General features: G+C 35.9%; 4 protein-coding genes and 1 long non-coding RNA gene across 42 annotated transcripts; 1 reads left to right on the top strand and 4 right to left on the bottom strand.

The window, feature by feature from the left end:
- Positions 1-20619: 20619 nt before the first annotated feature.
- PDIL5-2 (PDI-like 5-2) lies at positions 20620-42325 on the bottom strand. Its single transcript, XM_011630177.3, has 5 exons — positions 41937-42325; positions 34338-34441; positions 32214-32584; positions 31424-31731; positions 20620-21330 (listed from the first exon to the last, which is right to left on the bottom strand). Exons 1-5 carry the CDS (start codon positions 42243-42245, stop codon positions 21007-21009), a joined length of 1416 nt encoding a protein of 471 aa, XP_011628479.1. The 5' UTR covers positions 42246-42325; the 3' UTR covers positions 20620-21006.
- A 10080-nt stretch (positions 42326-52405) lies between these two features.
- LOC18448109 (exosome complex component RRP45A) lies at positions 52406-91587 on the top strand. Of its 32 annotated transcripts, none has more exons than XR_016049237.1 (12): positions 52406-52643; positions 79330-79495; positions 79732-79941; positions 82393-82488; positions 82579-82693; positions 82952-83032; positions 83142-83330; positions 83568-83781; positions 83987-84048; positions 89789-89852; positions 90002-90049; positions 90245-90768. XR_016049237.1 is itself a non-coding variant. In XM_088858103.1 (12 exons), exons 3-11 carry the CDS (start codon positions 79359-79361, stop codon positions 90466-90468), a joined length of 1413 nt encoding a protein of 470 aa, XP_088714229.1. In that variant the 5' UTR covers positions 52406-52643; positions 68114-68341; positions 79330-79358; the 3' UTR covers positions 90469-90510; positions 90940-91587. The 32 variants fall into 32 exon arrangements, 24 of the variants coding, with proteins under 24 accessions (XP_088714229.1, XP_088714228.1, XP_011628478.1 ...); XR_016049234.1 differs by having other exon boundaries at positions 83568-83866; XM_088858103.1 differs by lacking the exons at positions 89789-89852; positions 90002-90049 and adding exons at positions 68114-68341; positions 90940-91587 and having other exon boundaries at positions 83568-83866; positions 90245-90510.
- Positions 91588-94851: 3264 nt separating this feature from the next.
- Positions 94852-96336, bottom strand: LOC148783117 (uncharacterized). Its single transcript, XR_016049232.1, has 2 exons — positions 95863-96336; positions 94852-95528 (listed from the first exon to the last, which is right to left on the bottom strand). It is a non-coding gene; the product is annotated as an uncharacterized LOC148783117 (long non-coding RNA).
- Positions 96337-97113: 777 nt separating this feature from the next.
- Positions 97114-100408, bottom strand: CAS (calcium sensing receptor). 4 transcript variants are annotated; one of them, XR_016049231.1, is made up of 6 exons: positions 100084-100408; positions 99716-99949; positions 98494-98698; positions 98241-98382; positions 97837-98137; positions 97114-97618 (listed from the first exon to the last, which is right to left on the bottom strand). XR_016049231.1 is itself a non-coding variant. In XM_006858184.4 (6 exons), the coding sequence occupies exons 1-6, from the start codon at positions 100294-100296 to the stop codon at positions 97360-97362; spliced, it is 1185 nt and encodes a 394-aa protein (XP_006858246.1). In that variant the 5' UTR covers positions 100297-100408; the 3' UTR covers positions 97114-97359. The 4 variants fall into 4 exon arrangements, 1 of the variants encoding a protein (XP_006858246.1); XR_016049230.1 differs by having other exon boundaries at positions 97983-98137; XR_016049229.1 differs by having other exon boundaries at positions 97837-98114.
- A 1109-nt stretch (positions 100409-101517) lies between these two features.
- Positions 101518-123252, bottom strand: LOC18448107 (golgin family A protein). 4 transcript variants are annotated; one of them, XM_006858183.4, is made up of 6 exons: positions 122870-123252; positions 116641-116763; positions 102873-103052; positions 102686-102767; positions 102281-102345; positions 101518-102038 (listed from the first exon to the last, which is right to left on the bottom strand). In XM_006858183.4, the coding sequence occupies exons 1-6, from the start codon at positions 123146-123148 to the stop codon at positions 101679-101681; spliced, it is 1089 nt and encodes a 362-aa protein (XP_006858245.2). In that variant the 5' UTR covers positions 123149-123252; the 3' UTR covers positions 101518-101678. The 4 variants fall into 4 exon arrangements, with proteins under 4 accessions (XP_006858245.2, XP_088714225.1, XP_088714226.1 ...); XM_088858099.1 differs by having other exon boundaries at positions 102873-103063; positions 116652-116763; XM_088858100.1 differs by having other exon boundaries at positions 116652-116763.
- Positions 123253-129608: the final 6356 nt, after the last annotated feature.

The following is a 129608-nucleotide window of genomic DNA, read 5'->3' as shown; positions in this document are numbered from 1 at the left end:
AAGGGAAATTTTTGTGACTCTTTATAACTAACTTGCCCTTTTGATGATGAAACGTCAGCTTACCTGATTTAATGGCCTATGAGTAACCCATACTTGGACAAATGGAAGGGACCTAGAGAAGAATAGTAAATAGAGACCTTAGAGGCCTGCAGGCCTTAGGATATTTGGGTGACCAAACTTCAGCTTCAACCCCTAGGCATGAAACTCATTCATTAGAGGAAACTTCTATTGTAATAATAATAATATATCTTGTTATTACATAATATCATTACAAATTTTTAACATACGCTAAGATTTATTTGGGTAATGTACGCGACAAATACAACATATCTTGAGGCCTAACATATTTTTGGCAAGTATTAAGTGTAGCATGCATGATAAAGAAAAAATACTTAGTTTGCATGTATGAGGCCAATTCTATGATTTGGAGAATTATGGGTGAATGTATAGACTATTATAAAATAAATAATTTATCAGAAGTTCTATCAACAGGTTTATCGAATAATGGCTGACAATAAGAAAAAATAAAAAATTTATTCTGTTACTTTATTACTACTACTGCCTCATACCTTTAGAGATCAAAGAAAATGATCTTTTTTCTTCTTTTTTTTCATGTGATCCAGAAGCTAGGGAGGGTTGGGTTTAAAAAGAATATGTTGGGCTTGTTGATTTCTTGCAATTGGAAACCTGGTCAAAAGCAAAATGACAGAGAGAACAAAAGAATTGTAAGAGTTGTAGATATTGTAAGAAATGTAACAATGAACCAATACATTCTACCAATGAAACCATTTCAAAATTCATCCTTTAAAAGTACACTAAGAAAAATGCAAAGGCATAAGTGATACAATGAGTCAGTGTTACCTTTAGCAAGCATAAATCCTAAAATTCTCAGTCCCAATTTTCTAAGGTTTCGCATGATGGAAATGCATTGACATCTATTAACACAACATCACAAAACAGTTTAACATATTGCATGAAAACCACATCAAGTCACCACTTATGCTTCACCAATCAAAAGCATGCCATAATTGAATGGGTATTTTGATCAAAATAACATCTTTCTCTCTCTAGATACCCTTCAAAATTATCAAAATACCCTCTTCTCTCTCTCACTTAAATTACATTCACTTGCTCATGTGAAGATTCAATTCTTCTCTAATCAATCAAAGTTCAATAAATACATTCTTCTCTCTCTCTAAATTACATTCACTTACTCATGTGAAGATTCAATTCTTCTCTAATCAATCAAAGTTCAATAAGTTACTTTTGCCGTAGCTATGAAATAAGTGATGACAAAAATAATGATGAACATACCGATGCAGTTGTTGCTTTACATAAAGGGTGTGGTTCCTATAAGGTTTCAACCTTAAACAATTCAATTAAGGCGCACCTTCAAATTGTATCATAACATGTAATTTTGGTGACAAATATTATTAGGATAATCTCAAAATTTATTTTTATATCTAATTATAAAATTTAAAACTCCAAAAATAGTTAAAATCTAGTAGATCTATAAACATATGAAAATCTTGAAAACGAACGGTCTAGATAATGTATTGCAAGATGCACTATTTTTAGGACTTAAAATCTTTTTTTTTTCTGTATTCATACATTTTCCAGATGGATTTTTGAGATGCATATGTAATTCTACATTTTAAGGATGCCACCTTATATAAACTCTTTCCTTACATAAATTGCGATATGATATATGCAAAATTTTGGAAAATGGGTCGAGATAGGAGAGATCCAAACCTTGGTTGCTTAACAGAATTGGAAGGCTCAAAATTTAGTAGGTAATTCTAGAATTGAATATTTGTAGAACTTCTAAAATTTGTTAATATCTATAAATTTGTTAATCCATACATACCTTATTTTTTTCGGGTAATTTAGTGGAGATGACGAGAATGTACCCGTTTGGTTTTTTAATGTGTTAGGTGAGAATGGAAGGCTGGACTTGGGGCACAAGTGGTGCAACCACTACGACCCCAACCCCATTCTCAAGTGGTAAGTTAATGGGGATTTGAAGTAAGTCAATGGGGATTTGGGTATAATAGAGTCAAAAACCTCACCATGGGGCTCGGCAATACTATCGTCAAGTCAGAGATCTCACCATGGGGCTCCCCAATACTTTTTTGTTGATCACTATTCACTATACATAATTTAAATACATAATAGTAGTATTATTAATAGGATATAATATAATATAATATTACTATAACACAATATTATATAATATTAATATTATAAATTATAATATTATATTATATATTTATAGTTATTTTATTAATATATTTTATATTATATAGTATATATTGATTATATATTATATGTAAGGGAAAAGTTTATATAAGGTTGATCCTTAAAACGTAGAATCACTTATGCACCTAAAAAATCTATTGGAAAGTTTGTTTTAATGTTGAAAAATCCTCTAATTGATCATCTCGACATCGAGATGTATGAATATTTAAAAAAAAAAATTTTGAGTATAAAAAATAGTACATCTTGCAATACATAATCTAGACCATCTATTTTCAAGATTTTCATATGTTTATAGATCTACTTGATTTTAACCATTTTTGGAGTTTTAAATTTTATAATTAGATATGAAAATAGATTTTAAGAAAATCCTAAGAAGTTTTTACAATAAAATTATATGTTAGGATAAAATTTGGAGGTGCACTTTAATTGGATTGTTTAATGTTGCAGCCTTATAGAAACCGCACCCTATATGTAATATATAATATTTCTATATATTTATTTTATATTATATTATATAATATATATAATATATATATTAATTATATTATATATAATATATATTTATTATATTAAATATGGGAATTACTGAAATTAACCTATTAGCTCATATAAACATAGGAGCCCAACGGCCCAGATTGAATTTGGGCCGATCTGACGATCACGACCCCACTTCGTATTTTAATTTTAATTTTTTTATAATAATTCAAATAATTTAAAATTTTAGGTGCTTACTCTTGGCATCAAGGCGCACCTAATAAAAATATTTTAAAAAATAATTCACAAAAAATAAAATGACCAAAATACCTCTGGAACGTTTCGGGGGTATTTTGGTCACTTTATTTTTTACAAATTAATTTTTTGATATTTTTATTAGAGTCTCCTATTTTTAAAGAATGTACGTCTAAAATTTTAAATCATTTAGATTCATAAAAAAAATTACAAATTAAAATACGAAATGAGGTCATTATCGTCAGATCAGCCCAAATTCAATCTGGATCATTGGGCTCATATGATCACATATGTTCATATGAGCTAGTGGGCTAATCTGAGTATTTTCTATTAAATATATATTGTATGTAATATTTATATTATTATATTATAATTATATAAATATCTTATATTATACTATATATTATATATAATATAGAAATACCTTATATTATAATAAATATTATATTATATGTTATATATAATAGAAATATACATTAATAAAATATATATATATATATATATATATATATATATATAATATTATATATTATATTATATCATGTTATATATTTTATATATTTATATTTATATAGTTAATATGTATATGCTATCAAACACCCATAACTTTCTTAACATTTCAACAGGTTATCAAACACAGTACCAAGAGCTTATTTAAACATTCCAAAACAAAGCATTCAACTTTCCAGAAGATTTAAAAATATTCAACTTTCCATAATATATCTTTCAGAAAAACAAACGTGCCTTTAAAGGTGGGAATGTCTCCTACAATCTCTAATGAATTAGGGTCCCTTCTTATTTTCACGAGTCTACCCTTAACTTTGGCTACCTCTAATGAATTAGAGTCCCTTCTTATTTTCGTGATATGTGTACATCCCTTAACTTTGGCTTTATAATGTAATGTATAGATATTTATTTTTTACTGTTAACTTTTTAAATAGAGCTGGACTTGAGACAATTCCTACATATTTGGGGATATTAGTAAACTTCTTACTAGAGGGATAGATTTGACATGAAAAAGGATAGAAGTTTTGAATTCCTAATGTTTTGGGGTCTAGATTGAGTCCTTTCAAGGGAGTTTTAGATTTATTTTTACTTTTGTTTTATTTTTTTAATGCTCATGAACTTTTGAGATATATCTTAAGGCTAACCTATAGGAATTTTAGGTAGCTTATTGTTGAAATGGCTTTTATTGAAGATCAAAACTAAACTAGAAAAATGCAGTCAACAAAAGGAGAAAAAAGACATGGAAATAATAGATGAATATAAATGGAATGTTTAAAATATCAGATATTTCCTGTTGAAAAAATGTCCACTGCTAAAATGGCCGAAAACTCTACAAACCTTCAAAAGAGATGAAACTGAAACAACAAAAAGGAGAGTAAGTACATTTGATGTAATGTAACACCTGCAAAAATCATTTTACATGGAATAATAACAAAAAGAAATGAAATATAGATAACCTCTTTCACCATAATTATGCAAGATTAATTTTTAATTACTGTAGAAACATGAACAAAAAAATGGTGAAAAAGGTGAACTCGGTGGACAAGAAAGCCCTAAATTTCTATTTATGTCATGTATTATTGCAGAGTACACCACTACGAAGCATTAAAGGCGTGTGGCTCTTTCTTAAAATATTTAAATTTCTATTTTTGAATTGTTGTATGCCTTGATTGTGTCACAACCCTTTATTTGGAAAAAGTTTCAGATTTCTCTTGCTTTAAATGGATCACATTTTTTCCCTTTTATTAAATATCATTTTACCTCCATTTTGTACATATTTAAATTTCTGATTAGTTTTTTTCTCCATTTGTTTAGTAATTTTATTCAGTTCATCAATTATTTGTTTTAATTTTTTTCTTTTTTTTTTGATAATTCAATGAGAAAGACAAAAACGTGATAACCAGATATAGGGTGCTACCACCACGACACAGCCCCTTTTCCGAAAAGGTGATTAGAAAATTGTATTAGTTTCCTCATTCGAGAAGTATATGTTTACCCCTTCTAGAGGATAAAGTTTCCATAAAGCTGCAAGCATCTATGAAAAATTCATAGTAAGGTGCAGATCACCATCCATTCTAGGGGTGGACAGATAGTGTGGTCATATTATCGAGGTCATGTCATGTTCATATGGGTCCCACTGTCTTTACATCACCATCTATCCATTAATTGGATCATGATTATCCAGAGGACTAAGGTTTTCCCGTAGTGTGATAATCCTTTTTTTCGTTTATCATCAAAATAGAGGAAAACAATGAATATTGTGTGATATCGATCGACCTCCTATCCTTTAACGTTTCTTTTTATGCTCATGGAAGGAATGATGGATTTTTGTTGATATGTAGATAGGGGTGAGAATGGGTCGGATCGGAATCTGATTCGGATCAAGTATACATCGGATTCTAGTCGGATCCAGTTCAAACCAAATCGAAATCTTGGATATTCGAATTTGGATCCATATTCAAATAATATACATATGTCAGATCCGAATCCGGACCCGCGTCTAGAATATATAATATTATTTTAAAAAAATTATATATATAAAATAAAAATTTACTAGTTAAAAACTCGGGTTGGATCCAAATCTGGATTCAGGTTGGATCTAGATCAAATCCAATCCTAAATCCTATCCAAATTTTAATTAAGATCGGGCTTTTAGATCCAAATATAGTCCAAAATCCAAGTTTTGGTTCCGAATCAGGTTAATTCTCATCCCAATATGTAGAAAGCACATGGTAATTAAAAGACGTGACTTTCCAGTTTTATTTAGACATTTATTTTGAAACGTACCCACAGTTAAAAGCCTGATTTTGGCTCGACCTCCAAGAATGCCACAAAGGACATTATACCAGGCTCAAGAATAAATACAAAGGTGTGGTTTACATAAGGTTGAAACCTTAAACAATCCAATTAAGGCACACGTTTAAATTTTATCATAAATATAATTTTGATATCTAAAATTTTTAAGATGACTTGATGATTTATTTTCATCTCAAAATATAAAATTTTAAATTATAAAAATGGTTCAAATCAAGTAGATCTATAAATACATAAAATTTTTGAAAATGGACAGTCCAGATAATGTGTTGGAAGACACTATTTTGCAGACCAAAAATCTTTTTTTCTTTTCATATTCATACATCTCCATTCTGAGACGATCAATTAGAGAGTTTTCTAACATCCAAACAACTTTTTATGATGAATTTTTAATGTGCACCTTTAACTCTACATTTTAAGTTTGCAACCTAAAATAAACTTTTTCGGAAGTACAATGTGGTGTATTTATTGTAGATACCAGATGTTGAATGATACTAGATGGTCGCACCCATAAATTTTACCTCTCACAATCTAAGGTCATTTCCCATATTAATTTGGAAAAATATCCTATTATCTTTTATTTTTAACTTCTATATCTCATTAGACACAAAAATTAAAAATATTACTGGTAAGCAAAAAGACTCCATCTTTTATGTCTTCTAACCCCTTAAACCCTTTTGACCATGTATTATTAACCTCAACAACTTATGAAATGACTTTATCTTTTTCTCTCTCTCTCACTAAAACTCTATCTGTCTCTCACATCAATGTTTCTCTCTCTCAAAACTCCATCTCTCTCTAAAACCCAAACTCCATCTCTCTCTCTCATACATCATCATCTCTCTCTCTCTCAAAACTCCATCTCTTTCCCTAAAACTCAAACTCCATCTCTTTCTCTCTTTAAAACTCTATCTCTCTCTAAAACCCAAACTCTATCTCTGTCTCTCTAAAACTCCATCTCTCTCTCACACAAAAGAAGGTGTGCTCATGTTCGAGCTCAAGCTAAACCCTTTGGCTGGTAAAAAGTGAAGAGAGAGAGATGGAGTTTGAGAGAGAGAGAGAGATGGAGTTTGAATAGGATGTCATTTTAGTGTTTGTTTGGGTCAAAAATTTACGGTCAAAAGGATCCAGGGGGTTGTAAGATAGAAAAAATAGAGGCTTTTTGCTTACAAGTAATATTTTCAATTTTTAAGTCTCATAAGATATGAAAGTTAAAAATATGGGATAAAGAGATATTTTCCTTATTAATTTCTCCTCCTTAAATGTGGAGTAATGGAACGGTGTGGAGTAACATAACATATGGAATCTATCAGTAGATCTCCAAATTATATGAAGTCCAAATTATGTGAAGGCGGTATCATTCAACATCTAGTATCTACAATAAATACACCACATTGTATTTCCAAATGAGCCTACCTTTAAATAGTATCGAGAAATGTGGTTTCAGCACTGAAAATCTTTGTGATAGCTTTAAATATATTTTTTTATCTTTATTTATAAAGTTTAAAGCTTCAAAAATGGTGTAGATCAACAGATCTATAGAAACTTTAAAATCTTGAAAATTGACGGTCAAAAAATGCATTACAACATTCATTATTTTCAAAACTTAAAATCAATTTTTTCTCATGTCCATGCTTCTAGATGATATTTGAGGATTTTTAGGCTTCAAAACAATCTCGTCTAGTGAAATTTTTTAGGTAGGCTCAAATGTGATTGTTTAGAGCCTCAGCTCTATATACACTTCTTCCAAAATTTACAGGAAATCCAACAAGAGGCTGCACATTGTTGAAAGATGGCGTTTTGGAAATAGTTTTGGTAGTAAAGAGACTATTCTCCAAGTTTTTAGGTCTTGATGATATGTTTCCATTGCCAAATTCAAGATTTCTCTCTTCTTAAAGGCAACATGATATGTTGGAGTTAAGGGATTAAATTTAGAACTTCGCAGTCGTCACTGTGATCATGAGGCTAACTGGAAAAATCCATGTTTCGTCACTGTCAATATTTTTCATCTGAGTCTGCTTTCACAGTGTTGATTAATCAGTTCCAATCCCTGTTCATAGTTGGGCACTTGATGGACAATATCTCAAGCAATTTGTGCGGTTTGGTGTAAAAACAAGAACTTGAGCTAATCAGGGGCTCATTGTACCCAATCTAATAAATGAGCACCTAGCAAAGAACCCATCCATGGCGATTTCCTGAAGAAAGTTACAAAAGATTGGAAGATTCGCAACCCCCATCCTTCGCCGCGGTTATCTACTGTACACAACAAAAAACCAAGAAGTTTTTATGAATTTTCTTGAGTTTATTCCTTCAAAAATCTTTACCATTAGTATGTACTTGATTTCATGTATCCTCCAATCTTCTTTGGACTCAACATCTCTGTAATTTCAGACTTATCTAAAGATTCCTGGAGGTTAGAAGAAGATAACAAGAGTCTAAATTTCACTCTGGTCTAGCAGGATCTAACGGTTAAAAATTTATCAAAACTAAATTAATCTTTAGCAAAAGGATTCTTTAACTATTTCATGTTTCTCAACTTTGAGTTGAGCAGGTAACCAATAAACCTGATTCTTTAAACACAGTTATATCGGTGTATCGAAAGGATATTGTCATGAAATGATGTCCAAATATATTGAACCTCAGATAAGGCCTTAAAAATTCATCAAACCAACTTTCAACTCAATCCAAGTTGATTTAACATGGTTTTCAAATTTGATGGCGAGTTCATCTTAAATCTCTTTATGACTGCAGTGAACTATGACTTTATATATATAATATAGGGAAAAGATCTTGTCAGCCCATGGGCTGATAGCTACAATATTGGCTATTGGTTCAGATTGAATCTAGGCCGATCTGACGGTTACGACATCATTTCGTGTTTGAATTTTCATTTTTTTTTCTACAATTCTAAATCATTTGAAATTTGAAGTGTCTATTCTTCAAAAATAGAAGAATCTAATAAAAATATAAAAAAAGTAATTCGTAAATCTAAATTGACCAAAATACCCCCTAAATATTTCAAGGGTATTTTGATCAATTTATATTTTATGAATTATTTTATATATATTTTTATTAGGTGTACCTTGATGAGAAGAATTAACACTTAAAATTTCAAGTGATTTGGATTTGTAAAAAACAAATAAAATGAAAATGTGAAATGAGATTGTAATAGTCAGATCAGCCCAGTTTGAATCTGAGCCATTGGCTGACATTGTAGCAGTCAGCCCGTAGGCTAACAGAATCCACTCCCATATATATATGGGTGCAGTTTGCATACGGATGCATCTGTAGGTGTAGAGGTAAGGTGCACCTTCAAATTTTATCATGGTATATAATTTTGATGTAAAATGTTCTTAGGATTATCTCAAAGTCTATTTTTATATCTAATTATAAAATTTTAAATTAAAATTGGTTAAAATCAAGTAGATCTATAAACATATGAAAATTTGGAAAATGCACAGTGTAGATAATATGTTATAAAATGCACTATTTTTTACAATTAAAACCCATTTATTTTTTTTAGTCAAACATCTCGATGTCGAGATGATCAATCAAAAGGTTTTTCAATATTAAAACTACCTTTTCCGATGGATTTTTGACGGGCATCCATAGTTCTAAATTATAAGGTACCATCCTTACATAAACGTTTTCCTATATATATATATATATATATATATATATATATATATATATATATATATATATATATATATATATTAAAAATAATAATTCGCATAAAATAAATTGATCAAAATACCTTCGAAACATTTCAGGGGTATTTTGGTCAATTTAATTAATACAAATTATTTTTTTATATTTCTATTAAATTATTCTATTATTGAAGAATAGAGGCTTCAAATTTCAATTAATTTGAATTTGTAGAAAAAATTTAAAATTCAATTACGAAATACAATTGTGACCATTGCGGTCCAGATTCAATCTAGGTCGTTGGGCTTACACTGTTCCATGAGGTCATGGGCTACCAAGAGCTTTTTCCTCTCTCTCTCTCTCTCTCTCTTAAAAGACATCCAAGAATTTTATTGATCACTAGAACAATATTACAACATTAGAGGTAGTAAGAGAGGGAAGGGAAACACCACCTTTGGCTAATGTGTCAGCAATACCATTAGCCTCTCTGTATACATAGGAAAAGGAAACAAAAATATCTGAGGAAATATCTAAAATCTTAAGCTATAAGGAGCGGATTTCCCAAAGAATATGCTACTCCTTTCTACACAAATGAATCACATTCAAATAATCCCCTTCAATCAAACACGAAGAGCCCATGTTCCTTTCAATGATCTCCACCCCTGTAAGCATAGCCTATAATTCTGCCAAATTAGCCGTAGCCACTCCAATTGGACCTACAAAGGACAAAAAGATAGCATTAGATGAGTCTCGAAACACCCCACCAATACCAGTCGGACGTGGATTTATAAAGGAACTTCCATCAAAGTTCAGTTTAACACAACCCAAAGGTGGTGGAACCCATGACCCTTTTGGCTTACATTTATGCAAAACAATAAGAAACAAATTAGGGAGGTTTACTATCACATCCACTTTAGAGATACCCCATCTTTCCTTAGACACTAAAATACTCGACCAAATAGCCAGTTTAATTAGGTGAAGCAAATTGTCAAAAGACAGAGCAGCCCCTTCAAAAGTCATCATGTTTCTTTCCTTCCACACCTCCCAAAGGATCATACCTTTTGCTATTTTCCAAATTACACTATCCACTTTAGGCAAGAAAGGAGTAGAAAACTGATGGATACAGTTAAGAACATTTTGCGGAACAGCAAAGGACACACCCACCAAACTCATCAACCAGTGCCAAATCCTTGAAGTAAACGGACAATGAAGAAAAAGATGGTTGACCGATTCCCCATCTTGTTTACACAATAAGCAAATGTTTGGCAGAATTTTTCCCCTCTTGATGAGATTATCAACTGTTAAGATTTTTTTTGGGTAGCCAACCAAACAAAAACTTGCCCTTTATGTGGGATTGGCCACTTCCATACTTGGCCAATAGAAGAAGAAGACCATCTCCATCGGTCATGGAAGAATAAATTGCAACAAGATTTAACTGAAAAAACACCATCCTTTGCCATTTTCCAAATCAACAAATCATTAGCATCATGTGCAATATAGACCTTATCCAAAATTTCCAATAATGCACACCATTGTGACAATACATTATTCAGCCTTCTATAAATAAGAGAAATGTTCCAAGAGATCCTAAGGTCTCTTCTTTCAATCACATCAGAAATTAAGATATTTGGATTTGAAACCACTCTGAACAACTCGGAGAACGCCACTTTCAGTGGATAGTCCTCTACCATTTATGATGCCAAAACAGAATCTGTCTTCCACTACCAATGTTCCATCTAAAGTAGTCAGATATCGTAGGCATGCAATTAAAGATACTTTTCCAAATGTAAGAGACTTTGCTACCTCTACCACCACTAAGCCAAACACCATGTCCGTCCAGTCCATACTTGCCACCAAAACTTGGCACCGCAGGTGATCCTTTAAATGAATACTTCTCCACCACAATTTACATAACAAGGCAAGATTGAAATTCTTAACATTGCGGATGCCCAGACCACCTTCACACTTGGGGGTACACACTCTATCTCATCTAAGAAGATGAAATTTTATGTTTTCACCATGCGAACTCCATAAAAAATCTCTCATCATTCTTTCAATTCTCTTAGCAATGAGGGTTGGAATTTCAATCACTGACATCTGGTATACAAGAAGATTGGCTAGGCATGATCTAAAAAGAGTGACCCTACCCCCCAAGGATAGGTATTTATGTTTCCACAAATCCAGTTTAACTTGTATCCTTTCAATCACCCTATCCCAAACAGCGATGGGGAATTTTGAATCCGAAATTGGTAACCCCAGGAAGGTAATGGGAAAGGATTCAACTTTGCATCCCATTACAAATGTCAAATTCTAGACATTCAGCTCATGACAATTGATTCCTACCAAAAATGAATTGTGGAAATTCACCTTAATTCCCAACACCACTTAACATATTTCTAGGAATCTTGCAACAGTTCCTAGCTGTACCTCATTTGCATCACAAAAGATAATAATATCGTCTGCATATAGTAAATGCGAAACAATAATATTAGAATTTGCAATCTGAAAGCCCTTAAAGTTGCCCAAAGCTCAACCCTGATCAACATAAGGCTAACGCATTCAGTAAAAATGGTGAATAAGAATTGGAGAGAGGGTCTTCTTGACTAAGCCCTCTCGATGCATTAAAAAAACCAGCAAGGCTCCCCTTGAAGAGCACAGAGAAATGTGTCGTAAAGAGACATCTATATATCCAACTTCTCCACCAAGCTCCAAACCCCATCTTTTTTATAATTTCAAGTAGCACCCCCTACTCAACCCTATCATAAGCTTTTTCCAGGTCCAATTTAAGGAGTATACATGCCCTCTTACTCAACATACGGGAGTGAATATACTCTTAAGCTACCAAGACACTATCAGTAATCTGACGTTCCTGGATAAAAGCATATTGTGAGGTTGAAATAAGAAAAGGCATGACTCCTTTAAGACGTTCTGCTAAGACCTTTGCAATAATTTTGTAAACACTTGAAAGCAAACTTATTGGTCGGATGTTAAATAACCCATTGATCGTAGATTTTTTAGGAATCAGAGCTAGAGAAGTAGAGTTAACTCCTTTAAAAAGATGATCTCTATTAAAAAATTCTTTCACCAATAAATCATCCTTCACCAAATCATAGAATTTTATGGAAGAAGGCTAGGGGGAAGCCATCCGGACCTGGTGCTTTGTCTCCAAGCATTGTAAAAACTGCACTTCTAAGTTCCACAATGGTAATGTTCCTTTCTAATGTTACTAGCTGACTGCTATCGAGAGTTTTGAAAGGGACATTTTCAAAATTAGGCTGAATGGTCACCTCCTTAGTAAAAGCATTTTTAAAATGTTGAATGACTCCTCCTTCCATCGCCTCACTATCATCCGGAATAATGCCAGGAATAGAAGGGCTCGAAATATCATTTTGTCTTCTTCTGACACTAGCAATCGCATGGAAGAATTTTGTATGCAGGTTACCTTTTTTCAGCTATTTGTTCCTAGATCTCTGTTTCCATTAGATTTCCTCATTTCTCTGTGCCTCCTCCAATTCTTGGATTTTAAGACTACACTCCCAAACCAACTGTTCAGTTAGAACCCCACTCACTTGGATATTTTGATTCAGCAATTCAATCTCAGTGACTAGACCATCAATCTTGGCTCTAAAACTCATATATATATATATATATATATATATAGGAAAAAATTTATATAAGGTTTCAACCTTAAAATGTAAAATTACATATGCACCTCAAAAATCCATTGGAAAAGGTTATTTTAATGTTAAAAAAATCTCTAATTGATCAATTCGACATCGAGATATATAAATATAGGAAAAAAAAAGATTTGAATCTCAGAAATAATGCATCTTGCAACATATTATCTAAACAATCCACTTTCAAGAGTCGCATATATTTATAGATCTACTTGACTTTAACAATTTTTGGAGTTAAAAATTTTATAATTAGATACGAAAATAGATTTAAGATAATCTTAATAATTTTTTAAACCAAAATTATATGTTATGATAAGATTTGGAGGTACACCTTAATTGTATTGTTTAAGGTTGCATTCTTTTATATATATATATATAGAGAGAGAGAGAGAGAGAGTTTATATAAGGTTGCAACCTTAAAATGTAGAACTAAGGTGCACCTCAAAAGTCCATCACAAAAGGTTGTTTTGATGTTAGAAACCTCTCTAATTGATCATCTAAATATCTAGATGTTTGAAAATGAAAGCAAAAACAGATATTAAATCCTAAAAATATGTATGTTGCAACACATTATTCGGACTGTCCATTTTCAAGATTTTCAAGTATTTGTAGATCTACTTGATTTGAACCAATTTTTAAAGTTTAAAATTTTATAATTAGAGATTAAAATAGATTCTCAAACCACTCCTAAGAATTTTTTACACAAAAATTATATTTATGATAAATTTGGAGGTGCACCTTATTTTGATTGTTTAAGGTTGCAATCTTACACAAACCACACCTATATATATATATATATATATATATATATATATATATATATATATATATATATATATATATATATATATATATATATATATATATATTGTGCACCTCTACCCAGCATATCTGCTCGACAAGATTTATAAACAAATATTAAAAATGATCAACTACCCATCAGATTTGCAGAAATTGAATCCAAGTTGTAAGCAGGGCAACGAAGAAACCATCCCTTTCCCATAAAGCATCTATTGTCCAAGCCTTCATTAGATGTGAAAAAAGTTTTCAACATTACACTTTACTTATTTAGAAGTAAAGTGCACCGCAAAAACCCGCTAGAAAAGATTGTTGGCACGTTGAAAAACACTTTAATTGATCATTTTGACCTTAGGATACATGGATATAAGAAAAAAAAAATCATGATTATCATAACTTTTTTTCAATTAATTGGGATCGCTTACACGAATCCTGGTCCATCATTTTGTTTTGTTTAAGGTCATAGGCCATAAGTCCCAATATCTTTTCGGACTACTTCCAACAACGTCTTTTTGGGTTTACTCCTTGCCCTTTTCTACCTTTCCACTTGAATTACCTCATACCTCCTAACAGATGTTCTACTGGGTCGATGCCACACATGGCCAGCCAACTTAAGTCTACTTTCTCTCATCTTATCGCTATTGGTGCCACACCTAAACTGTCCCGAATTTATTTATTTCGAATTCTATCTCTTCTTGTCTTGCTACTCATCCATCTCAACATCCTCATCTCCGCTATATTCATTTTATGAGTATATTGTTTTTGTCCACCAACATTGCGCTCCATAAAGCAAAGTTGATCTCACATCTATTCTATATAAAGAAAAAAAAAAAATTAAAACCCTAAAACAATTTGCATCTTCTAAAACATTATATAAACTACCCAGTTTGAAGATTTTTAACTATTCATATAGCTGCTTAATCCGGATCGTTTTTTTGACTTTTTAATTTCATAACTAAATATGAAATAAATTTTTATGCGATTGTAAGGATTAACTGCATTTTTGGGTGAAATTTGGAGTTACCCCGTACTTTGCCAGTTCAAGGTGGATACTTTGTGGGTGTGTTTGATTACAGGAAGCAAGAACATGAACTGGAAATTGGAAGTTACTGAAGAACTGTAAATTAGAAGTTGCTTAAGAAGTTCATGGTTTCTGTGTTTGATAACCTCCCTGGGAAGTTAAGAAGTTCATAGTTTCTGTGTTTGATAATTTATGGGATATATGGTAAATATCTTATATTTATATTTACATAGATACTAAGTTAAATAGAAATATATAATATTTATAACATACTATAATATATGATATACTGTATTTTATATTTATTTTTAATATATATATATATATGAAAATATCTTATATTACATAAATATATAATATATAAATATATATTTTATATAATATATATAACATAGTATAATATATAATATAGTGTATTTTTTAAAATTTTATTATATAATATATAATATTATATTACATAAATGTATAATATATATATATATAACACACTAATGCATTTTTTATTTATTTTATTATATTATATATATTTATATAAAATAATTTAGTATATTGTATATTGTATTCTGTATTTATTCTATTAATATATATTTTTATCATATAATATTATAAATATCTATTACATTTTATAATATTTATAACATACTATAACATATAATATATTGTATTTTATAGTTATTTTTAATATGTATACATGAAAGTATCTTATATTACATAAATATATAATACAAAAATATATATTTTATATAATATATATAATATAGTATAATATATAATATAGTGTATTTTTTATTTTATTATATAATATATATTATATATTATATTACATAAATGTATAATATATCTATATAACATAATAATGTATTTTTTATTTATTTTATTATATAATATATATTTATATAAAATAATTTAGTATATTGTACATTGTATTCTATATTTATTCTATTAATATATATTTTTATTATATAATAATATAAATATCTATTATATAAATAAATATAAGATATAATAAAATATATTATATATTATACAAAAATATATACTATATAGTATACAACAAAATATATACATATATCATATATAATGTAAGGTATGTATATATATCTTATATTACATAAATATATAATATAAAAATATATATTTTATATAATATAGTGTATTTTTTATTTTATTATATATTATATATTATATATTATATTACATAAATGTATAATATATATATATATATATATACCATAATAATGTCTTTTTTATTTATTTTATTATATAATATATGTTTATATAAAATAATTTAGTATATTGTACATTGTATTCTATATTTATTCTATTAATATATTTTTTTATTATATAATATTATAAATATCTATTATATAAATAAATATAAGATATAATAAAATATATTATATATTATACAAAAATATATACTATATATTATACAATAAAATATATACATATATCATATATAACGTAATGTAAACTATAATATAGTGTATTTTATATTTATTTTATTGATATGTATTTGTATTATATAAGATATATTATATAGTGAATCATTTTATTAATCTTTATTTGTATTATATAATATACATAAAATAATATAATATATATATATATATATATATATATATATATATATATATATACATTAAATAAAATATATATATGTATATATATCATCGACAAAATAAAAAGTTCCCTTTCAAGTTCCATGGTTTACCGTGGAACTTTACTCAAAGCCTAAAAAGTGGGAACTTCATCAGTAAAGGGAAGTTCTCAAATTATCTTCCACCTTTTATCAAACACATAACATGAACAGTAATAGATAAAATTCATTCTTCCTCTTCTAACTTCTTGTTATCAAACACGCCCTGTATAAACCTCACACCTGAATAACAATCAGCCCAAATATTCACTAATATCAAGAAAATGGTAATTCACGTGATTCACTGAAATATTATTTTACAAGGAGATAAATCCCAATCCTTAGTTAAAAAATAAGAAGGCAATATCATAATGCATCATCATCATCAAAACCTTTTCCCAAATATTTGAAATAAATGGGGCAATTATATGGGAAATTTGGAAAGAGATGAATACGAGGACTTTTAATAGGGATATTTTATCCTATGATAGAGTACTTCACAATGTTAATCATACTTTGTGGTGCTGGTTGTTAGTTACAAAAGAAGAGTGGGGTATTTCGGAGGTAGATGTAATCTTCAAATTTTGTTTCAGATGGGTATCGTTAGATGTCAGCCTAGAAGCATTTGGGTTCTACCTTTGATGGTGGCTTCAAATTAAATTTTGATAGGAGCTCTCTTAGTAATCCCGGATTGGCAAGTATAGAAGGGCTAGTTAGGGACTGGAACGGGGCTACAATCTTCACCTATGCTAGTCCTACTGGTGTGGTGACTTCTAACCATGCAGAAATCCTTGCTCTCTTCCACGGGTAAAGCTTTTCAAATGCGGGAATTTGGGTTTGTGTTGTATGGTGAGAGGAGATTAGATGGTACGATAAGGAGCAAACGGTACACAAATATCGATTTGGATACAGATTTTAGACATGAAGGAATCATTGACTACTTCTTTTCATTATATTTACAGGCAAGCCACCAATGTCGACGCTGATATTAAGAGTGGTGTTTCTCTCCCGTCACTTCTTCCGTTGGATGATGTAAATCCCTAATGTGATTTTCTTCCATTGATAAATATAGTAACACTGATGAAAAAAATTAGGAAAAATTATGTAAATATCTGTTTTAGTTTCTATTAGTAAACAAATACCGAATATTTTATGATTTACTGATATGTTCGTTTTTTAGACTTCATAACAATTTTTAAAAAAAAGATGAAACTGCCCATTTTTTATAGAGAGAGAGGTAGAGAGAATACGCAGAGGACTCACCAGAGAAAAAAAAATTTGGTTTTCAAAAATCGAAATTAACCTGGTTTTTGAAAAATCAAAAATATGTATTTTTGTTTTTTTTTAAAAAAAATTGTTATAAAGTCCAAAAAACGAACATATCAATAATAACATAAAGTATTTTACATTTTAGTTATATCGAAAACTAAAACAGCTACTTAAATAATTTTCCCAAAAAAATACTAATTGGAGTCGGCAAAGCAACATCGCAATGCAATGGTAACTAATTCGAGTTGAGGAGCCTAGCCTCAATTCCGTTTTTTACTCTTAGGAAAATTGTACCGTTGAAGAGAGGCCGTTAAACCACATAATGAGAGGAAAAGCAACGAAACAAAAAAAATTCAAAAAGTGAAATAGAAACGTTGAGAGCAAGAGAGAGAGAGGAGCCGAATAAAAATTCTCCCCGTCTCCGAACTTCGTATCTGAAGTAAACTGAGATAACTTTGAAGAGCTTTAAAGGTTTGGAAGGGAAAACCACCCTTCTCTTCGGAAACCCACATTAAAGATCAAACCAGAAGAGAGAGAAACAGCCCAATCTGTAGAGAGAGAAACAGGGAAAGCACTCTTAGTCACAATCACCCAACTAGCAGAGAGAGAGAGTTTTGCCAGCTGAGAAGAAGAAGAAGACACAGGAGACAGAAGTGAGATGGAAGAGATAACCATCTCAAACCAGCTATTGAGCCAGCAGCTCATGCACCTGCAATGCGCCTTAGCCTCCTGGTCCAACCCCGATCTCCCCTCGATACCAACCCCATCAACAAAATACCCACCATTAGAGAGAGGAAGAATGTACCAAGCATACTCAGAGAAGAGAGAGGCCAAGCTCCAAGAAAAACACAGGAAAGCCCAAGCCCCAGCCCCATCCAGGCCTATGAAGCAGGTCTCGTTTGGGCTCGAAACTAAAGGCGCACTTCAAACCCGCAAAGACACTTGCATACTTGATGTTGCTCGCTCTGTTCCTGATTTTGGTTCGGCTTTGAGGAAAGAGAATAAGAAACCATTATTGCCTTCTTCGATGACTCCTCCTCCTCCACAGAAGAAGAGTTGCAGTGGATGGGGTAGCAGATCAGAGGAGAAGAAGGGTGTTTCTAAGGTGAGTAAGAGTTATGCTAATATTAAGGACTTGAGGGGTTTTTCAACTGCAGCTGCTCAGGCCATTAATGGAGAAGATGGGGTGGGGACGAAGAGTTGCCGGGGAAGGGTGGGGAGTGGGGTTACTGGTATTGGAAGCAAGATTGGCAGGAGATAAGCCTGAAGGCTCTCTCTCTCTCTCTCTCTCTCTCTCTCTCTCTCTCTCTCTCTCTCTCTCTCTCAAGATGGGCAGGAGTAAAGACTGAGACTGTGATTGCTCTCTCTCCCTTTGTTTCCCCAGAATCCAAATCTCTCCTGGAATTTGCTGGTATTTTTGGTACTCTATATAATTTTCTATTTTGTGAGTTCCATTATTTTTGGTTTTTTTTTACATATTGATGTGGGATTGGGTTTTATTAGTTGTCTTATGAATAATGAATAGTTTGTAAGTGTGATTATATCAGTAATTGATTATTACCCCTTATCTGTGTTTCCTTTTTTGTTCCATCAAAGTTCATGGGGCGGGACTTTCTGTTTGCTTCTTTTCTTTCCCAATAAACTTTGTATGTTTTTCTGTTAGGGCTCTATTGAAAATCAGAGTTCTCCTCGTGTAAATTCAAGTTAATTTTTACTTATCAAATCCCTTAGGGCAAGGTTCTTTCAAAAATCTGCTATAATCTTAGAACAGTGTTTAAGAAATGGGAAGCGGATACTGGATCGCCAGGAGTCTGATTCTGTTTCAACCACTTCCGACAGGAGCAAGGATACAAATGAAAAAAAATGTGAGAGAAAAACTGAAAACCGAGGGGAATTGGTTGATTCCAGTGTTGGATCGAATGGGATCACCAAACCACCGGCTCCATTTCAAACATGGCGATTCAGGTTCGAACCAGCAATTATCTAGACATTGTCTTGGACTATAAAGGTTTCCTTGGATGAAGGCGCCCTTGGCGATCCAGTGGCCGATATTGAGAAATATTGGAAATCTTTGGGAGAGGTGATTTGACATTGCGTTTTACTTGACATTAATGGAAGCTATAAATTTACACCAATTAGGGTTTACTTGACATTAATGGAAGCTATAATTTTACACCAATTAGCTGCCTCTTCGTGTGAAAAGATGCACGGGGATCAATTGGTGTGAAAATATTATCACATGTAATCATGCAGGGAATTTTTCACATAAAAATATTTTTCAAAAAATATTTCATGCGAGAAGAATATTTATCTTTTTATATTTCCATTGAAAAATAAACCATGGCCAAACCAAGTAAAAAGTAACACAAAGGAATCAACGGATCAGATTCTCTACAAAAATATTGCCCCATCTTAATCAAATGAATGTAAATGCGAAGAAAATGCATTTTTTAAAGGAAATAATGTCTCCAAAAAGTCCAAATAACAAGCCTTGTCAATAAGCGAGTGGAGCCCTGCATACCTACCAAGTCCACGTATTTGCATTTTGAAAGCAAAAAAATTTGAATTCAAATTGGAACTTATAGGCTCCCATTTTGTCAGCTTGGTGCCCACACTATTATCAAGGATCCAAAAGTTGGCATGAAAAAGTCCACGTACGGTTGCTTTCTTGTGTTTCACATACAGTAGATAAAATGAAGAAGCATCAGTATTTTCATGGAAGAGCCTAAAGACTCCGAATCTGCCCAACTAGGAAAAAAGAAAGAACAAGTCCAAATCCTATTAAATAAAAAATACCCGCTGTGTCAGGTCCTCTTACATCCATAAACAACTGAAATTTGCTACAAGAAAGGAGATAAAAACATAACAAAAACTAGACTCAATCCTGAATAAAAATACTATCTTACTTCATCTACCAGAAACTATGTTGAAAAACCTCATTGGATCACTCATTTTAAAGTTATGGAACCCCAATTCATTTTGCTGTACCGTCTAATAATCGATAGGTTTAGATGATAACTCATTTTGGAATCCAAGAGTCTCCATGAGACGAAGACAGTGAGACCCACTCGAAGGAACCTTCGGAGACCTGCCTGACCTGTATCCGAAGTAGAAGTGAGAAGGAAAATAATTTTAGCAAAAACATCTTAGTCTTCCTTATCCCCAGGCTGATAGCCTTCACCATCTTTGATTTCTGAACGTGAACTTTCAGAACTTTCTGCAATCTCTCTCCGAGTTTGTCCACGATCATCATCATCTGGTCCACTCAGGGTTTGGATAAGCATAACAACCGCAACTACAAAGATGATAAGGTACACAGTCCTCATGCCGATAAGGGAATTGATGTAACCAATGAAAGAGGGCCCACTGATGCTTTTCTGAATCGTTCTCCCTTCTCTGTATCCTTCAAGGAAACGGCTTATTTGGGTGCCTTGGTCTTCTTCTTCATTGATATTTTCAGAACCCACAACCTTTACGCATTAAACAAAATCAGCATCAGATAGAGCAAAGAGATATAATTGTAACTTATTAGGCTTTTGAACAGTAGATCTTTAAGCTCAAAGAACTTACAGGGGCATAGCGCAATAAGACAGTGAAAGCAAGATTAAGAAATTCAGAGGTAAAAACCTATATTAGCAAGTCACATTTATTTTATGAGAAATTAATTTAAACAAGATTAGGAAAATTAAGGGCCCAATGAAACACGGGCATTAGTTGTCAAGGAGAATAAAATAAGACAACATAATGGCATTTTTCAACATTAACAATGTAAAACCTCACTTTGGACCCCATTCCCAAAACAAAAAAAAAAGGAATCACTTTGCATTCTGAAAAAAGTGAAAAATCAAGAAGCCTTACATGATTTAAGCCATTATAATAGATTGTGACATAGGCATGATTGCACACGCACATGCATGCACGTGCACACACACATGCATGCACGTGCACGCACACACACACATGCATGCACGTGCACGCACACACACAACACAAGCACACACGTGCACACACACACACACGGACAGGAAAAAAAAAAGGTAAGATAACAACCGAATAATCTATATTTTATAACAAAACCCAATGATCATGAGAAACGAAACCACATATGAAATCTGTCTAGGTCAAACTGGGATGTATATCCCTTGGAGATGATACTTGGAAAGTAAAATTCCCAACGGAATATTTGTAATAACTTCATATTTACCATTTGGCAGCACACAATTCTCTCCTTTATGTCATTAAAGATACAAATTATTGATTCCATGAAGACTGTTTCTTAGATTATCGATGGCTTTAGTGTTAGCCATCATTAGCCATTACAAAAGAAGGGATCAATAACCACTTATTAAGCTTTTCCATCCACATTTCTTAAGAATTACTTAAATGTAAGAAGTGTGAAGGTTAATGATCCTTTAACCTGCATGGATCTCAGCCATATGGAGTAATATGATTGAAGGGAAACTACATGCACTAACCCCTATAAGTAGAGATGAAACCTTTGGATGTTTGCATCGAGGAAAATTTTAACAAAATTTTTATGCACAATTCATTGAGATCATGTTAATTGGATCGCTCATGAATTCACGGCTGATCCATAGGTTAACGTGAATTTTCTGAGAGTTGCCAAATGTCAGAACCCAAAATTTGGCATCAGAATCACAAACAGTTGGCGAATGCTCCCCTTCGTCCAAACCTTCCAAGTGAAAAAATTGATTTGCTGGATTGGTTGTAGCAAAAAAGGTGGAACAAAACTACCCCTACGAGAACTTCAATAATGCTGGTGTTTTGAGTGAGTTTAATAGATGATATTGCTTATTTTGCTGCAAATGATTATCGCCATCAAGCTTAACAGATTCACCTGCACCCCTAAAGTTTCCTTACATAAGGTAAGGGTATTTTCATCATTTCTTTTCATATAGACAAAGACGAGAAATAATATACAAAAAATAGTAAAGTTTTTGGAGAAGTTCAAACATAAAACACAAGGGATGAAAGAAAAGGGCTGGGCAGATTTTCTCAACTTATCACAGCCATTAACACACACAAGATGGTCAGATTATCAAAGTGATTCTAGAGCGTCAGATTGGATTGCTGGTGGCGTGATTTCTTAAATTTAATTTGTGATTAAGCATTGATAGTTTCTGTTTAGTGGCTTGTACTAGAACTTGGGTAGAATAGGCATTATGGTACAGTAAGCTAGAGCAGTTTAGAAGTTTCTCAAATCATTGACAGTATTTTTGTCATTATGCTGATTAGGGTTTCGCATGGAAGTTAATTACATTTAGTGTTGCGCAGGGAATTCTATAAAGGACGTGGTTAGCATGCAGCCAAGCCCACACATGTAGAAATGCGGGCATGACAATAAAAATATTTTTGAAATATAATTCGATCCTAATTTTTAGAGAAAATATAATCTATAACATGGAGATCATGAATATGAAAAAATAAATAAATTTTGAAAACTAGAAATAATAGTTATATTAAGAAAACATTTGTACAGTTAGTTACAATTGTTTTTAGATGGACCACCTATTTGCATCCATCTTTAAGATGGATGCTTTATACCTCAGGACAGCATACTGTACATATGCAGTCCAGCCCGCATCAAACAATTGTTCTTCTATAAATACCTCTGATCCTGTTAACTAGCCTTTCAAATTATGGGGGAGAAGAAACAAACGAGTAAATTTTCATTCTCCCACAATGTTGCTGTTGGTCCGACTAAGTTGGAAAGATCCCTTTCCCCTCCATTGATGTTGATAAAGAAAAGTACAAGATTGGTCGTCTTTTTGATGTGAAAACTTGAAGAAACAGTAGAAATCAGCAAGAAACGGTAGAACTAGGAGAAACATCAGAAATCAGCTTTGATACCAATTTGATGTAGAGAACTTGAAGAAACAGTAGAAAACAGCAAGAAAAGGGGTTTTGAGCTACTGTCTTATTAAATTTTTAATTGGCAAATTCTACCCGTGACAAAGTGTGGTGTGATATTGAGTCTATGGACACTTGCCACATACTGTTTAGTCGCCCATGGCAGTATCGTTGCTAGTTGTTCCATAATGGGGAAGGTAGGATGGCCATAAGGGTTGCTTTGTTGTTATTACCGGATGAGGACCTACCTAATTCCATTAAGGAGGAATGTGTGACTTACTCTTGTTTCAACAATTTATGGAGGCGAGTGTTAAAGGTGATTGGAAAGGATTTGGAGAAACACCATTCAATGCTCAAAACCCTTAGCCTTTAATTTGGGAGTTTGTTGATCTTATGCCGTATGAGCTGCCAGCTACATGGCCACCAAGGAGACAATATACAACATTGCATTGACTTCATGCCAGAATCTAGTTTGACTAGTTTATAGGCGTATCAGATGAGTTCTAAGAGAATGAAGAATTACAGCATCAGATTGATGAACTGACGTCTAAGGTGCTGATTCAAGCTAGTATGAGCCCATGTGCAGTGCAGGCGTTGCTTGCACCAAAGAAGGATGAGGCTTGGCACACATGTGTCGACAGTCAAGCCATAAACAAGATTACAGTTAAATATCAACTTCCTATACCAAGGCTTGAGGGTCTGTTAGATATGCTGGCCGGTGCTTCAATGTTCTCAAAAATAGATTTGAGTAGGTATCACTAGATCAGCATTCGAGAAGGGGATGAATAAAAGACAGCCTTTAAGACAGAGTGGTTTGAATGGGTGGTTTGTAATGTCATTCAGCTTATCTAATGCACCCAATACTTTAATACAAAGATGACTCACGTATTGCATGACTTTATTGGGCATACTATGGTGTATAGTGCAGATCTAGAGGCACACCTCAATCATTTGCATCAAGTGCTCAATGTGTTGTGGGCAGAAAAATGGTACATCAATTTTAAGAACTGCAGTTTCTTAACTAACAGTTTAGTATTCTGGGTTTCGTAGCATCTTCAGAGGATGTTATGGTGAACCTGGAGAAGGTTTGGGCGATAGTCAATTGGCCTATAACTAAGACTGTTACTAAAGGGCAGAGTTTCCATGGACTTGCTACCGTCTATATATGGTACATTAGGAATTTCAATATTATTATGGCCCCAATCATAAAGTGCCGAAAGAATAATGTTTATCAATGGAATCCCACAGCTACCAAGGCATCCAATGAGATTAAAGAGAAGATGCATGCTCCTGTCCATGCTTTGCCTGACTTCACTAAGGTACTCGAGGTAGAGTGTATGTAACTCATGTGGGAATCCGAGCTGTATCAAGGTAGGAGCAAAGGCTTGTTGTGTTCTTCAGTGAGAAGCTCAATGAGATGAAATGACATTATTTGATATATGATATTAAGTTCTATGCAATTATATATGTGCTTTGTCATTGGAGCCACTACTTGATCCAACATGGGTTCGTTCTTTACACTATCCATGATGCACTCGAGCATATAGTTAACAACCATAAGAAGTTGAGCGCGAGCCACCCAAAGGGTAGCCCAGTTACAGGAATTTACATTCACTATAGGCCACCAGTTCATGGAGCAAAACAGGGTGATTGATGCTCTCCGTAGTCATGTTCATTTGGTGAGGTCTTTGGCGGTGGAGGTACTAGGTCCGAAGTATTGCATGAGACTCATAGTTATCAGGATCAGGAGCGAGGGATTGTGAAAGTCTAGAAGTTCCTTACGGTATAGATACCCGTCCATACAATACATATGTTAGGGATCTTGATCCCAAAAGACCATTTGGGATCTTGATCACAAAGAGATCCCAATCCCAACCTTTTGGGATCTCCCAACCTTAAAAAGTATATAAGCCTGGGATTGTATATACTCTTTAAAGTAGGAAGCACCTTGTCTATAGCCAGCTAGTAATACGACTATGGAAAATTTCGTATAGAACCCTAATTCCTCGTATTTTTCATGGTAGACCCTCCTTCCATTTTTCTTTCAAGCGGCATAAGAAAACCCCTAAAGATTTCACCATACCCCCTCGTCTCTTATCTCCCTCTTTTATTGACTTTTGATCATAAAAATTAGCCCAACAAATCTTTTATACCATTTCAACCCAAAAAAAAATTTAATGGGCGAAAAAGGTAAAAGAGGGTTAAAAACGTTTTTGGGATGAAATGGTATAAAAAGATTTGTTAGGGCTAAATTTTATGGTCAAAAGTCAATAAATGAGGGAGATAAGAGATGAGGGGGTACGGTGAAATCCTTATGGATTTCCTTCTGCCGCTTGAAAGAAAAACGGAAAGAGGGTCTACCATGAAATAATATGAGGAATTAGGGTTTTATACGAAATTTTCCCTTAAAAATATGGATGTTGCATTGCTAGCCTATAAATTAATAGAATCGTCAATTTGGAAGTTATCTTGGTCTTAAGTTGGGGATCGAGATCCCTAATAGTAGAGATCGTGATGCCAAAATTTTAAAATCGAGATCACTTGAAGATCCCTTTCCCAGAGTGCTAGAGCGAGATTCCGCAAGGGGATCGCCACCTGAGTTGAGACTCGAGAGAACCTGATAACTACGGTGAGGCTTATTTGGGGGACCCTTAGGAATATTAGATAGATGCCAGTAGAGTAATAGTAATTATTATAATCATTCGATTATAACGGATGGCTATTTGTTTTATGGTTCTCACTTATGTATATATGATACCTTTATGATCTTACTGCTGATTTACATTCAGGTGGTTTCAGCAGACAACTTGGTAGACATAATAATACATTTCATTAGTGGAAGAAAGTTGTTTGGCTATACGGAGAGATGTTTATCGTTTTGGCAACAAGTACATGAAATGTTGGGTGGTGAAGGGGCATTTGCAGAATACAGGTTTGTACACACATTTGCTAGTGTCCACCACGCGACAAGTGGTCTCGGCAGACACCTTGCAATAAGAGTGGTTTTAACTTGATTATGGCAGTTGTTGGCAGATTTTTAAAAATGTATCTTACTTTATTCCATGCAGGAGCACGACAATTGTGACGCGACTTCATGGGTACCAATGCCTATATTACCACGGATTGTGATACCAGGTCTAGAGGAAGTCATGGGGAAGGATGGACACTAAACTTCCCAGTCAGTAGTGCCCATCACCCGCAGAAGGATGGGAAGACAGATGGTAAATTGAAGCGTTGGTAATATGGGATGTTGTTTTAACACAAGTTGAGTTTACACATAGTAACTCATCAAATCGCAAAATAGGGAGAGTCCATTCACTAATGTTATGGTATGAAACCTCTACACTCCATGATTTATTTTATTTAGCGGTTTAGGAAACTGTAGATGCCGAGGCTCTTGATATGACCAAGTATATGGAGGAGCTTCAGGAACAAGTTCGTCAGAAATTCGAGGTGAGCTATGAGCAACATCAGAATACACTTAATCGACATTGGTGCATTAGATTGTTCAAGGAAATGATTTCGTTACGGCACACCTTCAACGAGGACGATTTCTAGCAGGCACTTATGAGAAGTTGAAAGCAAGGAAAATTGGCCCATAAATCACTAAGAAGATTAATGATAATACTTATGAAGTAGCGCTGCCCGAGGGACGGATGATCTCACCAATCTTTGATGTTACCAACCTGTTCGAGTTCATGCCAAGCTCGACTTTACAGAGCCAAGTCGTGTCCATAGGAAGGATGATGTAAACCAAGATTATCAGATTGTCGAGTAATCTAGAGCACGAGATTGAAGGATGCTGGCAAGATTTCTCCTTTTACTTTTATGCTTAGATATTTCTTTAATTTAATTCATGATTAAGCTTTGCTAGTTGCTGTTTAGTGGCTTATATTAGAACTCGGGTAGAATGGTATGGTGAGCTAGGGCACTTTAGAAGTTTCTCTACTCATGGAGGTTAGTTCAGCCATTGTGTTGATTAGGGTTTAACATGGAAATTTATTATATTTAGCGTTGCATGGGGAACTCCGCAATGTAAGAACAGTAGCCTTTTGATTAATGAAAAAACGAATTTCTTTTCTCCCACAATATTGTAGTTGCTGTGACTAAGATGAAAGGATTGATCAAGAAAAGTACAAGGGCGGTCTTCTTTTCCTCCTTGATTGTTCAAACAATTCCTTTTGTTGCTGAATCCATCACAGATCTTCTCTGTCCTGCACCAATGTTGCACCACTTGGCCAGACCTCAGTCAACTCTCATGAACTTCCTTGAATTCATGATTGAGTCATGCCATATCATATATTGCATTACCAAGCCAAATAGCAACATACAAATTCAGAGCTCTCATAAATAGACCAGATTTGCTAACTTAAGAAAGGGTAAGATATTGGAATTGTCAGATTTGGGACTGAAGAATGGAACAAGTCAGGTGACGTTGTAGGTTACCAGGATACCAATCAATTCATTCGAGAAGACAACTAGGAGGGAAAGGTCTAGATAAATGATTAGATCTTTACACTCGTTTCGTTTGTGTTTTTTCTTTTTTTGAGAGATATTACCTTTGTGTTTTAGGTGCATTAAAAGTGAACATCTAATCAGACAGGATCATATCCATTATTGTCATTGTAAATGGCAATGGAAAAAAACAGCAGGTTTCCAAGTCCAGAACACCCCCCCAACTCGGAATATATATACCTGTAATTAATTATAATTAACTTGTGATGATTCAATCTTTATCTAAATCAAGTATAACTGATTCATAATTGGTTATGAATCAGTTTTATATATACTTTTGGATTTTTTACTATTTTCATTTTTTTTATTTATTTTGATATTTAACTGTTTTCTTTTCTATACTTTGTAACCTTTGTTCACTTCTTTTATATACTTTCTATGGTTTTTATCAACTTCCCTTATTTTTTTACCATTTTTTAGTAGTTTCCCATTTCCCTTGTTTTTGCTCTTAGGGAGGCTCAGGCAAAAGTCGAGCGAGACAAGACAGACTTGCCCGTGTCAATTGGCTAGCCAGGGAGGCGAATTCTGAGCCCCAGCCCATGCTTAAAAATATTGCTACATAGTAAATACAATGACTCATGAACCAATCGCCCTAACCTCAGCCAATGAGGCATCATTCCGTTCATGCATAGTCAATATCAGGGCATGGAAGCCTATGCATGCACGAGCATCAACAATCCAAACCTCCTAAGAGCCAAACCGACAATCTCCTAGACCAAATCATTGTTCCAAAGACTAAAAACTCAGTGACTCGGGCTCAGACTGGCCAAGTCACTCAGACCTGGAAGGGACCTTGAGACTCTCCCGAGTAAGCATCTGACTCAGGCTCGAGCCCCCAAATCCATGCTTGAAATCACATTCATTGTTCTATCACCTGCTACTGTGGGAATTTGGGCAGTATGCTCCTTTTAGAAACAACAAGTTTTTAGAAAACAACCAGTCAGGCATAATCACCACAAAACACCTTGAGCAGCATGCAAAACAGTTCCTAAATCTGGTTGGATCACCATATAACTGATGTGAATAAAACATGCATTATTTGAGTCCTTGCTCCCAAAAAAAATACCTCCTAGGGATCTGAAACTTTAAAGCTATCACTAGTTGAAACTGGTATTCACTAGCACAGACGAGCTGATTTGGACTCTCACCCAAGTCACTTCGCTCGGCAGGGTATGGAGCCGAGCGGAAGCGGGAGCGGGGGCGGGGGCGGGGGCGGGGGGGCAATCAGGGGTGTATAAACTTTCTTCATTTTTTGTCATAGGCGTATCCATTTGAGCTCAAATTTTGCCTATAGATTCATTTTGCAAGATCAAACCATTAGGTATATCAGACTTTCAAACCATTAGGTAGATCAGACTTGAGCATAAACCATCAAATTTGACCGATTTGAGAGATTAAAGGTTTTGATCTAGGTTTTGCCAATTCCAAAAAATTGAAGTTACTTCTCAATGGCTGGTCTATCTTTAGTCTATCTTTGATGAAATTCCATAAGCCTATTTTTTTGTTCTTTATCCAATCATAGGCTTGTTTTCTCACCAAACAACACATAAAATCTCAAATTCATGAATTTGTAAGTATTGAATTTACTACTCACCAGAAAATTTCAATAGCTCCGATCAACTAGATTGGAACTTGAATCCCAAATCTGGTTTGAGGGTTTTGATTTAGGTGCCTGAGGAAGCTTTGCCAATGATTGGGACATCAACTTGCACCAAGTGCAAAGAGTAGAGGATCAGCCTCAAAATTTTGTATGAATTTCATTTCTTTCAATTTAAATTCATAGAACTGATAGACTTATCTTTTCATTTATCATGTTGTATGGAGATATGCAACTAGAATTTTATGTGATAGCCGCATACCAATGAAGCTGAAGGACAAGTTCTATAGGATAGCTGTGAGAGCACATTTGCTCTATGGGGCATAATGTTGGCGGACAAAAAAAAATATACCCATAGAATGAGTGTAGAGGAGATGAGGATGTTGAGATGGATGAGTGGCAAGACAAGAAAGTGTAGAATTCGAAATAAATTCATTCAGGAGAATTTAGGTGTGGCACCAATACGCGATAAGATGAGAGAGAGTAGACTTAGGTGGGTTGGCCATGTGTGGCTCCAACCAAGTACAACACCTGTTAAGAGGTGCAAATTAGTTCAAGTGGAAGAGCTGAAAAGGGCAAGGGGTAAGCTCAAAAAGACGTGGTTGGAAGTAGCCCAAAAAGATATGGGGACTTATGGCCTCACTGGGAGTATGGCCCTTAATAGAGTAAAATGGTGGGCCAAGATTCATGTAGCTAACCCCAATTAATTGGGAAAAGGCTATGATGATGAAGATGATGACGTTGTATGTAGTTTTTGAGTTTTTACGTTTTTTCAAATTTTTCTGATTTTTCATCATTTTTACTAATTTTGGGGACATTTTTAAGGACATTTTTGGGGCCTTGGTCGACCAAGGAAAAACTAGGACGTGCCCAAGGAGCTTGGCTCGGCCAAAGGCCAAGTTCCATCCCCAAGCCACATCTTCAGACACTGCGTAAAACCTTGCATTGGCCAAATAAAAATGATAAGAATATTGCAATCTAGAGAGCTCTGGATCTAAAGGGAAAATGGTTGAAGCAAAGTAGCCACAAGTCAGTTGACTGCCCCCCACGTGGCTGTGAACTACCTAATTAAAAGGTTCAGAAGATGAGTTTCGGGCAAAGGCTCAATCCCCCAGTGCATGAGGTGGAAGTTGTGGGTGGTAAGTCATGCATTGAAGTTTTTTATGGTGTCTAAAAGTCACTCAACTATATTCAGAAAGTTCTATTTCTGTTATAAGAAGAAATGATAGCAAACTGACTTCAAATAAGTTGATCTCTATTGTCTTTTTTATTGTTGATCTCTAATGTCTGTTTTAATTCTTCAACCTAAGGTATCACATTTTCAACCACCCTTGGAACCAAACCTCCTTCTCCCTCAAAGATAGATTCTCAATTTAGGATCAAATTATGAAATTGATCAATCCAACTAAGTGGCTAACTTTGTCATGTGATGCTTCTTTCAGCTACAGCAATAAATGAGTCATTTGTTTAGATTCTCTAAGACTTTCTTAAGGAACACAGAAGTCCAACACCAATTTGTATAAAGCATTGAGGACGGCTGAATAAGGTAATGAATGAAAAAAAAATATATATTCACTTACAGATAAGTATTGTTCACTGCCATCCCACACAACCATCTTTGGAAGCTCTGTCTTTTTATTAACATCAAATGTGTCAACAAATTCTTCCCACTGTATAGCTCCAACATAACCAAAAACTAGGTCACGGTTTGCAGATGCCGCAGCTCTCAATGTTTTGATTAATCTCTGTGATTTATCCTCCAATTCATCCTTCACTATTGTTACAACGATCTTCCTCTCCTCATCCCTAAATAATTTAAGTGTGTCATAATTCACGGGCACACATAAAGGCAATAAACTTTGCTTGATATACTCTTCCAAGAACTGATCTGCAAGTTCAAAGAACACAGCCCAAGTTGTCATGACACATACAGGCTGCATAAATGCCTTTAGCATGATCAACGTGCATCAAACATGTGAGGATGCTATATTACTGCAGGATAAATCAAAAGCAAACGGCCAAAAAATACAAGGAACAGCTCAAATACATTAAGCTTGGAGTAAAAACAGTAACTTTTCATGTTAAGAAAGAGAGAAAAAATTCATAGTGAAATCCCACCAAATCCTGAGAAAAGACTAAAGAATAAGTAAGTACTCATAAAAAAGACTTTTCTTTTTTGCTACTTGAATTTGTTATCTTGTCAATAAACAGATAATGTGGAAAAGTCAATCACCCCTCTAACAACATAAACAAGTACTCTGTCACATAAATGGTAATGCAGAGGATAAGTTTTCGACCTGTATCTATAAAGCTCTGAAGGAACACGAATATGATCAAAACAAGGTGTAAAAGTTCAGGAAAACCTCCCACCTTCAAAAGGTCCATAGAAAACCCCTTGGTCATTATAGCCTGGATGAAGTGAAACCAAAGCAGGAACCTTGTCAAAATTGTATGTTTCCATAACATCATCAGAAAACTCCTTTGCTATGGAAAACCATGCCCTTTTCTTATATGACTTGGCATACTCTTTTATCAAGGATTCATTCAATCCAAAGCCAATGAAAATTGGGAAATATGTCCCTGCTGCTTCAACAAAATTACTGATAGAAGAATCTGATTCCAGAATTGAAACATCAGCTGCGACAAACTTCTTTAGGAAACGAACAAGCAAGTCAGCTTTTCGTGGGCCTGAGTAGTCTACTGGGTACCCATGCATAAACATCTTTAAAGTAGGATAACCACTGCAATAAACAAGAGTGTCCTCATTCATTATCATGACATAGAGATAGTTACAAACTAGATGTTACGTAACATATGCAAACAAATTAGTTATGGTATTTCAAATAAATGCCAACATGGATACCTTAAATTTCAATTTGTGGGTTACTGAACCAACAATTAAAATCGCAATAATAAAAAGCAGGTGACCTCAGGTGTTTACCAGTAGTTCCTGGGGATTTAAGAATATGATTTCAAAGACCTTTAAAATATTGTGGATTAAATATAAAGTTAAAAAGTTTTATGCAACAAACATTTGTAATTTTGTATATTAAAAGCATATGTACCAACATTAATAAACTTTTAGTACATTTATGTGTGACCGATCATTAATCATTATTAACCAGTTACCTATAACTGAAAGAAATTGGGTCCATGGACCCATTGGTTTTCCTCAGTAATAAAAGCTTCTTATTTACGTCCAAAGAGTATTTAACTTCCTTTATTCCCCACTAAAACAATATCTACAAACTACAACATTCCTAGAAACTCCAAAAAGGTTTCACTTATGTCGATAAACTTCCAAATTTGCTTCTTCTTGTTTTTTTTCTTCTTGATGGTTGATGTACTTGTTTTCTCATAAAAAATACACATAATATCATTCTACCCTTATGGTTCATAAAGTTCACTTATTAATCAGCCATTTTATTTAGAAAAAAATGACATTTTCCAGAATATAATTCCATATTTTTCTTTTCACAACAACAAAGAAGATAATGATTACAAACATCAAGTTGCACTTGATGTTGCAGAGAAATATTGATAGTAATGAAAGAGGTTAGGAGGAAAAAGAAAAGGCAGAGAAAACAAAATAGAGAGACGTTGTCTCCACAAGAAAGTCTCCTTGCTAACTGCCACAGGCCATAATGTCTGTAATGCCTTTGATCTCTAAGAAAAATTACTCCAATTATATAAATGTAAAAACACTACAAGTTGAAACCTTTCTTGCTACTTTTTGTGATTTCTGAGATTTGGATAGGCCAAAAATACTTCATGGATCCCCAACAGCCTCAAACCTAGAAAAAGGCTTCAGACAATATTGCAGCTTTTTCTAGACAAGTTCGAATTTTGGAGTAAGTTGTGTTAATCCTATTAGACCATTGAGCAAGATTCTCAAAGGTTTTGATAGCAAGGTTGTTCACCTAGGAGCCAAGTGGTCCAAGCACCAAAAATCTGTCGAGGCAGTTACTAAAGCACTTGAGTGGCTTCTTGGGGTATCTCACCTAAAATGGGCCCGATTGAGGCACCTAGCTCCCAATTACTTCCCTACCTAGCACACTTTAACTAACCATGGGTAAAATTCAGTTCTTTCTAATGATTTAACATTGCCACTAAATTTCAAGAGATGCAGTATTCAACGACAAAGCCACAAGAACCATTGCCACGATATTCAATCCCCCCTATTTTTAGTTAAGGGGTGCTTTTATCGAGATTAGCAATTTAATATTCTCAACTCATCTCACTTTGGATCTAAAGAACCCAAATGGATTGGTTGGACCTATTCAAATAACGTATATTTTTCTAAAACCAAAAGAAATCACAAAATGGTTTTTATTTCTGGGTTCAAGAATTTACTTAAAGCCATCCCTATGAAACTTGCAGAAAAAAATGAGTACTTAATTATAATTCAGTGTCCAAGTTCTTGACAACTGAGAAATCATGTATTTACTTCACCAAAAGTAAAACAGAAGAGTAGAGTTTAGAACAAGTGCATACTCCACATCATATTTTGAACGGAGGCTAGTGTACTTGTCCGCATTTACTTTGGCAATCACAATGGGTTTGTCCAATGCTGCAAGCACAGGAGCAGCAGCATCTAACTGAAACACATAAATTTCAAACATGATATAAGTTGCTCTGGCACATGGTTTCTCATAATCAGATGCTCAAAAACTCACAACAGAATAGATATTTTGAGGACCCTCACTGCTAGCAGCATGAAAAGCCCTTTCAACAACAAACAATTCAGGAGCAGTTAAGGTCAGTGCTATCAGGGTACTCCTATTTCCTTATGTGTTGCATGTCGACATGTATAGACACTTCACATGCCTCAACATGGACATGGTCTATATGTGTCGGATGAATCAGTCCTCCAACACGGAGTATCAACACTCCTGTCAGACCTATCGATTGTAAGACATTCCTCCTGTCAGGCATGTCTATTATATAGACATGCAGTATCATCATGTTATCTTGCAAAAATATTTAAATGTCCATAGTGGGATTTGAACACCATGCTATCAACATCATATGTATTAAATATTTCAAAGTTATTCTGCAGCTAGTATTGCATGAAGCATTATTTTTTAAATAAACCACCGGTGCGATTTGAACCTTCAACGTTTCAATAAAGAGGCAAAAGAGCTAACCACCATGCTATCAATGTCACATGTGTCATGTTTTTCAAATTTATTTGATGTGTGATTTGAACCTTCAACCTTCAACGTTTCACGTGAGGTGGATTGAAAGTGATCTCTTCCTTTATTCTTGGTGGGAGACAGAGAAATATGTGGGAAAGAGAGATAGTGGGTTATGTGGGGGAGAGAGATTTATGGAGACTAACATGGGGGGAGTGAGAGAGAGAGAGAGGGGGGGTGTTAATGTGGTTGAGATAAGGAGGTACAAACATTAGAGAGAGAGCAAATTTCTGAACTTCTATTTTATCGTTATTTTGGCTTGTATATAAGGTGGAACTTTCCTCTTAGAAAGGGACTTGGTATTTTGTAGAGAGTTTTTATTTCATGAAAGACGAGAGTGCTTCTTCTTATCCTTGGCTTGATTTACAACCACTTATTTCCTATTATTGTCTAATTTTTGCTTGTTTTAAGATAGAAAGAAGGCCAGATTTTATTTCCCGAGCGTCTTTCGCATCATTTGGTATCAGAGCATGGTTGGTTCGAAAAGGGTTAGCGACTACGATGGCTGGTCATGGAGGTCACACTGTAGGAATACCAAGCAGGACCAAATATAGAAGAAAATAGACAAGTTGAGGGAGATGGTTGAAAAGTTGTTGCATAAAAAAATATTACGACAGCATACATCGAGCAAGATGAAATCTACAGTGTTACATCCATATTCTGCGAGTTTTTGGGGAGATCAACGTAAATCAGAGCACAGGTCTGAGTAGGAACAGCCTGATGTTATGCTTGATCGCACTTATAGGTTCGATACACAACAGCATCGATGGGAGCATGAATGCAGAGGAAAGTTGGGTAACTGACTATCCCAAAGCCGATGTAATTGGCGTAGGGGAGAAGACCAAGATCAGCACAGAGACGAGCAGAGAGAATTTTGTCACATACGAATCCACCCCGGGAGCAAGATCATCCCAGGCTAGGAGACTAACACCTCCAACCCGGTGAGTTGTTATTCCTAAAACAAAACCGCAATATGAGAATCAAACAAGAACAAAGACGAAGGTTTGTGAGTTATTGAGCAAAGAAACCCCAAATTTGTCACCAAGATGGTTGATGGATTCAAAGATATAAAAAACCCTAAATCTTTTGAGAAAAAGTTAGATGCATTTGTAGAACAACCAGCTGAAAAAGGAGAGTTTTTTTTTTGAGAATGTGAAAAAGGAGACATAGTTTGATATATGTCTAAAATTTTTATAAATAAAAGGATGGGGGTTTCTAAATCTAATGATGAACAAATCCAGTATTGTGTCAAAAAAAAGGAGATTATGACGTTTAACATTATTTCTATTCAAGACAATGTTGAATTTGCAAGTGATTCACTCCTAGTGGACATAGAAGAGCAACACACGACTATAGTCATAAGGGATTTGGGATTGGATAAAAAAATAGAGGTAATGGTTTCTAATGAATGCGAAGTGTTGATTTATATACATGAACTATCTTTGTTGTCTTTAAGTGAGGAGATTCCACCTGAATCTTCCAAAGAGGAGGGTGTGGCTCACTCTCAATCCGACAACCTACAGAGGAAGGTGATGTTGGTGACAGTGCTCGTAACGGTGTTATTTCTCTCGATGTCTTTTCTAAGTCTAAGGGGCTATGGGAGATGCAGACTAAGGAACTGGAGGTATTTTCAGCTTGGTTTGATGATAGTGGGCTATAATATAAGTAATGTCCACCTAGAAGTTGATAATGATGTCCTCAATGGTGAAAGAGAGGTTGAGTCATTGTTTTGTTCTGAGTGGAAAATTCTGCTCAATTCACAAATTTTGGGCTGAAAGAAACTACAAGTTGAAAATATGACTTATCTTAATCCACTTACAAAATTCGTGGTCGAATTTTCTCAGGTTTCTTTGATCATGAGTCACAATGTTAAAGGGAGATGGAGGCCATGGTTTTTTACTTTCTTATTCTACTCTTGCTGGTGTTTATGTATTAGATCGGCGCAGCGGATGTATGGAGAATATAAGATCCATTAAGCAAATTCATACTAAAGCTCCGAGGCGTGAATACATAAGTGATTCTCACATTGCCAATGTACTTTATTGCCCCATTGCAAAGTTGGTAAGCTCCTTGTTGCAACCTTGATGCTTGATTCCATGAATTACAGTGGCAAAGATATTTGTGAGATTGTTTTGATTGGAGCTCTTAAAGAAGATATGGGCAATGACATCTTGAACGCCTTTCTTCTTGTACTTTGTCATGATTTTCCCCTTGCTGCGGTTAACAGTGCATGCATGTGCTTGAACTCGAGAGATTCAGCCTTGAGTATTCAAGTTCATGGGTTAGGTGTTACGTGGGGCTTAGATTCAAATGATTTTATGGGGGATTTTTTTATTGCACTTTGTGTTAGCTCTGGTTCATTGGGGAATGCATAGTTTTCTTTTGAGAACTGGCAAGATAAAGGTGGTCTTAGATGGGGGCTTTATGATAGGAGCTTGCGTTTCAAGTTCATGGAAGAAGAGCTCTAAATCTTATTTCAAATTTCATGGGTTTGGGCTTGACATTGAGTGAGCCGACTTTTGCTAGTTTCTCTATGGCATCTGCAGCTCTTTTCATTCTTGAACATGAAAAGCAAGCCCATGCTTTCATGCTAAATTCGATACGTCAAGGGGTTTGAATCAAATAAGGAAGACAAGCATGTATACATAAACCTAAGTTGCAATTTCATTGATACTTTACACCTTACTTTAAGTTGTGAGGTCATACCTTTCTTCCTTGCACTCAAAGGAAGTTATCAACTTAGACTTGAAGCAGTCATACCAATTGTCAAGTTCTTAAGCATACCAGATGAAGTATTTATCGAGCTCAGTAATGTTTGGGGCTATGCAATAGCGGTTTTGCCATTAGTTATGGGCATCATCATCAAGTATGAAGTATGAGCTTCACTTCCTGAGAGATTTTGGGGGATTAGTAAAGTTTGCAACTTGTGTTGAACTCGTGGAGTTGGGTGGTATTTGCTTATTTCCTGGGCAAACCTTTCAGTCCAAGCATGGGAGAAAGCTTTTTTGGTAAGGAATCAAAATTCTTTGCTAGTGGAAATAATTTTTCTTCTTCAACAAGGGCAGTTAATTTTGAACTCTCAGTCAGCAATGCATTGGTATATGCTGAATGGATGACCATCGAAGGTACATCTTAGATGTTCAGCCTCATGCCTTACAAAGAAAAATTGCATGGAGATGTAGGGCATCACCATCAGCTAAGAGAAAATGATGATGCAACGGCAAAAACTTGAGATGAGCTTTTCTTCCAACATGGGGAGTATGATGCATATCACATCCGACGTGTTCAGGAATTGGGCTGCAATTTATTTTGGAAAAATTCTAGTGTAGGATTCACTGTTTCAAAAAACATCGGGCAATGCCTAGGTGCCCAGAGGGGGGGGGAGGTCTAGGCTGCCCAGTTCCTAGGCAGGCTCCTAGCAGCCGCCCAAGTTCAAGGGGTATCCAACGATCCTATTTTAGGTCTAGATGTTATATTAAAAATGCATATTCATGTATTTTTATAATATAAACAAAAAAAACCAAAAATACCCATCGGGTGGGGTATTTTTGCGCCTGGGTGGGCGCCTAGGGTCCCTTGTCGGTCACCTAGGACAACCTGCCTAGGTGGTCCGCCAAGGCCTGGACGATGCCCAGCCCCCCTAGCCGGCCTAGGCAGACCGCTTTTTGAATCAAGGTAGGATTTGGATTTTTTTTTTTTTTTTGTTAAGGTGAACTATAGGACTTGGATGGGATTATTTTATTTGGTTGGGCTTAAACTATTGTTATTGGGGGGACTAAAGAGGTATTTCATTTAGCATGGGGGCAAGAGTAGTAATTAAGCCAAAGTTACTTCTATGGGATAAGTTTGAGTTTCTTTAGGTTGCGCTATTTATGGGATTTTTGTATCTTTAGGAAAAGAAGTGAGAGGGTCTAGTCACGTGAGGTGGATTGAAAGTGATCCCTTGCTTTATGCTTGATGGGAACCACGTGATGTTAGAGAGAGAAATATGTGGGAAAGAGAGATTGTGGGTTATGTGAGGGAGAGAGATTTATGGAGTCTAAAATGGGGGAGGGGTGGAAAGGGAGAGAGGTTAACATGGGTGAGATAAGGGGTACAAACTTAGAGAGAGAAAGAGTTTTATTTTATTGCTATTTTGGCTTGTATTAAAGGTAGAAATTTCCCCTTAGTAAGAGACTTCGTATTTTTGTAGAGAGTTTTTTTCATGAAGGAAGAGAGTGTTTCTTCTCACCCTTGGCTTAATTTACAGCCACTTGGTTCCTCCATTATTGTCGAGTTTTTGCTTGTTTTAAAATTGAAAGAAAGCCGAATTTAGTTTTCCGAGCTCCTTTCGCATCATTTGAGATAATTTTTCACATATTTTATTTGCAGGAATGCTGCACTCAGGTTGCATTCCTGATGCTGTATCATGGTAATTCTTACTGGAAATAATCTCTTCATTAAAGGCTTGATATAGTTTAACAATATTTGCATATAACTTTACTGGCTATACAATATACCAAAGACACATCTACAATGAACCATAACAAAAAGTTGAACAGACCAAAAACGTAATTGGAAAAATTGAAACATATCTAAAAGCCAAAGAAATTACAAGTTTAGGAATTCCGATAAGCAAAAAGTATTCAAGGGCAAGTTAATTTCATCGCTTATAGTTGCAAAGAATGCAGTTCATTGTAATCTGTTTCTTAGTTACAACCTTAAATTTTCTAAAATTGGTGGTACTGCATGTCATTTCCATGATTCAATTCTATAATGGATCTTCTCACATGGTATTGACTTTCATGAGCTTAACTATAATCCTTAGAAATCCAACTTAATCATGATATATGTAAGGCCCATTGCTCAAATTCCAGGTGATCTACTAATGGGATTGTTATCTTTATGTGCTCAAATGTCAATTTATATCATGGTGCAATAAGAAGCCAAATTAATTTTTAAACAAAATGTATAAACAAAGTATGCAAATATCAAGATTACAGTCGTGGAAATGCTACTACTGATACATCATACTTTTGCTGTCTCTTAAGAAGGAAAGTGTCTTATTTATCGCTTTAATCCTTATATAAATAAGAAACAAGCATACAGCAAGAAAAAATGAAGATCACACAGTAAACTTCATGTCAGAGTGTACGGTGTTATTGGACACATCCAGTATGAGACATGAGAAACCAACCTCCTACATGTTCCACCCTATCATGATAACATAGTCTACTCCATCACAAAAGGTGAATGAAAATGGTACAATCGATGCTGTACACCACGAAGTAAGCTGACAACTGACCCACAGGGAAACATCAAATTAAGTGATTTAGTTTAGTCAAAATTGCTTTCTGCTTAAGTTACGCGCATGGAGATTATCAGGTGAGGCAAATCATCCATAGTCCTCGACTTGAATGAAGAATAAACGACATCTCCAAAGTCCTTCTAGGCCACAACAAATCACGTGACAAGTAATTGCTTTATGAAGGAAGGACACCTACCATCAAGCGCTTGGTTTGAGAAATGCCCAGGTCTTCCAAACTGCAAAGTTACCCACGCATTAAATCAAGTTCACTGAGGATACAACGAAGATAACTTCTCGTCTCTAACTCTATTCTCGAGGAAGTTTGACACTAACAAATAATCATGAAATAATAGACTACAAAAATGGATAAGTTGATTATATTATAATGATTAATAATCTAGGAAAATAAAGAGATTGAGGAAGATGTTGCATATAGAATTAGAGTTGGGTGGGCAAAGTGGAGAGTGCAATTGGAGTTTTATGTAATCGCTGCATACTAATGAAGCTGAAAGAAAAATTCCATAGGATAGTTGTAAGATCAGCTTTTCTATAGAGGGCAGAATGTTGAGCATTCAAGAAACAACACACCAATAGGATGAATTTAACTGAGATAAAGATATTGAGATGGATCAGTGGCAAGACAAGAAGGGATAGAATTTGAAATTGAATATTAGGAAAAAGATAAGTGTGGCTCCGATAGGTGATAAAATGTGAGAAAGTAGACTTAGGTGGTTGGCCATGTACAGCGTAAATCCAGTACAACACCTAATAAGAGGTATGCGTTGGTTTAAGTGGAAGGCTCAAAAAATAAAAAGGGATAGGCCTAAAAAGACACGATTGGAATTAGCGAGAAAATATATAGTGACTTATGACAGCCTTACGGACGGCATGGCCCTTGATACAATAAGGCATACTAGGATTCATGTAGCCGACCCTAAAATAGTTGGGAAAAGGCTCTGATTATGATGATGATGATGATTATTATTATTATTATTATTATTATTACATTATTATTATTATATTATACTATACTGATCAAGCTACCTAAACTAGCCCAAACAGACATTATATAAATTGGAATTCTGAATCCCCAGATTAGCCAAGATGAGGAAACTACAAAGGAAAATATTTAGTACGAGTTCCTTACTCATTAAGAAAATAATCCATTAACCAAAGCCCCATAACCATAAAATCAGAATCAGCCACGAGCTTAACCTCGCGTAGCTTTATCCTTGATGAACATTGTATATCTAAAAATTCTAGAAAATAAATGATCCCCAGTAGGTGAAATTCAGTAGAAAGAATAAAAAATTCCAAATTGCTGCCATCTTCTCTCAAAAAAGGGTAATCGTACAATACAACAAAACAAAACAAAAAAAACCCATTAGACAAAGATTCAAAAGCACGAAATAAAAACAGATAAACCCAATGCAGAAATAGACTCAATTCATGACTAACCAAGTGTGTACTGGCAAAGTGTGCACTAGCCTACTCCAGGAAAAACTTCAAATACTGAGAAAAATCAAAAGAAGGATAGAGAAACAGAAAGCAAATTTGCATACACCACACACTCGGACAGATCCAAGAATAAGAAAAAATTGGCTTTAGAACCTCAGGAGAGAGTCGTTTGCAGTGACCACACCATGGGGCATAAAAATCAACGAGTAGATTGTCGAAAGTAGAGATGGCGGAATCAAAATTGGAATCGTCGAGCTCTAACACACTCCCATCTGCTTTGAATGTGTTGATTGATTCAGAGGAGGCGTGGATTGTGCAAGGCAACGACAGTAACAAAACCCACCACCGCATCATTATTTTTACAGTAAAGGCTTCCCTATGATCCATCACCTGTTCTCTGAAATTCAAACATATTCTCGAGTCTCGTTTGATCTTCCAACTTATATTAACTTGCGCCATCATCGGGAGACCGGCTCTTTTTCGCCGCCATTCGATTAAGCTTTGAGTACGCCTTTTTCTATTCGGCTCCCAAAACTGGGAATGCTACCCGTTTTGTTAAGGAACTCGGTTTAAAAAACGGATCAGTGCCTCAGATCAAGCGCTCCAAAAATTCATCCGGAGCTGGGAATCGTCAATTTGGATAGAAAATCTACCGAATGAGTCATCATTAAAAAAAATCTAAAATAATTATTAAAATTTATTATAAATATATTTTAAAAATTCAATAAAAAATGAGGGTACTACGTTATTAACTCTCATTTTTTTCATCAATTTATAAATATTGAGATATTTTTTTCCTGTATAAACTTATGTTAACTATTAAATTTACATAACACAAAAGAAAAATCATAGAATTATCATAGATAAAGTAGATAATCATACATAAATTACAATAAAGAGTAGACTAAATCGAAAAAAAAATGACCACTAAAATCTCGAATTGACAGCAAACCCTACTAAAAGAAACCCAAATTATTATAACCTAACTAACTATAATCCAAATTTATTACAACCTAATTAACTATAATATTATACACTCAAATTAAAAGTGTTGGTTTAATTTTATAATTATTTTATTATATAAATAATAATAAATCCAAAATATTTTATAATATCATCTAATCTAAAATGTATTATTGACAACTGTAAAAAAAATAGTACATTATATGATTGATAATGAAAAAATTAATAAACAAAATAAAAAATTTGGTTATCAATGTAGAAATTATTAGAATGCATATTAATTTTTTAAATAAAATTTTCATTTTTCAAAAATTTAATTTTTTAGGTTTCTAGAATTTAATTTTTTAGGTTTCAAAAATTTAAATTTTTTAGGTTTCAAAAATTTAATTTTTTAGGTTTCAAAATTTAAATTTAGTGAAAGAGATTGCTAGTAGAAAGAGAGAGATTTCAAATAGAATAAACTTTTTATTTTAAAAAAAAAAACATTATTTCTGCTTATTTTTGTGGGCAACAAAAATAAAATAGATAGCGACCGGGGTTGAAATTCGAACTCGAGAGAGTCCACAAAGAAAGTGGAAGTGATAAACCAACGAGGCCACCTCATGTTGTATGACTTTCATGGAAAAGTTAATAATATATATTAAAGTTATGTCATAATTTAATGCATGTGGGAATTATCCTACATCCAACTAACTCGGGTGCATGCGTGACAGCGGGGGATGGGCAGCCCAACATTTGCGCGTAGTCGCGATGCCCTTTCGTTCAAAGGTTGTGCCACGTGTAAGCTTACTTATTCACCGAGAACCAGCGATGTCCTTTCGATTAGAGGTTCTGCCATGTGTAAGCTTACTTATTCGCCAAGAACTAGTGATTTGTGATATCATACGAGCAGTTCTCTCCGGTTTCGTCGAGAACCGAAGATTTGTGATATCATACGAGCGGTTCTTGCCGGTTTGTGATGTCATACCCGGTTTGTGATGTCATACCGGCGGTTCTGACTTATTCACCGAGAACCGGAGATTTGTGATATCATACGAACTGGTGATTATACTATAAAACCAGACGGTTCCCGATTTGTGATATCATACAAGCGGTTCTCGCCTGTTTGTGATGCCATACCGGCAGCTCACTATTCGGAACTGGCGATTCTACTCTAGAACCGGACAGTTCGGTTCTCGATTTCTTTACACAATAATCGGCATAGGGTTACCGATTCTCGTGTACTCTAGAACCGGACGGTTCGGTTCCCGATTTCTTTACACAGTAATCGGCACGGGGTTACCGATTCTCGTGCCGACTCAGGCGAGTCCGTTGCGACTCATCGATTTTTAAATCATTGATTCGAGTTGTTGCCCGATTCTATCATGGTATTGGACGTGTATTATTTTGGGACCACATACTATAAGACTATTTATGTTCATCTTTATTATGAGGAGGTCGATTTTACACAGTAATCGGCACTGGGTTACTGATTCCCATGCCGACTCAGGCAAGTCTGTTGCGACTCGTCGATTTTTAAATGACTGATTTGGGCTGTTGCCCTGTTCTATCATGGTATTGGATGTGTATTATTTTGGTACCACATACTATAAGACTATTTATGTTCATCTTCATTATGAGGAGGTCATAATTACTCCCATTCACTACACGTCAAATTAGATGGCTTAGAGGGTATTACGAAATTTAAGATTTTTTTTTTAACTTTGAGTTTAGTCAATGGCATACTTATGACCATCCAATTTGAAATCTGATAGACATCACCGATTATAACCTCTTTGTACTAAAATTAACAAGTTTTTTATATTCTATTTCTTTTTATTTTTTGTTTTATTATTTTTAGTCCTTTATTTTTCCAATTTTATCCAACTGCCATTTTTTTATTTTTTTATTTTTTCAATCTTTTATTTTAATGAGTGATGTGATGATCTCAAATCCACTATTTGCAATGGCATATACTTTTCATGTATTTTATATTGAGATGAAGTTGTAGAATGAACCAATTTTATATCACTTTACCTCCAAATAATCTCTCGCACCTTCCCGCCATGGGCCTAACTACTATTGAGGTCTTTTCACATATCAATGATTTTCATAGGCTTCTCTTTTGTTTTTTAAGGGAGAGAATGAAAGAGTTGCAAGAAAACACGTGAGAATGAAAGACATAACCAACCAATTTCATGCCACATTGCATTAGGAGATTTTTTTTAATATATTTTTATTTATGGTATTTGAATGAAGTTGTCATCTCTTTTTGCAATTTTAGGTTTCATCTCTCTTTTAGTGGTTTTGTTTTTTGTTTGTTTTTTTTTGTAAATAAGTGGGGATTTGGGCCCAACTCATTTATCATTAATAGGGGAAGAAAAACAATAATACAAAGATTATGTTACAGTTCTTTCATATATACTTCTGGCCAATTCATAAGAGAGAAAATCTGGTGGCCAAGCTCACCAAACAGTGGCCTCAGAGAAATTTGCACCATTCTTGGCCAAGGAATCGACCACCATGTTGGCCTCAAGATCAAGGGCGACCAACAAGGTGGTAAGTGCAATTGGATGCAAAAGTAAGAATATTCCAATGGAGTTTATGACAGGCCATGACGAAAGGACACCAGAATTTATGGGTCGCTTTCAATGAGTCGAGGAAAACATTTATCTCAATAGCCAGCTGAATAACGGAATATGCAAGTTGCTTTCAATAAGTCGAGGAAAGCATTGTATCTCAATGTCGAATAACCCCTTTCAATGACTAAAACTCAGCAATATTGTTCTCAACATCAGTCCTAGTGACTCCCCCACCTTCCTTTGTCACCCTAAAGCCCTAAGCCTTTTATAGAGGTGATTGCTCTATCGTGTGCTTGATGTGGAACTTTTTGTCACTTGTTGATAAAATATCAAAATATCTGAACTCTCGTTATATTGATGTTTAAAGAATACACAAGACCCACATAAATATATGACCAGCAACAGTCACGTATAGATACCTGTACCTATCATATAAATCAAGGATACCTGAACTTATCATAATCAAGAGATATACATCCATACGACCTAATCTAATAAGGAGCTGCATATCCCTATCTACGATAACACTCCCCTCAAACTCAAAATGTTTTAACAGAGAGCAGCTGAAGTTTGAACAATAATTTTGCAATTAGATCTTCGGGTGCACAACTTCAAACAACTAGATCAACTTCAGACTTCAAGTTGCTTCATCAACTTCAGATGCACAACTTCATATTGATTGATCAACAAGCACATTTGGACCTTAGATTCAGAGTTCAGGACAATAAGATCCGAGTTCATAACAGTAAGATCCAAACATAGATCAGTTGGGAGAACATGACGGGCTCGAGCAATGATATATCAGCATGCCTCATGAACAGACGCCCACTCAGGAACATACAGCTATATCAGAGTAGTATTGAGCAATCAAACAAAATTTTAATATCTTCACCGAAGATAGAAAAATAGTCGAGACAGTCGGAAAAACAGAATGATACTTGAAATAGTCATTAGAACCCAATGTGGGTCCGAGACCAATTCAGCATTTCGCATACCATAACAGACATCATTGACTAACAAGATAACATACTCGATCATAGAGAGAACATATAGGATGGAGTAACAAAAAACTCGCTCATAAGACAGGATCAAATAATGGAGAACTCGAATATCAAACAGGATCGAGAAACAGAAAATTCAATCATGTAGAAAAAGATAAGAACACCAAAACACAAGAGGTCACTAGAGAACACAAACAGACCGCCAACCAACTTTCAAATCAAGTTTCAGAGGGTCAATGACAGTATCAGATCAGAGTGGATGAGTGAGATTTCAGACGGATCTAGACCCTAACATCAAGATCCAGAGACAAAAATAGACAGATTACAGTTTTTCAGATGGGGCATATCGGCCATTTTTAAAGGCCATTTTTCTGAGGTAGATTTAGAGGCAGGTTTCATGTCGGAAGTAGGGTTTCAACACAATATAAATATTTAAAGAATGAAGGTTTTGACAGCTTAATTTTGATGGATATTTCACGAAGGTTTTGACAGATTGTTTTTTACAGAGTACGTTCCTTTATGCAAAAGGAGCAACTTTTTTTTTGCTCTTCATCTCCTTCGCATTCTTGTCACCATCACTCACTTTCTCTCTCTTCTTTCTCGTATCATTATCGTGCCTCAAGGCTTCAATCACCAATGCTAAATACCAAGGCCCTACACACATAGCAACTGTAGTGGCAAAATAGAGAGCTTCTCTAGCCCACTGTGGCCCAAAAATTACAAGCATAGTCGCTATCCCGTAAAACATAATAAAATTCTGGCAATTCGAAGAGTTCAGATTTCGATGAAATGGATGTTGGATCACCGCGGCAGCCAAGATGGTCGGTTTTGTAAAACAGAGTCCAAACACGATCGACACAAGTTCAGAAGTCGACAGTAGGTCTAAGAACGATCGACAGAGAGTCGAAACACGACTCTGCAAAGAGTCAAAACACAACTCGATAGAAAGGCAGATCAGAGATGACACAGTATACAATTAACTGGCAAACAACATTGGCAAAGAAAACCGCATTTAAGAGAGAGAGACAAAAAAACCGAGAAGGAAATCACAAGAAGAAGGAACAAAATGCACGGATCCGGGCCGCACAAGCACAAGAGAAGAAAAACACATCCACAAAAGGCCCCTCTCTCTCTCTCTCTCCAATAAAACATTTTCTCTATTAATTAAATTCAATCTCCTCTTTACAACTCATGTGCTCCTTTTAAAGGAGTTTGCTTTTATAGTCCTAAATATAACTACTATACTAAGATAACTAACAAAATACTTTTGACTCATAGCCTACCTATGCCTTGCACGTCCTATTCCAAAAGACAACATAAACCTTCCTAATCTAACTTTATCTTTTATTAACAACCTAACCTACTTTTATCAATTAAGGAAATAACCTCCTTATAAAAAAGAAACACGAATTAATACCCTACCATTTATAACCAAAATACTTATCTTACCAACTAACAAACTACACCCTTATCTCTTATTTTCAAACACCAACAACTATCCTTATACCAAACTTTTGTATTTGTCTTTGTTTTAAGGGCAAGCTTTCTATGCTTCTCCTACAATAAAACTTATATACTTCCCCTTATCCAACCGTCCATTCTGAATGGAGGGGATTGCCCCAATCACAATGTCACGCCCCTACACTATTTTATTTTTATATAAACTATTTTGATACCAAATGTTGGACGTCCAATCCTCTATTAAACTCGCACTAGCGAAAAATATAAAAAAAATATTTCCAATAAAACAAAATGACCAAAATAACCTGGAAATCTATAGGGGTATTTTGGTCATTATATTTTATTGAAAAATTATTTTTAATATTTTTTATAGGTGCGCCCCAATGAGAAGATGACACGTACCAAAAAATATCTTCATAAAATTTATATAAAAATATTAAAAATAAAATACTTTGAGATGTCGGATAAGATCAAACCGAGAGTGGCTCTCTTGATCAAAATTAGACGGCTGGATGGTAGGAGAAGCCTAAATCTTCTATGTTGTAGGGGAAGTATAGAAACCTTTCCCTTGTTTTAAAACAAGACTCCAAAAAGAAATACTCTAACTTGCCTAAATAAATGCCACCTAAAAAATACATACATTTTTATAAATAAATTGCAACAAAAATATGGTTTAACAACTTTCCTAAAGAAATTGTATCTTATGATCTAAAAAAACTTGCTAAAAAAAAGTAGTTTAATCAAACTAACCTAAAACCTTATTTTTAACAATTAACCATAATAAAAAAAATAAAAAGTCTACCCAATCTCTAAAAATAAAATTAAACAAAAACAAAATTAAAATTTTGTGGCAACCAGATTTTGATATGCATCATTCTCCTTTGGTTGGAGAAAACTTGACCTCAAGTTTTAAAATGCAATGAGATGAATTTTCATCGCAACCTTCTTCAACTTGATCTTCAACTTGAACATTACAAAATGATCCTTTGACTTGTGGGTTATTGCGCTGATCAAAACACAGTGATTGTGCATTGAAAATGAAAAACCCTCGAGGAAATGGTCGTTGTATGTCGATTTTTCAGCTACATAAACTTGTTGAAATTGTTCAAACTTAATCTTAGGGCACGCCATGTATGCATCTGTTTCTTCATCATGCATCTCCAAAGGCTCGATCTCCTCTGGATTCAACTCAACATCTAAAGTCTCCACCTCTTTATTGATAAGAAAATTAGATATCCTTGTTGTCTCAATGATAACTTCTCTCATTTGATCTTGTTCTTCATTACAGATAGGATCTTCATTAAAGATGCGATCACTTTCTTCTTGCTTTTCGTCAAATTTAGGACCTTCATCAAAATTAGGGTCACACATAACATCATTCATTGATGACTCCAATTGAAGATCCAAACTTATTGGTTCTTCACCTCTCATCGGTTCTTCATCACATTGAGGTAGATCAATCACTCGACCATATGGACATAGATCGCTCTCCCGACCATGAGGCACCCGACACAGAGTGTTAACATGGAATAGGTTCTCAAAAATATACTCCGACTCACTACCGTCATCATAGTGTGTCGGTGCTAGTTTCACAGTGTGTCGGGGCTAGTTTTTGCAACAAGCGCAGGGTCAGTACCTCTACTTGATTTTTCAAAATTTTGCTCTCAAGCTTTTGGAGATCTCAGAGGTCTCGCTTTCATTGGATAGGTTGAGTCCTAATATCCGACTATAAGCCTTGTCCACGAGCCATGATGTCTATCGACAAACACCGCAATCCACAAGAATCGACTACGCTCTTATACCACTTGACGTAGTATAAAATTAATCAGCAAACAAAACCGGCAAATATAACCGTGTTTAAAAGAGAAAAAATAAATTGAGAATAAAATTACAAGAAGAAAGAACAAAACAGGCGGATATGAGTATTTTGCAATGGCCCACAACCATATGAGAAGAAAAAAGCACCCACAAAGGGCCACTCTTTTTCTCTCCAAGAAAACACTTTCTTTATTAATCAAAATTCAATCTCCTCCTTACAACTCATGTGCTCATTTTAAAGGAGTTTTGCTTTCACAACCCTAAAGAAAACTACTAAAATAAGATAACTAACGAAATACTATTGCCTCAATTCCTACCAATGCCTTGCACATCCTATTCCAAAAGGCAACATAAACCTTCCTAATCTGATTTTATATTTTATTAACAACCTAATCTACGCCTATCAAGTAAGGAGTAACATCCTTATAAAAAAGAAAACTACCAATTAATACCCTACTATTTATAATCAATATACTTATCTTATCAACTAATAAACTATACCCTTATCTCTTATTATTAGACACCAACAACTACCTTTATGCCAAACTATTGTATTTATCTTTGTTTTAAAACAAGACTCCAAAAAGGAATACTCTAACTTGCCTAAATAAGTCCCACCTAGAAAATACCGACATTTTCCTAAATAAATCACAACAAAAATATAGTTCAACTTTCCTAAAGAAATTGTATCTTATGATCTAAAAAAACTTGCTAAAAAAAAAACAGATTTAATAAAACTAACCTAAAATCCTATTTTTAAGAGTTAACCCTAAGAAATAAAAATAAAAAGTCCACCAAATCTCTAAAAATAAATTAAACAAATACAAAATAAAAATTTTGTGGCAACCAGATTTTGATCTGCATTAAGAGGTCTACTGAAAACGAAATAAAATTTCTAAATCAGATGGGGGTTGTTTTTGGAGAAGTCGGGGACTGTTTTTGGATCAAGCAACAAAAGTGTGAGATTTTCCTCATTTTTTTTTTTTTTTTTCCGGTAATGATAGCAAAGGGAGCTATTGCAAGAGAACTTTTCAAATAGCAAAATTTGATCACACAAGGGAACTATTGCAAGGAAAACTTTGCAAATAGCAAACTATGGTTGCTGGTGTTGCTATTTTCTTGGAAATCAATAAACGGTTTGCATGGTGTATTCGGTTGATGAAATTGAAAGATAAATAAAATTGTTAATTGATGGGTGCTTGGAAGGGCAGTTGGACGGTGGGTCGAAAGCACGGCTCAACAGTGATAGCTAATAGGTAGAGAGTTGAAAACATAACTCGTCAGTAGAGCTTCGATCTGAGGTTGAGGAGAAAACAACATGAAATTTTTGGATGGAATGAATATGAGGCCTTGATGCGGATAAGTTGGACAAAGACACTACGGGAATCTCAAATCTGAGGCGTGAGCTCAAATATGTGGTTGAGGAAAAAACAACATGAAATTTCCAGAACGAATAGGAGGCCTTGATGCGGATAGGCTGGGCAAAGACACTACGGGAACCTCAAATTTGAGGTGTTAGATCAAATCTAAGGTTGAGGAGCCTATGGCTCTGATACCATGATAAAATCTCAGAATATCTGAACTCTCGGTATATTAATGTTTAAAGAATACACAATACCCATATAAATATATGGCTAGTAACAATCACATACCTTTACCTATCACATATATTAAAGATACCTAAACTTATCATCATAATAAAGAGATACACTTCCATACGACCTAATCTAATATCTATCTATACGATAACACTTGTCATTTCAAGTTCTTCAAGTCTCCAATATTTGTTGGTTCCCATTTTATCTCTACTAGTTAATAAACTTTGGTATTATTTTTTGAATCGTTTAACTAACTACCATTTCCTTTATTAACTTCCTTGAATGTTAAATGTGGGCATGCAAATAAACTTGCTTGCGATGGGAATGGGGCACCAACTACTGCTTCCTATTTGATCAGAACAATACTGGTGCATTTTTTTTAAAAAAACCATTGTTATCTTGATAAATGTTTGTTTTTTTCTTTATTTGTACGTCTAAGAAGTAAATGCTTTAGTAAATAATAAACGTTAAACGTCTGGTTTGGGTAGGCAAGATCCCCAACGTTTACAAGCGCCATTGACAGTAGAGTTTATAAAAATATTAAAAAATAAAAAAAATTTAGTCCAAGAGATCCGTTAATAATTGCAATGCATTGCAATTTAAATTATATTTTGACTATAAAATAGATATAATAGTGAACGAACACTATGAAGTTCTCAATATTTATATATTTTTGATAAAATAATAAAAATATACAACATAATACCTCTCGAAATATAAAAAGTTAAAATTTTAAGAAATTTTAGTGATTTTTTTAATTTTTTTTATGGCTGAATCTGGCTGATTGGATTTAATTTTTTGTCCCGATCAATCCACCTATCCAATATGGTCGGCGATCACCAATCTATTTTTTCAAAGGTACGGTTTGTATAGAGCCGAGGCTCTAAACAATCAGAATAAAACGCACCTTTAAATAGTATCGAGAAATGTGGTTTCAATATTGAACATTTTTGTGATAGCTTAAAAATATATTTTTATTTTTTATTATAAAATTTAAAGTTTAAAAAATAATATATATCAAACAGATTTACGAAAACTTGAAAATCTAATAAATTGACGGTTGCAAAATGTACTATTTAAAATGCTTAAAATCAATTTTTTTTTGTAATGTCATCTTGCCATGTAGAGTTTTTCCTCTTTTTAAACCTTGATTTGCACCTTACACCAACTTTTTCCTTCTCCGAAAAAAAATTAAGACCCTCGTCATTACTCTCTTTTGCGTCTTTCGTCAAAACCTAGAGCCTCACTCTTCTCTCTCTCCACAGTAGCAGATCTCTCTCGGTAACCAGCTCTTATCTGCTCCTTCTCTCTCTATCTCGCCTCTTAGCTCTTCTCCGAACCCCTCTGATCCCATTCTCACAAAGCCTCTATCTCTCTCTCCCTCTCCCTCTCCCTCTCCCCTCTTCCCTGTCAAGCCATTTAGCTCTTCAGAAGTTCGCGAGTAGGCCCCAGACACAGGTCAGCAAAATTTATTATGCCTACAGTGTTAATCCTGTTGTTTTAATCTTGTGTGGTTGGATTCTCATCTGCCTTTTTCTCATTGTTCCCAACCATTTTAATAGTGAATGGGAGAGCTCTTTTGCTCCTAAGCAACTTTATGAATATGAGCATGTTAGTGAGGTCTTTGGAAGATGACAATGGAGTTTGTGTGAGAAATGTGGATTGTTCGGTATTTTTCCATTGTTTGGTTTTATGGGATGGAAAAGATGAGCTTTCTTGGGAATACACTGGGTTTCTTTTTTATTTATTTATTCTTGTGAAGTAATATATCGAACTTGGGTATTAGGTTATGTAATTATAATTTTAGCACTGTACCCTTGTCACATATGGTTTTGATGATTTTCATTTGTGGTATTCTTGTTTATAGAAATAATGTGGTTTTTTGCGATGTTATAACTTAGTATCATTATGCTGGGGAAATCCCTCATGATTTTTCATCATCACCCTACATGGATAATGTGGTGCTTAATATTTAGTGATCCAATGCCACGAGTAAGTTATGGTGGTTGCTTGTCAATTGCAAGGTCACTATACTGATGAATAATGGGTGATCGATTTGAAATGGGATTGCAAAAGGGCAAAAATTTATTTGAGGCGTCTATTGTTTCCACTCGATATTTTGACAAGCTAACACTGCTTTGCAGCAGAGTACTTGTTGATTCCTAAAACTATTTTTATTTCTGAACCATTTTAAATCTGAATAAGAACCAAGATCTTTCTGTGACGGATCCCCTGAATCAACAATGAAATGTTTCATCATGTTGAGTATTGAGTTGTACTTAGGAGACTAGGCTGTACGCTATTATGGATGAGCTTCTTTTTTTGGTGATCTGAACCATCCATTTTGTTAGAACTGCCATGGATTACCTGTAACATTAAAATCTCTCTCATTGAACAAATATCACCTCTCATCGCAAATGTGGGATTTAGCCAATTTCCACTGTTTATCAAACTCAAAATCCTGGTCAAGATAGCCTCCGAATCTTTTATGTGGATGGGTTTTCTCGGCTAGATTATTTATTTTAGGGTTGAAAGTTACATTTTTTTTTTTGTGGAGTCCGTTTACTGTGCTTTTCTTTTTGCACTAGGTTTTGTTTTCAGTTTCTCTTTTTTTTTTTTTGTGTATTTTTTGATTGATTTTTTTTGTTTTGTTTTTTTTTTGTGATGTGCATTTGTTTTTGGTGTTTTTTGTGGAGGTATTATTGTGTGCTCTATTGTGGATTCTTTCTTCTTTTGTATTTTTCGGTTTTTTTAATTGTTGTGTATTTTCTTGCACTGTTTTGGGTTTTTTTGCTCTTTTTTTTTTTCTTTTTCTTTTGACAGTACTGTCATGAATCGCATGATCTTCATTGTTTGCAATGCAATTTTATATCATAGGAAGTTGCTTGTAATTCATTATAGAGTATTTTTTTTTCCTTTTACTATATGAAAAATTGTTTAGATGGTGGACTTTGTTATCTCTATTATCATTGCTATGCGTCTTACGAGGAACAATTATTTCTTTTTTGTTAATTTATTTTTCTTTTTTCTTTTTGTTTGTGAGTATTGTCACAACTTTGTTAAATGATTGAATGTTTTAGTTAAGGATTTATGTGATTTGATTATCAGTGTACATGGTTTGCCTTTGAGTAGTTTAATGAATGGCTTATGCACGGAGAAAATTTAATTTTAGATCTTCATGGGCTTGGGGTTTATATGAAATGATTTGAAATTTGACAGACAAGTGTAGTTGAGACCTCCTTGTATTAAAACTCAATTGTGTCTTTGTATACTGTCCTTTATGTATAATCTTCTTGTCATATCATATGGGACTTAGTATGAGGTTTTCTGACTCATCCTCTGTAATATGACTATTTTTTTTTGAAAAGAAGAAAGAAAATCCCCAAATCCGTAGTTCCAATTGTGGATTCGACATCCCATAGAGTCATAAAATTGTTTACTCTTGTAGGTTTAATTGCTTTTGTTGTGAAATATTTCACAGCAAGATCAATATAATAGAACCTACTAGGATGAATTTGTCACTTTGAAAGCTAATGCTTTTTTGGCTTGTCACCATTGTGTCTTTGGTACTTTTGACCCAGGTTGTCACCATTGTGCCTTTGGTACTTTTGACCCAGGTTATTTGAATTAGACCGGATTAGCCGTTATAGATTGGGAATCGGCCAACTAGTGGTTTATTCTCCTAGCACCCTGGATCAAAATGTCCAATGGATTGGTCGCCAATTGGTGGACCAGCTAGACCGGCTGGTCCAACATTTTGATATGGAACCGGCCGGTAATGACAGTGATTACCCCCTAAATTTACCCTTTTATGTTTTTTATTTTATTTTATTTTTTCTTCATTTAACCACTTTTTTTTTTCTGTTCTTTTAAATTGTCAAATGGGCATTTTGGTCTTTTGGCTTAAAACAATGGGTTTTGGGTTTTAAAAGTCTGCTTTAAAGAGAGAAATAGTTTGGCGATTTTTCTCTCCCTCTCTCTACCCAAAACCTCTCCAACCGTGGCCCTATTTTTCCAGCGCCGGCCATCAACTCGCCCCATTTGAAGTTGCAAGTAAGTATATTAAACCATTTTCTAGTTTTTTAGTTTTATGATTAAAAAATATCAGTTTTTTAGGGTTTTCTAGAAAGAATTCTTATTTTCAAATCAATGCAAAATAATGTTTTTTTTTGTCGATTTGGATTTTTTTTTATCATTATTAAGTTTGTTGTTGTATATTGTTCTTTTCAGGAAGCTTTATATGCATTTTGCAAAAATAACAAAACTAGGCTTGCATTTTTTTTCCTTTCTTTTTCTTTCTTTGTTCTTTAGCACTTTAATTGTCAAAGTGTTGAAATAAGACCTAGTTTATTACCGTAATGGAAGTATGGAGTGCATAAAACACTTATCCTTGATATATTTTACTCTATTTTAGTTTTCTTGGTCATTTTTTATTTTATTTTTTGGTTTGATCTATTTTTATTTATTTTGATATTTTCAGTTTGATGTATGTTACTTTATTTTCGGTTTGATGAATTTATAACTGGAAGTTTTTGTGAATTTGTTTGTTCCATTAATGTTTTTGAGAAATTTGTTCCATTAAATGCTTGAAGGCTACCATAGTACTATGAAATTTTCATGACAGGTGTTCCTAATTGATATTATGGTTTTTTTGTCGGCATTTTTATCTGTGTATGAAATTTGATTTTTTAGATTCATTTTTTAGCTTTTTTTTTTGTAAAAGCTTAAATCCTTATATGGAAAATGTTGAACTATAATTACCCCGAAAAAATAAAAAATGTTGAACTATGGATTTTTTTTTTCAAAGTTGGAATCTTATGCTTTTCTTTGTAATTTCAGTTTTGGATTTAGAAAAGAAAAGGATTTTGAAAATGTTTTATTGAATTATTAAATTTGTAATTTTAAGTTTTCTTTTGTTTTTTGCATTTTCATTTTTTTAAGTGTGAATTGTCCAACCTATGAACTGGTCTGGTGCGGTCAGTCTGATAGGACCAGTTCCCACACTGGTTAGGCCACTGGTTTGGTATTGATAACACTACTTTCAAATTTTTCAAAGGAATAATAGAATTAGAAATTCAGAGCATTTTTTAATAGAATTTATGAGCTATGATGTGTGCATATTACTACCAGTTTGCAAAGTTATTAGTTATTGAGTTGCACTACTTGTAATATTTACTTCTTTATATATTCAAAATGTAGTTACGGGATCTCCTAACCTAGGTATCGATCGCTCTCCAGGGTCACGCTCTAGCGCTCCTAGATAGGATCTTCATGTGATCTTGATCCTCACGTTTTAGGGATTTCTCCTTACCAGTCGAAGGCACAACAAAAGGCCATGAAGATGATGCATTTATTAGTCGCGATCTCTCTCTCTCTCGCTCTCTAATGTTTTTGGATGTAAATTGTAAATATGCAAATAAAGCAGCTTGTTATGCTTTTAGATATTGTAAAATGCGAAATGTGAATAAATTATATTTTGATCATTACAAAATTGGTTCCATAGTATTTTTATTGGTTATCCTAATGTGCCTCATCATAACATTTTTTATTGTATTATGCAAGTTTGTTGTTGCATAAAACTACACCTTAAAGGGATTAAATTTATTATTTATGAATTAAATAAATTTAACGAATAAATAATTACTTTTTAATGTCCATTTTTATGTGCCCATTTTTATTGTATTTTCTGGGATTATTGGGTTTTTGTTTTTTAATAAAATTTCTGATTTTTATAATACTCTTTATTAACTAAAAAGCTGTACGTAAGGCACTCTTGGCTTGGGAGCTTTCTGCATGTGTCGATCCATCACCCCCACTCCCGCACCCTCTCCCACACTCGCTCCCGCACCCGCTCCCGCTCCCGCTCTCCCGCTTCCACCCCCTCCCTCTCCAAGCAACTATGAATCAAAATAGTAACACTTGTTTGTGGAAGAACTTTTTATCTTCTATGCTTCCTTTTCATTGTGTTAGGTATAATTTCCTTGAACTTGAAGTAGATTAACATATCCCCATTGTGAAAGTGAAATCAGCATTTCTCGAGGTGTATTTCTCAATGTTTCACAAGGGTCACTTTGGTTTCCTTAGAAGCAACCATCAATCAAGAGTAATGATATAATTCCATGGAATTGAACCACTTTTTTCGATTGTTATTGTGTGAATATTTTTTTCGTTATCTGATGGAATTGAAGTGCATTGGTATGAATAATTTTAAATCTATCAAGAATTTAATTATAAAGGTCCCCATGCAATCTGTCCTAAAGAATAAATAAATAGTCTCAATCCCCGTTTGTTACTTTCCGTCTGAGAGACCAATGATCTAATGTAATCATAGACTCTTGATGACACCATGAATTGGATTATAAGGATTTTGTTTTGATCTGCAACCAATATGTGTTGAAGTTAATCAAAGATGCAAAAATATACTTTGATTGTGCAGTTAAACAAAGTGAAAATCACTAATAAACTTTGGCATCCAACTCTCTTCTTATACCCTTTAATTGTAGTTTTACTAGGACATACGCCCCAATGCTCTATCCGAGTGTTATGCTTGCCATGAAAATCAGTATTCCTTGGGCCTCCCCTTTGAAGTGTTCCATCAATACTATTAATCGTGGGTTGCATTTCTCTTTTCCCCTTACTTTTATTAAGTTTGCTTTGCTGTGATTCTTGCAACTTTCTCCAATAGTTACAAGTGCTAACCCTTTTAATGCCATTACCAATATCCTTCAGTTCAAATGGTACAAGTTGTTTATGTTTGCCCAACATTGTAATCTTGTATCTAGAAGAGATCATGGTGAGCTAATAGATAGGACAACAATTGCGTTGACCATGCTAGATTTTGTTGAGTACTAAAATTTGATAAGTATGGGGTTGATTATGATGCCAAAATATAGATTATTAGATGAGCTTATCGACTTTGGACGATGAGTGTATTTACAAATGAAATGACATTGGTGAAGTTCAATGCAACTTACGCTATTTGGGACAGAGAGTGGCTATTAAATAATAATCATCATCATCCAAGACTTATCCTAATTATCTGGGGGTCGGCTACATGAATCTTGTTCTTTCATTCTTCTCTATCAAGAGCCATACCCTTAGTAAGACCAAAAGTTATTATATATTTTCTCACTACTTCTATTCATGTCCTTTTGGGCCTTCCTCTTGCCCTTTTAGATATTTGCACTTGAAGCAAATCGCACTTCCTAACCGGTGCTGTATTAGGTCTACGTTGCACGTGGCCAGCCCACCTAAGTCTATGTTCCCTCACCTTAGAGCCTATTATAACTACACCTAAGTTCCCTCATATGTATTCATTATGAATTTTATCCTTTCTTATCTTGCCACTCATATATCTCGACATCCTTATCTCAGCTACTCTCATTCTATGGATATGTTGTTTTTTGACTGCCCAACATTTTGTCCCATAAAGTATGGCTAGTTTTACAGCTGTTGTGTAGAACTTCCCTTTCAGTCTCAATGGTATGCGACGATCACATAAAACTCTAGATGCACCTCCCTACTTTGCCCACCCAGCTCTAATCCTATGTGCGACATCTTCCTCAATCTCTCCATTCTCCTGGATAATATTAAATGATATTATGTAGTATTCCTTAGACATCAAACTTTGGATATATACAACTTGGGAAGCATGTTACAACATGTTAATAAATATAAGGGAATTGTATTGCTTGTTTCACACTCGACAGGACGTAGAGATACCCTTAAATTTTTGATGAGAAAGTATCAAGTCAAAAGAGATAGTAGATTGTGGGAAAATGTTCAAGATGATTGATTTTTAAGCTTTATTGCTTTGATTAGTTTATTTTGTGTAATGAAAATATACTATGGTTGGCCTGGATGCTCATATTTGTGCTTTCAAGAATTTTCTAGACTTGGTATGGCAGTCTACAAATGATGGTCAAGCTTATTGAAAACCAAAGAACTTATGTCATGTGTGTTGTAGGGCTGGGATCGGCAAATGTAGTCATGTATATGGATTAATTGAAACCTTTTTCTTTTCCTTTGTCTTTTGTTCTTGGTGGTGGAAGAAGAGGGTTTTTGAAAAGGGGCTGATGTGGTGTCAAATAAGATCCACCTCATTTCGTGGGATAAAGTCTGTCTCCTGAAGCACCAGGGCGGTCTGGGGATCTGAGTTCTAAGGAAACACTACCTAGCGCTCCTGGGAAAATGGTGGTGGAGACTGGCCACCCAGGACTGCCAGCTGTGGGCCCAGGTTATCTATTGCAAGTCTATCATCCCACCTAACCTTTGGCTGCCTGAGGGTAATCCAACGGCTAGGGGCTCGGGCCTTTGGAATCGTTGCTCTCCTCCCTTCGACGGTTTAAACAACTCATTCACTTCCATGCCAGAGGAGGGGCTTGAGTGCGATTTTGGTCTGACCTCTGGTTAGGCCACACCCCGCTTAGAGAGCTCTTCCCCTCTCTATACGCTATGGCGGTAAATAAAGCCTCCCTGGTCTCAGGGGAAATGGTCCTCTTCGGCAATCGCAGGGTTTGGAGTCCATCCTTTAGGAGACCCGTCACAGAAAAAGAAACCATGGACGTCACGTCCCTCTCGGCTTCTCTCCACCCTACTTTTCTCGACTTTTCGGGGACAGACACCTTGGTCTGGGCTCCCTCGCCTACCGGCTCTTTCACGGTGGCAACCTTCTATAGGAAATTGTTGCGGCCTTCATTCCACCTCAACGCGAACCCTGTCTTCTCCAAAGTGTGGTCCTTCATAGCCCCTCCAAAAGTGCAAGCCTTTCACTGGATTGCTTGTTCCGAACGTGCACTTACCATAGATGTACTCCAGAGAAGAGGTTTCCATATTCCCAATAGGTGCGTCATGTGCCTATTTGAGGAAGAAATGAACCCTCACCTGTTCATTCATTGTCAGCTTGCCCTTCAATTTTGGAGTCGAATTATCCAACTTTTTGGAGTGTTTCGGGTTACACCTCCCTCAATTCCAGCGTTGACATCTTGCTCTTTTGACTCTCACTGGCTGAGGTCGGGCAGAATTATTTGGAAAGCCTCATGAGCCGCAACCTTGTGGACCATTTGGTTAGAAAGAAATTCAAGAATTTTCCGTGGTACCAAAAGCGAGCTCCCAGCTCTGTTCCACACAGTGATTCAAAAAGCGGACCGCCTAGGCGCTAGGGGGGTCCAGAAGGCCTGGGTGCATTGCCCAAGCCTAGGCGGCCAATCTGGGCGGCAGTCCCTGAGCGGCCGCCTAGCTGGTACGGAACCTGCCTACGCGGGCACCCGACACCTAGCCTAGGGCTTGCGCTCCGCCTAGGCGGTACGGAACCCGTCCAGGAAAGCGCCCCGCCCAGAAGCGAAAATTTATTGATTTTTTGTATTGATTTTTTTTTTTTAATATAAATGGTTAGAAGGATGGTTTTAAGTTCATTTGAAACCTAAAACTTATTGGAGCCCATTTTAGAGAGAGAAAGCCTCCAAAAAACTAGTTTTTGGTGATTTCTTTAGGATCGAAGGGTTTCTCAAAGTTGACAAAAATTGATCAAAACATCACCCATTGATATTAGATTTAATTTTTAATGTTTTATAAATCTATTAGGGGGTTTTTTAGAAGATTTTGAGTCCTTAGAAGCATCTTTGAGGTGGAATTTTGAAGATTGAGCAATCAAACTCAAAGTAAGTGCCCTAAATGCCTAATTTTTATTTTTTATACTATGTATCATTTTTTTATTCAAATGGGCATCCTTTTTGGATTCGACTGGGCCACCCAGGTTTTGGGTGGCCGCCTGAGCGCCACCTAGGCGCTGGTTGGCCTGGACCCCCCAGGCCACCAAGGACCCGCTTAGCGTGTTTTGAAACACTGGTTCTACAAGGTCACTATGCTGGTAATCTTTTGGGCATCCAACCACAAGCTTTTCACCGGGGACTTCGGCGACGAGTTTCCTTTGCAATTGGGTGAATCTTATTCAGCTCACCCCTCATCGCAAAGAGTATCAAACTGGACACCCCCCGGTTAGAGCTATTAAGCTTAATTTTGATGGATGCTCCTTTGGAATTCCAGGCCCAACTGGCGCTGGAGGGGTGGCGATGTCATCTCATTTTTCTCAGAACACCTTGGCCATGCAGATTCTCAGTTTGCAGAGGCTACAGCCTTGTTGATGGGAATCAAGAAACATACCCCTCCTGAGACTCACGGTTGTACATCGATGGAGATGCCAAAAACATTATATCCTGGGCTGCTAGAAAGGCCTCTCCTCCTTGGTACCTAGCACACATTTTTGACGAAATTGAGCATACTTGCAGGGTTATAGACGCCTCATGGACGCTTATCTGGAGGATGTCCAATGACTTCGTACATCGCCTCGCCAAGGAAGCCGCTAGGAACCGGCCTTCAGCCCCCGCTTAGCTGTGTTTAAGAGGCAGTCCAAACTTTGTTCGTACGGCTTTCTCCTCCTTTGCTCTGGGCCTCAGCGGGAGGCTTTCTTCTTCCTCTCTGGCAGGCCTTTCTCTTGTAACGGGTGTATTCTATAAGCCCCAATCTCTGGATGGCCCTTAATTTTGCTTCCTGGGAGTTGTTATAGCCCGACTCGTTTGTACAGGTCACTTCTTAGTGGCCATTTATGGTTGAGAGACCCGGTCTGTGGGTCACCTTGACCCATACTCTTGTACTGCTTTTATTATAATATTAACCATTAACATTAAAAAAAAAGAAAAAAAAAGGGGGCTGATGATGTCTCTTCATATATGTCACTTGTAGGGCTGGGATTGGCCAATTGAATCATGTATGGGAATTGATTGAAACCTTTGCTTGTCTTTTGCTCTATCGAAATTGGTGGTGTTAGAAGAGGATTTTTGAGAAAAGGGCGGTTGAATTTCTCTATATATTTCATTTACAGGTTTGGGATTAGCCAATGAATTTATGCGTGTGGAGCAGTGTTGGCAAAACAGGCCGGTCCGAACCGGAACCGGTCGGTTAGATCGGTACCGGCAAGGTACTGATTCTGGTTAAGACCGGTTTTGGGGTACTAGTAAAAATTCGGGGACCTCCAAAACAAATGAGCACCAAAACCGGCCGGTTTCTACTAACCGGTCCGGTTTTCTGATATAACAGGCGATATATCGGACATAACGATATTCTATTAAATAACGACTGTTATTTCACACAGAGGCTGTTATTTTAAATAGAACCTATGATTCACGTTTTGCAACCTTTTTTGATTTGATTTTCTGCCTTTTTTTTTTTCTTCCCGGTGAATTATTGCACTTACACACCTGAAATTTTCTGTAATTAACTGTTTATTGAATAAAAAATCGAAGAAGAACGATTTTTTGGTGGATTGAAATGGCAGATATCTGAAACTGTGAAATTTTCGCCATTTTCACTATGAGCTTCAATAACCCATGAATATGCATGGAAATGGAGGGCTTTGATTCATTACTGAATCCTTAAAACTTTTTTCTATTTCGATTTGTCGAAAAAGATGAATTTTGGAGGTTGATTTCGGTCGAAAATGCTGCTGCTCAAAGAACTATGTTCGATGAAAAAAGATATGATTTTTGATCGATGTATTGATCGTTATTGAATTGATCAGTTAATTTTGATCATCAAGGCTTCATAAATCGAATACATCAGGTATGTTGATTTATCATTCAGTATATTTATTTAAATGAATTTGTTTTTGCTGTGTTTTTATTTTGAAAATTGCGTGAAGTGAAATATCCGCCATTTTTTGAAGAATGATCTCAATTGTGAATTGATCTTCATGATATTTGGGGCATTTTAATTGTGATTGAAGTATCTATCATATCTCCCTGTCAATTTGTTCAAAAAATGAAAGATTTGGGGCTGATTTTGACTCTAAAGAATATGTGTTCTTTGGCTCGATTTTAGGGTTCTTAAAAAAAAATTTGTTTCTTAGTAAAATTACATTTTTTTATAAAAATATATTATTTATGATGAATATGAGAAAAAATAGATTCTTTCTTTTTAATTTTATATATTTTTGGTGAGCTTGTTGGATTGTTTTTAATGTTATGTATATTTTTTTTTACAAAAATATGTCTTTTTGTGATGAATATGAGAAAAAATTTTCTTTCTTTTTAATGTTATATATTTTTGGTGAGCTTGTTGGATTGTTTTTAATGTTATATATATATATATATATATATATTACAAAAATATGTTTTTTTATGAATATGAGAAAAAATTTCTTTTTAATGTTATATATTTTTGGTGAGCTTGTTGGATTGTTTTTAATGTTATAATTTTTTTTTTACAAAAAGATGTTTTTTTTTTATGAATATGAGAAATAAATATTTCTTTCTTTTAAATGTTATATATTTTTGGTGAGCTTGTTGAATATTTTTTAATGATATATATATATATATATATATATATATATATATATATATATATTTACAAAAATATGTTTTTTGTGATGAATATGAGAAAAATATTTCTTTCTTTTAAATGTTATATATTTTTGATGAGCTTCTTGGATTGTTTTTAATGTTATATTTTTTTTTACAAAAATATGTTTTTTTTTTTGGTGAATATGCAAAAAAAAATATTTCTTTCCTTTTAATGTTATATATTTTTGGGGAGCTTGTTGGATTGCTTGTAATGTTATATATTGTTTTTATAAAAGTATGTTTTTTTGTTCTACTTTCTTCTTCAGTGTGAAATGTGGAATGAGTTTGTGTTGACTGAATAGAATCAAAGCATTCACGTTTCTTGGTTAGGTTTACAATAAATTACTTGAGCTTTTGATAGGAAATCATAGGATGTGGTAAAGGTACTCCATTCTTTGCTACATTTTATCTTCCAAATCGTATCCATTTGCAGGTTGGATGAGTACATTCATCACAAATTTCCAGCCACATCTAGTTTAGACTTTGGAACAGTTACGATCTCGTTATATAACATTTCATTGGGCTAGACTTTATACGTGCCAATATATTTATTGTAACACTATTGACTATTCAGTGATAATCTATGGAATTACTGTAGAAGTCTTGTGAATTTGCAAGAATTTTCTATTGCTCTATTGAAGCCATGAATTGTTTGCAACTTAGGATGCAACTTGATCCAAATGACTAATATATGACCAGTCTAGAAGATGAAAAGAAAAAAGAAAAATGACTTATATATAGTCTAATCTAAGTTTTTTTTTTTTTTTAAATACTTTGGGGGTTTTTGACCCATTTTTTTTTTTTAAAAATCTACTTGACCGTTTAGTCAGGTTAACCGCCCCGGTTAGTCCGGTTCCGGTTCGAACCGCTCCTAGGCTCATGACCGGTTAACCGTTCCGGTTCGATTTTGCGAACACTGGTGTGGATTGTTGACACTTTCTTTGTCTTTCCCTACTCTTTTCTGCTGTTGTGTGACACCTTCTACATTTTCTCTTTTTGAATGGTGGATGGTGGAACTATTATCACTTATATATGCATTTGAGCATATATATGAGAATGTCAGTATATACATGATCGAAGTCTAACAATTAAGGGGAAATGTGCTGTTAAATGAATAAGGAATGGAAAGGGACAATCAACGTGATATGTTAGCAATGCTTATACTTGTGGCTGCAACGACATCAGCTGCTGCGGTAGCACAGTATCATACAACTTACATAACGAGATAATCAAGTATGGATAGTGCCTTAGAAAGAATCCAATATATAGACCGAATTATTAATGCATCTGACATTAACTGTTGGAACTGATTGAGATTTGAGTAGGCGTGAGGCCTTCTACGTCACACACGAATGGTATCTATGGGACACTTACTAATGATCTTTTATTGATACGAATGGTATCTATGGGACACTTACTAATGATCTTCTATTGATACTTATGGGACTACATGGTTAAATGCCATTGGCTCTCTAAGTCTTATGTTGAAACTCCCCAAAACTTGTTTCTGACTCGATCCCATGAAATAAATGTGCATGTCCCTATCTCTTAGCCATGTTGTTCCATTGTGCCTCATTTTAAATATACAATTGTTTCTCATAATTCAGATGACCATTAGAGGTGTGAGGAAATAAGGGTGAGGACCTTAAATTGTCTCTTAACCCATCCCAAGCTGAGGTAAAGGATGTGGGTTGCGTTATGTAAGCAATCAGCATAAAACTTTGTCACATCTTATCATGAATCTGAATCTATGTTATAGAAAAATGGGGGAACATGATTCAGGTAGCGGACCCCAAATAATTGGGATAAGGCTATGATGATTAGAGTTGTGAGGATATGCATTTCCATAGTAGCAAGTCCTCTTTTAGGCAGAGGTGGGTCCATCCACTGTTTATTGGATTTAATGTGGGATGACCCATTGAAGCTCAAATAGTGTGAAAAAATGTTTCCATATCCTTGGTGCAAATACACAATGAAGAAATAAAAGGTTCACATTGTCGGCCTTGTACTTGCACATTACCCATCTATTTGAAGTTCATTTAACAACAACAGCCATTTGAGGCTTGAATTTTCAGAGGGGCTGCTATAATTTGAACTCAACGTGCTATTGTGCAGGCTTCTTTGTGGGGGACAAAAATTTTATAGAAAGATTTGAATGACAACATGCTACCACCATTAGCACTCCATGTCCGCCTGTCTTCCTTTGATGGGCCATAGTAGAAGTCGTGGAGCTCCCCTAGTAACCCGAAGAGAGCTTTGATCTCATCGTCTCTGAAATCTCTCGAGTCTCAGTATCCGGAATTAGTCTCTTTCTGAGCATTGAGTTACTTCTGCACTCTTTCCTTTGGAAAGGCGGCATATAATGTTGAACATCTCTCCTTGAGTGTCCCCTTTTTTTCCCAAGTATTCTCCCAAAATTTGTTCCTCCCTTTGCCAACTAGCCCCCGGTTATGTTCTAAACTTAAACCAACAAATTCTGCTTACCCCTTTCCAAATGCCCAACAGCTGCATGCTGCTTATGTGTCCCTTGACCACCCATCCAAAGTTATCCTTTTCATGTTTGCGTACTACTACCATCTGCTTCCATGGTTGTCCTGTTGACTCTGATAAATCTCTACCCCCTAGTTTCACAAACATAGTCTCTATCCATCAGTTTCAGATGTCAAAACAGTTAATATTTTAAATGCTGGTTTATTCTTTGTTATTTACTTGCTCTCTCTTTATTGTGTTATTTATTTGTTATCTTTCTCTCTCTCTCGTATGTGATTACTTTGGTGAATTGTATTGCAAAAGTTTGCAATCAGTGATCTATTGAAGGCATTTAATTACTTGAATTAAAATAGTTGAAATTAAATAGAGAAGAAAACAGTTTCATAGGATTTAGAGAGAGAAAGAGAGGAAAGAAAATAAAGATGATGGGGGGAGAGAGAGAGATGTGTGAAAGATAGATAGAGAGGGGAAGTTAGTGGCGTAAGGGTCACTTGCGACCTCTACGCCACTTGTAACCTCAAGTAATAACCCTAATTACAACTTATGGACCTTTATTTAGAGACATAGGACAAATAATGACTAAACAAAAGATAAATGACTATTATATCCATCAAATACAGTAAAACTTATTCCTTTTATTCCCAATACTCCCCCTCAAGCTGGTGCATAGATATCAATCATGCCCAGCTTGCTTGTGCTATCTTGTAATCTGTCTAGCGGCTTTGGCAAAGATATCTGCAAGTTGATCTTTAGATTTCACATGAGGAGTCTGAATGATCTTAGTAGCAATTTTCTCTCTAATAAAGTGAATCTACTTCAATGTGTTTAGCGCTTTCATGAAAAACATGATTTTATGCGATATGAATGGCTACTTCATTAAATCTAATACCCGAATAATAAAGAACACTCTTGATCCACATTATTTCGCATGTACCATGAGCCATTGCTCTGTATTTTGTTTCAACACTTGATCTTGCTACCGCATTTTGCTTCTTGCATTCCAAGTAACCAAGTTTTCCAAAACAAAGGTACAATAGCCAGTTGTGGATCTTTTATCAGTTTGGCAACCAGCCCAATCAACATCTGTGTAAATTGCAACATCAGGATGTCCTTAATTTGAGAAAAATATCCCTTTCCCTGGTGTAGACTTGAGATATCGTAATATTTTGTTGACAACATCGAGGTGGGGTTTACGTGGTGCATGCATAAATTGGTTGACCACGCTAATCGCATAAGAAATGTCTGGTCGAGTGATTGTGTGATATATAAGTTTGCTCACTATTCGTTTATACTGGTTAGGATCTTTGAGCAGCTCTCCCCTTTCTCCATGAAGTTTATGATTGACTTCTATAGGAGTTTTCTACATGTCTAGATCCCCATTTGTTGTAACAAGTCCAATGCATATTTTCTCAGGGAGATGACTATCCGTTTCTTTGATCTTGCCACTTCAATTCCCAAAAAATACTTAAGGGATTCTAAATCTTTGATATCAAACACCTTGCTTAAATAATATTTAAGATCGTCAATGCCCTTCACATTATCCCCTGTCACGACAATATCATCAACATATACAATAAGGGCAGTAATTCCAGTAGTATCCTTCTTGACAAAGAGTGTATGACCAACTTAATTCCCTTTAAACCTAAATTTTAGTCGTGCCTCACTTGAATTTTTTAAACTATGCTCTAGGAGATTGTTTAAGTCCGTATATTACCTTCTTTAACCTGCAAACCTTCCTTGTTTCCTCCTTAATCCAAAAACCAGGAGGCATGGCCATATAGATTTCTTCTTGGATGTGTCCATGTAAGAATGCATTCTTAACATTTGGCTAATGGAGTGGCCACGATTGATTTTTAGCTAGTGAAAGAATGATCTTCATTGTGTTCAACTTGGCCACACGTGCGTAAGTATCTTGGTAGTCTAAACCAAGAGTCTGTGTGAATCCTTTTGTAACCAATCTTGCTGTGTACCTTTCAATGGTACCATCAACTTTGTATTTTACAGTGACTATCTATTGACATCCTACAACCTTCTTCTCTTCAGGAAGGTTCGTGATTTCCCATGCATTATTCTGCTCAAGTGCTCACATCTCGTCACCCATGGAAGCTTTCCATTGAGGTTGTGAAAGTGCTTCTGCGACATTGGAAGGTATTCTAACAGAAGACAGAGCAGATATGAAGACAAGATGAGAGAGAGAAACAAAATTGTAGGAAATGAAGTTTCCTATTGGATGCCGAGTACAATAACATGTACCCTTGCAAATAGAAATAGGTAAGTCCAAATTCGGATTCTCTAAGCGGGTGAAAGAGTTACTTGGGTCTGGAACAATTTCTGATTCCGGGTTAACATTCGAGGTATGGTCGCTTAAAACTTTGGGTTGTACCATTTTCTTCCTCCTGATATACGTCTTCAACTGCTTTGAATGCCCACCATTCCTTTCAAATAAACTACTCTCTTCAGATAAAAGTGGTGTAGGAATAGTAAGGGGAACATCTGACTGTATCTTATTCTCCCTTCGAAGAGAGCACTCATGACCTATAGAGAAGTATGGAACAGATTCAAAGAACGTGACATCCATGTACCTTTTTGATGAGATGGATACCCTAGAAAAATATATTTGGCAGCTTTAGCATCAAGGTTGTCCCTCTTTGGACCAACGATGTTGACAAATTATATGCAACCAAACACCTTGGGAGGTACAAGAAACTGGGTGAGTTGGGATGAATAATTTCAGGAGGAGATTTTCCGTCTAGAACACGAGCGGGCATGCTGTTTATTAAAAGGGCAGCATTGAGAACTGCTTTAGATCAATTTTTTTTTGGAACTTACATTCCCAGTTAAAGAGCTTGGGTGACTTCCAACAAGTGTCTGTTTTTTCTCTCAGCTATACCATTCTGTTGAGGTGTGTATGGACACGTTGTTTGGAACTCTGTCCCTTGATCAAGACGATAATCTTTGAGTATGTTTGACACATACTCACCCCCCATTGTCAGACCAGAAGACTTTAATTTGTGCATCATATTGAGTTTTAATCATTCTATGATAGATTTCGAATGCATTAACAAGTTCATCTTTATCTTTCATTATATAGACAGTTGTAAATCTAGAACAATCATCCACAAATGTAACGAAGAAACGAAATCCAAACATAGATGCAGCTGGTGAAGGACCCCACACATCAGAGTGTATAATAGAGACTCATCACTCTTTTTATTGATACTAATAGGAAATGAAGTTCTAAAGTGTTTTGACAACTCACAAATGTCACATTGGAATTGAACTTGACCCAGAGACTCAAACAATTTAGGAACTATATAACACAAAGTAAAAGACGATGGATGACCATGTCGAGTGTGCAACAAATACACGCTTTCTTTATTAGCAATTGATGATGTGACTACTGTAGTCAAGGCATGATCAGGAGTCTCCGTAAAGTACAACCCTCCATTTTCACGATCATGCCCAAATGTTTTCCCCATCATCAAGTCCTGGAATACACAGTGAGAAGGGAAAAAGGTTATATTGCAGTTTAGAGTTTGTGAGATTACTAATTGACATGAGATTACTAGAAAGATTGGGAATATGCAAGGTGGAGTAACATGTATGGTTCCCTTTCCTTTGATTGGAATAAGAGAACCATCTGCTATTTTAACTGATTCATGACTAGAACAAATGATATAGGAGGAGAAAAATTCAGCCATATCAGCCATATGTTCAGTTACTCTAAAATCAATAATCCAAGGGGCTTCAGATTTATCTACAGAGACATGGTGTGCTGATGCAAATATACCTAGTTGGGCAATGTGAAACTTAGAAGAGGAAGAAGGTCTTTGAATGGAAGCTTGCTACTTGAGATCCAGGAGCTCTCTTTTAGGAATTGTCACCAACTCTCTTGAGATTCAAAGGAGATGGTATCCTGCTGCCTTTGAGTAATCGAGGCAGTACTTTCACTGATTGTTGCTGAATTTTCCCTTGGAAAGTTTCGCCTTGGGTGTCCAACCAGATCCCAATATGTTTCCCTTATATGTCGAGTCTTCCCACATTGGGTGCACTTTAATTTTTCCTTCTCATCAGATGTGGCGTTTCCACATCAACTCTACCACCTCGGCCCCCACCACCTCTCCCAAAATGTCCACCTTGATTACCACTAAAACTTGTCAATAGGGCGGATCTTTCAGTTTCATCCATAGACATTGCCATTAGTTTGTGTCGTGTTTCTTCATGTTGAAGAAGGGAGAAAACAATACCAAGTGATGGAAAAGTCTGGCCACCGAGAACATTTTCTCTAATTGTTTCATACTTTCCATTAACTCCCCTCAAAAGAGAGAAAATCTTCCTTTATTCCATTCTCTCTCTTTGTTCCTTTGCACAAGAAGAACACTATATGGGCTGTTGCTAGCTTAATTCGTCCCAAAGACCATCTAGATGAGCATAATAGTCTCCCAGTGACAAGTCACCCTATTTAAAATCACTGATTTGCTGCTTCAATTTATAAACCCTTGCAATATTTTTCTTTTGGGAGGAAGACTCAGAGACTGCCTCCCAATAATTACTTAGAGGTATTGCAGTTCATAAAGGATCGACTCATGTTAGGCTGCATAGAAAATAATATCCAATTCATAATAGCCATATCTTCAGCCTCCCAATCTGCATAATTAGCATCCTCCAGATCAAGTTTTTCCCGTCCATCAATGTATCCTAGTTTTTTCTTTCCACCCAAAAATAGTCTAACCGACTTAGCCCATTTTAAATGGTTGTTTCCATCAAACTTGACTGTGGTGATTTGGGGTCCAGATGACTCCAAATTTGATGCTTATAGAGATATTTTCTACTGTAGTTAAGATCCGGTGACACCCTTAGATCTTAATCAACAATTGAGACCAAGTTACACCCTTTGATCTCTTCAAATAAAAAGTTTTATAGATCTGGTTACACCATTAGATCTTATCACACTCCTTTTTTTTTTTTTCTTTCAAGAATGGCACTAACAGTACTTGTTTGATTAGGGCATTCAAACCCTAATCCATCCAGCAACTAGTTTTCGAGTAAATAGTTGATCAGCATCCAGAATCATAAAACAAACTCACTTCCATGGGCACAAATACCACTGAAAAGAAGTTAGGGTTTTAGGGCATGATGACGTAATCTAACCCAAATGATGACATCAACCTAAATGCAGTTTCTGCGCTCCTTTTTGAAGATCAACCCCCTACTACAGTACTGTACGACTGTACCATGCTACAGTAACAACCTACATTACCATACTATAATAATGTGCTACTGTATGTGCTATAGTATGTGGTACATTACCGTGCTACAGTACCATCCTTATTAATCGTCGTGCTCTGATACCAAGTTGAAATTAAAGTAGAGAAGAAAACAATATGGTAGGATCTAGAGAGATAAAGAGAGAAAAGAAAATAAAGATGATGATGAAGGGGGAAAGAGAGATACATGTGAGAGATAGAGAGGGAAAGGGAGTGGCTTAGGGGCAGGGGTGGCAACGAGTTGGGGCCAACTGGATTCATACCTGTACTCAAGATGGCCTATGTGTATAGGGCTCGCAATGGGCCCATACCCAACCTGGGACGCGGCAGGTATACTTGATTCGGGTGCGGGTATGGGTCCAAATTTGGACCTGCAGTTATGCACCCGGGTCATAAAATGTATACCCGAAATTTTCGAGTACGGGTACGTGTATGGCTAGACCCGCCCCAGACCCGACCTTGACCCGTTTAGTTTATGTTAATATAAGTTATAAAGTAAATTATATATAATATATTTGTAACAAAACTTAAAATTCTATTTTTTTCCCCAAACCTCCAAACCCTAAGTGGACTGCCCTATTGCCCCTGCTCTGCATCTCCGGCGGTTTCAAAGCTGATCTCACTACCGCCAGTAATTGGTAAGAGCTCTCTCACTCTCTGGGTTTATTTTTCTCTCTCTCTCTCTCTCTCTTACAGTCTCTCTCTCCATGTTTTCTCAAATCTCTATTTGTTTACTGTTTTTTCTCAAATATCTCTCTCTATTTTGAATCAAAATATCTTCTCTTTCTCTGTGTATTTCTCAAATGTGTTCTCTCTCTCTCCCTGTTTTCTCTAATCTCTCTCTCTCTCTGTGTTTTTCTTTAATCTCTCTCTCTCTCATGTGAATCTCACTGTATAATTAAGCATCGTTTGAGAACACAAGGCCGAGAGCTTCTCAAGGGCCCAGAGCTTCTTGAGGAATGTTCCCTTTTCTGATTTGATTTATGCCATTCTCTTTTGTAATCTTAAGAGCCCTTCCCTTAATTTTTTTTTTCTCTCTGACTTTTTTTTTTTCATTCTTATTTTTCTAAATTCGTATCTCCTTTTCTTAGGAAAATTCGTCTGCTTTTCCTTGACATTGTGTGTGTTACAATATCTTTTTCTTAGGAAAATTTGTATCTCTTTATTTGCAGTCCCTTATGTACTTGGTAAATGTGTGTTTGTGTTAAGAGAGAGAGAGAGAGTGTGTATTTTTGCTATTTTTTTTTCTTATTTGTTGCTGAGTTCTTTGTTGGTAGTTTTTGGTTGCATTAAGGTGCTTTACTCCATTTTCTGTGTTTTGATTTCTCCTTTTCAGTTATTTTTTGTTGTTTTTTGTTGTTTAATTGCATTATATTGTGAATTTTTAATTTTGGATATGCCTTGTCTCTCTATAAAGTAATGGGTAGTAGCTTTTTGGTCATTTGCATCAGTCTAGGACATTACTTTGGTTTTTGGTATCTCATAATTCAAGCATGGAATGCTTATTTGTGGGTTATGGTTTATGGAAATAATGGAATGCTTGTTCTATGCTTATAATGTACTCTACAAAATGAATATGTTTATTATGCTTATGGTGTTTATTATTGGATAATGTTAGTTCATTGATTTGTACTAAACAATTAGCTGTGAATGTGTTATGTGTTAAACAATTTGTTGTGAATTTGTTTATTTATTTATTTTTATTTTTTTTGAAGTGTGAATTTGTTTATTCTTCTTATGTCTTTCTATTATGAATGTGTTAGTATTTCGAGCTATGGGGTTTTCTCTAAACATAGGTCATAGGAGGTATTGTATTGTTGCTGTTTTTAAACAGTTTTCTATTGTTTTTTCGGTAAATTATGTCTATTGATGGTGAAAATCAAGATATGGAAACCGTAGAAATGTCACCCCTAGAAATGCCACCCCCTCATCTCCTAAACGTAAAACTACCTCTTTAGTTTGGGTAGATTTTGAAAAAGTTACTGATGAAAATGGGGAGCTAAAAGCTATTTGTAAACATTGTAAGAGGAAGCTAGCTGGGGCTAGTAAAAATGGGACTAGGCACTTGAAAACGGACCAAATATCATGTCCTTAGAGAGTGTGTGTAAATGCAGGTCAACAAATGTTAATGGCTTGTTTTGAGAAAAAGGATGGGAGTTTGAGTAATCTGAAATTCGATCAAGAGAGAAGTAGAAGTGATCTAGTAAAGATGGTTGTCTTACATGAGTACCCTTTTTCAATTGTAAAGCACGATGATTTTAAAAAATTTGTAAGAAATCTACAATGATCATTTAAGATGGTAAGTCGCAACACCATAAAATCTGACATGTTGGAGATGTATGGAAATGAAAAAGATAAATTGCATAATCTTTTACAAAAGATCCCTAGTTGCATTTGCCTCACAACAAACATATGGACATCATGTCCTAACCAAGGTTATTTATGCTTGACTGGCCATTTTATTGATGATGCATGACTTTTGCAAAAAAAGGGTCCTTAGTTTATGTATATGCCATCTCCTCATACAGGAGATGCCATTGCCGCTGTTTTGATGGATTTATTATTGGAATGGAAGATTGAAAACAACTTTTTGAGGATAACGTTGGACAATGCATCATACAATGATGTAGTTGCATCATCTCTAGTTAGTCAATTATCTCGAAAGTCTGCACTTTTACTTAATGGTAAGATGTTCCATATGCGTTGTTGTGCACATATTCTAAATCTTATTGTGCAAGATGGGGTAGGGAAAATAAAAACGATAATTGACAAGATCCGAGAAATTATCAAGTTCATTAGAGGATCCCAAGGAAGGCAAGAAAGATTTAATGAGAGAATTCAGGTCATTAGGATTGAAAGCAAAAAGAATATGTCATAATGTTTCAACTCGATGGAATTCGACATACACAATGCGAAGGGTTGCTCACGAGCTAAAAGAGGCAATTTATCGCTTTACTCAACGGGAATCAATGCCCCCAATTTGGTTCCATCTGAGGCTGAATGGGAGAGAGCAAGAGAAATTTGTAAATGTTTGAAATTTTTTTATGATGCTACAAATGTTTTTTCGGGGTCCAAGTATCCAACTTCTAATCTCTATTTCCTTGAAGTGTACGAGATTCTTTTGTGTTTAAAAGGATGGTGTTTGAGCCCTATAGAGTATATTAGTTCTATGCCACCAAAATGAAAAAGAAGTTTGACAAATATTGGAGGATATGTAATTTAACATTGGCGATTGCATGTGTTGTGGATACTTGGTACAAACTTAAATTGATTAATTTCTACTATGGCAAAATATATGGTGATGAGGCGACACAAGCAATTATGATGGTTCGAGAAGGTGTTTATGGCCTATTTAAGGAATATTAATCAAAGGAATCATCTAGTTCCAATATTTGAAGTAGTGCAGTTGGAGTACAATATTCTTCCCACACTGTCAATAAATCTCACAAAGAGAGAAAGATGCAATGTAAAATATACATTCAAGAAGATTCCACGTCTATTCTAAGACGAATAGAATTGGACATATATATGGACGAACCTGTCTATCCAGAGGATATAGAAGATTTCAATATCTTAATTTGGTAGCGAGGCAATGCATCAAGGTTCTCCGTTCTCTAAAGAATGGTTAGAGATATTTTGGTGATTTCTGTATCCACAATAGCATTTTAGTCAACGTTTAGTACTGGGGGACGAGTTTTAGACCAGTATCGCAGTTCCTTGACTCCATCAACCGTGCAAGCATTGATGTGTACGCAAAATTGGTTGCAGAATGATAAAAAGGTAAAACAATTTCAATTTCCAAATTGTTGTTGGTTGATTATTTTCCATATTTGTTGTTTAAACCCTTAAGATTTCTCATTCTATTTGTGTTTCAATCTTAAGGGGTGCATGTGCGTCATCTAGTTCCTATGATGTATGTTTAGAGAAAACTCCTTGGCTCGAATTACTAACACATTCATAATAGAAATACATAAGAAGAACAAACAAATTCACATCAGATTGTTTAACACATAACACATTCACAACTAATTGTTTAAGTACAAATGAACGAACTAAAATTATCCAAGAATAAACACCATAAGAATAATAAACATATTCATTTTGTAGCTTACATTGTAAGCATAAAACAAGCATTCCATTATTTCCCACAAATAAGCATTCCATGCTTGAATTATGAGATACCCAATACCAAGTAATGTCCTGGACTGATGCAAAAGACCGAAAAACAGTAACCCAATTACTATATAGAGAGACAAAGCATATCCAAAATTAAAAATTCAAAATATAATGCAATTAAACAAAAAAAAATAGCCGAAAAGGAGAAACAATACACAGAAAATGGAGTAAAGCTTCTTAATGCAACAAAAAATTAGCATCAAAGAACTCAACAACAAATAAAAAAAGAATCAGCAGAAATACACTCTCTCTCTTAACACAAACCATTGTTAAAAAAAATGCCGCTCAACGCTTAGGCGGTTCAGAAGCCCAGGCCTAGGCGGCCAAACTGGGCGGTGGTCTCTAGGCGGTACGAAACCCGCCTAGGCGGCCGCCCAGCGCCCAGCCTTGGGCGGCTGCTTAGGGCTTGCGCCCCGCCCAGAGGTGGAAATGTTTTTTTTTGTTTTTTGTTTTGATTTTTTTTTTAAGTTATAGAAAAGGTTAAAAGGAGGGGATTTAGGTTCATTTGAAACCTAAACCCACAAGAACCCCTTTTAGAGGGAAAGAAACATCCAAAAACTACATTTCATTAGATCGAAGTGTCTCAAAGTTCGGAGTTCGAGCAATCAAAGTAAGTGCAAAACTTTATTTTTAGATTGATTGTTTTATTTTGAGATGTCTTCTTCAGGAGTTAGTCGGAGTGGAGATCCGGGTTGGAAATATGGATACAACCTGAATCTAAATGACAAAAATTGTGTTAGATGCAATTTTTTTGAAAGAGATACAAAAGGATACATAAACCTGTTTAAGAAACATCTTGCTCGTATTAAGGGGGATGTTGCCCCTTGTAAAAATGTTCTTGAAGCTATTAGAGAGGAGATTAAGCAATATATGAAACATCTTACCGGTATTAAGGGGGATATTGCCCCTTGTAAAAATGTTCTTGAAGCTATTAGAGAGGAGATTAAGTAATATATGAGTTCTGGAAATAAAAACATGAACAAAATCCTTGTCATAGATCTATTTCTGCTGCTTTTAGAAGAAGTGATCCAGGTTGGAAGTATGGGTACAACCCAAAACCAAATGATAAAAATTGTATAAGGTGTAATTTTTGTGAAAAAGTTACCAATGGGTGTAATAGCCGATTCAAAAAACACCTTGCAGTTAGATGTAATGATGCTTCTTGTACAAAGGTTCCTGAAGCAGTTTGGGATGAGATTAAACATCTTCTGAATTTAGAAGAACCAGAAAATGTTGAAAATAAGCCTTGTTCTATTGAAGTATCTTCTCAAGGTTCTAGTCGGAGTGGTGATCTGCGTTAGAAGCATGGTTATAACCCGAATCTAAGTGATAAAAATCATATTAAATGTAATTATTGTGGAAATGATACTAATGGGGGCATTTGCCGGTTTAAAAAGCTCCTTGCCGGTATTAAGGGGGATGTTGCCCCGTGTGAAAATGTTTCTGAGGTTACCAGGGAGGACTTTATACAATATTTGCGTTCAGAGAAGCACAAAGAAAAGGGTAGAGCAGCCAAGACTCCTAGGGCCTCATCTGCACAGACTGCACATACTTGTAGAGGAAGGTAGAAGAAGATGAGGAGGAAGGGGAAGATTCAGAAGAAACAGAGGAGGATGAGCGTTATATTGAGAAGGAGATGACTTTGATGATGATGGCCTCGACTCTAATGTATATGATCAGGCTTGTCCTATTGGTATTCCTTCTGATGATGATGACGACTGACGACTCTTGCCTCTTGGTTCTGAGTCTCTTGGTTCTGAGTGTTGAGTGTTGACTGTTGTGTTGAGTCATGAGTGTTGACTGTTGTGTTGAGTCATGAGTGTTGACTTTTGTTAGACTGTATATTTTCTAAATTTTTGTATATTTTTGTTGTGTTTGAGTGTTGACTTTTATATCTTACACTTGTATGGCTTTACAGTTTACTGTTTTAACAATATGGATTATCAAAATTCTCTTCTCGACATCTATCTTTTTTTATTTTTCAACTTGGAATATGGTATTTGGTAATTTGGTATTTTTTTCTACTAGGCATCTGCCCAAGTTCTGGTTGCCTGCCTAGGCGCTAGGCGGCCTGCCCGCCTAGCGCTTTTTGATACACTGACACAAACACACATTTAACAGTTGCATAAGGGACTACAAATAAAGATTTACGAATTTTCCAAAGAAAGAGATATTCTAACACACAATGTCAAGGAAAAGCAGACGAATTTTCCTAAGAAAAGAGATACTAATTTAGAAAAATAAGAATGGAAAAAAAAGTTAGAGAGAAAAAAAATTAAGGGCTCTTAAGATTACAAAAGAGAATGGTGTAAATCAAAGCAGATAAGGGCACATACCTTGAGAAGCTTTGGGCCCTGTGTTCTCGAACGATTCTTCGTTATAGAATGACAGAAAATCTTGAGTGGGTTTTGCACCAGCAAATACCTTGCGTCCCCTTTGAGATTCACATGAGAGAGAGAGAGAGATTAGAGAAAACAGGGAGAGGGAGATTAGAGAAAAAAAGGGAGAGATAGAGAACACATTGAGAAATAGAGAGAGCACATATTTTGATTCGAAATAGAAAGAGAGATATTAGAGAAAAAACATTTAACGAAGAGATTTGAGAAAACAGGGACAGAGAGAGATTGAGAGAGAGAGAGAAAGAAAGTAACCCAGAGAGTGAGAGAGCTCTTATCAGTTACCGGCGGTAGTGAGACCAGCAGAGAGACCGTTGACCGCCACAGGAGATGTAGAGGCAGGGGCGGCATGGCAGTCCACTTAGGGTTTGGGGGAAAATAAAGAAATCGATATAGGTTTTAGGGTTTTCGATTTTGTTATAAATATATTATATATAATTTACGTTATAATTTGTATTAACATAAATTAAACGGGTTCGGGGTGGGTTCAGCCATACCCGTACCCGCATCCGAAAATTTCATGTATATATTTTTGGACCTGGACCTGTCCCCGTGGGTCCAAATTTGGACCCATACCCGGTCCAGTTGGGGTATACCCGCCGGGTCCTGGGTCGGGTACAATTCCATTGCCAACCCTACTTAGGGGTCACTTGTGACCTCTACCCTCTCTTTTAACATTAATAACCCTAATTACAATTTATGGATAATATGGCCCTTATTTTGAGACATAAGAATAAGGACTAAACAAAAGTTAAATGACAGTTCTATCCGTCAAATAAAATAAAGCTTATTCCTTTTAGTTCCAACACAAATTGCTTGAGCATTATTGCACCTAGGAAAAGTTTAGCTCAAGTTGTAGGTTGGATGAGATAAAACCTGTGGCAGTTTCAATTATATTGATATTCATACTTAGTGTGACTAAAAGCCTAAACAAGTCAAAATATTGAAAAGCCACCCAAAGTGTGTTTTTTTAAAGAATAAACCTAGAATATCAAGGATCTATTTTGAATATAACAGTTATTTTTGGGTAGTTGGTTAAGCATTGAACGCAATTCATGTAACATCAGATTTTTATCCTAACAATCTACTGAAGTTTTAAGTTGTCTAGCCTCCTAAAATATGATTTCTTTGATCAAGAATCCATAGTTTCTCATAAGGTTTTGACCTAGAATTTGTTTTATCTTTGCTGTTTTGCATAAACTAGGATTTAAACTGTGTTTCTGGAGGAAGTGGTAGCATTGGTGGCTTTGGACATGCTGTGCTGATGATTTTCTCTAAAAATTAGTTACTTTGCATTTAAAATTTTCTTTGCTTCGCATCATATTGTAGAAACTATTGATCAAGTTATCCGCATGGTTTTCTTGAGTTTTTTGAAGATAATTCAGAAAAATGAATCAATCTTATGCCCTATTTTTGGTAGGTCATGCATAATACACAATTAAACTAGATATGGAGCAAAGATTAGCAAACATCTGGCGCATGAGTGTCAATGAGAAGAAGTTCATTGAAAATGCTTTACTTTCAGACCACAGAGTTGATGGACGCCGCCCATTTGACTATCGTCGACTATCTCTGAAGTTCGGGAGGCATGTATATTCTAATATTGTAATTGCAAATGCAGGATGATAGAAATTACAGCTTGCAGGAGTCATGATAACATTTTTTTTTTTATTTCATTTTATGAATGTATATTGATTTCTTTCTTGTGTAGGTTTTTCTTTTTTGGTTAAGGAAATTCTTTACTCTCACATACTAAATAAGCTTGGTGTTCTTCTGTTAACCTTTTTAGTAACAACTAAGGAAATATTTCTTGGCTATGCAGCGATGATGGTACAGCAGAGGTGCAGCTTGGGCAAACTCATGTTATGGGGTTTGTGACTGCGCAGTTAGTCCAACCTTATCGAGATCGACCCAATGAAGGCACATTTTCGATATTCACTGAGTTTTCTCCCATGGCTGATCCTTCATTTGAGCCAGGGCGCCCAGGAGAAGCTGCAGTGGAATTGGGACGCATAATAGACCGTGGCTTGAGGTAAAAGTCAGTTCTTTTTTCTATGGGTTTTGAGTTTTTTGTGTTTTTACTTGATGAGTTTAGTTATCATTCAATTTTTTCAGACTAGGTTTTTTTCTCCCTCTGTAGCTTTTGTTGAGGTGCTTATTGTCATGTTATCAATAGCTTGATTTCTATATATTCCATTAAAGTTGAATGGAAAGAATTTGAGTAGTAGGTTGGCCTGTCACTCGGATCCACCATTTTTTCAAACTGCATTTGGCCAATATGTTGTTCATTTGATAAAGGCCCTATTGATTTTGCAGAATGTAAGTTGAGAACCTTGTTAGCATGTGACCTGAAATGCCCTTAGAGCTATATCAAGTTTAGCCAAAAGAAAAAAGAATTTGAAGTGAACTTGAACAACCAAGATGATGGGGGTGGCCATTGACACCCAACACACTACCCAGCTTGCACAATCTTGCCCAAAAAAAACCTATGGGGACACATTTTCGATAAGTTCAATCGCAAATTTGCTCGATGGAAGGGCTGTTATCTCTCTTTAGCTGTGAGAGTAACACTCATTAAGGCAACTCTATCGAATGTTCCCATATATCAAATGTCCCTCTTCTACATCCCGGCCTTGATAGCTGCCTGCCTAGAACAGTTAATGAGGAATTTTCTTTGGTCGGGGGATGGCACAACGAACAGATCATCTAGTTGCTCGGGACAAGGTGTGCAGGATGAAAGGGTCAGGTGGTTTGGGCATCCGGAGCATAAGAGACTCTAATACTGCACTTCTATCCAAATGGTGGTGGTGCCTTTTCACACTAGAGGGTCACCTCTGGCAGGATGTTCTATATAGTAAATAATGCATCGACCCCTCTAGATGGCTGCCCCCATGCCATGCTAATAGCCTCTCCTCTGGTTTCTGGCGTTCCATTCTTCGCTGCTATGACCTCTTCACAGCTTATGCAAGATTCCTCCCTAGAACTGGCTGGCAGTCAAACACTTTATTGGTCTGATATTTGGATTGGCCACACTACCTTGAGGGACTCTTTTCCCGACCTCTTCCTTCTTGCCACTAATAGAGTAGCTTCAGTCCTCGACTACTTTCCCCAATCCAACCACAGTTGCTCTTGGACTCCCTTTTTCAGATGCACCATGCAAATGGGAGTCCTTCCTCCAACTTGAAGCCCTAATGCATTCCATCTATCTTCATCTCATAGGCGCAGACATACTCATTTGGACACCCAATTCCTTGGGCAGATTCAAAGTATCCTCATACTACTTGGTTTCAGTGTCATTTCGCAATCCCCTTCAGGCGGTCCCCTGATCGGCCAAAGCATGGTTGACTTTTATTCCACCAAAGATGCAAGTTTTCAACCGGCTGACCGTTTATCAATGGGTGCTTACTGTGGATCAACTAGAAAAGCATGGAATACCCCTACCCAATCGATGCCCCATGTGCCTAAGCGCCGAGGAGACGAATGCACATCTCTACCTCCATTGAACTGTCGCTGAATACCTTTGGGGGAAAATCCAACTCTTTGGCTGGGTTTGGGTCACCCCCTAGTCTGTCCCAGGCCTTTTCAACCTTTCTCAATTCCTCCTGTAGCCTAAACTAGGGGTGATGCTATGGAGGGTTACAGTCTTTGCCACATTGTTGTCTATCTGGTTTGAGCGAGACCATAGAATATTTAGAGGCGAAAGTACTTCAGCAGTGAGTCTTAAGGCTAAAATTATAACCATGGTCATCTTTTGGATCAAGAACCACAAGCGGTTCAAAGCTTATTCCACTTCGGACTTTTGGTCAAATTGGCAATTGCTATGCCAATCCACCACCCTGAGGGTTGCTCGGGCCTCGCTTTGGAGACCTCTAGAACCGGGCTGGATTAAATTAAACTTTGACGGCTGCTTCCTTGGAAACCCAGGACCAGCCGGGGTTGGAGGGCTGTTCGGAGACCATTTCGGCTTCATCATCTGCTCTATTCTCCAAACACATAGGATTTATTGATACTACTGCAGCTGAGGCCAATGCTTTACTCGAATGCCTAAGGGCATATAGATCTGAGTTGGGCAACTAAATTGCCATTGAAGGAGACACTAAAACTATTATCTCATGGGCTTCGGGCTCTGCCGCTCACCCTTGGAGGCTGGCCCGCACTTTCGATGAGATCTTCGACATCTTCAGCCAGATTCGCATTTCCTGGACCCACATTTACCGAGAAGCTGATTCCCTGGCCAACACCCTTGCAAAAGAGGGAGCAGCAGCACCTTCTGGAGTGGGTCCCACTGATTTTTTGTACAGAGTCATAATCTTGATCTTTATCACAACGAGAATGTATGGAAATTTTGTATCTAACTCACCATTTTGGTGACATACGATTAAGGGTTCATTTTTTGTATGCTCATTCCTAGCTCTTAATACCAGTAAATATTTCTCCAAAAAAAAAACAAAGAATTATATCTAGTTTTTATGTGTGGAAACAGGGAAAGTAGAGCAGTTGATATGGAATCACTCTGTGTTCTAGCTGGGAAATTGGTTTGGGCAATTCGTGTTGACCTTCATATTCTGGATAATGGAGGGTATGTTTTGAAGTCCAATATCTTCATAGCACTGTTTGCTTTTTTGATGGTCTTGATTTCTGATCAATCTGATGCTAATTTATGCTTCAGGAATCTTGTTGATGCAGCTAACATTGCTGCCGTAGCTGCACTGTTGACATTTCGAAGGCCTGAATGTAGTTTAGGTGGAGAAGATACTCAGAGCGTGATAATACACCAACCTGAGGTTTTCTCTTGGCTGCAATTGTTTTTGTAGCGAGTTTTTAGGGAAAACCCATTTACCTTGTCATGTATATAGGCTAACAGTTTCTTGTAGTTTATACGTAGGTTCTTAATTGCAATCTTCTGAAGTAACCAATGAACTCTATTTGAATTCGGTTTAAAGTAGGTTCTGCACACTTCTATTGATAAGAGAATACGTCAATCTAAAGTTTCTGGAAAAATTTGATTAATATATTTTTCATTTAAATCTTACATTGGGCAGGTGAGAGAACCTATTCCTCTAATTGTCCACCATCTTCCTATAGCAGTAACCTTTGCCTTTTTCGATGATGGGGAAATTTTGGTATGGACCATGCATCCTGGCCATTCACATACCATCTTTATAATGCTTTATAAAATTAGCTTTGTCTACTGGTAGGAGTTGCTTTTATTTATATCAAAGTACTGTGCAGGTCATAGACCCAACATACAAGGAAGAAATTATAATGGGAGGAAGGATGACAGTAACAATGAACACAAACGAGGATGTTTGTGCTATCCAAAAGCCTGGAGGACAAGGTGTTAAACAGAGCGAAATCATGCGCTGTTTGCGGCTTGCTTCTCAAAAAGCAACTGATATTACTGATAAAATAAAAAAGGCGGTGAGTTTGTAGTGCGACCTCGTGCTTTTGATTGGGTGTGGCTTTTCTTGTTTCTCCATTTCTACCCTTTAGTGTTTATTCTGGAGAACACAGTGAGATCTAATTTATTGAGAATTTGAGATCTTATTCTCCATATGAAAGATCACGGTGAGCAAAAATTGGGCCTGGATGTGTTTTCACCATTAGCCGATATGATGAACACATAAAATTAGTTGGTTTCTTTTCGAGCATTCGCAGGTAGAAGCATATGATTTGGAAAGAGCTCAAAGAAAAATCAGGCGTCACTCATCTTCAAGTGCCCAAGCTGCCTGTGGAGCAGACATCAAAATGAGCAAGCAGGTTGTTGATGTCACTCAGAAAAAGATAGATGGATTCAAAATACAGAGCAAGGATCCCATGAATCAGGAAGAAGTTGAGAGTGACACTGATCTTGAAAATAGCAACACTAGAGGTGAAAATAATTCATTTCAACAAGTTGATGAGATCCATGGAAAAATGAAGAGTGTTAATCTTTTTACTGGTCGTCCTTCAAGTTGGTATGCTCATGTATCATGTTGGCACTATTTAGCATTTTAATAGAAGTTATCCATGTTTCCTGTATGTTAATGTCAAGGCATGTTTGTCATCCTTCAAACTTGGTTTGCACTCATGTGTAGGCATCCTTATGGGAAAGGGATTACCTCGTTAAGCACATGTACAAGTTCTGTAGCATTGTCCGGTACTTCCTTGCTCTCTGACTTTACAGAAAAGCATGTGACTTTCTTGCTCTCTTATATGTTGTGTTTTATTACTTCTGTGAACCATGGGCAGCCACTTGTTGTTGATTAGAGATTTTCTTGTCATTATTCTTTGAGGAACCCTGATTAATATAGACATGGAGAAAATTGAATGTGAATACCATTTTTGGGATCCAAACTTGATATGCTGCTTCTTTTGATTTATAAGATAGAAATTTATGTATTTTGGATGAAGCCGAGTCGTGGTGTGTGATACATGTATTGTGATTCAAATGAATTGAGAAATTGAGTTTACGGAGAGCATCCACTGTTACAAACAAAGATCAGAGTAGCTTAGGAACTTACATATGGAATGAGTTAATGTTGAAACTGAGAGTTTGCATGGCACACTCTTGACTTAGCAATGCTGGAAATCCAAACTTTTCCATAGAGACAGGACGCTGAGGTTCATAACTCCCCTATTGGTGTAGGATCCACGTGTAAAAAAATAAACTTGGAAACATGAATTGTTTATGAGAAATATTACTTGAGGGATAATATTCATTAACGATAAGAAGGAATTTTGTTTCTTGTTATCAAAACTCTTTCTAAAACCAAGCTTCAAAAATCTATCACTTTAATCAGATATACTGGCTAATATATTGGCTGCATATCATTCCCATCACAAGATGGTGACAGTTATGGGACTAGTCCATGCTGTGTCTTTTATTGTAGTCCCTCATGTTTTAGTTAATGAGAATGAATTTTATATTCTGTCATTTCACCAGTTTCTTTGAATTTTCCCAGGAATTTGACCCATTTTTACGTGGTTACCACTTCCACTGTACACAGATTTATGAGAGAACTTATTCTTCTTATGGTTGGTAAGGCATCATTCACCTGTCTTGTTCCTCAATAAAATGGCCCTGTTAGATTGACTCAATTTCTTGTCATCCTATTCAAGCTTCTCACAAGAACCACTACTGTCCTTCTGGTTGATAGATTTAGAACATCCTCCCCAACATCACATCTCAAGAACAAGGTGCCTTAGTTATCACAAATGATGGGCCTTAAGGCCTAGCTCATGAAACCCGAGATGCATTGACAGATGATGTAACAATAAATATTAATATGCAACTAGACGTGTCTAAGGCAGTTGATTGCTGTGAGTGGGTATTCTTTTTTCATGTCATGGAGAAATATGGTGATGAGATATTGACATGTCTCTCTCATTGCTCTCTGTCCTCACTAAAGATTTTTACACACTTATTATTGCTATCCTACTCATGACAGACACAAGGGCCCACCATCCCCTAGATTTTTATCATAGCTGTAGAGGTACTTTTGCAAAGGAATTTATAATCTGGCACATGAGGTTGTGGTTAAAGCCCCAGCCTGGGGCTGGTTCCGATGTTCACAGCTGACAGTAAGCAGTAAGTCAAATACTTATTGTCATATGCATTGACAAAAGAAGACATTTTATATGATCTATAGACCTTTATGAACATACATGACATCCTTGGCTCAATGCATCATAAATCTGATTATTTTGTTGCAAGATGTGGACAAAAATGGACAAGGGAGTCATTAGCCAGTGCCGGCTGACTCTGATATTTGCTTTTTCTTGGGGTATTCTGGGGTTGAACGTTTGATATCCTCATTTACGAAACAACATTAATAAATAGAAGAGTAGAACTTTCCTTTCAACAAGGAAGTTGCACTCTCCCTTCCATTTGGGATGGTAATCCTTTGTAATCCTTAGGATTGCCCATTCCAATGAGGGTGATGCAATCTGCAGAAACTTCTTTTGGCTGATTAGTGATGAGGTCTCTGCAGATTATGTGGAATGGTATATGGCACTTCAAATATCAAGCAATGGATATCTGAAAACTAGAGAATACTAACCTAGCTTGCCTATGCATCCGAAGAGGGATTTTAGATTTGGAGAACGACTTTGCGGCCATTGCACAAATTATATCAATGAACTTCCACATTTGTATGCCTGATAATGATGATGATTTGTATGCCTCTGTTTCGATCGAACTGGGCTAACCTTTCCAGCAGTATGAAATAAAAGAGTTAATATAATGATATGTATTTTCTTGCCCTGCAAAGTTGTATTCAAACTGGATCAGATATCATAACCGAACTTACTAGTGCATTTTTGGAAGCCTTTTACTTGTTTTGTAGAGCATTTCAAGTCATGATTAGCAATGTGGAATTTAGCGAAAGAGAAATTTTCAATGTGGATTTACTATACCACTTTACATTGCCCTAAGATATCAAGGATGGCAAGGCATAGGTTGGATTGGTAGACCTAACCAAGTAAATTATAGTTTTCTAGGAGCTTATGGAGGGTAAGGCATAGGCTGAATCTTCTTCAATGAAATGAGCATATCATTATACAAGGGAAATTTGCTTTCAAGCCATTAATTATTTAAGAAGAAAATGAAATTGCTCAGTGTTTTAAAATGCGGCCGCATCATGCGGGATGTGCTTGCATCCACATCGCAAACTGGCACATATGCGCTTTGGATAGATGCGACCGCATATGCGCTGCTTCAGGCTGCATCATGGCCGCATGTCCCGCATCTGTTTACGCAGAAAAATTTATCGATTTTGCTCCTCGGGGAGAGGCAAAATGGTCTTTTTGAACTTCCAAAGATTAGGGAAACTGTTTGGGGGGTTATTATCCCCCCTAAATGAAGATTTTCAGCCACTTTTGTGGCTTTTTTTGCATCAAATCGAGGGAAATTTTTTTTTTTCGAAATTTGGCGAAAATTTTATTTTCATTCAAATCTTTGATTTGGCGGTTGTTTGATACTTGGATGTTCATTTGATGCTTTTGATTGTTGATTTGGGGATGTTAAGGTGAATTTGTGACAAATAATTGGGGGTTTCAGAGGCTGTGAAGAAATCATGCACTACACAGAGTCGGTAACTTTTTATTCCTTCTTGTACAATAATACGGTTATACTTATTTTTGGGGGCAATGTCTTCTTCCCAATCTTTTACTAACAAGGATCCGGCTTGAAAATATGCTAAACTAAAAAATCCGAAAGATAGAAATTGTGTGATATGCTTGCTCTGTGGAAATACTTATATGGGTGGTATTTTTCGACAAAAAGAGCATTTAGCTGGAATTTCTGGGAATGTAAGAGCATGCCCACAAGCTACAGATGATATAAAAAAAGAGATTAGAGAATATTTGCTTAGATTGAAAAAAGATAAAGAGAAAAAAAAAAGAAGAAAGAAAGGAATTACTTGATCATATGCAATTATTTGATGATGTTGATGATGATGATGATGATATGTCTGAAGTTGCTATGAGGCAAAGGGGTACTCATACTCCAACCTCACGAGAGAGGGTTATAAATATTGGTGGTAGTGCTGAGAGAAGAACACCTCTCTCTAAGGGGCCAATGGATTCTTTTTTCATCCTTAGCCCCGAAATTGTGGTTCAGGAGAGAGAATAAAACAAACAAACCACAATTGAAAATAAATATAAGAAAGAACAAAGGAAGTCGGTATGTAAGTGGATTGCAAAGTTGATTTTCATGGTCGGCGTTCTTTTTAATACTATAGCTCTGAATAGTTTTGCATGTATGGTCCAGGCAATTGGGCAATATGGCCCAGGACTTATTCCTCCTTCACTACATGAGGTTAGGGAGCCCTTGTTGAAGGATGTTGTATTTGATGTGAATAAAATTTTGATTTCTCAGAGAGAAGGGTGGGAGAAATATGGGGCGATTATTATGTGTAATGGTTGGTCCAATGGGAAATCAAGGGCATCTATTAATTTTTTGGTTAACTGCCCAACATGTACTTTTTTTGTTAAGTCTATTGATGCATCAGACAAGTCACACATGATGGTACATACTTATGTGGCTTGATGGATGAGATTGTCGATTTTGTTGGGGAGCAAAATGTGGTACAAATTATCACTGATAATGGTGCCAACTATGCTGCAGCTGGGCATTTCTTGACTTTGAAAAGGAAGCATATGTTTTGGACTCCTTGCGCAACTCACTGTGTTAATCTTATGCTTAAGGAAATGGGTACAACATCTTTATTTAGTGGGGTGATTTCAAGAGCTATGTTGGATTTATTTACAATCGTACTATAGTCCTAAGCATGATGAGGTTTTTTACAAAGAAGAGAGAATTAGTGAGACCGGGTATCACTAGATTTGCCACGCCATTTCTCACTCTTCGAAGCCTAGCCAAGCAAAAAAGTGCCTTGAGGACCATGTTTGCTTCAGAGCAATGGAGTCAAAGCAAATGGTCAAAGCATAAGGATGGGAAAAAGATTGAAAAAATTATTTTGAATACATCTTTTTGGAGTCAAATAATTCTTGCATTGGAGGTGGCTTGCCCTTTAGTGAGAGTGTTTCGACTGGTTGATGGTGATGCGAAGCTCGACATTGGTGACATACATGAGGCAATGACTAGGGTAAGAACTGAAATAAAAGATGTTTTAAAGGATAATGAAAATATTCGCAAGGCTATACTTGAAATTATTGATAGGAGATGGGATACCTAGCTTCACAGGCACCTCCATTCAGCCGGATATTTTCTAAACGCTTCTTTTCACTACAAGCACCCATCCATTGAGTCAGATCGTGTAATAAATGGTGGGTTCTTAGATGTGCTGTAGAGGTTGGTGCCAGACAAAGATATCCAGGATGAGATCCAGAGCTATGAATTGATTAAGTTCAAGTTAGCCTTGGGAAACTTTGGGAGAGATATTGCCACTCAAATAGGGACACTTCAGATCCAGGTAAAGGGCAAAAGCCCAAAAATAATCTTACTTGTCTTTTACTTTATGTATAGTTCCATTGTTTATTTTATACCCTTAATTTTTAACTATATTCTAAATTATAAAATATTATACAGCTGCACTGGTGGGCATTATATGGAAATGAGACACCAAATCTACAACGTCTCGCTATTCGAGTGTTGAATCTCACATGTAGTTCATTTGGTTGTGAGCGCAATTGGAGTGCATTTGAGCATGTAAGTCCTTTAGTCCTTATTCCTTAATCCTTATTTCTTGAATTTCAATTTTCTAATCTAAAATCTAATTTATCTTATTTCAAATTTCTACCACAGCTCCATACAAAAAAAAGAAATAGGTTGGAGCAGAAAAAGTTGAATGATTTGGTTTATGTGCGGTATAACGAGCGGCTTAGGGAGAGGTATGAAAATCGCACGAAGCTCAACCTTATTCAATTATATGAAACTGATGGTGATTCCATAAGTGAGTGGACCATGGATCCAAGACAAGAGCATGTGTTTGTGGGTGAGGATTTTACATGGCTTGATGTCGAGCTAGCAACAGGGGCTAATGAAGAAGATCGACCTAACACTAGAGCACAAAGGAGTAGAGGAGCTGTTGGGTCTAGTCGCACTCGCACATTAGCTTAAGAGGTTGAGGAGGAAGCTGCCTCAGAGGAGACCGATGAAAAAGAATACATGGAGGCCGTTGAGGATGATATTGATGATGCGCATGACGACTCTCAAGATGACTTGTCTGATTGATATTTGAAAAAATGAAGTTCAAATTTCAAAATTGACTCTCAAAATGGATGATTGTATTAAGTTATTAACTATTAACTCTTCTTGAGCTTGACTTTTGATTTGTATTTTGTAATATCATTATTTTGTGCTTATGGTTGTTGATGGTTGTGCTTATGGTGCAAATTTGTGCTGATGGTTGTTGATTGTTGAATGCTTTATGAAGCTGGTTTCAAGTTTCTAGTTTCTATCAGGGGATAGTGCATAACTGGATACAGAATCTCCGACAGGTAATAGTTTTGAAGTTAAGCATTAAACTAAAATATCTACTATCACATATATCACCTTCATATTTTTTCTATGCATTAACTTATTTTTTCAGATTTTTTAGAATTTTTTTACATTTATTGATCGCATTATCGCTATGCACCTGCATCAGGGCCGCATCCCGCATTTTAAAACACTGAAATTGCTCCAGTCTGTTGTGGTTAGTGATGTAATGTACAAGTTCCATTCAGTTGTGATGCTATCTGCTGTGCTTGTAATTCCATGATGGATTCAATGACATCCATATTCTCCTTTCATTATTTAAGTGGATTTAGTAATCCATGTAATCACTGGTCACTTATCGTACTTTTTGCAATTTTTTGCTGTGTAATTGTGATACCTGTGAAAATTTCAGCACCGCGTGCAATGGAAGCAGAGAAGAAAGATACAGTTGCCTTGGAAAGGCCTAATGAATCCAAGTTAGAGAAACCTTCTGTGGAGGCGACTGTTGATGATTCTCATACCAAGGAAATGTCTGCTTCAGTGCAACAGGTAAACCAGAAAAAGAGTCTTAAAGATGCTGTGAAAGTTAAGTCCAGAAAGAAGAAGAAAGTAGCTTCAACTATGGTTGGGGAGTAGATAATGCTCCTGGATGGCGTTATAAAAGCAACTTGCCTCCGGGTACGCACTTATTTCTAAAGAGAGACTATTGCCCTGGTCTCTTAGTCTAGAAAATTTGACTGAGCAGTGGGTGCATTTTTTTTCTAGCCCCCATTGTTTTTCTTCTTCACTTGCAAAATTGAGCAAGCAAAAAACCTGATGCCTCTATCAATCTTTGTTTTTAGCAAAGCGGTTCCCTTTATGGGGTTTTGTATCATACCCTGGATTTTGTAGTTTTTGTCTCGTATTTTTTCCAATGAAAAGCATTGTGTTATGTCAGAATAGTATCTTCATTTGCTATGGTTTTATGACGTGCTGTTTTGAAGTGGTAATAATTCTTTGTCCAAGTTTGCTTTCTTTATGTTTATGGAACAAAGAAGAGAGATCTATGCGAAGTGCACGACGTGTACAACGTGCAAAGGTTCTTGACGCACACTTTGTACTTTTCAGAGGTGTCATTAGTTCATGTATGGATGCGGGTTGTGCACGCGGTCAATTTCTTTTTGGAGAAATGGACAAGTATTTGGGTGTCAAGAATGTCGCTCGACTGGTGTAGCATTGCAACGTTGCAAGATTGGTATCGGCGATGCGTAAGTTGTTGCATATTGGCCATCGCAGCATGAGTTGGACAGCATTGTGTATGTCATACAAGACATGTCACGTGTCGTAGCTTGTTGCATGTGCGTCAGATGTCGACGACATTGCACGTTGTGATGTGAAGGACTTTGTGCGACCAATTTGGCTTTAGAACTGAAGAGGTGACTTTGAAGGTATGGAATAGAGAATAGAGCCACAATCCATCTACAATCAGTTGCAATGACTGGCCATGTCATCTTCAGTTACAAATATATTGGAAGTACTCATGTTCTCTCCATATAGTGCTCTTGAATCTCTCTTTCGAGGTAGAGTTCAGCTAGATAATACTTTTCTCCACTTTCTCTCTAAAGAAAAGCTACTCTAATGTTCTAGATCTTGTTATACTCAGGCTATTGTGCAGGTAAGATAAGTTTTCGATCTTATGTTTCATATAATTCAAGAACAAATGTGAATACAATATTCTGGGTAAAATGATAGAATCCACGATGTATCTATCAAGCTTATGAACTAGGGCATCGCAGGGCTGGATGTGGTTGAGGATTGCTGGATATGGGTGAGGATCTACTTCAAAAGGCGACTAAAAACTGCTGTTTTATTTGAAAACACCAAGGTATCTTATCTTATTACTGACTAAATGTCAGAAATCCTCTACCTAGTGAGGGATAGCATGAAGAGCCAACAAAAATTTACCATAAGTGGATGGGGATGACTCGGTCATATCCTCAATGTCCTTGCCTAAACAATATACAATATATGCCTCGGTGCATTTGCGAAGGAGAATTGGAACGTATTGAAGGCTAAATATCAAATGGAAGAATCAAGTAACAAAAGGTTTCTAATTTTAAAATACTTGGATTTTAAATTTACTGAAAATAAACCAATATTTGATTGGGTATACAAGTTACAACTTATTGTTAGTGAACTTAATGGATGCGGAATAGAAGAAGGGGAAAAGAAAGATGAATATTCATGGAATCTAAATTGTTTATAGAATTTCATTCTAGTAAACCTTGTTAAGAGCTAGTCTAAAAACAAAAAAAACAAGATGCATTTCTTTCCTGAAGTAGAAAAGAAAAGGACAAAACCAAGGCAAGAAGTCCAAGACCAAACAAAAGATAGTAAGTTGTGCCTATGGCAGAGTTAGGTATTACTCTAAAAGAATATCTGTACTGGAAACAAAAGCCCAATCACCGAGCAATCAGAGCCGCTAAAGAAGAAAAATTGATTGTATTGGTTGTCGGAGGTAAACATGGTTGAAAAAAGAAGCTTGTTGGTGGGTAAATATAGATGCCACCATCCATGTGTCTATAATGTGACATCTTCAAGGCATTTGAGCTAGTGGGGGAGGGGAACTCGGTACAACTGGGAACCTAGACATTGGCTAAGAGGCTTTATAAGGGTATATATTATTTATCTTTATAAAAAAAGGGAAATTTATCAAAGGGAAAAGTTTATATAGAGCCGACGCTCTAAACAATCGAATTTGAGCCTGTTTCAAAAATCTCACTAGAAGAGGATTGTTTTGATGCCCGGATATCTTCAAATTGATCATCTCGACATCAAGAAGCATGAAGATGAGAAAAAAATGGATTGCAAGTTTTGGAAATAGTGTATTTTGTAACTCATTTTTGGATCGTTAATTTTCAAGATTTTCAAGTTTTTGTAGATATATTGATGATACACTATTTTTGAAGCTTTAAACTTTATAAATAGATATGAAAATATATTTTAAGGCAATCACAAAGATTTTCAATATTGAAACTACATTTTACGATACTATTTGAAGGTAGGTTTTAATTTGATTGTTTAAAACCATAGGCTCTATGCAAACCGCAAGTTTCATCAAATTACTCATGAGAAATGAACAGTTTAACATCTTACCAATACCTTTTGATTTGATTTCAAAATACCCACAAAGTGCAGTTAGAATAGTTGCAAATAGGCAGAATGTTGAATAATTTATCCCTAATGAGTATTTTGATAGATTTCCACCAAAAAAAACAAAAAAGATTTTTAGTTAGGTTAGTGGATTTAGAAGACAAAATCAATACGGTTTTTGTTGATATTTAAATAGAAATTTATTATATGAAAAAATTGTAATATTCATTGCTAGTGGATTGCAATTTTCTAAGCAGTGGATACGTATTTTGGGTAAACTTGGTAAATCTTAGGAGCCGTTTGGATATCTGGAAATACATTTTTAGACATGTTTTTCTATGGAGATGGCATATTTATGGCATTTGGATCAAAATTTTGGGACAAAAAAGTATTTCTATCATAAATTATTTTCCTCATTTGAAGCATAAACTAAAGAAATTGTACCCTTGCCATTACCCTCAATTGATTTCCAGCCAGATTTCCCAATTACAGAGACAACAACTTATAAAATACACCAAAACACCCCCATGAATTAGAGAGAGAAACTACCTCAAATTTTAAGTTTTAGAGAGAAATTATATTAAAATTTTAGAAAAAGAAACTATATCTATTATCTAATTTTAGAGAGATAAACTGCCTAACATTTTTTAGAGACAGGAACTCTCAACATTTTTATAGATATAAAGTATTTTAAGTTTTAAGTTTTAAAGAGAGAGATGTATCTACAAAATTTTCAGAGAGAGAAATTATCTCAAATTTTTTAAAAATAGAAATTATTTTAAATTTTAAGTTTTAGAGAGAGAAAGTACTTAAATTTTTTTTTAGAGAAACTATCAAAATTTTAGTTTTAGTAAAACTATCTCAAATTTTCAGTTTTATAGAGAGTACTTATAAATTCTTAGAGAGATAAACTAGCTCAAAATTTAAGTTTTATAGAGAGAAAGCACCTGAAAATTTCAAGAGAGAGAAACTATCTAAATTTTAAGCCTTAGGGAGATAAATTGTCTCAAATTTTAAATTTTAAATTTTAAATTTTAAAGAGAAAATACCTAAAAAAAAATTACAATGAGAAACAATCAAAAAAATTTCGTGAGAGAAACTATCAATTTAGTTTTAGAAAGAAACTATCTAATTTTTTTTAGGGTGTGGTTTCATGAGGTAGCAACCTTAAACAATCTATTTAAGGTGCACATTCAAATTTTATCGTAACATGTAATTTTGATGCAAAATATTCTTAAGATTATCTCAAAATCTATTTTCATATCTAATTATAAAGTTTTAAACTCCAAAAATGATTAAAAACAAGTAGATCTATAAATATATGAAAATCTTGAAAATGAATAGTCTAGATAATGTGTTGTAAGATGCACCATTTTTTAGACTCAAAATCCTTTTTTTTTTCATAGTCATTCATCTCGATGTCAAGATGATCAATTTGAGGGTTTTGCGATATTAAACCAACATTTTCCAATGGATTTTTGAGGTGCATTTGTAGTTCTACATTTTAAGGTTGCAACTTTATATAAACTTTTTCTTTTTTTTTAAAAGAGAAACTATCTCAAATTTTAAGTTTTATAAAATTTTCAAGGAGAGAAACTATCTCAATTTTTTTAACAAAAAACTATCTCAAGTTTTAAGTTTTAGATAGATAAACTATCTCAAATTTTAAATTCAGAGAAAGAGTACCCGAAAATATTTAGAGAGAGAAACTATCTTAAAACTTTTAAAGAGATAGACTATTTCAAATTTTAAGAGAGAAACTATCTCAAATTTTAAGTTTTAGAGATAGCAAGTACTTGTAATTTTTTTATAGAGAAAGTATCTCAAAAATTTTAGATAGAGAACTATCTCAAAATTTTAAAGAGAGAAACTATCTCAATTTTTAAGTTTTAGAGAGAGAGTGATTGAGAATTTTTAGAGAGAGAAACTATTTCTAAATTTTTAGAGAGAGAAACTATCTAAAATTTTAAATTTTAGAGAAAGAAATTACCTTAAAAATTTTAGAGACAAAAGCTATCTCAAAATTTTTAGGAAGAAAATTTCTCATATTTTAAGTTTTAGAGAGAGAAATTATCTCAAAATTTTAGAGGGAGAGAAACTATATCAAATTTTAGAGAGAGAAAGTACATGAAATTCTTAGATAGAGAAGCTATATCAAAATTTTAAGAGACAAAATATCTCAAATTTTAAGTTTTAAAGAGAAAAAATATTAAAATTTTAGAGATAAACTGTATCAAATTTTAGAGATAAATTATCTCAAAATTTTTAGAGAGCCAAACCATCTCAAATTTAATAATAATAATAAAACATTATAACAAAGGTGAGGTTTGTATAAAGTGACCACTTCTTTCTTCTTCTTCTTGTTTTTTTTTATTTTATTTTATTTTTTTATGAACAGTAAGTAGTTATATTTTTCATTAACTTAAGTAAATGAAGAGTTGCATCAAAACCGAAAGAAAGTAATAGAAAAGAGAAAAACACATCATAGCAGGGCTCCCTCGTTGGCAAGGCGGTCTGCCTACGAATTTCGTTCTCTCTAGAAATGATTAAAGACAACCTCCTTGCTGCAAAACCAAAACAATAAAGTTTAAGGTATAGGATTGAATTCATTATTGAGGGTGATTCTTTTAATGTAATTTTGTGGTGTAAAAAAGAACAATTGTTTTTATGAGACTTCAAGACTTTATTGCTGCAGATTTTGGATCTCTTCTCTCTTTCTATTTTTTTTTTTATATTTACAGGGAGGCTTATGTAGTGATAGACTCTTGTCAAAAGGAGGTTTCTCTTTTCTTTTTGTTTTTATTTCGGACTATGTAATTACATTTTAGTTCAATAAAGTTGTGAAATTAAAAAAAAAAAAAAAACAAAATTTAGAACCCAAATGCACTGAATCTTCACCAGGAGATGAGAATCCTCTTCAATGATGAGTCGAGTGATATGAGGTGGCAGCTTGAGCACCCCTTCTTTCAGGGCCCTTAATTCGATCTCATTGATGTCACTTAAATGCGACCTCCCCTGAAATTGCCAAACTACCAAGCCATCGGCGTCACGAAGGAGGCACCAAATCCCGCTAAACCCTCTTGGACCTTAAGGCTGCCATCAAAGTCGAATTTGAACCACGCACAACAATTGAGCATATTGAGAAGGTTTTCTTCTTCTGAAAAGAGGAAGGTTCTTGAAGTGGGTGAAGAAGGTCTCCTTCAGGATTGAGCGGAAAGGCCCAAAAGCCAGACCCCAATTAAATTACCAACTGCAACTTGTGAGGATCTGACTTTGGTTTCTACTCTTGCCCTCAAAGGTTCGAAGATTCCTCTCTTTCCAAATGGTCCACATAACCACAGCCAGGAGGATTATCCAAAGAACAAGACCACAAGCAATGAATAACGGGGTCCAAATTTGATGTAGTGTGGCGTCAATGGTAGAATGCACCACCCACCTTATAGGTGGGCATCAAAATTTTGTCAAAAGATATAGTTCTGGTGTCAAAAACTTTACTATGGTTAGAGAATTTATGTCAAACTCTAATAATGAAATTAAAACTTTAAATACGGTGGAGATCAAACAGATTTATAAATACTTAAAAATCTTGAAAATATAACTTGTTACCGAAAGCACTATTTTTAGGACTTCAAATTTTTTTCTTTTTTATACTCATATATCTCGATATTGAGATAATCAATTGGGAGGCTTTCTAACTTCAAAACACTCTGTTCTACTGGATTTTTGAAGTGCATCTTACTTATATAATATAAGGTTGCAACCTTATATACATTTTTTTCCTTATAATAATAATACAATCAAAAGCATTAGATGGAAAAAAGTACATAAAAAAAGCCATGAGAATGTTATACATCCATGTAGCATCTACAATCCAAAATGCAGAAATCTATTTTATAGGAAATATGTTTTTCAAGAAATACATTTCAAAGGATTTTCTAGGTAATCTTTTCCATAGATTCAAACGGCCCCTTATGTTATTAGGGTTTGCTTTCATTTTTGTTGAATTTCAAACACTCATTTCTTGTTCGATCGGCCAATTCAGAATTATCTGACTACGATCTTTAGTGGGATCTGAGTATTTGTGGTCTGTTCCTAGTTCTGCACGGTGCTCGTGGATTTTCTGATGTGAATAAGGAAAGCACGAAAATAGGTTCTGAAGTTTACATGCTTAATGGTGTACGCTGATTCCAACTCAAAACTGTAAAAAGACACAACAGAACAGCATAATACAGTGAAAATGCAACTTAAAAGAATGAAAAAAACACCATGACAGAGCAGACAATGCCGAAGAGATGCAGACTAAACCTACTGCTTAAATTACATGTTGAAGATAGCCACACCAACTCTTTCAGAAGGTGGATTCTTTTCTTTCACTAACCAGTGAAGGATATTTTCTTAGTCATCGACACCACCTGGTAGACGCTTTTGTGAAGGTGTTCGTGAGCTACCACTGGTTGTTCCAAACCGTCTCACTGCTGCTGGAATGACTCTTGAAGCAGAGAGAACCTCGGCAAATGTTACATTGTATGACTCAGTTCCGAGGCGGCCTTGCAACCACCCTTTGCTCCCCGAGAATCCGTCTACCATGACCCAACAGTTCTTGAATCCAAGGCCAGTAAGGGCTCTTGCCACTATCTTTCCCACGTCAGCGTACCTATGCAGAGAATCAGGAGAGTGTTCAGTTTCGCAAAGTGGGATCAGGCTTTCAATTCAAAACCATCCCGTTTCTATCTTAAAACCCTTTCAAATTTCAGCTAATGCCAATTCAAAATCCCTTGATATTAGTCAGAATTGTCTTCAGTTCATTTCAAGAAAATACTTTTAGGTTGTGGAAAATGAAATTGTGCAATTCTGATCAAACATGTCTCATACTTTGTAATGGTAAACTTTAGTCCGAGCACCAAATTTCAGCAACCAAAGCCCAAACTTTGAATCCTAGATCTCAATGAGAACACTGAAATGCAAAATCTAGTAATGAGCAATGGTGAAGATAACCAGGAACAGGGGAAAGAACCCACGAGTCCATGATCACGATGTTGGATCCTTGGTTCACTCTCTTGAGATATGAGATCTTCAGAGCCACTATCTCGGCCTCCAGCTTCTTCACATTTCGGACGAGACCCCTTATCTTGCTGGGGAGATCTTCAGATCTGAAGAGAAACCAATAAACAGACTTAACAAAAAAAAAAAACAAGGAAAATGTAAAGGAGTCAATAAACAAATCATAAACTATGATGTCCAAACCAGATGGAACAAAAAAGATGAGAACCACTCACGGTATCGATATCAACTTGTTCTTAGCACTCGAAGGCAAGCGAGGCACTCCAGCTTTGCTCTTTTCCTTCTCCGGTCGAATATCAATCAACAGATAATTCCCATTACTGATTGAGTCCAGTGTTTGAGCAGGAGTTAGCTCCCCTGTTCCATGGAAACAAAAGAACATTTCGAAAGAGAATTGGTTTCTTCTCCAAAATTTCATGGTCAAGCTTGTTGGAAAAGGTGTAGAAATGTGAAGGAAACATGGCATACCCTTGTAACCTCGAAGACTATAGGAGATGGCAGACCATGTGGGCGGCAAGAGAAGGTAAGCAAGGAAAGCACCTCCAGCCGCCACAAGAATCACGCTCGGGTCGGATGAAGACACCGTATCAATAGCTGTGGAGGCAATGGGTTTTGCCCATTCGATTGCTTTTGAGGCCTGCTTTACTGCTTCTCCAGCAGTATTGACTAGACTCTGTTATCAATCAAACATTGTGACGGTTGTTGGGGATCAGGAACTTATAGGCGAGGTTCTCTAGAGTGTTTTGGCGTTTCTTGGAAAATCTTTGGGAGAAAAATCTCAAGAAAATTGCAGAGAGTGAGAGAAGTTTAAGAAAGCATAAGATAATTGAAGAAACCAGTTTGCTTTTTAAATTTCAACTCATACATGCAATAGCAACCAATGTTTTGAAAAACGACTCGGCTAAGTCATGTTCACTTTAGAAAAAAAAAAAAACAAAGATATTATAACCTTCCTCACTTTAGCATCGTATTGGTTGGATCATCTGCCTTTGTATGTTGTGCTACGAGAGCCTGTGGGTTCAATTCCCACGACTTAATTTGTTTTTTAGTGTAACAAAATAGTCTAAAAGGCCAATAGTTTTAACCTGTGTAACTTGAACATTGGGCATTGGATGTCATTCTGGTTGGGTCATCTGCTTTTGTACGCTTAAAAAACTGGGCTCGTTGTAATCGAACCAGTCACTTTGAAAAGCATGCGCATATGCTATCCAAAACAGCATTCATGGCACATAGGTAACATAATGGCATACATGTACCATATAAAAATCGGTACAGCCAACTCGAATAAAACTGGCCTCCGAGTGGGCTCGGTCGAGTCTCGAAATACCGATAGCAAAAAAACTTAGCATTTCACAATGTTCACATGAATTGTATAGGAAGACGAAGAAAATCTTCCATGGAGACCTTTTTTTTGTGAGGTTTTGAAAACCGTAGAGAAATTTTTTCGGGTGAATACCATGGAGACTTCAGTTATAAGGAAGCTCCTCATAAATTTCCAAAGGATACATGGACTCAAAGAAAACAAAGAAATCAGTAAACCGATCTTCTGTTCACCAATGAAGTCAATGAATTCTCATTGTGAGGCATGATGAAAAGGTATCTAGAAAACCACTGGAATTCAGAAGACTAAAATTCGACAACCCCCAAATCGATGACAGATTAGACAATTTACCATGGATACACAAAATACCTTGGCTGTGGTGACCGCAGGTTGGGGGTCGAAACCGAGGGCTCGCAGGGCGTCCTCGGCCTGCTTGGACAGGGCAGAGCCTGCAGGTCCGAGGATGCGGCCTGCCTGGTCCGCAGCCTTTTGGACGAGAGGGGCAGCAGCAACCACACTAGGCTTTGTTGCCTCCACCACCCTTCCCAATGCGTCCACCGCGCCCACAGCTGCCTCTTGTGCCCCCTCCACCGCACTCTCCACCTACAAAACCCAACACAAGCATTGCAGAGAGAGGCTTGAAGGGGTTTTTCCATTTGGAGAGGAGAGACAAATTGAATTGAACCTGAGAGAGAGAGAGAGAGAGAGAGAGAGAGAGAGAGAGAAGTGCAACAAACCTTGGTGAGGGTGGTGAGGATCTGGTCCTTGGGGAGGGCATAAGCAGATGGAGTGAAGAAGGAGAGAGCACCTGCCAATGCGGGGATCATTTTGGGCTTAATGCGTTTGGTTTGGGCAACAACGCTCGATGTTGGAGGAGCCTTGTGTGATAGTGTCTTAGACAGCGTCGCTGCGCATCCAAGGCCTGGCAGGCCGCCCAAATTAGCGGCCATGGGTTGCGGCGGCACCTGACTCACCCACCACCACCACCACCACCACTACTGTAATGTATGGCGGGAGCCTGGGAGGGATGAGGATTGTGTTGTACTACACGCAGTGTACTGTAGAGAGAGAAATAAAAAAATAATGATGTATAGAGAGAGAGGATGAAAATAATGATGTAATGTGATTGGTGGTGGCTGGGATGAAGCTTGGAGGCCATACGATCACACCACGCAAAAGTTTGTCTGTTATTCTATGGATCCAGGTTCTATGCGACCAAGCCCGTACATGTAGAAATGCGGGATTATTAGTAAATTTATTTTTTAGACCAATTTTTTTACTTAAATTTTAAGGACACCTAATCTCGAACATGGTGATCATGAACATAAACAAATACAAAAAATTAAAATTAAAAATACTAATTTTAATAAAAAAACATTTGGACTATTAATTTATATTGTTTTTAGATGGAACACTTAATTGCATCCATCGTTAAGATGAAAACTTTATATTTTTTGGATCGCATATCTAAAAATGCAGTCCAACCCGCATGAAACAATTTTTCTTATTTTATTTATATCATCTGAGCTTTCTCAAGAGGAGCTATGAATTCTCTATCCAATAAACCATTATTGAGCCAAGCTAAGGGTGGCAATTGACCGGATGTACCAGCCCGGCCCGTTCAGCCTATTTCTAAAAGACCAAGGCTTGGACCACATATGTCTGAGTGCCAGGTGCTTGAGGGCAAGACAGAGTTGGGCCTAAGCCAGGGCCAGCCCAGCCTTATTTTTCTATCTTTTGTTTTAATTTTTTGATTTTATTTAACCCGGCCCAACCCATTGGGCCCGATATAGCTAATGCAGGGGACTGGCCAGAGCCTCTTTAGCCTAGTCATGGGTAGTAAGCCAAGCTTGAGCTGGCCCTATGCAGACTAGGCATAGGGTGGCCTAACCCATTACTAGCCCTAGGCCGAGCAAAGGAGCCACAGCATGGGCCCAAAATTAAGGATATGCCATCCATTCACAAACTCCTATAACTTTATTAGGCTATTTTCATGATTTTCTTTCTTTAAACCAGCATTGCCGAACCTATCAGGTACCCGAGTCAGTCTCCAATTCCCTGGCTTTTATCATCCAGAAAATAAAAAGAACATGTAGAATACATTTTATTTCTTTGATTTTGATATATCAACATATTTAACCATAAAAATTTTCAAAATGATGTGGCCACTATTTCCATGAAATTACTAGAAATTTATTACTTGCTTTCGAGGTAACAATTGAATATTTTACATGTCCAAAATAATATTAAAAACATTAAAAAAAAATGCCACAAATGGAAAAACAGTCTTATTACCGCGTCAAGGTTTTACATGTAAACAAAGTTCTTGGGCTTATAGGAATGAGATCTTAATGAAGACAATGAAATGAAGGGCTAAAATGTACAGCACAAAGACAAAGCGTAACAAAATAAGCTTCTCCTGGTTTCCGAATCTAAGTGGTCCCATTCCTCCCGAGCGCATGGATCTGCCGATGTTGTCCCCTGAAACCCTAACTGATTTATGATTCATGTCCACTGAGCTGTGGTCACCATAAACAGAATCGATAGTAACAGATGACCCTGGCTTCACCACCCTATTCCTTGCACCATGTGCTTCACCACCCCCAATCTCAAGCCGCTTCTTCATTCCGATCAAATTTTCCAACTCGATTTCTTTTTTGTGTATTTCAGTAACCAACAATTCGGCTTGCGCCTGCAACAAATTTAAATTAACAGAGTGAGAAACATCTTTTCTATTGAAACATCTTCCCTCATTCTGAAAAGTCTTTTGAAAAATTGAGGTTTTCGGTTTAAACAAAACTCATCATCCATCAAATCTCTCTCTCTCTCTGTTACACACACATATACATAGCTAGATATAGAAAGATCAAACGATTGAAAGAGAAAACAGAGCATTCAAAAGCATAAGTCACAAGGTCTAGGTAGCAAACTTACTTGCTTTGCTGCAAGTTGCTCTGTCAGGCTTTGAAGCTGCTTCTCCAAGATCTTCTCTCGTTGCGCTTCACTCAAAACGAAGGGAAATCATCAAGCAGAGTTGGAAGCATCACTCTTCCTAAAAAATTATGCACTTATTCTACCTCACATAATGAAAAGCCATTTAAGGAAAAATTGGTAGAACTACATATGCTTTCTTAGGTGAAACTTGAAGAATACAGAATCATGCATAAAATCACCTGTTATAAAATGTTTCACGATACATGCATGTGAACTCAAGCACATACTTGCATGCTTCTAAGCATGCCGAGGGATGCCTACATTCATATACAAATGCCAAAAAAAAGTACATATCCATACATGCATAGGAAAGAATTGGCATAAAAGGTGCCAGACAATGCATACCTGGGGTAGGCTGCCGCACAGAACTATGTTGAAGTTGAGCCCACTCAGTTTCTAGATTTCTAACCTTCTCTTCCATTAGCCTCTTTAAACATCAATGCGAATATATGTACCCATTAGAAAAAAAGAAAAGCAAAATCAATGCCAATAACAAGCTAAAGTTGCGATTTTGATTGGACAAGAGAATAACCAGCTCTTGCTTCTTGTTCTCCAATTCAGATTTTAGAGTTCCGACGGGGTTTGATCCATCCTGAGGACTTTCATCCATGTTTGCAGAATCATTTGAAGATTCACCATTTTGCCGAGAATCCCATGTAGCTTGTGCCTTCTCCATCTCACATATCAAATGCTTTTCATTTAATTCCATTTCCTGAAAAGCAACTACATCATGAGAACAAATTTAATTGGACCATTGACCAGCATTCAGGCAAGGAGACGAGGAATTGCCATATTCAGAAATTCACAATCATGCTCACATTTGACATTTAAAGCATCATAAAAAGGGCAAATATCAACCCCTTCCTCAACGTTCATCTGAATCACACTATTAGTTTTACAGAATCAATAAACAAGGCCAGGTACAGAAAACTAAAGTTGAGAAACACTCTTCACCAATATTTGATTTAAGTATCATCAAACTATGTTGTGCAATTTGCAAGGCCCTGTGACCCTAGGAAGTAGCAACACCATAAAACTGCTTCCCTAAGGGGTAACAAGTTGGTCTTTTCAAAGTTTATTACAAAATTATTATGGAAAGACAATAGAAAATCCATGGAAAATAGAAGCTCTCTGTACCTTTGTAACACGGGCAATAGGAGTCAGTTTACCCTAAAGCAAACACTGCCACACACACACACACACACAAAATCCTAACCACAACTTGTTGGATCAGCTTTGACTCATCCAAGCCGGAAAAAAAAGATCCGTTACATTAAGAATTGGCCAAGTCAGTGTAAAACTTGGCAAAAGTCTACAATTGAATCAGCAGACTCACCCAAGTCCCAAGTCTAAAGAGAGTACTAACAAAATCTCAAATAAAAAATAAAAACATTCATGCAAGTAAGTGTGCATGAAAAGGACCATCAGGTTTAAGTAGCTCTTTAAGCATACATGAAAACAATAAACATTACGCACTCCTTGGCTGCTCAAGAAGTAGGACAACCCCATTTTCTTACAGCTTATATAAAAAAGAGAAATTAAAAACATGAGAACATTATGTATGGACACTACTTCCCCCCTTTATTACTATATGGGTATGTTTTTGGAAAACTGTTTCCCCCCCTTTATTACCATACGGGTATGTTTGTGGAAAAAATTCGACAAGCAACTCCCCCCCGCACCCCACACCAAAAAAAAAAACATAGGGAGCCTTTTTATTTTTTCCGGAGTTGCCCATATGTCTGGCAATGACAACACCGAACATGAGGGGAACCCCGCAATACATTTGTGCTTCCCCTTTGTCCGGTGTTTTCAGAAGCAAAGAGCCCTACCTTTCGGGCATTTTTCAGCTTGCTTGGGGTGTCTGATATTTTAAATACCAGATAGATATGTAGTAGTCCGATATTCGGGATACCGGAAAGTTGATTGAAGGCCCCAAAATGGTGCCCGCCTGGCTTTTCTTCCCATTATTTCTTCACGGTGTCTCTCTCTATCCTCTCTCTCTCTCAACCTGGAGCTCTCTCTCTATGGAATGGTCGTCAGAAGGTCTCACATCCACAACTACCTGGCCATCTGGATCCCATTCAATCAAGTAGGTATTTTTTCTTCTTATTTGTTTCATTGTTTTGTATTTTTTTGATGGAGTTTCCCATCATATTTGAACCTTTTAAATCAATCTCTCTAGGGCTTTGATAGCCTTATCAATCGTCAACAAATTGACGCAAATGTTGAATGGTTGGGTATTACTTTGGGGAAAAAACGAGTAATGGTGGATTGGGATCTTGAGGCCAAGAAACCTAATATTTGGATCCTAAAACCTCACTTAATAAAATATATATTTCATCCATTTTATTTGAATGGCGTATATTGGACACTATCGTAAAAGATGTGCAATATATTGATTTAAAAGATGTGTCAAATCTACACCATCCAAATAAAATGGACAGTGTAGAGTATTGCAACCTTATGTAGAAATAAAGTTGTAACATTGTTCAAACCGCACCCTATACATAATTGTTACCATAGAAGTAAAATAAAGTAAATGCTATTTAATTATAATATTTATCAATTAATTAATAATGCTTTGTGGACTACTAGAGTTAAATTATTAAGTGAGAATCGGACATAATGGATCAATGCTTTTTTGCATATGATAATTTGATAGAAAGTATTATCTAAGAATGTTAAAAAATAAATAAAAATTCACGAAATATGCTAAAATTATAAATATCATGTAAAATTTATGTTCAGAATTTAGAAATCATGCTCTTAATATATATACCCCTTGCACAGATACATTGACTAACTGGCTCATAGTCAATCCCTAGGCTAGCATGCATATTTGCCAGTGTTTCAAAAGCAGACCGCCCTGCGCCTAGGCGGTTTAGGAGGTACGGCACCTGCCCAGGGCCTGCACCCCCTAAGGGCGGAAATGACTTTTTTGTAAGGGTTTGATTGGGGTTTTTTTGAAAAACAAAGAAAAAGCTTTTGATGGTGGATGTTAGGTTCATTTGAAACCTAAACCCATAAGAACCCATTTTAGAGAGAGAAAAACCTCAAAAAAACTAGATTTTGTGATTTTTATTGGATTGAAGTGTTTCTCAAAGTTACAGGAAATGGATCCAAACATCACCAATCAAGATTAGATTTAGTTTTGGAGTTTTTGTAATCCTATTAGAGGTTGTTTTTTAATATTTTAGTACCAGAAAACAAGTCAAAAGTGGAATTTTGGCATTTGAGCAATCAAAGTAAGTGCAAAAATTTATTGTTTAAATTGCTTGCTAAATTTTGAGATATCTTCGTCAAGATTTAGTCGAAGTGACGATCCGGGATATAACCCGAATCTGAATGGCAAAAAATGTATAAGATGAAATTATTGTGAAAAAGATACAAAAAGGGGCATAAACCGGTTTAAGAAACATCTTGTCGGTATTAAGGGGAATGTTGCCCCTTATAAAAATGTTCCTGAAGCTAGTAGAGAGAAGATTAACCAATATATCAGTTCTGTAAAACACAAACAGGAACAAAATCTTTGTCATTTGAATAGGTCTATTTCTGGTTCGGCTAGAAGAAGTGATTTGGGTTGGAAGTATGGTCATAACCCAAAACCACATGATACAAATTGTATAAGGTGTAATTTTTGTGAAAAAGATACTAATAGGGGTATTAACCGATTCAAGAAACACCTTGTCGGTATTAAAGGGAATGTTGCTTCTTGTAAAAAGGTTCTTGAAGCTATTCGGGATGAGATTCGACAATTTATGAATTTAGTAGAACAAGAAAAGGATGAAAATGAGCCTTGTTTTATGGAAATATCTTCTCCAAGTTCTTTTAGAAGTGGTGATCCATGTTGGAAGTATGGTCATAACCTGAATCTGAATGATAAAAATCGTATTAAATGTAATTATTGTGGAAAGGATACTAATGAGGGTATTTACCGGTTCAAAAACACCTTGCCAATATTAAGGGGGATGTTGCCCCGTGTAAAAATGTTCCTGATGTTAAGGGAAGCACAAAAAGATTGAAAAGGGTAGAGCAGCCAAGACTCCTAGGGCATCTGCACAGCGTAAGAGGGAGGTAGAAGAAGAGGAATAGGTAGATTCAGAAGAAACAGAGGAGGACGAGCGTTATGTTGAAGAGGGAGATGACTCTGATGATGATGACCTCGAATCTAATGCATATGACGAGGCTTACCCTAATCCTTCTGATGATGATGATGACCGAAGAATGAAGAGTTGAAGACGCTTGACTATTGGTGTTGACTATTGAGTGTTGAGTGACTATTGTGTCCTAGACTGTATATTTTCTGAATTTCTGTATACTTTCTTTTTCTCAGTTTTAGTTTCTAGTTTCTAGTTTCTAGTTTTCTACTATCTAACTTTTGTGTGTAGCAGATTATCAGAGTATGCTTGTATGGTTTTATTGTTTTAGCATTGTATGAAAATATGGATTATGGTCTTATGGACCATCAAAATTCTCCTCATTCATGGAAATATCAAATATGGATTATGGATAGAATATCAAAATTCTAATATTTGTGGTTAGAATATCAAAATTCTCCTAATTTATGGTTAGAATATCAAAATTCTAACTTTTTTCTTCCTACTGGGTCACCCAAGTTTTGGACGCAGCCTGAACCCCCACGATCGCCCAACGCTTTTTGAAACATTGATATTTGCACTCTGAAATGATTGTATGTGTTGATGACTAAAGGGAAATTTACAAATTGAAGCAAGAAATCTCTTGTACTTGGTAATGAACCTAATTAATTTTTTTTTTTCCTCGATGAATATCTAACATGATGTATGTTTATTCGTTGTGTATATCTCTTCCCAAGTATATTTCTTGCTCTTGAATTCTGGTTTACATTCTAATGACCTTGAGGACGTGTCTCATTTATTAATTATGTGGACCTCGATGATGTTTTACTCCGTCACCACTATGTATTCATCTGTCTGGGTCCTCTAGCAATAGGTATCCCAAATTGAGTCGTGGCCACGAGTGGAGTGAGATTGTTATTTCGTCATGGTGGCTATTTTGAGCATAACCAAAATGACGGACGGATCTATTACAACGAGGGGAGCTTAAAAGCCACACTATATAATGGGGCCAACTCACTGTAGGAACTAAAAGCTCATCTAGGGTTTATACTGAGCTCTAACCTAAGAAGTCTAAGAATTATGTATCAAGAAAAGGACCAACCAAATATGGATTGAGCTTATTTAAGATATGATGGAGATGTAATGTATATGTTGATGGTGACCTCAAATGTATACATATGCTTCACAACTAGACATCGCAACCAATCATTGAGAAGCATGAGCTAGTTGAATGTACATTTGCTCATCGACAAGAAACAGGTATGTGTGGTAAAAGACCTCCAATTATTTATTCATATTAATGTATTTGTCCTAGCACTCACTGAATGAATTCAAACTATGAGTAAATTTCGAGAAATTATAGATTTCTACTAAAACTGAACGGGCCTCGATCTCGGCTCGGCATGGGACCCGGTGTGGATCCGACAAGAGGTCGCTCTCTCGGAAAACCGTGCGTCCGTGTGCGACGCGTGCACAATGTACATATAGGAACCAACAAAGAGAGATTTTGGACACGAGGAGTTAAGCACCTACCGCGCTCGGTTGGGGTCGCGGACACGCCCGGGCTCTTCAAGGGTTCTTAGATCACTATAGAAAGCCCCCCGGCCTTCTCAGCATGATTTGGACCTCGCTCCCTTGTCGCTCGCACACTGCGCTTGCTTCTTACGCTTCCTTGGTATATAATCCTGGAGCTAGGGACCTTTGGTTTGCCTGTTTGATGGTTTGGGTAATAGGCTTGGTAGGCTAATCTCAGGTTTTAGGTGGGGGTAGAAGAAAATAGATGAGAGAAAGAGATAGAAGAAATAGAGGGTAAGAAGGAGAAGAGAGAGAGAACTAATTGATGATCTTGCAGCGTTTTGGCATCGCCTCCCCTAGGAGGCTATTCCAATTATCTCAAGAAAGGTACCACAGTCAACCTAGTGCATGGTCCTCCTTACGGAATAGAGATGAAAGAGGAAGAGAAATGAGAGATGAAGAGAAAGGGGAGAAGAGAACCATTCTACAATCCCACAACCTTCCAGCGTCACCTCCCCTAGGAGGTTATTCCGATTATCTCAAAAAAGGTAACAGGCCTAGTAATACCCCAGAGGTATGACAAAACGGAACGGACTTCTTGGGCACTTGAAAGCCCCAGGGTCGACCTAATGCACAGTCCTCCTTATGGAGAAGATATGAAAGAGGGAGAGGAATGAGAGATGAAGAAAAGGGAAGAAGTGAACCACTCCATAACCCTGTAGCCTTCCGGGGTCACCTCCCCTAAGAGGCTATTCCGGTTATCTCAGAAAAGGTACTAGGCCTAAGCTTAATACCCCGACGGCACGACGAATAAGAATAGACTTCTTGGGCACTCGAAAGCGCCAAAGTCGACCTAGTGCACGGTCCTCCTTAAAGAGTGGTAACGAGAATACAAGAAGAGGAGAATAAGAGAGCAGATAAAAGAAGTAAAGGGAGAAGAGAGAGAAAGGAAAGAAAGAGAAGAGAGAGGAGGGGCGGTCTAGCCGCCTCCCTCTTGGAGGGGAGAGAGAAAGAAAGAAAGAGAGAAAAAAAAGAGAAGAGAGAGAAAGAAGAGAGAAAGAGAGAGAGGTGGGGCAGCCCAACTGCCTCCCTCTTGGGGGTGAGAGAGAGAAAAGTGGGGCGACCCAGCCGCCTCCCTCTTGGGGGGAGAGAGAGAGACAAAAAAAGAAAGAGACAAAGAAAAGAAAAAAGATAAGAGAAGAAAAAGAAAAGAAGAAAGAGAAGAGAATACCGATGGCTAGAGAGAGGTCGACACCTTAGTGAGAAAACCGGTGCCTAGGTAGAAAGAGACAGACACCTTGAGAGGAATGTGGTGTAGGGATAGATATAGTGGATGGATAGGTGTGGTGCATAGGTAGGTGTGGTGCATAGGTATGTATGGTGTATAGGTAGGTATGATGTATGTATGAGTAAATGTGGTATATGGATAGGTATGGTGCATAGATAGGTATGGGTAGGGTGTAGGGTGTATGAAAGTGGGGAGTTTGGAAGTGCGAGGTATAGATGTGGGGAGTTTGGAAGTGTAGGGTATGGGAGAGGGGTGTGTATAAAGTATTCTCTCTCCTCTCTCTCAAGGATAAAGCGTTTTTAACAAAGCTCAAAAAAACACTTTCTCTCTCTTAATTTCAGCTCATTTCATTCAACATAAGCTCCCCCTTTTACAAAATGAAGTTAAAGAGCTTATATAGATTCATCCCATAACATGGGCGGATGTTCAAGAGTTAAACTAATTGCTTAATAATAGATTTAAAATGAATAAAAAGTGAACTTTGTTTTATCTAAAAATGACAACTTTGCCCCTCTATACTTTTTTGGAAATGACAAGACCATCCGTAAAAAGGGGCCTCTTGCCTTTACCATGGTTCGGGCCTATTTTCGATGTATTCCGGCGACATTCCGAGTGATCCAATGTCATAAAAATGTTGGTCGTCTCGAGGTGATCGATTTGATATACACTTTGAAGCTTGAATCAAACTTTTGATCATGGTTAAAAAATCCGGCCAAAATAAACTCGATATTTTCAATCTTCGATCATGCATGTTTTGTCATTTTTTGGTCATCTTTCTTATCACAAATCGAAGGGGAAGTCGTGATCATTTTGCAATGAAAACCCCTTGATTTGAGTGACGTTTGATCACTTTTCCATTTTTGAAGGTCGTCAAAAAATGGGATTCCGGCGATCAGAAAACTGTGCCTTTGTTCGAGCTTCAATAGGATGTCTTCCCGGCCTCCATTTCATGCAAAAAATATGTCAAAACGAAGCCCTCTGAGTCAAGGTCGCAATGGACCCGGCTGCCTTGAAGTCACAGGAGCTCGAAATCTTAAGATATGATCATCGGAGTGACGACATACGCTGCTGGAAAATTTCTGTGTTTGTCATGTTTTCAGACAACTTTTTTCCTTACCTGGGGTTCCCCACTGTGCGTGCCACCCACCAAGATCTCAGTGAGGAGAACAAAATACATAAATTAGGGGTCTATCCGCTTCAAGATGAGAGAGAACTAGGCTTCACAAGTTGCCCCTTTTTTTGAAAACACAATTACTATAAATAGCAACTGGTTCAATGGAGCTTGAGTGAATAGTAAAAATCTTGTCATTTTTTGAAATTAGGACCTAGAAAGGTTCGTTTGAGTAGAATTTGGCAGGGTAACTATTTTCGGCCTTTTGAATCCATATGTGGTGGTCCCATGGTCACTAGAGGTCTCTAGAGTGGAGTTCAGTGTTTCTAAGGCGCTAGGCGGCACCGAGGAGGCCATGGGGGTCCAGGCCGCCCAGCGCCTAGGCAGGCACCCAGAACCAGGGGGGCTAGTTGAAAAAAAAAAAAACTTAGGGCTGAGGCCCAGTTGAAAATAAAATAAAACTGATGACTAATAATGATTAATCCATAAGAATTTTGATAATCCATAAGACCATGATCCCAATTAAAAAAAAGAAGATAGAAGTCAGGAAGAGAATTTTGAAATTTTGATAATCCATATTTTCATACAATGCTAAAACAATAAAACTGTAAAACCATACAAGCATACACTGATAGTCTGATATATTGTAGACTGTACACACAAAAATTAGATAGTAGAACTAGAAACTAAAAAGTAGAAATGAAAAATAAGAAATAAAAAATATATAGAATTCAAAAAATATACAGTCTATGAGACTATGACACATTAGTCAACACTCAACACAACAGTCAACACTCAACACCAAGAGTCTTCAGTCATCATCATCAGAAGGAATAGGGTAAGCTTCATCATATGCATCAGAATCGAGGCCATCATCATCAGAGTCATCTCTCTCTTCAATATAACGCTCGTCCTCCTCTTTTTCTTCTGAATTTTCCTCTTCCTCCTCTTCTTCTACCTCCCTCTTACTAGTATGTGCAGATGAGGCCTTAGGAGTCTTGGCTGCTCTACCCTTTTCTATCTTTTTGTGCTTTCCTCAACTCAAATATTGTATAATTTCCTCCCTGGTAGCGTCAGAAACATTTTTACACGGGGCAACATCCCCCTTAATACCGGCAAGGTGGTTTTTAAATCGCTAAATGCCCCCATTAGTATTCTATCCACAATTATTACATTTAATACGATTTTTATCATTCAGATTTGGGTCATAACCATACTTCCAACTCGAATCACCACTTCTAGAAGAACCTGAAGAAGATATTTCCATAGAACAAAGCTCATTTTCATGATTTTCTGGTTCTTTAAAATTCATAAGTTGTCTAATCTCATCCCGAATAACTTCAAGAACCTTTTTACAAGAAGCAACATTCCCTTTAATACCAGTAAGGTGTTTCTTGAATCGGTTAATACCCACATTGGTATCTTTTTCACAAACATGACACCTTATACAATTTTTATCATTTGGTTTTGGGTTATAATCATACTTCCAACCCGGATCACTTCTTCTAAAAGTAGCAGCAATAGATCTATTCAAATGACAAGGATTTTGTTCCTGTTTTTGTTTTACAAAAATCATATATTGCTTAATCTCCTCTCTGATAGCTTCAGGAACATTTTTACAAGAGGAAATATTCCCCTTAATACCGGAAGATGTTTTTTAAACCGGTTTATACCCCTTTTTGTATCTTTTTCACAAAAATTGCATCTAATGCAATTTTTGTCATTTGGATTCGGGTTCTATCCATATTTCCAACCCAGATCTCCACTTCGACTAAATCCTGAAGAAGACATCTCAAAATAAAACAAGCAATCTAAAAAATAAAGTTTTGCACTTACTTTGATTGCTTGAACTCCCACCTCTGAGATGTTTTTTGATGTTAAAATAATAAAAAACACCCTCTAATAGGATTATAAAAATTCAAAACTAAATCAAATCTACCTGGGTGATATTTGGATCCGTTTTTCGTAACTTTGAGAAACACTTCAATCCAATGAAAGTCAGAAAATGATGTTTTCTTTAGGTTTCTTTCTTTCTAAAATAGGTTCTTGGAGGTTTAGGTTTCAAATGAACCTAAAACCTATCATTTGAAACCCTTTATATTTAAAAAACAATCAATAGAAAAAAAAAGTTCCGCCCATAGGCAGGGCACAGTCCTTGGGTGGCCATCCAAGGCTAGGCGCTAGGCGGCTGCCTAGGCGGGTTCCATACCACCTAGGTGGCTGCCCAGGGACTACCGCCCAGTTTGGCCGCCTAGGCCAGGGCAATGCGCCCAAGCCTACTGGACCGCCTAGGCGCTGGGCGGTCCCCTTTTTTGAACACTAGTAGAGTTCTAGCTACGGTGCACCACGATCATGCTAATAGCCTGAGCCAAAAACTGATTTTGTACATGTTTCTTCTATTTGGGCCCAAATTGGACAAAACTTGGAGGGCATCCTCAGAACATCATAGGAAGCTCATGTGCTTGATTTGGGGTCGAAAGGACCTCGTTATTAAGGCTCTTCAAACTTAGGCTTATTGGTGTGCAGGGCTTCCGTAGTCCACAGGCGTGACTGGCTCCCACAGACCTGGGTTGCAACCGCCTCCTCTATTTGCATTGTGGAATTAGAGCGTCAAAAATACGCACTAACAAATACCATAATATATTTCAACTATATATGTTTCATTGACATATATTAAATTACATGTGCTTCAATACTTACTAAATGCTCGACATATTTTTCCACAGCGGCCCCGATGTATCAGTGCATGTCCCTAAGAGTAATGTAGTTGTAGGGCACGGGACTAAATCCGAGGACGAGCCACAGATGGAACATGATGAATACGACCTAAAGCCCTTAGAAAGCCCATGTAAATCAACACACCCACGAGTAAACCTACACATGGGAAAAGGTTTTGATACTGTTGTGGAGCTACCCAATCACCTAGTTGACTATGCCATATATCAAAATTGTGTTGAAATTTTAATAAATGGCATAATCAACTAGGTGATCGCATAGCTCCATAAGAGTATCGAAATCCCATTTCACATGTAGAGCCCATGTAAATCAACACCCATGAGTAGACCTATGCGTGGGACAAGATTTCGATACTATTGTTGAGCTATGCAATCACCTAGTTGACTATGCCATAATAATAAATGACATAATCAACTAGGTGATCGCATAGCTCTATAAGAGTAGATCTATGCATGGGACACTCCATCTGTGGCTCGTCCTCAGATTCAATTTTGTGCTTTACAACTACGTTACTCCTTCTAAGGGCATTCAGTGGTATATTATAGCGGTTGTAAGAAAATAGGTGTAGCAATCTAGACTCAAAGACCCAAGACCCAACGAGTACACCCGACATGGGTCCGCATAAGGGTCCAAGACCTGTCGAGACCAGGTCCATGTGAACCCGACCCAAACCCAACCTGAATTTTATTACCTTATTTTAAATATAAATTTATAGTTATAACGTTTAATTAATGCAAATATATATATATATATATATATATATATATATATATATATATGAAATATGTGTTGAATCCCCACCGTTATTCTTTTATAAGATAAACGGTAGGGATTAATCCTCTCATCATTGTACTCGCCTTTTTTTAGGGTTTCGATCTCTCTCTCTCTCTCCTCTATTTTCAGGCCAAGAGAGGACACTCTGGACCCAGTCGGATCCAGTTCCGCGTCCGGCTCTAGCTCCGTGTTTGACTGGACTAGGACCTGATCCATTACCACCCTTATGAGAAAACATGTCAAGCATTTAGTAGGTATTGAAGCACATGTAACTCAATATACGTCAAGAAAACATATATAGTTGAAATATATTACTAGAAGAAATCCATAATTTCCCAAAATTTACTCATATTTGAATTCATTATGTGAGTACTTGGACAGATGCAATAATATAAATACATAATTGGAGGTCTCTTATCTTACACACCTGTTTCTTGCCGATTGAGCAGAGGTACGTTCAACTGGTTGATGCACTTCAATGATTTGTTGCGATATCCTAATTTGTGACGCATAAGGATACATTCGAGACCACCATGAGCATACATATTGCATCCTCATCATCTCTTAAATCAACAAAATCCATATTTGGTTGGTCCTTTCTTGATACAAAATTATCTGACCGATTGGGTCAGAGCTTAATATAGATGTCAGATGAGCCTTTAGTTGCTGAAGCGAGTTGGCCCTGCTATATTGTAGTTTTTAAGTTCCCCTCTTTGTAATAGATACATCCATCATTGTGGTTAAGCTCATAATAACCACTATAGCAAGACAACAATCTCACTCCACCAGTAGCCATAACTTAAGATACCTACTGTTGGAAGACCTAGATATATGAATGCACAATGGTGGAGTAAAACATTATCAATGTCCACATAATTAGTAAAAGAGACATCCTCAGGAGCCAGAATTCAAGAACAAGAACATGTACTAAGGAAGAGAGACACATAGCTAATGAACATATATTATGTAAGATATTTCGTTGAGGGAAAAAAAAAATCACCAGGTTCATTACCAAAGTACAAGAGATTTATTGCTTCAATCTATAAATTTTCCTTTAGTCATTAATGCATAAAATCATTCCAATATCCATGTTAATTACACTGAGAGTGCAAATATGCATGTTAGCTTAGGGATTGACTATAAGCCAGTCAATTAATGTATTAGTGCAAGTGGTACATAAATAAATAAAGGAAAAAGTTTATATAGAGCGAGGCTCTAAACAATCAAATTAGAGCCTACTAAAAAATTTCACTAGAAGAGGTTGTTTTGATGCTCAAATATCATCAAATTGATCATCTCGACATTAAGATGCATGGACAAGAGAAAAAAAATAGATTTCAAATTTTGGAAATAGTGTATTTTGTAGCACATTTTTGGACCGTTAATTTTTAAGATTTTCAAGTTTTCATAGATCTGTAGATCTACATTATTTTTTAAGATTTAAAATTTATAAATACAAATGAAAATATATTTTAAGGCTATGACAAAGACTTTCGGTATTGAAACCACATTGGTCGACAATATTTGAAGGTAGGCTCTAATTTGATTGTTTAGAGCCTAGGCTCTATACAAACCCATAAATAAATATATATATACAAACCCATAAATAAATAAATATATATATATATATATATACACACACAAACAAACACATACATAAAAGAGTGATTGAGCAACGACTAATGTATGAAACGTGTATCTGAAAACCAATTCGATTTTATGCCAGGAAAGTCAACGCCTGAGGTTATTTTCCTACTTAAGCAACTAATTGAGTTTAGGGTAAAAGAAAAAGACATCCACATGGTCTTTATTAATTTAGAGAGACGAGTGAGTTTTCAGTGACAATAGATCTACATCAAGGGTCAGCATTGAGCCCGTACCTCTTTGTCTTAGTTATGGATGACTTAACTAGGCACCTACAAGATAAGGTACCTTGGTGCATGTTGTTCGCAGATGACATAGTTTTGATCAATGAGACCCAAAACAAGTTCAACACAAAGTTAGAACTTTCGAGGGATGTTCTTGAATCCAAAGGTTTTAAAATTAGCCGGACTAAGACATCGTATATGCAATGTAAGTTTAATAATACTAGGAGTAGAGATGAGGAATTAGTTAAGATTGACTGTCAGGAAGTACAAAAAAGGCCGCACTTTCAATATCTTAAGGCAATAATCCAAGAAAATTGAGAGATTTGAGGAAGATGTCACATTTTTGGGTAATACTTTCTATCAAATTATGAGATGAAAAAAAACATTGATCCATTATGTCCTATTCTCAATTAATAATTTAAAACTATTAGTCCACACAGCATTATTAATTAATTCAAGGGCCAAACAAGGCTGTTTGTTATTGAGAATACCAGACATATAACCTTTGTACGGTTTTGCAAAGCCGGACTCCCCAGCAAGCCAAGTAGCCCGACGATATAAGGTTGGACACTCGGAAAGATAGAGATGTTCGGTATCACGAATACTGGACAGCTCGCCAAATAAAAAAAATTGGCACAGTTCCCTCATGCTCGGTGTTGTAATTGATGGATGGATGGGCAATTCAGGAACAAAAAAACCCACCGAGGGGTGTGCTTGTTGTAATTTTTGTAAATTTTTTTACCTATACGATAATAAAGGGGGGAAAATAGTGTCCATACATAGACATTTTATCGAGTTTTACAAAAATGAAGATATGCTCAATTTGTATACAAAAAAGATAAGAAATCCTCTCTTCTTCCATTTGCAATTGCATGAAAAATCAATCTTAAGAATTGGGAAAACTCAACCTTTAGCTTACTTCTCAGTGCATCTGCCTCTTGCAACTTTTCTTGAATTTGGTTCTGTCCGACGGATATAGCCTTCTCATATGCTGTATTTTCTTCTTGTAAAGAAGCCTCCCTGAGTTGTGCCTAGGAGCCAAAAAGAAAACAACTTCATATTTTCAACTGAAAATTCTGCCAATGCTAAAATAGTGGTTTTATATCAGACGTAGGAAATATTAAAACTATTTGACAAACTTCCAGTTCAATCTTTCCCAATGGACCTACAAATATGACGAGTATCTTAACCAAGTTCTTTCAAATTTCGTAGAAGGTGATTAACAAGGCATAAATCCCATGGCATTGAATACAGAATACAAACAGAGAATCGAATTAAAGATGTTCATGTCTTGATACAAGTAAACCACATGCATATCAAAAAGCAACTTTTTTATTGTTTAATGTAGCCTTCCCAGGATTTGGATCAGTAACTACATATGCCAAGTGATGAGCTGAGTAAAGATCACGCAAAAAACGCATCTATTTTTCCTAGTTTGCTTCATATAATATGTATATCAAGGTCAAGTAACTTGGATTAATTTGAAGTTGTGAACAAAACAAAGAAAATAAGGAAAAAGAAAACTATTGCATAGAGACAGACTTATTCTTTTATAGTTCAAAGACAAATGCATTGCATCTAAATTGTTTGTCATTGATATTTAGCAAGTTAACATATCTAGCAGTAAAATACCTAGCAATAACATGGGGAGTGAAAATAGCTAGCACCATGTTTGCTAGCATAATAACCCTTGAATTAGTTACACTGGCTAACACCGCATTTGCTTTTTTCTTTCCATGAGATACACTCACAACATTAAGTTTTAACAACATGTCAAAAGTTTTCAGCAAAGGAATTGTCTACTTTCTGGGAGCAAACAAGGTTTCTTTACTTTGATATGCGAGCTGCATAAGCTATCTTAAACCATCAGATGACAATCCAAGAATCTCTTCATTACTGAGCAAGAATGAGTGCAAATCCATAGTACTTGAGACCATGGGGTACCAATATAGCCCACTGAGTGTCTCTCAAACCTAGGGGCTACAGAATCATCTCATAATTGCCCCAGTTGCGTTTCTAGGAAACCAATGATCCATCGTAGAAAAATTCCCGCCCATAGAAAGCGTGCCAACACACTTGCTTCTTTAAACACAGTGCCATTCTTCATCTATCTTTGCTTGCTCCCCGAAACTTGTGCTGAAGCGCATCCAACCTTCAACCATCTCCAAGTTTAGCCCTCTCCACATGGGGCATTCTAGCAATCCAATGAATAAGCTTCCCTTTAGATATTCTCAATGTCTCTTGTTTGTTACACAACCCGAAATATAACGTATTTCTTTTCTTCATTGTTTTCTAGAGGATCATGGTCCACAACAGTGGTGTTGAAGCCCATTCTTTCCCGCACGCATGCGCATGTGCATGTATGTCTGTGTGTATGTGCGTGTGTGTGAGAGAGAGAGAGATAGATAGACTGCATGAAGCCCTTCTTGTATCAAGTCAAAACATAACTCTGAGAGAACCTTCTACCACAAAGAGAAGTAATAAATACCTCAGATGGAACCCAAAGAGACACATAAAGACATAGGAAGCCACCAAGTGGAATTGACCAACCCAGCACGTCTCACAAATGATATATCACAGGCCTATGCTCATCTGAAAAGCGTCCCTTATATTAGCAAGAACGAGATTGATTTGTCGTAACTGCCAAAATGAAACTTGTGGCAACTGCAAGACTTAGAAATATGATGATCTTAATCTTGCAGCAACCTCATAACCTCCAGCAAAGAACCCTAGTAAATAAACACCTTACCCTTTCTCGCTTCCTCAAGAACCCAAAATCCTCGAATGCTATGATGCATAGCACATAAAAGCTCATCCTGTTAAAGTCCGCTTATTTCTTTCAGGCTAGGTCCTCTAGATGAAGTCTTGTACGCTCGAAAATCTGCCTATCTCTTTGGGGCTAGATCCTCTAGATGACCCAAGGGTCTTCCACACTTACTTTTTCTTTAATGAAGGAATGGGCTCAAAGCTAGGTGGTCAGGTTGGTGGGTCGCCACAACTGACACCATCCCCACTGAACTGAAAATAAAAAATAAGAACTTTTCCTTTGATGCCCAAAGCCATAAATATCCACCACACCTGCCTGCTTATACAAAGCAATTCCACCAGGTTGACCTTGGTTAGCATTTCACTTTGTTGAGCAAAGACGAACGATTTTTAGTGCCTTGGCTGATGAAGGGAAATACCTGGGATTAATTTGGGAAAGAAGAGCTCAACAAAAAACCAGTCCACAAAGAACAATGAATCATGACCACAAATAGGTCCAACTAAATTTAGTGTACCCATTTACTTCATAGAAATCACTCTAATTCAACCAATTCCTTTGAATAACTCAATGGAATAAGATGCTTCCGTTTACTTTTATCCCCTTCTTTTTGGGCGAGACTTTGTATTCCATGCTACTACTGTATTTGAAAATTCAGCTTAATGAATTGAATTCTGATGCTGAAGCAAAGCTACTCCAGTAATCGTATAATATTACTAGTCCTTATGAAAAATCATAATGGTGTTCTACCAACTAACAAAGCAGCAAGTCATTAATGACTTAGATGTCCTTCTCTTAAGCTACAATCATAGAGGAACCCCCCCCCCCCCCCCCCCCTCTTTCCTTTTCCTACAGATAGCACATAATAGAAACCATGCAAATCCTCAAACCCAACCTCGTTAATGTACAATAAAAGATTTGATTGTAAAAATTAAATAGGCTACTTCTTAATTTTGAATTGCTAAAAACCAACAGGCCATATGAAAAAGCTTACTAAATCCACTCACAAAGAGGATCACAGTGAATAGGTTTTTGGGTTATCATCATCATCACCATCATCAAAGCCTTCTCCTAACTATTTAGGGTCGACTACACGAATCCTAATCTGCCATTTGCTATATCAAGGGCTATACCCTCAGTGAGACCATAAGTCTTTGTATTTTTTCTCACTACTTTCGTCCATGCCCTTTTAGGCCTTTCCCTTGCCCTTTTAGAGCCTTCCGCTTGAACCAAATCACACCTCCTAATCGATGTTGTATTGGGTATGGGCATAGCCAGCCCACTTAAGTCTACTTTTCCTCATCCTGTCGCCTATTGGAGCCGCCCCTAAGTTCAATCGAATGTATTCATTCCGGATTCTACCTTTTTTTATCTTGCCACTCATCCATCTCAACATTCTCATCTTAGCTACACTCATCCTACGGGAATGGTGTTTCTTGACCGCCTAACATTCTGTCTCATAAAGCAAGGCTGGTATCCCAGTTGTCCTATAGAACTTCCCTACAGCTTCATGATATGCGGCGATCACATAAAACTCTGGTTGCATATCTCCACTTCGCCTACCCAATTCTAATTCTATGTGCGACATCTTCCTCATTTTCTCCATTTTCCTAGATTATCGGCCCAAATCTCAAAAATACACCCTCTTAGGTATTTCTTTTCTTTTTTTTTCTTTTTTTTGAGAAATGTTGACGTTTGCATTGCCTTTTTAGGTATTTTTTGGCCATCAATCTTAGCTACTTCTTCTTTTTACTCCTATTATTACTAAACTTGCATTCCATATATTTTGTCTTAGTCCAGCTAATTTTATAACTTTTAGATTCTAAAGCACCTCTCCAAAGTTCTAACTTTGCATTGACGTTGCTTTTAGTCTCGTCAATCAAAACTATGTCAGATGTAAACAACATACACCATGGTACCTCATCTTGTAGTTCGCTCGTCCATAACTAAAACAAAGAAATATGGGTTCAATGCTGACCCTTGATGTAGGATTATTGTCACTGAAAACACACTTGTCTTTCTACTAATTGTCCACACACTAGCTAGCGGTCCCTCGTACATATCTCTCACCATGTCAATATAGCATCTAAAAAGTCCTTTCTTTTCCAGCAGCCACCAAATTAAATATCTAGGTACCCGATTGTAAGCTTTCTCTAAATCAAAAAAGACCATGTGGAGGTCTTTTCCCTTCTCATTGAATTTCTCAATCAGTTGCCTAAGTAGGAAATCGCATCAATTGTTGACCCCCCTGGCACAAAACATAAATGGATTTTCTGTGACACTCATTTTATGCCTTAGTCGTTGCTTAATCACTCTCTCCCATAGCCTTATAGTATGGCTCACATGAAAATCCATCGCTTTCTCAGAACATAAGACTTTATGCCATCTTAAGTCCTTCACAGCCTCCCTCCAACTTGGAAGGGAGGGGATCACCGATCTTGTCAAGAAAAAAATAATGACCATGCCAAAATATTTAAGGAATGGGAATGAAAGAAAAAGAGTCAAAGTTTTGATACGTGACAAACAATGTCAGAAAGAGAACTATTCAAAATGCTTAATTGCTTAGTCAAACAAATCAAGGGACCAAAAACAACCTATCTAAAGACATTCTCAGTTTAAATGATGCACCAGAGTACCGGACCAGCAAATGGACTAGTTATTGTTCCAAATAGTCAGAGCAACTAATCAATTTGGAGCTAAGACGTAAGAGCTACATCACATATCCTCATCACTTATGCTTAAAATCAATAAAAGGTTAAATAAACAAACATTTTCTTTGATTCAAAAGGAAAAATTGAAATAAGTCTAACTAGAAGGTAGTTACATATTATGCAAAGTTCTAACAGCTCATTATTATGCTAGAAGGCCTCATGCTAGCATTAAAATGATCGGGTCCAAATGACAATAAATATGTCATCGGATTAGCATGTCTTACCGATCTTCCTCCAAATTTGCACAGAAATTCTTTCTAGTTTTCTAGTATCACCCAAACTCCTAGGAGGACCTTCGAAGAATGTTACAAATTCTCAAGAGTTGAAACATTATCGAGATCATCAAGAATATCCAATGGATATAAATTTCCTCTCATACATAATAAAGAAACAAATGAATATTTTCTTAGCTTAATCTTCTTCTTCCTCTTCTTTTTCTTTGTTCTTATTTGATTACTATTATTATTTTTTGTGCGTGTTGGTGCCACAGCGAGGGGGAGGAGTTGGGATTCAATATAAAGGTCATAATGGGCCCTTATGACCAAGCAAAACTCTACAAGTAACACTACTTGTTCCAATTTCCCAAACCAGAATTTCAATTACTTTTCCTTAAGAAAGAAACTATGCCCAATATCAGGATATATATATATATATATATATATATATATATATATATATATATATATATATGACTGGAACTAGAAGGGAATGGCATTAAATAATTTATGCCAATGAAATTATTGTAGCCATAGTCATCTAATGTGAACCACTACATAGCTTTGATAATAGCATTTTAGATTGTCGGTGGATTCCACAAAAGGATCAATACTCCAATGTAAAGGACAGCCATGATGCGATGGTAAACAAGGCGACACTTACCCATTAAGTTTTCTGGGGGTTAGATTGTCTTTTCACATGGAAGTTGCAATCAGAACAATGATTAAAAACATGTCCAATTTGTAATAGGACCAAGTTTGGGAATATAATGATCCTCTTGAACATCATTAATCAATCAATCGGAAATTCCAGTATCGCGATAACGAAGATAATAATAGCAATTGAAAAAAAATTGTAATTGCCTACAATGAGATCAATCAAGCAGGAAGATCATGACCAAATTCAATAAGAAAAGACTATGAGATAGTAAACTTCCAACTTTGGCAATCAACCAATCTACCCATTTTACATAATATGTGAAAACGAAATTAATGAGAACACTCCCAATTTGCAATTGCATTGCAAGTGCCCAAGCAATCAGTTAAAAAGAAAAAAAAAACACAAAAAATCTTACATATACTACATATCATCAATCCATAACTCCCAAATTCAGGCCAGGAAACCAAAAATATATTTGGAACCTTACAAAAAAGAATCCAATAAAGAAAAACCCGAGCTAAAGGAATGCAAAGTAATTAAAAAAAAAAAAACTCATTCCTAGATCAGAAGACCCAAAAATACTTCAACCCTACTCAAAAAGACCCATTAAATGGTGTAGGAAACCATATTTCTCCCAATGACACACATACACACACAAATCGGAGTAAAAGGAATCAAACGCAGTAAGTCACAAGCAACCCCCATCCCCAAACCCAAACAATGACTAATGTGCATAAACTCTATGATTCGAAAACGACTGAAGAAGGAGATGGGGGCGGGGCATACATGTTGTCGAGTAGCGGAATGGGCGTTGAGTTGGAGGGCAAGGGCTGCGTTGGAGGCTTTGGAGTGGGCATGGAGATGAGGTAGGCGCTGGGAGATGTCGGAAGGGGGAAGGCGAAGCCTCAGCTGCTCAATCGACCTGCTCAAAACGCGCGCCCTCTCATCCAATTCACTCAAATAACGCTGCTGCTCTGCCGTAAAGTGAGCAAGCACCACGCTCTTCTCTTCCTCTCCGCTGCCTCCTCCCACTACATCCGCCGCCCATGCCAGCAATCCAGCCATCTCTCTCTTCCAAATGTCGGTCTGTTCTCTCTCTTCTCTCTCTCTTCCAAGTATTTTTCAGAGGTATCCCACTCCTACTCTCGCTCTCGATCCAATATTGCTCGGTCTTGCCTTCCTTACATGGGTTTTAATCATGGGAAAGCTCTCCTGAGGACTATATACGTAGAGGCTCTACACAATCAAATTACAGCACACCGCAAAAATGTTGCTAGAAGAAGTTTTTTTTATGCTCAAATATCATCAATTTGATAATTTCGACATCAACATGGCATGGACATGAGCAAAAATGGATTTTTAGTTTTGAAAATAATGCATATTGTAACGTATTTTTGAATCATTTATTTTAAAGATTTTTAAGTTTTCATAGATTTGATCGATCTATACTATTGTTTAAGCTTTAAATTTTATAATTAAAGATGAAAATCTAATTTAAGGCTATCACAAAACTTTTCAGTAATAAAACTATATTTCTCGATATTATTTCAAGGTAGGCTCTAATTTTATTGTTTAGAGCCTCGGCTCCATACAAACCTCACCTTATATATATATATATATATATATATATATATATATATATATATATATATATATATATATATATATATATATATATATATATATATATATATATATATATCTTTTTTCTTCTAGATCTGTAATTTTTTCAATAATGTCTAGTATTAGATTATCTTCTTGAGTAAGCATATGAAAATTATGTGTAGATATAGGGCAAGTACAATTAGTGTCTTTCATTGGATTGGATGATTCTGTGTCTGTAGAAGAATCTGAGTAATCAGATGATTCTGTCCATAAAAGATCATCATCCTGGATATGATCTATATGTGAGTCCGTAGAATCTGAGAATTCAGAATCATAATTGATTATATTATATAATTTTGTTTTGATTGAGTCATCTAAGTGTAATAATTCTATTTTCTTTTTTAATTTGCATTGGTGTTTATAATGACCAACTTTTCCACATTTATAACATACTGGAAGTTTTCTTTCTGTTTTGTATTTGGAGAGAATTTGTTTATAAACTTTTGTTTAGACTTTTTATATTGTTTATGTACTTTATTGGATTTGGATTTATACTTGTCTTTTTTGTATTTTTTCTTTTTCTTATATAACTTTTCAGGGTTATTTTTTCTATCGATATGGTATTCAAATTGTTCACAGAAATCACCAAGTTCTTTTCGTTTGGTAATTTGCTGTTTATCTAGCTGTCTTTTGAGTTTAAGATCAGTACATAAAGCTAATCCTTCAGCACATATTTCTGCAGATAGTTCTCCAAGTGTATATGTTGAGTATACTATAATTCCATTATGTTTCTTTCTAAGTCTATCTTTGACTTTTTCTGCAAATAACTAGGGTAGACCAGCAATAAATTTTTCTTTCCAATGATCTAATTGACAATCTTTCTTGCCGATACAACTAATCCAGCATTCTGGATTGCATGAATAAAAGTATTAATATGTATAATATGTTGATCTATAGATTCAGAAAAGATCAAGACATCATCAATATAAACTATCATAAATTGATAATAAGCATTATTAGTAAAACACCTGATGAATACAATTTTGCTTCTATTATGAAAAGAGTAAGTGAACAACGTACCTCTCAACACAAAGAACCTTCTATTTCAGACTTAAAACAAGAAATCAAAGAAGTCAAAAAGGAGGTACATCTATTAAAAAATAGAATTAAGACTTTAGAATTACAAAATCTATCTCAACAAGAGTCAGATACAGATGAACTAGAATTCGATCAGCTTATTACAACATATAAGCCTGATCCACCAGAAGATATACCAGAAACCTCAGAAGCTAAACCACATCTAGTAACAATTCCCTCTGTAAATCTGATAGATAAAATTATGATTTAAAAATGGTTTGTTCAAGTCACTATAATCGTAGCAAAAGATTATCGCTTTCAAACCTCAGCCCTAATAGACTCAAGTGCTGACCTTAATGTGATGCCTCCGAATTGGGCTTGGGTGGTATTCTCAAGCAACGCATTGATAATCAGGAACAACTACTCAAGTATACCTCTAAAGCCTGGAACCCAACCCAGCAAAACTATTCTATGATAAAAAAATAATTACTTGCCATAGTTCATTGTGTTACGAAATTTCAAAGTTATATTCTCAATCAACAATTTCTCATAAGAACTTATTGCAAAGCAGCTAAAGATATTTTGCAAAAAGATGTTCAAAATCTTGTTACTAAACAAATATTTGCCCGTTAGCAGGCTATCCTGTCCGCTTTTGATTTCACTATTAAACATCTTCCCGGGTCTTCTAATTCTCTTCCTGATTTTCTTGCATCAATGAAGGACTAGTACCGTCAAAATATTTTGACAAAACAACTCAGATCCTAAATACTGCAGATGGTAGTAGACTCTTTATCAATTATAAATTATCCAATGCTTCTGTCTGTAATAACCACCAATGTATTAATACACCATTTATTATGGTCAAAGGACTGAGTCAAGCAATTATACTTGGAGTCCCGTTTCTTACACTTCTATATCCTTTATCAATCGATCAAACAGGAATATCTTCAAATTATCAAAATGTACCAATACACTTTGATTTTATTCATAAACCAAAATTAAAAGAAATCAATAATGTCAAAAGTCAGTTACATAATAAAGAAAAATTTCTTTGTACTCTAAAACAAGAAATTAAATATAAATATATAGAAGAACAAATACAGGATCCTTTGATCCAACAAAAGATTCAATCAATTCAACAATAAATAGAAACTTCTATATGTAGTGAACATCCTAATGCTTTTTGGGAAAGGAAAAAGCACAGTATTAATCTACCATATGAACAAGGATTTGATGAAAAACAAATACCTACAAAAGTTAGACCTATACAAATGAACACTACTTTATTAGACATGTGTAGAAAAGAAATTGATGATCTCCAAACAAAAAAGTTAATAAGACCAAGCTCATCACCATGGAGTTGTGCAGCTTTCTATGTCAATAAAAATGTTGAAAAAGAACGAGGAGTCTCTCGATTAGTTATTAATTATAAACCTCTCAATAAAGTATTAAGATGGATTAGATATCACATCCCCAATAAAAAAGATTTATTAGATAGAGTAGTCAATGCTTGTATCTTTTCCAAATTTGATATGAAATCTGGATATTGGCAAATACAAATTCAAGAACAAGATAAATATAAAACAGCATTTAATGTACCGTTTGGACAATATGAATGGAATGTAATTCTATTTGGCTTAAAAAATGCTCCATCAGAATTTCAGAAAATAATGAATGATGTATTTAACGCTTATTATCAATTTATGATAGTTTATATTGATGATGTCTTGATCTTTTCTGAATCTATAGATCAACATATTAAACATATTAATACTTTTATTCATGCAATCCAGAATGCTGGATTAGTTGTATCGGCAAGAAAGATAACGTTATTTAAAACCAATATTAGGTTTCTAGGACATAATATTCATCATGGCACCATTATTCCAATAGATCGATCCATACAATTTGCTGATAAATTCCCTGATCTAATACTCGATAAGAAAGAACTTCAAAGATTCTTAGGATATTTAAATTATGTTAGTGATTTCTATCATAATCTTGCCATAGACGCTAAGCCTTTACATGATAGATTAAAAAAGCATCCCTTACCATGAACGAATATTCATACTAAAGCAGTTCAACTAATTAAACAAAAGGTAAAAACCCTTGTTTGCCTTTCTCTTCCCCATCCTACTGCTTTCAAGATAATAAAATGTGATGCCTCCGAATTGGGCTTGGGTGGTATTCTCAAGCAACGTATTGATAATCAGGAACAACTACTCAGGTATACCTTTGAAGCCTGGAACCCAACCCAGCAAAACTATTCTATGGTCAAACAAGAATTACTTGCCATAGTTCATTGTGTTACAAAATTTCAAAGTGATATTCTCAATCAACAATTTCTCATAAGAATTGATTGCAAAGCAGTTAAAGATATTCTGCAAAAAGATGTTCAAAATCTTGTTGCTAAACAAATATTTGCCCACTGGCAAGCTATCATGTCCGCTTTTGATTTCACTATTGAACATCTTCCCGGGTCTTCTAATTCTCTTCCTGATTTTCTCACCCATGAATTTTTGCAGGGGGGCAACACTGACGCCAACGACGAAGAATCACCACTATCACTTGCACTACAGCTCTTTGCAGCTAATAAAAATAATACTACTCTATCCAATCCACCTACTCTCATGGGTTCTCGTAGAAATTCTCGCAATGAGAAACGCCTAATGAATATAATATCATTTGAAGGTGAATATCCGCCTTTGGCAACCCTTTCACCTTCCAATTCTCCTATTCACCAAATCACTTACCCAGAAGCTAATACATCTGCTCGCGCTTATACTCAAGCACAGTCCAAATCAAACCAGGAGCCTAATTTTCCTAGGTCTTCATACACTGAAAGAGCATACCTTATGGACATTACCATTGATTAGCCCAATATGCAAATATTTATAATTATTCTCTTTATGTTTTTCAATAATTTTTCTTGATAATAATTGAAAGTCTTCTTGATTTTGAGTTACGGATAGACTTTCTTCTACTGTTTTTATAACATAACCTAATTTGAATTTAAATGATCCTTTATGATAAATATCTTTTATTGGTACCTTAGGAATATTCCAATTTTGGATATGATGTTCAATATCATTTATAATAATCACCTCCTTATTTTTAACTCTTAATGTCTGAGATTGAGTTGCAGTATTACCTTTAAGATTCCTAATTAAATTTGCCATCTGTAGGTTGCGGATAATGACAATCTAGACGATCAAGGGTCCAGCGTGTTCCCCTAAGCGGCTCTTCCTGGCCTTGGCGGGTACTTTGCCTAGACTTTTCCTTTCGTCTCTTGCCTTAACTCTCGAACCAACTTTCTTAGATGAAAATTTAAGTAGGTTTCTATAGTAATATTGTAACTTTTACTCTTAACAGTTTACTGTTAGCTCTGATACCAAAACGTGCCCAGATCTACAGTGATTTTAAACCATGATTTTTATAACAAATAAGCAAAGAGCATACCATTATATTTGATTAATTCTTGTAATGTACGAATATAATTAAATCAAAATAAGATTATTATAATAAAAGGGATAACTGAAATGTCAATGACAAACCACGATGTGTGTGTATGATTTCCTATTTTAATATTGAAGACAAGTTTAAACTGCATTAGATCATTAGATCTTATATATATATATATATATATATATATATATATATATATATATATATATATCACAGATTACAATCCATAAACAAACTGTTACAAACTATAGGCAAACTGACTGTTTATAAAGCATATGAAACAAATCTTACAGTGAAAACATAAACAAACACTTACAGCTTACAGATACAATAACTGGAGAATAACTTCCAATTGTGAGGACAGTATGATGGGAGTGTATGGAAGTTACAGTCACACATTTAAACAAAGATAGGAAATTAAGATAAGAAGATAAGAGAGAACCTGGTTTTGATGTATCAAAAAGATAGGAAAAACCTGGATAGCATGAGAGAGGTTCTGGCTGTGAGGTCAGGACAGCAGTTGTGGAGTAATAGTAGTCGTGGTCGAGTAGAGAACGGAAAGATGAAGAGATCAGAGAGAGAGAGGAAGAAAGCAGAGAGATAAACTGAGAAGGAAGAACTCGAGACCTACTTCGAATGAGGAAGGGTCCTTCCTTTTATAGGCGAAGGGTGAGGTTGCTTAGCGAGGAAGGAAGAGGAAGAAAGTGACTTAATGTGATCGAAAGGGGGAAGAAGAGACGTAAAACAAAAAGAAAAAGATAAAAGAAAAAGAAAGATGCTTAACGAGGCATCTTAAACAGTGATACTTTTGTCGTCTTATGTCGGCAGCACAATGCCTAGTTTGTCTTATATGTCAGTAGCTTTGTCGTATGTGTTGGCAGCTTTGTCTTATTTGTCGGCAGCTACAATAGAGAGCATCTTGATATAGTGGCTTGAGATGACGGAAAGCATGTACAGTATATGTGGTGACATCTATGAGGTGACATGGTACTGTGGAGCATCTTTATGGCCTTTGGATGAATTCATTGGGGTCTTCTTCTTCTGGGTCTGCTTCTTCTAGTGGGAAATATTTATTGTTGTGCAATGGTGAGGATTGTATGATTTCATCAGATGATACTGGTTGTCTTCTTGCTTCTGTAAAGATATCCTTCATTTGTTGCTCTAGGGTTTCGTTGGAAGCATTGGGGTTTGATTGGAGCATATTTCGTAAATATGTGGGAAAGTCAAATGAAGTGTTGGTTGTATTATGTTCACTTGGACTTGGGTTATATATGGGTTTTTGTGGAGGTATTCTTTTGAAAACTATGATTGTGGGATCCATATTAAAGATGTCCCACCATTTGACTGAGATTGTTTTGCCCAGTCTTGGAATATAGGT

Source organism: Amborella trichopoda, chromosome 2 (assembly GCF_054954075.1).
Source record: "Amborella trichopoda isolate Santa Cruz 75 chromosome 2, AtrichopodaSantaCruz75HAP2 v2.0, whole genome shotgun sequence".
Taxonomy (NCBI): domain Eukaryota; kingdom Viridiplantae; phylum Streptophyta; class Magnoliopsida; order Amborellales; family Amborellaceae; genus Amborella; species Amborella trichopoda.
Note: the sequence above shows the minus strand (reverse complement) of the source record. Positions and strands in the feature narration are given on the sequence as shown.

Excerpts from the sequence above, each read along its gene's own strand:
- PDIL5-2 (XM_011630177.3), bottom strand. The coding sequence starts at position 42,245 with ATGATGGCGCAAGTTAATATAAGTTGGAAGATCAAACGAGACTCGAGA. Across the intron at positions 34,442-41,936 it reads GCAAACGACTCTCTCCTGAG|TTAGATGCTGCTGCTCCTGT; the intron begins GTTCTAAAGCCA and ends TATGTGTTTCAG. Across the intron at positions 21,331-31,423 it reads GCAGTGAACAATACTTATCT|GTTGTGGGTTCTGAAAATAT; the intron begins GTAAGTGAATAT and ends TAATGCGTAAAG.
- LOC18448109 (XM_011630176.3), top strand. The coding sequence starts at position 79,359 with ATGGAGCAAAGATTAGCAAACATCTGGCGCATGAGTGTCAATGAGAAG. Across the intron at positions 79,496-79,731 it reads CTATCTCTGAAGTTCGGGAG|CGATGATGGTACAGCAGAGG; the intron begins GCATGTATATTC and ends TTGGCTATGCAG. Across the intron at positions 83,867-83,986 it reads ACTGGTCGTCCTTCAAGTTG|GCATCCTTATGGGAAAGGGA; the intron begins GTATGCTCATGT and ends ACTCATGTGTAG.
- CAS (XM_006858184.4), bottom strand. The coding sequence starts at position 100,296 with ATGGCCGCTAATTTGGGCGGCCTGCCAGGCCTTGGATGCGCAGCGACG. Across the intron at positions 99,950-100,083 it reads TCCTCACCACCCTCACCAAG|GTGGAGAGTGCGGTGGAGGG; the intron begins GTTTGTTGCACT and ends TGGGTTTTGTAG. Across the intron at positions 98,699-99,715 it reads CTGCGGTCACCACAGCCAAG|AGTCTAGTCAATACTGCTGG; the intron begins GTATTTTGTGTA and ends GATTGATAACAG.
- LOC18448107 (XM_006858183.4), bottom strand. The coding sequence starts at position 123,148 with ATGGCTGGATTGCTGGCATGGGCGGCGGATGTAGTGGGAGGAGGCAGC. Across the intron at positions 116,764-122,869 it reads ATTCCGCTACTCGACAACAT|GCACAACTCAGGGAGGCTTC; the intron begins GTATGCCCCGCC and ends TTTGGCTCCTAG. Across the intron at positions 102,346-102,685 it reads TGTGCGGCAGCCTACCCCAG|CGCAACGAGAGAAGATCTTG; the intron begins GTATGCATTGTC and ends TTTTGAGTGAAG.